The following is a 122,961-nucleotide window of genomic DNA, read 5'->3' as shown; positions in this document are numbered from 1 at the left end:
TAGTTTGGACTCTTTGACTTGAAATCATTGAGGAAGAGGTTACCTTGTTTCAAAATAGGTTGAACAAGTTGAGATTCTCCCAATAGAGGGCACATAACAAGGTCGAGAGGCCTTGGAGGAAGTGGAGAAAGAATTGGGAGATAATGGTCTTGCCAAAAGCTATGGTCAAAAGGTGATAATGCAATATGTAAAGGACCATACCAGAAGGTAGAGTTGATCTAGAAGTGTGATCCATAATAGAGGAGGAGAAAGAGAGATCAAAACCACACTAAGGAGGGCTAAAATGTCTCAAAATGTAGTACTTCCATTTTAAGATGGTACATAAACAAATAGATAAAATGAAATGATTAAGGTGGAGGGGAAAAGAAGTCATATGGTAAAGATAGTATGGTCTAGGCTGCATAGAAAATAGAGAGAAGAGTATACCTTATGTAGTAGAAAGAGATAGGATTTTGGGGAAGAGTACAATAGTTGAGACTTTGCAAAACAATCTACTCAAGGATTGAGTATTTGAGAAAATGGGGAAATTGGCTCTTATAGAAACAACCAAATATTGTTAACAAATTTTGTTGAAAATAATTATAAATATTTGAATTCTTATATTTTTGGTTTGGGAATTAGTGCATTACTAGAATTATTAATGAAAAAATGATGGTTGGATTGGTTGTTTGTTCTAATTAATATCTACATGACATATATCATCCTTGATTGAAGTTTGAGGTTGAGTTATTTATTTCTTGTTTCTATTATAGTTTATTTTTCTATTAATGTGTTCAGTTACAAGGTTAAATCATTTATTGTTAAGTTCCTATCACTACTCTAATAGAAGACCTATACAAACTTTTTATTATTATTAATCATAATATGTGTTTGAGGGGTGCGATCCATTAGATTGGTATCAAAGTTGAGATCTTTTCCATCAAGCGCTATTAGAGAAGGCTAAGAGGTATGGGAAGAAGATTTAAGAACCTAAAAGGTTTGTGTATAGAAGTTAGTTTTTTTCATATAACCTCAAATAGACATGTGTATGTAGATGGACATGTTTATGAGAATAATTTAGGTGCCAAAAAACTAGGAAAATAAAAAGAAAAGAAGCCCTACGGTATGAAAAAAGAAAAAAAGAGAAGACATAAAGATGGAGTAGGTCTTAAAATAAATGACAAGATGAAAGACTATATATATCATGTGTGTGTACATATATAAATACATACAAACACACACACACACACATCATAAAATTTACACCCAAAATTGATTGGATTGGTTGTATTCATATCATATGCATCCTTGACCTATATATTCTACTTTTGTTATACCATAGTGCATTTCCCAGTGATCTCCTTAATATTGTTCATCATAACATATAGAAGAAACAATGTAACCCGTGTTTAGTACACTAGCCTATTGTTGGAAACAATTGATTAATTGTGTACTATCTTTGATGATACACAAAATTTCATATCATTGCTAGTTAGTGTATGCCAAGCTCACTTGAGAATTGAAGATAGTTTCCTATTTCTGTTGAACATTCCAAAGTTTGCATAGTTTAGAAGACAATGTATACCGAGTTCACTCAGGAGACAAAGTAAAGTTTGCAGAAGTTGAGTGCTAACCAAGCTCACTCGGCTAATGAAGGAAATTTTAGATGAAAGTAGTGTTAACCAAGTTCACTTGGTTACCAAAGGAACTTTGTGAAAATGTAGTGTTAACTGATTTCACTTGGTTAACACAAGAAAATTACCATGAATTATTATCTACTAAGCAAGGTTGGCTAATGAAGAATATTCTTGTTTTGGCATATTGAGCTGAATTGAATTGTTTGTTGGTTCTAGCCAACTGAGGAGATGACTATTAATTATTCTAAGTTATATTCAAGCCAACTTGACAATGTGTAAGATATAAATACAAGATCAAGTTGAGGATTGAAAGTGTGGAACATAATTGAAGATTTGATGATGCTTAAAGAAGAGAATTCGAAGGCTAAGCAAAACATACTTTTTGAGATGCAAAGATACATTTGATCAAGAAGGATCAAATATACAAGCCAGATTTGAGATCTATAATCAGTAATTAAGTTGCATAAAAAATTAGGTAATCTCATTGTTACTCTCTAACCATTATAAAAGTGATCTAAATCTACTAACAGAGTTGGCTTAATAGCTATTTGTAAATCCTCTAACAAGGTGGAATTTCTATTAAATTGTCTAAAGACCTTTAACAAGACCACTCCTAATAGGGTGATTAAATCCTATAATAGGGTCACACATAATAGTGTATTTTGTAACCTTTAACAGGGTTGGATCTGGATCACTTCAAAAGAGTGAAAATCAGTAACTAGTTGTAATCGGTGGTTTTTCCTAAATTGAGTTTCCGTCTTAAATCTTGGTGTCAATTGTTTTCATGCTATTTTTTTTTATGTGTATGCAATTAAGTTAAAGTAAGATCAATTAAAAATAATATCTTTAGATTTTCATGATAATAATTTGTTGAGTTATTTCAGTGTTTACTGAGTTACAACATTTGTTAGTGTAAAATGAGTGCCTATGCATTAGCCAACTTACAACAGAGTTCTATTTACATTGAGTTTTGATTTGTATTGACATCTAAGGGATCCGAGTTATATTTTTGTAGTAACTGATTCACCCCTCCCCCCTCAGTTACTCCTCTTATATTTCCAATAATTGGTATTAGATCTTTTGGTGCTTGCAAAGAAGGTTTTAAGGACCAAAGATAAAGATCAAGATATCTTACAAAAGAGAGATTCCCAAGTTGATCTGAGACAACTTTGCAGCATGGAAAGAATTTATGAGGTTACAACTAGCAACTGTCAGTGATTCAGGTTGTAAATATCTTGATAGTGAATACAAGACTCCTATTGGAACATTATCAGTTGAAGAAATTATTGAAAAGAAAAATCATAATATGATGATGATTGACATTGCTTCTATTCTTAATTATGCTAAATTTGATGAAGTCGAAAGTTGCACTACAACTTGTGATATGTGGATCAAACTAAAAGCCATCTATGGAGGAGATGATAATGTAAGAAGAGTTAAAGCCAAAAGCCTTAGAGGATAGTTTGATCAAATGAAGATGAAACATTACAAAATATGTTGAGTGAATTAAAGTAAGTGTGAGCATAATCAAAGAATTTGGAGGAGAATTAATGACAAAATAGTTGTGAGAAAGGTACTTAGAACCCTTCTTCCTATGTATTCTATTAGAGTGTCTTCTATTCAAGAAATGAGATGTGATCCAAATAGTAATATAACTTTGGATGCTCTAGTTGGAAGATTGATAGCTTTTGAGTTGGATAACTATGATAACTATGTCCTTAGTTCCAAAGGTAGTGAGTATGCACTTGAAGCCAAGCTTTCACTCAAGAAAAAGGGTAAGAAATCAAAAGTCAAGCAATTAGAAAGTGGAGAAAAGAAGATAGTTCAGACAGTGATCTTGAAGTTGTTGAAGCCCTACTTGTAAGGAAATATTCCAATGACAGAGGAAAGTACAAAGGTAAGATTCCTCCAATCTATTTTTCTTGTGAAGAAGCTGGTCACATTACTGCAAGGTGCCCAAAGAAAGAAGATAAAGATGAAAAGAAAAGCAATAAGTTCAAAGGAAAGAAGGAATTCAAAAACTATAAGGACTACAATGACAAAGGTAAGAAATCTTGTTTTATGGCTAAAGATTCTAATAAAAATGAAGATGAAATGGTATATATTGCTATAAAAGATGAATTTGATGATGAAGGAGATAAAATAATACTTATCTCTCATGTTAGAAAAAATAATACATGGATTATTGATAGTGTCTCCTCACATCATATGATTAGAGAGAAAACAAAGTTTGAACGCATGGAACATTATGATGATGGCAGTGTGAGATTTGGAAACAATCAACCTTACTACATAAAGGAAAAAGGGTGTATCTCATTAACCAATGAACTTAGATGTGACAATGCTTATTGGGTTGAAGGACTAAAGAATAATCTATTAAGTACATGGCACAGTTGAATAACATTGGATTCAAGAGAGAATTCATGAATGGGAAGGCCAAATTCCTAGATGGAAAAGGTAATCTAGATGGGTCTAGCAAACAAAAAAAAGGCAATCGATTCTACCTAGATCTCAGTGAAATTTCACATTTTATTGCCCAAGTAGAAGAAAGCTGGTTATGACACAAAATATTATGTCATGTAAGCTTTGATAATTTGGTCAGGATAAGAAAAAATAGAAGAGTAAGAGGTATTCCTAGCTTGAGAAAACTTGATATGGGTCTATGCAAAAATTTTCAAATTGGTAAGATGGGAAAAACTAGTTTTAAAAGCAAGAACTATCATTTAGAAGAAGAATTAGAGCTTGTACATATAGAATTATGTGGACCTATTGGAATAGAGAGTTATAGTGGAGATAAGTTTTTCATTCTTTTTGTTGATGATTATTCTAGAATGATGACTATAATGTATCTAAAAGAAAAAATTGAAGCTTTCAAAAAATTTAAGTGGTATCTAGCAAGAGTAGAGGAAAAAACTAGAAAGAAGCTTAAATATTTGAGATAAAATAGAGGCGGTGAATTCATTTCCAATGAGTTCAATGAATTCTACATTGAAAAATGAATTAAGAGATAGATATCAGCCCCTGGTACACCTCAGTAGGATGGTATAGCTGAAAGAAGGAATAGATCCATCATGGATTGTGCAAGAACATTGATGATAGAAAAAAATGTTGCAATCAAATATTGGAATGAAGCAATTAGCACTGTAGTGCATACCTTTAATAGAGTAGAGCTAAAGAAAGACTCAAATCAAACTCCTTATGAAATATGGTATGGTTACAAACCTTATGTAAGTTACTTAAAAGTATTTGGTAGCAAATTTTATATCTTGAAAGAATCAAGGAAAGGAAAATTTGATGTCAAAGGTGATGAAGGCATATTCCTAGGATACTCCTATAGAAGGAAAGCATACAAATGTTTGAATTTATCTATAAATAAAATCATAGAAAGTGCACATGTGAGAATTGATGAGTTTGTAGAAAAGAGTGAAGAAGAGAGCAACAAAGAACCTAAGGATTATAGAAGATTTGTTTACTATGAACCTTGTACATTGCCAAATCTATCTGAAAGTTAGAAAGCTTCACCTATGGAGTCCCCAAAATCATCAAAAGATATCGAGTTGCATCTAGTGCAACTTGAGTCATAGTATAAAGGACTCGAGTCATAGTTAGAAGCTACCAAACTATTACTAGATCAATCCAAGTATGATGGACCCGAGTCACAGACAGTGGGACCCAAGCTTAATATAGAAGACCATGAAGAGGTTAGTGAAAAAACTCTAAATCCAAAGTACCTGTGTTAGAAAGATATTTCAAAAGGCATTATGTACCTGATCAAATCATTGGAGACAAGTCCGGTGGAACAATGACAAGAAAAAAATTCAAAGGTACATGTTTGCTTGTTGAATTTGAACCTTGAAATGTTAAAGATGATTTGGCTAATAAAAGTTAGATTGAAGCTATGAATGAGGAAATAGTTCATAGATAGAGAATAATAAGACTTGGACTCTTGTTCATAGACCAAAGGATAAAAATATAATTAGCACAAAGTGGGTATTCAGAAATAAGCTAAATGAAGATGGAGAAGTTTCCAAAAACAAAGCAAGGTTAATATGCAAAGGTTATTCTCAAGAAGAAGGTATTGATTATGGTGAAACTTTTTCTCTTGTTGCAAGATTGGAAGGTGTTAGAACTTTACTAGCATATACAACTCATAGAGGATTTAAATTTTATCAAATGGATGTAAAATCTACATTCTTGAATGGAATTCTTGATGGGAAGTCTACATAGAACAACTTGAAGGTTTTTAAATCCCAAGAAAAGAGATATATTTTGTAAATTACACAAAGCATTGTATGGTTTCAAGAAAGATCCTAGAGCTTGGTATGAAAGACTTCATAACTACTTGATAAAGATTAGTTTTCAAAGAAGAAATGATAACAACAATATATATATATATATATATATCAAATAAGGACCATACAAAAAGATTGTGCTAGCATAAATATTCGTGGATGATACTTTATTTACAAAAAATGATGACTTATGCAAGGCATTTTAAGAAGAAATGAGTAAATAATTTGATATTTTTATGTCTGGAGAGATAAGATTCTTTGTTGGATTGTAGATCCAATAGAAGAAAGATGGTATCTACATTACTCAATCTAAATATATCAAGGAGATACTAAAGAAATTTGGAATGGAAGATTAAAGACCATTTGGGACTCCTATGTCTATTGGACATAAGCTTTCCAAAAATGATGATTCCAAGGAGGTAGATCATACCACATACATATCAATGATTAGAAAATTGCAGTATTTAGTGCATACAAGGCCTCATATTGCATTAGCAATTTCTATGATGACAAGATTCTCAAAATATCCCAAAGAAAATCACATGATGGTAATCAAAAGAATCATGAGATATCTAAAAGGTACTAAAGACTATGGTTTAGGGTACAAAAAAGGAAGTAGTTTGGATTTGAAAGCATTCACAAATGCTAATTGGGTAGGAAATGTTGATGACTGAGAGAGAACCAATACTAGATCATTCTTGTTTGGTAAAAGACTAGTGTCTTGGGCAAGAAAGAAATATAGTTGTATTTTCTTAGTCGATAAAAAAGGTAGAATATGTGGTAGTAGTAGTTAACTATTCAAATGTTGTTTGGTTCAAGCAACTATTGACATGTATAAAGATAGAAATCAAGGATCCATTGGTTATCTTCTGTGATAACACTAGTGCAATCAATATATCAAAGAATCCTATGATGCATACCAAAAAAAAACACGTTGCTATAAAAAATCATTTTTTGAGAGAATTGTTACAAGATAAAGAGGTTTTGATTGGAATATGTGAATACGAAAGAATAGATTATAGATATATTTGTTAAGCCATTACCTAAGGATGCATTTTTGTATCTAAGAGGTAAGTTAGGGGTCATTTCCCTATCTAAAGCTCACTAAATGAAGTTTAGTGATGCATCAACTAGAGCATGTTGAAGATCAATCAGTTGTTACAATATTGACAATGACATATTGTAAATGAATTAGGACATGAGGTACATTGATATTCACTGAATATTATCTTTGGCATAAGCTGTTAAAGAAGGAGAAGTTTACTATCATATATCATAGAAGTTTTATAAAGATAAAGTGAAAGAGATGTCAAAAAGGGAGAATGAACTTGGTCTAATATCAAACATAGAGTTTTCTATCAGAAGAAGATGTTGAAGACAAAGTTTTGCTGACAAAGGGAGGAATTCAAGGAAGAAGGAGTTAACACTGATAGAAGGATTTCTCATGGATAAGAATCAAAATGAAACTAAGGATATGTTCCTTATTTTATTCTTTCTCTAAAATTTCATTGCATTATGACATGTTGTGTTTCCATCAATGCCAAAGAGGGAGATTGTTGGAAATAATTGATTAATTATGTATTGTCTTTGATATTACAAAAAATGTCATATCATTGCCAGTCAATGTATGTTGAGCTTAGTTGGGCATTGAAGATAGTTTCTTGTATTTTCTGAGCATTCTAGAGTTTTCCTAGTTCAAAAGACAATGTCTACTAAGTTCACTCAAGAAACAAAGTAAAGTTTGCAGAGTTTGAGTGTTAACCAAGCTCACTTGACTAATGAAGGAAATGTTGGATGAAACCAGTGTTAATTGAGTTCACTTGGTTACTAAAGGAACTTTGTGAATATGCAGTGTTAAACAAATTCACTTGGTTAACAAAGAATTTTCTTGTTTTGGCATATTGAGTTCAATTGAATTGATTGTTGGTTCTAGCTAACTAAGAAGATGAATATTAATTATTCTAAGTTGTATTCAAGCTGACTTGACAATGTGTAAGATATTAATACAAGGTCAAGTTGAGGATTGAAATTGTTGAACATAATTGTTTAATGATACTTAGAAGAAGTGAATTAGAAGGATAAACAAAGTATCCTTGTTGAGATGCAAAGATACATTCAATTACATTAGAAATTAGGTCATCTAATTGTTACTCTCTAACTATTGTAGCATTGATCTAAATCTCTTAATAGAGTTGGTTTGATAGCTATTTGTAAATCCTCTAATAAGGTGGCATTTCTATTGAATTGTTCAAACACCTCTAAGAAGGCCACTCCTGACAAGGTGATTAAAAACTCTAACAGGGTCACACCTAATAGTGTGTTTTGTAACCTCCAATAGGGTTGGCTCCTAACAAGGCTCACTTCAAAAGAGTGAAAATCAATAACTAGTTACAATTGGTGGTTTTTCCCAAATCGAGTTTCAACATTAAATCCTGGTGTCAATTGTGTTCATTCTATTTCTTTTATGTGTATGCAACTAGGTTTAAATAAGATCAATTATAGATAATATCTTAATATTTTTATGATAAGCATTTGCTGAGTTATTTCAGTGTTTACCGAGTTACAACATTTGTTAGTGTAAACTAAGTGCCTGTGTATTTTTTGAGTTATAGCAGAGTTATGTTTACACTAAGTTTTGATTTGCATTGACATCTAAGGGATCTAGGTTATATTTTTGTAATAACTAATTTACCCCTCCCCTCTAAGTTACTTCTCTTATATTTCCAACACCTATGTGTTATGGTCCAATAAATGAATGCAATAGGCTTGATATATGATATTTTTTAGGGAAGTATTTCTAGCTTCTATAATTGTAATAACATTGTATAATTATGTATTCATATATAAGTTTTTGTGTTTCTTAGGTTTATTAAATTCACACTTTGTCAATCAATTCTCTTTGCAACAATGGGACATAACCAAGGTAGCTTGACTCTCTTTTGGGAATGTCAACGAAGCATAGCTCAAATTGTTGGTTTATGTTCCAATTTTTTGAGCATGCAGATGACTAAGATAAATTGCCAAGTTATTATGCATTTTTTTTGAGGTTTTAAATCACATTGTTTATTATTTATATGCTCGTGCATTTAGTTATATAAATTTTTAGGGTGACTTTTTTGTGTGAACTTTATTACTTGTAATAAAATAGTATATGTGTTCATGCTTTTGTCTCTTATTGTGTGCACCATTTTTTAGTTGTAGATACTATTATGTGCATGCTCTACTAATGCCTCTTTTCCTTTAGGCACTAAAGTTTGAAACATAATTTAAGTTGATCTCTCAATCTTGTCCCTTGTTAGTAATACAGGAGTTTTTCTACTATTGTTGTTGGTGCTTCCTTAGATTCAACTTTTAGCAAGTTATATATCTATTTTAGATTCCCATGAATTAGGTAGATGCAATGGCTAATTTCCTTTATTTTTTGTGAGATATAGTTCACTTAATATATAAGTAATCATGCAATCTTTGTTGTATGGAGTTGACATTCCATTTTATATTGATCAATATTTTAAAACTATTGATACATTTTTTTTTTACCCACAATATGTTTTTAACAAGTTAAGTAGCACCATTGGGATCACTCATGTCGGTTGATGCATTCACTATATCTTCCTCTAAATTTCATATTGTTTCCTTTTCCTCTATTTGATAATAAATCGAGTGGTTTCATTGCAATCAATGATAGAGAATTTTGTCTTATTGATCCTAATATTCAACCTAAAATTTTAAATAATTCTCTTTAGTTTCAATGTAATAGAAATTGTCTTTGGGTAGTTTTCAAAAACTTCTTTTTTCTTTGGTGGTGTTCATCATGTTCCTACTCTTTTTAGTAACATTATTTTATAGGAATCTTAGTCCTTCATTTGTATCTTTTTTTTCAATTTTATTATTTCTTGTGGGGTATACTCCTCTTTATTTGGTAAAATGGCTCTTTTTCATTTATATACATGCATCTTATCAAGCTTAGATGTCAAGATTATGCATTTTCATTCAAAGTGATTAGATACTCCCTAAATTGTACTAAATATGATTTTAGAGAAAAATAATATTTACCTAATTAAATATTTATTTATACATATGATCCTTTGCAGACTAGTTACTTGAGTTTACTTCTAGATCACATGTTTTTTTATCATCAAGTGGTAGGTTTGAGACATACCATTGACACCTAAATTTGACTTATCCTATTAATTGAATTTATTCAAGTTATCACACTAGAACATTGTTGTACTATTGATTAAATAATTATGCACTAGATTTAATTAGTTAATGTTATTATATATATATATATATATATATATATATATATATATATATATATATATATATATATATATATATATATATATATATATATATATATATATTTATATATTTATATACCTTTAAAGTCAATTTAATAAATTAATCAATTTCCACTCTTTTCCCATTCCTAGATTAAATCAATTGAATAAATTTATTTTCTTCAATGAATTTAAACTCTTATCCATTTCCTTCACTTTCTATTAAATTATTTTATTTAGTTTTAATTGAGTGCATAGCTCCTAACCTTAACCATCCTCTAACTCCCATTTTAAGTCAATCCCCATCTTCCAAGCCACTTTATCCACTTATCCTCTCAACCTCCCCTCTAACCAATTCTATCATAACCTCCCTAAATATGTGCACATTTTCATTTTCATTTTTTTGGAAAATGACTTTTTTATTTGTGGGGACATCATTTGACACTTGGCTATTTCAACCTTCATTCAATGTTACTTCACCAATTTTTGCTTATCCCCCATCTCCAACAATGTTCATCTAACTTGACCTAAAAGAGGACACATGGTACATTTGACAACCCTCCACCTTCCTCCATTTCTATTTAATTCATGTATTTTGGTTTTAAAATATTTTCTATTTAGTACTTCTATTTTGGTTCACAAATATCCCACAACCATATTATGAAAATTTACTCTACTCATTTTCATGTTAAATTTAGCATCCATAACCCATTCATTTTCATTATCAAATAATCTTGCATTGTCATTATCAATCCATCACTATATCTTCATTGCAATAACATATTTGCATCCATTTTTCACAACTTTTGAGCATTATTGTGCACTCTTGGCAAGCTAGTGGGAATATATATCAAGACCAAATATCCAAGATAAATTGGCATCAAAATGAGCTTTGTGGTTTTCATATTATTACTTTATGCTTTGAATGATCTCTAAGCTTATTTTTTAAAACACATCTCAATTGTTATTGCTTATTGTTGTTTTTATGGTTAATTTATTTAGAACTTTGACAATTTAATTGGACACACATGTAGTCACACATACATGCATCACAATCTATTTGTATCTTTATGTAGAACTGACCTGAGATTAGTCTTTTTCTTTTCTTTTCCCTTTTAAATAATTCTTTATTATAATTCAGTTGTGAGTTCTCACATGAATAATGAACCATTTTATATTGGATCAATTTTTCTCACCTCTTTAACTTTATTTTTTTCTCTCTTTTTTCATGGATGTTTGATTGGAGGTGGTCCTTAAGCCCCATTAGGTTAATGCATATGTCTACTAACATACTATTTTCTTTTGTTGCAATTTTTTTATTACATGAAGAGCACAAAGCACATGCTTTAGTACTTTGTCAAAATATGAAGTAAAAGGGAATTGAATTCTAAGCCTACTAGATGCCCTATTTATGTGCATACTCATCCCTTACAATGTGAAGAGATGTGCTTTTACACTTGAGAACAAGAAAGATGAGTTGGTTGAAAGGTTTGGGAAGAATTCCTTTCTAAGTTTACAAGTTAACATCTTGAATTATATGATTTATTAAATTTTATTGAAGAAAATTGTGAGACCCTGCATGAATTTTATACAAAGGGATATGACTCATAGAATCACTATGAGAAAGCTAAATGTCATTGATATGGCCATTGAGAGCTTAATAAAAGAGTTAGATCTAGCATCAAACATCTGAGCAAACTTGACCATGTAATAAGATCATGATAGCATAGGTGTCTATCTCAAACCCACAAATGATCTTCATTACAAATGGATTGTGAAAATTCCATAAAGTTAAGTAGTGGGTAGTTAATATCTTTGTATAAAATACCTTAAATCAAACCAACTTACTCCAAACTCAATATGGGTAGTTAATATCTTTCTATAAAATATCTTAAATCAAACCAACTTACTCCAAACTCAATTTTACTTTAATGAAACTTTTATGATATAAGTTCAAGAACTTACAAAGAAATGATAGTATAATACTAGTTATGTATTAACCTTCAATTACAGATTACAATATTAGCCTACATATCGCTCCCATTGATCTTAGGTTTTTTTGTGCTCCCATTTAAAGAAATAGAAATATTACATAGAACAAAAACTATTTTTTAAAACTATGAATATAATTGACCAAATAAACAACTAATTATCTATTGTATAAGAGATATTACTATTCTCCTCTTTTACAGTAGTTTATGGCCAGTAAAAACATCTATCCAATAGATTGAAAAATGTGGCCAAAAGCTTGCAACTTAAGTGTTATCTTTAATTTAAGGATTCAATGAAGAGTTTTTTGACTTGGAATCTTGCACCTAATCTCATCAATTTTAGTTTTTCCTTCTACAATAAAAAATGAATACACAGGTCGATGGTCAGAAAATTTTGATTCTCCACGAACATAACAAAGTTGTCTTAAACCTTTACCATACCAAAGTATACGATCACACCTGTACAAAAGAAGATAATACATTAAATATTTAAAGAAATGTATTTTGATAGGAATAGCACGTAGAAACTAAAGAATTAAAATCACAGCAGGATACAATATTGATCTGAAAAAGTAATTATTAGGCTAGATTCGACAGTTTCTCGAGTTTTCTGTATATGAGAAAACATCTAAGTTGAACTCACCATGCTGGTGTGCGTCTCTTTCCCTTTGATTTAAGATTTTCGCCAGAATATTGCTCTGAATTTCTGCAGTACTTGTAAGTTGGAGGAAAATATATGTTGGAGGAAAATATATTTTTCCTTCATTCCATCCTTCAAATATATGTCCTCTATTCTTCTCATTTCTAAGCTGCCATGAAAATCCAAGATTTGATGAAGTTCACAAACAAAAAGATTATTAGGAAAAGTTATTATAAAGTTTTAATCAAATATTAACACAACTATGAATGTTAAGGAATCATTCATTTGTAAGCTGCCATGAAAATCCAATTTGGTTGAATTCACAGAAAATAAAATAAAATAAATAAATAAATAAAATATTAGCACATCTGTGAATGTTAAATAGAATTATTCATTAAGAAAGATTTTTTTCTGATTTGGGTCATAAAATAATTCAAACCCTGTCATTTCAATCCAATGCCATAGATTACGCATCTACCTGATCATTTTCCAATAGAGTTTCCCAGTTGTTTTTTCCCATGAGTCGTTTACTGTCAGAATAATGGAGTGCAAGACGATAATTCAAATCTCCAAGCCAAATAATTCGACTGCAAAAGGAAAGAAAATATAGAACCAAATCAGACAGACAGCATATTACCTAAACCCTTGTCATAAATTATTATAGATAATTGTAAGATCTCATATGAAGTTTTCTCATTTGCTTTTTCTTTAAAAATTTAATCGTATTGAGTTATTCAATATCTATTTGGGAGTATAAGGATACAATATTAAAACCTACTCATGCTCCAAAATTCTCTCTGGGGTTTTCTGTGAGAGAATCTTGTTTGTTTGGCGAAAGTGGGTCTTCTTCATTATCTCCCTCACATCAGAATTCCTCAATATCTCATCACCTTCTTTCTCTCCCGATGTCAAATGGCTACAAACAAAGCAGAAGCTTGTCTGATTGAATAGCATGCTGATCGAAACAGAGCCCTGTAAACAAGTAAAATATCTGTTAAATAGGTATTCCTCTGGAGTATGAGTAATCTTAGATACAAGAATATTGAACAACTTTTTAAATCTTGAAATGAATTATTCCCTACAATAATAGTTCATTTGAATAGCGTGGAAAACATGAAACAAGTTTTCTAATTATACCTTGTTTCCAAGGTAGCCCATTAGCCCACAACCAACACAAGAAACTTTTATATCTCTGACATGTTTTCTCAGATCACTACGCACCCAAACACACAGAAAAATGCCAACCATCTGTTTGCTAGCTCCCAAGCAATAATTTGGCACATCTGAATTGAAGTTGTAATTCATCTCACCCAAGTTGGATGAGGATCTTTCTGATGAAGAACTGTATGAGATTGGGCTACGGTAAAGAGAATATGGTGAGTCTCTCCCACTGAATGAACTTTCATCTTCTGATGAAAGTGGCCCAAATTGAGCAAAATTGTTATGCTCTTAAGAACCCTCAAAATCAGAATCGAAATTGTAAATTTGATCCTCCGAAGATATTGACCCATCCTTTCTACAAGATGTAAAACTGAAGCTTTGATTTCTATCTTTGTTCAATGTATGGCGAATTAGGGCTAACCACTTTGCAGCAGGACCATTGTCTTCTATACCCAATATGTTCCCAGCATTCAATGGCACAATTTCCTGAAACCTGCAAAAACAATTGAGATACAAAAACAAAAAGGTTAAAACCAAGGAATATAACATCTTTCCTGAGAGGAGGAGATAATATCAATTTGAACAAATGAAAAGGTCATGGGAAGACTTCCTTTTTTGATGTTTGATAAATATCTTTCACTTGCAGTGGTTTGAAGAGAACAATTAGTTACTTGATTTTTAATTATATAAATATATTCATTATTTTATAATTTATAAGTAATATAAAATAATTAATTTTGATAATAAATGCATTAAGCATGGATAGACTAATAATTAAATGTTAAAATGAGTATCTTTTTAAAAGTCTTATGTATGTATACGGCGTAGTAACTAACTAAATGGATCTTTTACTTTTGAAAGAGAGGTTTTGTAAAATTTGGGATTCAGGGATTGTGGAGCCTTAATCAGTGATGTTTCTATTTTTTTAAAGAGGATTACCATCATTCTTATCTTTTTCTTTTCTTATCCACAAATTGATGGCTTTACCTAACTAAGATGTTGAGATAATGGGTGTTGCACACATTGCATAATATTGTTATATTTTATTTTTGTTATGTAATGTTGTGCCTAGATGGACGTGCAACATGTAAAGATTCCCATAGAATATTTTTGATAAGTTGTATTGTAACATTGTGATAATATTTCATGTAATTATTTAATATTGGGATAAAGAATTAAATGCCCAATATTAAATGTGGGGTCAGTGGGTTAGGTAGCACATGGTTTTTAGCACATGGTTTATGTAATACCACTTGATGGTTTTGTGGGACTTGCTACTATATAAGTAGCCACAAGGGTAGTTGTTGTAGAGAGAGAGAGTGAGAGTAAGAGTGACAAGGAGAAGACAAAAGGCAAGAGTTGAGCGGGACAAGGCTTGACAGATTAGCCAAAGGAGCATTTGTGAAGGTTGAAAGCATGGCATGGGAAGTGTGGATTCATGCTTGTTCACATAGTTTGCTCGGTTGTGGCTATGGCCATGAAAGCTTCCATGGTTGTATGGCAATGGTATTTTTTGCTGAATAATACATGATGATGGATGCTTTTGGAGGCTGGGTTTTTTCCCTCAATGAGGGTTTCTCAGGGTATATTTTGTGTCACATTTTGTGGGTATGTTCTCTATTCTCTTGCATGTGGATTTTAATTTCGTATTTATTTCAAATCTATTATGGGTTATGTGAAAACGGTTATATTCTTTACTGCCAAGTTTCCTTACAAGTGGTATCAGAGCTATGGTTTTATTATTTGTAACCCTAGATTGAATCCATGGGAATGCATGAGAGGATAAAAGAAAGGGCAAGATATATGAATGATTTATTGCAGGTCTGAGGGTTTTGGATTTGCTGTTATGATGGGATGTTAAAAGATTTGGGCATGTGAAATTGTTGGAGGAAAAGATTTTTTTTTCTTTTTTTGGATGTTTCATTTAAAATGAGGGTTTTGGGGGTAGCTTGCAAAAATGACCTCCTGGGTAAAAATAGACCTCACCATTGGATCCGAGTCAACATTTCCATAAATTTTAATATATAATATGCCCTAGTTTGGCCATGTTCAGAGGAAATGAAAGAGTTTTTTTTGGTTTCAGCCCATGATGGCCATCAAATTTAATCCCGTCGAAATTTTCGTCACTGAAAAAAATTAAAAAATAAAAAATCGTACTAAAAATGGTAAAAAGACAGTTTTAGTAAAATGGCCATAACTTTCTCTCAAAATATCGGATTTCAAAGTTCTTATAGGCGTTGGAAAGCTAATTCAGAGCACTACAAGATGGTGTAGGTTTGGTTCTGTGATTTTGAAATTTTGTCAGGTTTTAAGAGCCCTAAATTCAGATGTTATTTATTTTGAGCACGGATTAGGGCATAACTTGGGCATACGGAGTCGGATTTTGGACTTCGAGTAGTCAATGGAAAGCTCTTGGAGAGCTCTACACATTGGTTCAGATTTGGTGCAGGTTTAGCATAATTTATTTGGTGGTATATTTATCTGAACAGCTTATAGATATATTTTGACTATGGTAACATTGTGAGTTTATGGCATTGGAGATTTAAGTTTTGATGTCATTGTATACTCAAGTTTGGTCTCATGATGATATGGTTATCAGTGTTTGGTTTGGATATGCATGATGACTTGTTGGGTCTACAAGTTGTGCAGTGTTGTAAGCGGTCTATGCTTATAGGTTGCATTTATAGCTTGGTTATGGGTTGTCTTTGCCCATTGATCTTTCATTATTGATGCATATTCAGATTGGTGGCTTGGATTTGGGTTGTCTATACCCTAAGGCACATGATTTTATCTTCATGTAGAAGGGATGAGATGTTGTTACCAAGTACAGTCATGGTGGAGGATTATGGTTGATTATGCTGACAGGTTGGACACTTTGAGAGCCAGATGCTCAGTTCATGGATGTGATCATGGTGTCATGGATTTTGGCATGCTATGATTGGATATACAGGTACATCCTTGATGTTCATTAGCTTGGATTTTTAATTCAGTTATGGTGGTATATCTTCTTAGTTGAGGATCATGGTTATTTAGTTTCTTTTGAGGAGCTCATGATGTGCACTTTGAGTTCTTTGATGGTTTGATGCCTTGGTTGATTCTCATGGTTAAAGGATGGTATTTTCATCATGATGTCATGGATAGCTTGGATACACAGTTTAGTGGGAGCTTGTGACAGTGATGGGGTGACAGTGCAGGATTAGTTTCTGCTTTGGTTTATATCTTCTTGGTTTGGAGAGGATGGATTTTATGATGCCATAGGTGACTTAGTACCACAGTTGAGTGAGAGTTGTTGGCATTGATATATTTATTGAGTGTTTGCAGATGTTGGAGGTTTGTCTTAGATCCTGTTGCTGTAGAAGCGTCTTTGACATTTGCATGGTGCACTTGTTATCTTCATGGTGTTTGAAGATGGTTAGATCTTGAGGACTCATAGAGTTCTTGGTTATCTTCATGGTATGTGGAGATGGTTCTTCCTGGTATGTGGAGATGGTTTTCTTCATGGTGTGTGGAGATGGTTTTCTTCATGGTGTGTGGAGATGGTTGCATCTTGAGGACTCACAAGGTTCTTGGCAAAGGTGTGGTTTATGCTTTTATTTGGCATGTTATCCTTGGTATGAGGATGGTTTCATTATTATGTCATGGTATACTCTTGATACACGTTTAGAGTTGTGACATGTTATGATATGTTCATGTGGAGCATGTTATCTCTTTAGTTGAGATGGTAAGATCATGTTGTCATGTTTATGTTCCTGAGGCCATGGTTGGAACTTTGACATTGATCTTGGTTTAGTTTCTTGGTATTGAGTACACTGATCATAAGCTGGATACTTCATGATATTGCTATGTTGCATTTGGGTTTGACATGGATTTATTGGTTACAGGTGCTCATGGATACTTAGAGACGGTGGTGATGTTGATTTCTCTTGAATTAGAGAAGTATTTGTTGGGATGGTTGATGGTTTCAGCAAGAAGTCCGAGGGGCAGTCACCTGATATGGACTTGAGAGGAGATTGTTCTTAGATGAGTCTTGGTTGGAGACTTGGGTATCTTGATGAACATTCTCATTCCCCACTCTTGGTCTACTCGGCAGTTTTCTACTTGAGAGGTATAGCCCATTGTTTTCTCTCAGTTGCATTATATTTATGCTTATCTTTCATGGATATAGATTTTGAGCTATGGTACATGAGTTAGTTCTGGAGGGTTCATTTGAGAGATGGTTTAGCATTGGTTATCTCCATGTGCATATGTTGTTATGCTGGTTGAGTTTGGGAGATGGTTTTATATTGGGCATATTCCTTGGTTTAGGAATGGTTTTATTGAGTTTGATCTTCTTGTGAGAGGCTTACATCCATGATGAGTTATATGGTATGGTTTGGGTGTTGTTGAGGCTTCTTGTTGGGGTTTTATGGAGGAGATCATACTTGCACAGTTTACATCTAGAGGTGTGTGTAGAAGGACATGATACAGGTTATGATTTGCATGGTTTCTCTGGTCTTGGTTATCTTCCTGGATGTTCAGTTTTGCCTACATTGGATTTGAGATTGGTTAGAGATTGTGATCACTGTTTTGTGCTCATGTATGTCATGTGAGAGATGACATGGTTTTTTTTTTATCTCTTTCCTTTGTTGGTTGTGGAGAATTTGGGAGACTATTGGAGACTTGTTATGAGAGTTTTTCTTTCAGGATATTAGTTTATGTATTGTTGATGTCCTTGATACTACATGGATTCACTTCTTTGAGATGTGTTGAGTGGATTGGTTATAGATTTGACATTATCGTTTGCAGTGGGAGCTTCTTGATATATATGTGGCAGGTATTGCTCTTGAAGCTTGTGATTGCAGGTTATAGATTGGATATGTCGATGATATGAGATTCACTTTTTATACCTTTGAGGTATGGATAGTTGGATGGGTTTGGCACTTTGCTGTGGGTGCTATTTCAACTATGGATATTTTGACAACTACAGATACATGTGATTACCTTTGGATCAAGTTTTTGTGCTTGGAATTTTTAGTTGGTACAGGATTTTATGATCTTCTAATGCGATAGGTTGGGTGGTTTTCTCTTTGGATGGCTTCTATGTATGTCCAGTAGGAGTGGCATAATAGGAGGTGAGATCATTCATGTTCGAGATGCTAGATACTTTGATTTTGTTGCGGGTATCAGGATGGAGCACTCAGTGTATTTTGATCCATGATGGTGGATGTGCTGGGAGGGATTGTTCCCTTGTTCATTTATGTAGCTACGGATTGACCCTATGCAATGTATACAAAAAGTGGGAGATTGTTGAGATAATGGGTGTTGCACACATTGCATAATATTGTTATATTTTATTTTTGTTATATAATGTTGTGCCTAGATGGACGTGCAACATGTAAAGATTCCCATAGAATATTCTTGATAAGTTGTATTGTAACATTGTGATAATATTTCATGTAATTATTTAATATTGGGATAAAGAATTAAATGCCCAATATTAAATGTGGGGTCAGTGGGTTAGGTAGCACATGGTTTTTAGCACATGGTTTATGTAATACCACTTGATGGTTTTGTGGGACTTGCTACTATATAAGTAGCCACAAGGGTAGTTGTTTTAGAGAGAGAGAGTGAGAGTAAGAGTGACAAGGAGAAGACAAAAGGCAAAAGTTGAGTGGGACAAGGCTTGACAGGTTAGCCAAGGGAGCATTTGTGAAGGTTGAAAGCATGGCATGGGATGTGTGGATTCATGCTTGTTCACATAGTTTGCTCGGTTGTGGCTATGGCCATGAAAGCTTCCATGGTTGTATGACAATGGTATTTTTTGCTGAATAATACATGATGATGGATGCTTTTGGAAGCTGGGTTTTTTCCCTCAATGAGGGTTTCCCAGGGTATATTTTGTGTCACATTTTGTGGGTATGTTGTCTATTCTCTTGCATGTGGATTTTAATTTCGTATTTATTTCAAATCTATTATGGGTTATGTGGAAACGGTTATATTCTTTATTGCCAAGTTTCCTTACATAAGATTCCCATTATGGAAGATACTGCTTAAGGTTCATGGAATTTCATAATTTATTACTTGCACTATCAGATTCCAATTTTTTGAGAAAAAGGTTCAGATTTTGGTATTAAGAACTTAGTTTTGCCGGTGCAATCTATTATTTTCTAAGTTTGAGTTGTTATTTTTTAAACTATAAAAATGAACAGTAGAAAATATACGACAGAATATTATTTAGGAGAAAGCTACCGTTCCTAATTGAAACTAATTGACAGGAAGCTAATCACATTTAGTACAGCTCCTACTGCCAAAATTTCTCAATATGCACTTCATTCATGATATCTTTTTTGTTCAGACTCCAAGCTTTTGATTAGTGTGACTCAGGTTTTTATCTAAGAAATTCAATCTTTTGGCAGCTGCTATCTATGCTTGTGAAGTTTGTATTTGATTTGTTTATTTGTTAGCTGTTGATGGTCAGCATGCAGTAAAATCTACTAGCCGGCATGTTGGGGTATTCAAATTGAAAAAAGTAAAATGAAAGCTGTTTATTTTGAGACCTCAAATCCACACTACACCTGCAATTAAAGACAGTGAGATGAGACTCCACTTGATAATCTCTAGAAGATAGTTGATCAAGGGCAACTTCCAAGCAAATCAAAAGACTGGATGAACACTCACAGACAAAGGAGGAATCACCCTGGCCCAACAGGAACAGGATTACCTGTATGCACCTAACAAAATCACTTACCCATGAATTGAAACCCAATTAACAAGAAAAGGAATAGTAAACACATTTTCATAATGATACAAGTGATTGGAATGAGATGAGAGGATTTTGTTTTTACCCAAAAACATAGATATCTGCCGGAGGTGGTGATGCCCAATCATCCAAATTGAGGCCACTGTGGGGCACTTCACCTCCTACATTCCATGTTCCCACAAATACCCTACAACGCCAAAAAAACAAATTGATGTCATGTTTTCCTTGTCATGTTGTTGGAAATATTCAAGATATGACAAGTTACTGAGAGGGGAGGGGTGAATCAGTAACTTTTAAAATTTCAAACAATAAAACTGCATACTAATATATTCACCATTCATCCAAGTAACCTACTATAAGCATGAAAAAAAATCATTTGCAACACTTGAACACACAGATTTGGTGACCCAGAAACCTTCCAAATAGAAAGTAAAACTGGGGTGGGGATGAAACCCACAAAGCTTGGTTACTGCAGTATGAAGTTGGCCAGTTAAGGCTTACAATGACCACTTCTGGTGATCTGCCCTGTTAGGAGCACAAAGGATTGCTAGATCCACCTTGTTAGAGGATTTACAAACATACAATAAAGTATGCACTCTGTTAGGAGATTTACAAAAGACTGTTAAGTCTACCTTGTTAAAGGATTTACAAAAACTGATTCACCTATTAGAATGAAACAGTGGATCTGATTACAATTGATTGCTGATAAGATTCGCTATGCTCTGATTCACCTTGATGTGATAGATAAAACTTTTCTGCTCCAAAACTTGACCTTGCTGAATACCTTCACAACTCAACACACATACTTTCGTTCACATGTATTTCTTTCACACTTTCACATTTTCATTCATTACCATTACATTTGAATGATACAATACATTGCATATATATACCATCCAAATAAACAATACATGCAAGGTCGGCCAAAACAACAAGTGCAAATCTCTATACAAAGTGGGCCCAAGGTAAAAACTCGGGTTCACTGAACTGACTCGGTGTCCTTCTGATACTCGGCGTCCACTGCGTTACTCGGCATCGTCATGCACTCGGTAGAAGTGAAGGCACGGTCCATACTAAACACTTCAAGTAGTTCTGAACTCGGTAACCACTGGAGACTCGGTAGAAGAGATGTCACTCGGTGAACACTTCTATCTGAACTGTAGCTCGGTGATCAAAGGAAACACTCGATAGAACCTTGTGACTCGGTGATAGTTAGTTTCCTTGATAACCGTCTGAGTTCGGTAAAATTAATTTCCTTGATAACCTCAGGAGCTCGATTATCATGAAGTTCTTGGTCAATACTAAGTACATCTTCACTCGGTCAAAACTGATTCCTTTCTTTACCTCGAACACTCGGTAAACACTGGCTGCTTTGTTCACCTCGATCACTCGATAAACACTGACTTCTTTGTTTACCTTGATCACTCGGTAAACACTGAGAACTAGGTAAAGCTTGGCTTACAAAGGAATGTCCGGTGAGAGCTCGGTAAGCATTCAAAATCTAATAAGTGTTGTAACTAATGAAAAAAATGTATCATAATGCCAACACATGCAACATGGGTTAAATTGATAGCTCAGTGTTTTAAAAGAAAATATTTTACAGGCAGTGGCAAAACAGTAACATCTTATCAAATCTCAGCTCAATTTATCTGAATCCACTTTAATGAGTGATATACCTTAGATCTTGCACGTTTGTATCCTGAGACATATATGGCTCATTTCTTTACAGTGTGTCATATGTAGGTCTGATCACAAAATTTTTTGTCATGTTCAAGAAAAGCAGTAAGAATTACAGCTGTGCTGATTCAGATATACAAATAGATCATGGAACCTGATTCAAAATGTTGATTAATACAAAATCTAATTGTACCAACTTATCATTTTTATTTGTATCAACAATGAAACCTAAAAACTTGAATTCCACTTGGCCACTAAAAGGACCTCCCCTCATTAGAAAATCTATTAACAATTTTAAGCAATGGAAAGACAGTAAGAAATAGTTTCCAGTGTGTTGACGTTTTTGAATAACTTATCAAAATAACACCCAACTTATAATTTTTTCCAAAACACTGATTTAAGCACCAGTAAGTTCTTGGAAACATGAATTCCAGATTACCACCAGAATACCTACCCTAATACAATAAAAGTACTTTTCTTTAAGAGCACTGATATCTTGTTATAAAAGTCTCCTTAGAGAAATTTGAAATATCCAAGGAAAAACTCTACTTTGAAGCAAGCTAGAAAGTTTTCAACAATAAAAGCAATAATGCAATACGACCATGAACATCCAAAACAAGGACAAACTGAACCACAGTTATAAAAATCAGGTGCACATTCTTCCTTGTGAGAATGGGATTACCTTCAATAAATCCATCAGCTTGAAACTTTTCAGTTTTTGACTTTATATTCAGTCATTTCCTGGCAACTAACTTCGGCCATGAATACTGCACATACCAAAAACCAAGCGAGATCCATTAATCAACTTCATTGTCTACAAAATATGGATCGATCAATGTATTTGGTAATGTTACAAGAATGTTTCGTTGAAACATGCCTTAATCTTCTTTTCATCCATTGGTAGAGACAAGTTGAATAGAATAATGATGTAGCCAGCAATGTGGGTTTTAAGAGTTTAGCAACCCTACCACTCTTTTATATAGATAGCAGAGAATAGAAGGAAACGTTTTTCTTATTTACAGAGACTTTGCTTAGATATGGGCTGACGTCACAGCCAAGAAGAAATATATTTGTAAATAAGAATGGAGACCCACTATTTTGACAACCAACCAAAAGACCAAACATAGAAAGCTCTGTCAAAGGAGAAGAATGATTTTGACTTATTAGTTGGAATGTCAAGGTTTACATGGCCTGCAATTCATAAAATGTTCTATGCATTTTAATGTATGACTTAAACTAATCACATGGTTACACCAAGCTTCTCTTTTAGGAGATTTCTTATAGTTTAAGATCTAAAAGTTTGAGCAATAGGTTGAGTGGGCCAAACGTTACGAAATCACGTTTTAGCTTAGAAATTGACATGTGGAAGTATCATATTGACATTTGATTTTATATTCAAGTTAGTAAATGCTAAAAGTTGATAGAAATCATATTTTATGGGAAGAATAATGGCTGCCCAATTTAAAATTTGAAATTGGATGGTGCATGTTAGAAGCATTACTTAATTTGAATGGAGCTAGTAATTTCTATAAAGTATTTAAAAGTAGACAAATTATGTGCAAGTAAGCAATGTAATGAAATTGAAATTATAAAAATTCAGATTTTAATATCTTAAGTTCATGAAAGTTGATATTTCTTTATTTAATAGATTAGTGTCTGCTATGTTCTTATGTATAAAGAAGTATATTCTATCACATATTCACACAAAATATATGGATTAAACATCATATCATGAATCTTATATAAAGTAAAGTCTTAAATATTTATACTAAAAGAGGCAAAATCATAAGCTTCAAACCACTAAGAAACAAGAGCTATAGATCTAACAAGAAGTGGAGGTATATCATTCTCATTAGGCTTGCTCCAATCATGAAGGTAGTCTTGGTCATTTGTAATTGGCTCAAACCAATAATGACACCTTCTCCATTGACATGTTCTCTGTCTAGTTGCTAAGACTCATTTGATGGGCCTCCAAAAAGCCATCTTTCTAAGTTTTGTTTATTTTGTTTCCAAATAGTTATCTTGCAAACATTCATGACTTTATGGTTTCAAGTAGATGAACTTATGCTTCTTCTTCTTCTTCTTTTTTTTTTTTTTTTTTTGTGTGTGTGTGTGTGTGTGTGTCAAGACATGGAGTAGGAATATGGATAGTTTAAAGATGCTATATTTGCTTGAATTAATGGACAAAAATGGTATAATAAAGTAGTTATACATGTTGATAAATATTTCCCCATCTATGCTATGTTTTGGGTAGTTTTCTTCCTATAGCCATAGTATTTGTAAGAGTGGTAATTTGAACTTTACACCATTTTTCTAATATTGATGATGAAGATAAATATATGTATATAGAGATTGGGTGTGCATTGATTATTTTATAGGTATTTGATGCGAGTATTCAAGAGTCAACATTTTAGTGCTAGAGTAGTCAAAGCCAACTGGATTGCTAGACCTTCACAAATGGAGAAAATCATTTATTATTTTTTGTTGTTGCAGCACACGAATGTAGCTTCCACAATTTGCTATATTCCTTGAGGATTTATTCATGGTTATTGTTGTTTTTATTTCAAACCTTATGAGTCTGTAATTGATCCTCATTAATGGAGTGATCTTAGATTTAGGAAGTAGTTGTAGTTTCTTTTTAAAATAATGTTTGTTGCAACTTAGAGCATAGTTGGAAAGGAAGAATGGAGTGAGTTGATTTTCATAGTAGCAAAGTGTGATACTATTTTTCAATCAAGTGTAATCTTTCAATATGAATGAATAGAATGCACAGTTCAAGTTTATATCTCTTATTTTGATTGTATTTTCTATTCACTGCTCTAAGGGGGCCCACTTGGTGAGTTAACTATTCCATTAGTTAGAATATATTTCATTTCCTTGAACTATTTCTAAGTAAGGTAGAACTTTGTTGCTCCTGTAGCCATTGATAACAAAATCAATGAACTATTCCTACAACATAGGTCCATAGATAGGTTTACCATTTGTAGCATTATCTTAATCTTTAAGTTATCATTTTAGTTTCCACTATAGGTTTCCTTCATCATTGCCTTTTCTTTAGTTGCAATGACTTAAAGAATAATTAGAGCATATACTTTGCAGTTACCATTTCAAGTTTACGCTCCCATATTGATAGTTGAAACGAAGTTAGTATACTATTTTAAGTAAAACACATGATGTTGTTTGACCATAGAATCATTGTGAAAGGATGTCCAATCCTTTATTACTAATGTATTAAATTGACCAACCATTTTTGGCAACATTGCTGGGGATGGTGTCAATCTAGTTTGACCCTGAAGTCATTATGTTAGTTTAAATTGTACATTATTTTGCATGCATAGAAGAAGAGACCTTCTTGGGAGATTTCTTCATCATAATAATCAGAAAAATATTGTTAATCCTGATCCTGAAGAACCTCACAATGAAAACAAAGAAGAAAAACCTTTTGAAAATCCATTCACCAATGCTCAAGAACAAATAACCTTGTCCTTTTAAGAATCCTTGCATTTGACTGATCTTTTTGCTAAATCTAAATAGCAAGATGATCCACTTTTCCTTGTTATCTATCAACCACCACCGTCAGGCCCTCCTCCAAGAATGGCTTAGCCTCAACCTCAGGCCACATTCCCTTTTCTTATCCCTCTTCAACAAGGTAATCAAAATTTGAAGAACATACCCTCTACTACCCTACCCAAGTTCTATGACCTAATTACTAAAGACCTTGAAACCTTCCTAGATTTGAGTTTGATATCCTTTGTAGAAGTTATGACTATACAACTGATGCTCACAAGCTGAAGCTGTTTCCATCCACCCTAAAGGAAGCTTCTCTGAGATGGTTCATGGGGTTGGGCACCAACATTGTAGTAGATTGGCTTGCAATGAGCTATTTGTTTATTAGAAAGTACAAAGAATATTATAGGGTCAAGATTTAGAAGAGGATGACATTTTCAAAATGTCCCAAAAAGAAGATGAAACCTTAGAAGACTATGTCTCATGGTTCATATTCAACCTACAATGTAACACACAACACCAGCTGAACAAGGAATCAAAGAAACATTTTTTTTCTGAGAGGTGTACATGATGGAAGTATTGAGGCTCTAGATCTTATGTTAGGAGGAGATATCAATCAAAAAATTTGGACCGATATATATAAAGTATATGTCTAAATTATTCTAGGGACACTATGAAGAAAGGTAGGGGACTTAGAGACCTACCAAATAAGTCTAATGGTGGTTTAGGAGCATATAAGATGGAGCTATATCTAATTTTTTGTTTGTTTTCAAACAAGACACCATTAATGATGTAGCCACTTAGCTAGATACCATGCAGGCAAGAAGGAAGAAGGACGAAGTTGATGCCATGTTATCTGAATACTATCTACATTGTAGGGAGAAGAAAAGGAATTGTAATGCAAGTTTGTTGCAAGCTTGGAGACACAACCAATGCCTATTGAGTTTAAAGGCATTAATGAAAATGGAGAGGTGCTCTACGTTGCTCAACAAAGGCCATGGGCTCAAAGACAAGGTATGCCACAAGATCTTCTTCAAAATTATAATAGTAACAATCAATGGAAAAATTCTAAGAATATAGTAATTGGCAACAACCTCAGTAGGGTTGGCAACAATCTTAGCAGGGTTGGCAGCAACCTTAGCAAGATTGACAAGTAGCCCAAAATTGGAATAACCAACCTAGTCAGCAAGCCTTAATGCCACCACCTTAGCAGTAGACTTTAATGCTAATAATACTCCCCCTAAACAAACTTAGCTACTAGTTCAGCCTAATCCTAATCCCAACAATACCAAACAACCAACACAACAACAAAGTTATGCTATCTCTTTGAATTATATCCACTTAAGGTTAGGCACTACTATTTCTTCACCACAAAAGCCTATCATAACTGAAGTTGAAGATTCCCCAACTAAACTAGTGGATGTGTTAGTTCAACAAACCTCTCCTATAGCCAAAGAACCTTCAACTAGGAGGAACCACACACTTAGTTTTGTTGTTTTGTTCATTGTGATGTTTCTTTCAGTACTTTTCCTTTACTATTATGTTTTAGATGGTTTGATGTAGTTTCTACCTTGTAGTTATTGTGTTCGAGTGTTTAAGCCTCTATTTGTGAATCTAGTACTCCATGCTGTGGAGACATAGTTTTACCTTTCATTTCATCTTTAGTTTCCTTTCTTGTTTTTTTGATTTCTCATGCATGTGGCTCTCTACATTTTTTCATGTGGTTTTCTGCATTTCTCCACGTGGCTCTTTGCACTTCTTCGCATGGCTCTTTTCAATTCTTTGTGTGGTTCTTTGTAGTTCCTCGTACTAGCCTTGACACCAATTTGGTGGGGGTTTGGTGGATGGGCCAGGTATTCCTCCATGCGAGAGGGTAGCTTCTGGTCTACCTCACAATAGGTGTATCATAGTCATGCTTTGGGCCATGCTTAGGAATAATATATTCAAACTAAGGACTATTTTTCCCACTATGAGGTGCATTTAATCTTGTCAACCCAAGGACATATACTTGAAATGGTTAGCACAGTATGTGCACTAGGTCTCTTAATGAGTCACTAAACTTATGCTGCAGGAAAGTAAAATACAAGAAAAAGAACTTGCACTGTTGATGTAGGAAACTAACACACTTAACTCTATGAATACTGGAAATACAATGAAAGACTGACAAATATTCCAACTCAGTTTATCCACTACAACTTTTCTCACATATGCTACAGGAACATTCATGAAGTGCAATGCTATAGGAAGGAACTTACAACTTCTACTTACAATACTAAGAATACTTGAAAATAAAACTATTCTATCCTAATCTAATCCACCTTCCAAGTGAGCCCCCTTGGTCGGCTTCAACTAAACTACTAACACAAGATAGAAGCCAAAAACTATTTCATTACATTTTAGAAATTCATTACATAATACATAGAACTATAAAAACACAACTCACCGTAAAAGTTAACAATTTGTTCTCATAAATGATTTCTTCTAATTGACTAAACTAATACACTTGGTTTGATTCCTATATATAGGAGATCAACACTTATTCTTATAACAGAAAAGTAAATAACCTAGCTTTAAATCTACATGAGAGGAAGAAGGAAAATAATAACTTGAGGTGGGAAGAAGAAATAATGGCTTAAGGTGGGAATAATAATAAAGTCTAAGCATCCACTCGCCATAGGAATAAATGCAAAGAAGGCAATAAATCTTCATAGTTCCTCCTTACTTGCTGCCATGTCTTTTGGAACCGTTACAACTTTCCTCCACCATGGCTACTCCTTAGTGTTCTTTTCTCCTTGAATGTTGTTGGTGCTCAACTTTGAATTCTTCTGATCACCCTTCAGTCTTTATTTCTAATAGGTTAGTTATAATATAGAGACATGTTTGAAAATAAACATTTATCAAATTAAATTCAAATATAAGAACACACATTTTGATAACTATATGAAATACCTCATTATACATACATACATACATACATACATACATACATACATATATATATATATATATATATATACACACACAGACACACATATATATATACACATATACATACATACATACATACATACATACATACATACATACATACATATACACACACACACACACACACACACATATATATATATATACTAGCAAAAGATGGCATAGTATGTACCCATAGGTTTATCATAGGTTCGGTAAACATAGGTCCAAAAATGTTTTGACAAAGACAAAAATGAGTATCAACAAAGTGTTTTAAAACTATCATGAAATAAAGGCAATATTTGGCCTCATCATCTTCTCCCTACTAAACTAATGCTTGTCCTCAAGCATTGCATTTCCTTGTTAAAGACTTGAATTCCCCAATCTTGGTCCTTCCTTTCCTATTGCTCTTGAAGGTATAGTAAAATACTCTTGTCCTTTCCCACACTTCCCTTCTATGATCTTCCTTAAGCTTGTCGAGTCTATTGACATTAATGTCATACAAAGGCCACAGGAGCATTGGAGGCTACATGGTTAGGGGACACCATAATTCTAGTCTGGCATGCTTCCCTAACTCTGAATATTTTGGAACCCTATGAAGTGTTGCCTCCAAGTTGATGGGACTATGTGGTTTTGACTTTTTAAGAGATTCAGGCAATCTAGCCCATCTACTCCTAGCACCAGTCATAACTCTCTAGAAAGAAAAGTAGGGTAAATTCTCATAATCAGCATAAACCTTAGCTCTAGCAGCTAAGATCCTTTCCTTTACTTCTAGATTCTTCTTTCCATAAGTTAATGTGAACCAATCCTTGAGAACTTCATCTGGCTTGCTACTCTTGACTCTTAAAGGCAAGGGTTATGTCCTTTCCTCATCCTTGTAATTATTCAGCTACCTGTCATATTTTTCTTCATTAGACATCTAGGACATGAGGGCTCTTAAATTTATGTCCCCTATGTAAAGCAAGGGATTCCATTGAGTCTCTGAAAGGATAAAAAAATTATGAACATATAATTCACAAAGTAAATTCTGCTGCCAAGGTGGCAGAGTCTAATATAGTCCATAAAATTCTTGTGCTCATTTGAACTCTGCATTAATATTCTTAAGAGTTAACATTAATTGAAACAAAATAAATTGTTCTTTCAAATAGAGAGCATAAACTCTTGGTGGTGGTCTACAAGTATGTGCCTAATCAGCTAACTTATGGGCATGATCCATTCATTGCTTTTGACTTGCTAATTGTTCATTTAAATCTGCAATTTCTTCACCTTGAGATGCTATGATTTTATTCATCTTTTTCCTCTCTTCTTCCCACAAGGCCTCAACAAACTTATGCTATCCAAACAACTGAAAAGGAGTTTCTATAGTGTAATAGAACCACTTTCTTCTTCATGATTTATTTTCCTCTTTCTCTATTTCTACCATAAATGTTCTACAAAACCAGTAATCCATGTTGTTTTATAGGACACTAGGGCAGTGTTTGGACCAACTAGCTTAGGAACTGTTTCATCCCTATAGCTTGAAGTACCTGGTTGGTCTGTTGGGGTATCATTTGGATTTTCTTTGATTTCATCCCTACATTCCTCATTAGGATTTTTGGGAATGCTTGTAATTTCAGGATGGGGAGGAGAGTGATTAGAGACAATTTGCATAGGGTATTCCTTAGTAGATGTTTTGGATAAAGTAGAATATTTAGAAACTTGCCCTCTCATCCTGGGGCTTCTCCTTATGGGGGTTTCTTCTTGTATCATAGCCTTTTCCCTACCTTTCCTTTTAGGTGTCTCTACTATAGGAGTAGTTGCTGTAGGACTTTTCTTTGTTCTCTTTTGTCTCACAATTTTAGGGTTCAACTCTTCCTTTTCCTGAGAAAAGATTTCTTCTTGCAATTTTGCTTTCCTCTTGGCTCTGCTAGAAGTAGGTTTCAGAGTCTCTTGCATAAGTGAAGGCACAGTCTCTTGAACAAGGATAGTTTCTTGCACATTTTATTGGGTATTTTCAACTTTAGCCTCTTGAGTATTTTTTTCAGTAGGTTCATTGGTAGGGACATTTTCCTCACTAGGCTATTCACTAGGGGCAGCTTGGGGTTGCAGAGTTTTGGCTTGTACAAATTCATCCCATGTCATGGGAGACACATCCCTAAGAAACCTCTCTATCAGTAACTTAATTAAGACATGATGAGTAATGAAATTGTCTTTTCCTTTCTAAGTTTCTTCTACACTAATACAAAGCATATTATACAAGAAATTTGAAATGTTTACTGAAAGATTATGCCTTATACCACTAAGTAATTTGAAATGATGTGCATGAAAGTATGAGAATCTACCTTCACATGTAAGGTATTTGATAATATGCATGGCTAATTCATTGTATGGTGGAAGAAGTGACATTCTCTTGCAACCCTACTTTGTAATGTCCATTTGAGGATTAGTCAATCTAGTAAATTGAGCTCTTGATGACCTTGCATCATGTGTGTTGGGATAATGTTCTCCAACTGTAGGCAACCCAATTACTTTAGCAATGCATTCCTCTATTGCAATCACCATTAAGCCCCAAACAGAAGCTTCACCCTCATCAAATGTCCTTGTGAATTCGGTGGCCACCTCTTCATCATATGCAGTTAAACTCAAGAAATACCCTAGCCATCTGCATGTATTAAACCTTCTTATAGCCTCTACATCTAAGAGCAACATAGTATGTTCCACTGGTTCTCTCCTCTACAACTGTCCACCCATTTTCTTAACACTTTCTCTATCTACTCTATTTTCCCCCTTTTGAATTCAAGTTTCTTTGTTATTTTATAGACTCAACTCACATTTCTTTGTTTTAATAGGCAATTATTGTCATAAAGAAATTGTTATGTACAACAATATGGCTTTTAATGAAGGAAAATATGAATATGTGTGAGAATCATTCAAAAATGGGGTTCAAATCACATAAAATTTAAACTCAAGTCACATCACAACTTGACACAAAAAAAATTCAAAAATAAGGGGTACGACACTTCATTAAATGTGTACTTATGACAATTAAATTTCATCAATGAAGGAAATACGAAGATTTGGGAAAATCTTTATGGGTGAATAGGAATTCCATTGGATATTAGTGACCTTCCTTGCCCCCTACTAAATATGGACAAGTGTCCACACTTGTCAGACCTAATACGAGTAAGGGACTAGCATAACACCACCATCATATAAACTATGTAGTATTAAATATAATTAATGAAATTTGAGAACTATAAGTGAATAATAATTTGAAATTTTATACCTGTCAATTGATCATCATACGTACCAAAAAAAAAGGTGGAAAAAGTGATATCAGCATTGGTAGCATCCGTCAGCATCTCACGGGGTTTATTGAGAACATGAGAAATTGATGGTATGGAAAGTGGGTGGATGGAAGATAAAGAAATGAGATTAGTTGGATGGGTGGAAGGTAAAGAGATGAGATGGAATGAGAAAGTGAATGAAAACATGAACTTTATGTGGACATAATTTTTTTATTATGAACATGCATAAAGGAATTAATGTTGAAAAGCGACAATTAGAATGTTGACACCTTCGGCTGCAGGAAGAGTTACCTAATGTGTATTTGAATTTGGTCACTAAAACTACTATAGGAAATCCTCTTTTATTTGGGGCCATTTATATAATTTGAGTCAGTGACCATTGACTAATAATTTGAAAGGCACAGGATCAATGCTAGTTAATTTAATAGCTCCTTTATCAAAGACATGACTAATTTCATATGGTCCCAGCCATCTTGTCTAGAGCTTTCCTGACATATCTTTAAATTTGGAATCATATAGTAGTGCATAGTCACCAAATTGAAATTATTTACTAATAATATGATAGTCATTCCATTGTTTCCTTTGTTTCTATATCAGTTTAGTGCATTCCAAAGCATCTTTGCACATTTCATCCAGAGAATTAAGATGTAGAAGACATTCTCTTTGTGCTATAGGAAGTTCAATATCCAATGCCAATGTTGTCCTTAGAGTTTTATGTTCAAATTCAATTGGAAGCATTGTAACCTTTCCATACAAGAGCTCAAATGGTGTAAATCCTATAGTAGTCTTCCAGGTTATTCTGTAAGTCCAAACAACTTCTTGTAATCTACTGGTCCAATCCCTAAGGTGTAGACAAACTATTTTTGTTAGGATGTTCTCTAGTTCATGGTTTATGACCTCTACTTGTCCATTAGCATTAGGGTGATAAGGATTGGATTTTTGATGCCTGAAGTTATACTATTTCATCAACTCTGAGATCAGATTAGAGGTAAATTGCGCAACTTGGTTAGTGACTAACTCTTTGGGTACACTATAGTGAGTGAAAATTTCTTCATACAGAAATTCAACAACTTTTTCATCACGAGCATGCTTCATGACCTTGACTTCAACCCATTTTTTCAGGTAATCAGTGCACACAAGAATATAGGATTTCCCATTAGATGGAGGTTCAATTGAATGAATGAAGTCCATGCCCCATTTTTCAAATGGTGTTAATGCCATCTGAGGATTAAGAGGCATTTCATCTGTTCTTGTTGGTTGGCCCATCCTTTGACACTTGTCACACTTCCTTGTATAGTTAGTTGTATCGTTGTGAAGTGTCGGCCAATAGTAACTAGTTGTCAAGATTTTTAAGGCTGTTCTTTTTGTTGCAAAGTGTCCTCCACATGGTTTATTATGATATGCATGTAGAATATCATATGTCTCATCCTCTCTCACACATCTTTTCATTAGTTAATCGAGTCCAATGTAAAACAAGAGATTATCTATCTAGGAGAAATGAAAACTTTTCTCTACAAGAAACTTCTTTTCCTTATAAGAAAAATGTTCTAGTATTTTATTGGCTACAATGTAGTTAGCAATGTCTGCATACCAAGGAGTTTGAACAGCAATATGAAATAAATGCTCATCCAAAAATGCATAATCTACCAAAGTAGTGTTAGTATCATCATGATGGATTCTTGATAAATAATCAGCTACAACATTGGCTTTTCCAAGCTTATCAACAATAGTTATATCAAATTCTTACAACAACAATAACCATCTTGCTAATCTGCTTGTTATAGCAGGTTTATTCATGAGATATTTAATTGTTGCATGATTAGTATGAACAAATACATGGAATAGCTAGTTATGTAATGCCAAAATTTGTTCAAGGCATAAACTACTACTAGCAATTCTTTTTCTGTCACTGTGTAGTTTAATTTTGGTCCATGAAGGCTCTTGCTAATATAATAGATTGTATTTTCAAGATTTTGGGATTGATGTGCTAGGACTGCACCTATGGCATAATCAAAGACATTTGTATATATATGAAAAAGTAAATTCCAATCAAGGCCTTGTAAAACTGCGGTTGTAATTAGGAGTTTCTTAAGCTGCAGGAAGGCTTCATCACATTTAGATGTCCAACTAAATTCAGCATCTTTTGTGAGTAACTTATACAAGGGACTAGTTATTTTTCTGAAATCTTTTATGAAATGTCTATAATATCCAGCATGACCTAGAAAATATCTTACATCTTTTGATTTTTTCGGTATGGGCAATGTTTGAATTACCTCTATCTTAGCTAGATGGACTTGTATTCCTACAACTGATATGAAATGACCAAGTAGCATGTCTTCCTACATGAGCATGAAACACTTTTCACTATTAAGTGCCAAATTATGTTCTTGCCACCTTACCAAAATCTTTTCAAGATTCGCCATTGCTTCCTCAAAAGTGACTCCAAATGTTGTGAAGTCATCCATGTATATTTCCATACAATCATGTGATATATCAGCAAAAATGCTAATAATTGCTTGTTGGAATGTTATAGGAGCATTACATAGACCAAATGGTAAAATAGAGTATGTAAAAGTACCCCATGGACATGTAAATTTTGTCTTGTCTTGATCTTTAGGAGCAATACTAATTTGGTTATAACCACTATACCCATCTAGAAAAGAAAAATACTTCTTTCTAGCTAGAGTGTTCAAAACCTGGTCTATAAATGGTAAGGGAAAGTGATCATTTTTGGTGGCCTTGTTCAATTCTCTGTAATCTACAAAAATTCTCCATTTTCCTCCTTTTTAAGGCACTATGACCAGGGGTGACACCCATCTACTATCATACATAGGATAAATAAAACCAGCATCAAGCAATTTTTGCAATTTAGTTTTAACTATTTCTCTAAGGCTTGGATTTATCCTTCTCTGGGGTTGGCAGAGTGGTAGAAAACCTTCATTAATATATATCCTATAGGTGCACAATGTAGGACTCAACCCTTTCATATCACTATAGTCCCATGCAAAGGCCTTTTCATTTCTTTGAAGCAATTCTTTTAACTATTCCATTTGTGTGGGTGTTAATTTGGGATTAACATGAAGATTATGACCTTTGGTCAATTCAATAGTAGTGGTGGACCCTATCATAGCAACTTCAGAGACTGGACTTGCTTCTAATTCACATGGTAAGAATGGATAAATAATATCAAGTTCTTTGAGAAAACTACAATTCTTATCACATTCTTCATATGTGATTAATTCCAACACAAAACTTTCAAATACATCTTTTTCTACCACACAACTGTTAGTGAGGATACTCTAAAGTACCGAATCTTCCTCTTAGAGTTTTAGAAAAGAATACCTATGTAACATCATGAGCTATACTATAGAATTTAACTCTTCTTCTTCATCCCTTAAATATAGCCAAACATATGTGCTCAAATTGGTAATGGTTGGGTTGGAGGATATAAATCAAATTTCTTTGTTGCTTGGCCATTTGATATGGTCATAGTCCCTGATCTACAACTTATATTTGCATCAACTATGGCTAACCATGGTTGACCTAGGATGACAAGGTAACCAAATAGATTAACTTTAGGGGATAAAATCATGAAGTCTATAGGATATTCTAGAGAATCTGAGGTTACAATTATGTTTTTTTATCATCCTATCAGGGGTAACAATAGAACTATCTACAAGTCGCAAAATTTTTGGTGTTGCCCTTAGTCCTTCTATTTTCAACTTCTTCATAGTATCCTTGGTCATGACATTTATAGCAACTCCAAGATCTATTAAGGCATTTTTAACAAACTAACCATTTATACTGGCATTCACTACTGGACTTCCTGGACTAGAATATTTTGGTGTGGTCAGTTTCCCTAACATGATGTCAGCTAATTGTCCCACAACATGGACTGTGGCAGGATCCTTTGTCTTCCTTCCAGGCTTCTTCAGGCAAGCTTCTCTAATGGCTTTTCCATAAATTGGAACATCCTTAATGGCTTGAAATAGGGGTATTTGGACATGTATGTTTTTTAGCTGATCAACAATATTAAAATGATGTTCCTCTATTTGTTTAGGCTTCTTTTGTATAAGATTTTTTGGAAAAGGAGGTTCCACTGCTGGTTGAGCTTGGGTTGACATGGTAATATTGGTTGGGTCAACTGTTTCATCAACTAAGGGTTCTACTGCTATAGAAGAGTCTGGTATTTTAGTTATAAGAGGTAGTTTAGGCACTGGTAAAGTTGTACCAAATCTCAGATGTATATTTGCAATACCTAAATTGTAAGTAGGATACTACTGAGCATCAACACTATACATAGGTTATTGTGGTTGTTGGCTATTTGGGTTTGGCTGAGGTTGTGTAGGTAATTGTGTTTGCTTTTGAGGTCCAAGATTTGCAAGTGGTGGCATTAGAGCAGGTTGTTGAACTGGAGGTGGTAATTGTGGAGTACCAATATTTTGGTTAGGCCATTTTTGAGATCCCCTCCATTGGTTCATAGACTGGAAATTCCCTTGGGATGGTTGCCATTAGTTCTGCTAGTAGTTCTATTGGTTTTACCATTGGTTACTCTATTGGTTAGGCTAGGGTGGTTGGGAATTCTGAGGCCATTGGGATTGTTGTGGGTTGTTTTTCCCAACGTTGTTCCAATTAGGTTGATATTGTGGAGGACATTGGGGATTATAGTTTTTCCATTGATTACCATGTGAATTTGAACTTTGCAAAGGGTCCTGAGGCATACCTTGATGTTGGGCCCATGGTCGGCACTGAGAAACAAATAATACTTGCTCATCATCTCCATCTATCTTGATGTACTCAGTTGGAAGATGCTAGTTCTCCATGCTTGCAACTAGTTTACATTAGAAATCTTTCATTTGCTTCCAAAAATGAGGGCAGTATTCAGCTAGTTGTAGCTTGGGTTCTACATACTTCTTCTTTACAGTCATTGTATCAAGATGTGTAGTGGCATCATTGATGATGTCTTGTTTGAAATTTGATAATAGGTTAGATATCTCAAGCTTTGAAATGCCTTGACTAATTCCTTTAGTGACTATGGAATGAGGTCCTTAGCCTTTCTCCATGGTTGACCTTGAATAATTCTGACAAATCTTTTTGAGGTCTTCCTAGGAAGCTTGATATATATCACCACCAGCCATCAGGTCTAGTGCTTCTAGATAGTCATCATTTACACCTCTTAGAAAGACTAGCATTTGTGAATCCTTGGACAACACATGTTAAGGGTTCTTCTGCAGTATATATGAGAAACATGAGACATAATCTTCTAATGTTTCTTTTTCCTTCTGAGATATCCTAAAGACATCATCTCCTCTTGAACTAGATGCTTTGCAATACTCTTTGTACTTATCCAGAAACAAAGTTTGCATTTCATCCCAACTTCTTGCTACATTAGCTCCTAAACCCATGAACCATCATAGAGCTAATTATTTCAATATTGCTAGAAACAATATATGGGAATTAGTATTGTAGTCAAAACTACGACAAAGTATGTCAAACTCAAATAAGAAAATATCAAGTTCTTTGGTTGCAAGGCCATAGAACTTTGGAAAGGCAGTTGTAGGTATATTTTTAAGATTATTAGTATTTACAAGGCTAGTGAGAGGAAATGGAAAAGTAGGTTGTGCCATGATTGGAGGTATTAGATTATGAGGTTGCTACTCAAAAGGAACATTGGGTACTAGATGATTAACAACTAGTGGATTCAGAGCAGTGTTATCAAGAAAATTGGCCAAAACTTCAGTAAAAGGTTGAAGGCCACTTGTATCTATTGATCAGCTCTTGATGATGATTCTATGGGAAAAATAGGGCTTGCATCTTCAAAAGGTAACTCAACTTCTTCTTCTTCAATTTCTTCATTGAGATTAAAAGACTCTTGTGGAAGAAATCTATCATATTCATCTCATCATCTTCCTCTTTGATGCATGCAATTAAACTTTTTACACTAGTGAAAGAAGCTTCAAAACTAGAAATTTCTAAAAAAATTTATCTAAGAACTATGATTCAAAAATGCTCCTAGCTTGACACCATCCCTGACAACAAAACTAAAAATGGTCTACCTTACAATAGTTATATCATAGTCCTACTCTGGGCCATGCTTAGGAATACTATATTCAAACTAAGGACTATTTTTCACACTATGAGGTGCATTTAATCTTGTCAACCTAGGGATGTATACTTGAAATGGTGGGCACAGTATGTGCACTAGGTCTCTTAATGAGTCACTAAGCTTATGCAGCAAGAAAGTAGAATGCAAGAAAAAGAACTTACACTATTACTGTAGAAAACTAACACACTTAACTCTATGAATACTAGAAATACAATGAAAGGCTAAAAAATATTCCAACTTAGTTTATCCACTACAACTATTCTCACATATGTTGCAAGAACATTCATGAAATGCAATGCTATAGGAAGGAACATACAACTTCTACTTATAATACTAAGAATTCTTGGAAATAAATCTATTCTATCCTAATCTAATCCACCTTCCAAGTGGGCCCCCTTGGTCAGCTTCAACTAAACTACTAACACAAGATAGAAGCCAAAAACTATTTCATTACATTTCAGAAATTCATTACATAATACATAGAACTATAAAAACACGACTCGTAGTAAAATTTAATAGTCTATTCTCATAAACTCTTTCTTCTACCTGGCTAAACTAACACACTTGGCTCGATTCCTATATATAGGAGATCAATACTTACTCTCATAATAGAAAAGTAAATAAACTAGCTTTAAATCCATAGGAAAGAAAAAAGGAAAATAACAACTCAAGGTGGGAAGAAGAAATAACGGCTTAAGGCAAGAATAATAATAAAGTCTAAGCATCCATTTGCCATAGGACTAAATGTAGAGAAGGCAATAAGTCTTCATAGCTTCTCCTTACTCATTACCGTATCTTTTGAAATCGTTATAACTTTCCTCCACTGTAGCTACTCCTTAGCATTCTTTTCTCCTTGAATGTTGTTGGAACTCAACTTTGAATTCTTCCAATCACATTTTAGCCTTTATTGCTAATAGGTTAGTTATAATATAGATATATATTTGCAAATAAACATTTATCAAATTAAATTCAACTATGAGAACACACATTTTGATAACTATATGAAATAATGCATAATATATATAATACTAGCAAAAGATGGCATAGTATCTACCCATAGGTTTATTATAGGTTCGGTAAACATAGGTCCAAAAATGTTCTGACAAAGATTAAAAAAAGTATCAACAAAGTGTTTTAAAACTATCATGAAATAAAGGCAATATTTGGCCTCATCAGTTTCTCATATGGTATGGTGCACTTCGTCACACAAAACTGTCATTTGTTGTTTCTTGCATGAAAAATAGGGGGTATCTCCACTATTTTTTGGAGAAAACTTTTAGGTGATTTGAGTACCATTTGGGACTTCTTGAATTAGCATGCCATGATAGATAAGTGCCTTTATGTTCTATTGTCCTCTTTGTATTTCATTTTCTAGTTGAGTGTGTTAGTTTGGTAGCAGCATTTGGAGATTCGTTGGATGCCAAGATTGTTGGTTAAGTCTTTTGTTACAATCTTTGTGATCCTTGCATGATGTTTTGATTAAGTAAAAGTAGTTTTTAAAGGAATTGAAACCTATACAATAGAAGAGTTTAGGAAACAAGCAAGAGAAAAGAACAATAGAAAAGAGAAACCAAGACAAACATGAAACAAACCTCAGACAACAAAAAAGAGGTCAGAGAGGATAGTGCTAGAAAACATAGCAAAAGTCCAACAAAGGAAAAACAATCGACCAGCTAAGGAGTGTTGATCAGATTCACCACCTGGTCCACCAGAGAATGCATGGTTTTAGCAGTAGCTTTGACCTCGTCTTTCCTACTAGTTTTCTCAATCTTCTTTGAATGGGCCTGGGTATGCATACTTGGTCCTTGAGAATCAACCCCCAAGGGAGAATCCTAATCTTTACCTGCCTCATTCTTCTTTAGGAAGGTAGAAACATTTTCCACCATCTGCTTGAGCTATTTGTCCATGTTGCCTAGTTTGGATTCAAGTTTTGACACCTTCCCCTCGACACTACTAATATCCTTGTCCATAATCCTCTATTTAGCTTCCAACGTAGGAATCTTATGCATCAAATTTTTAACTTCTTCAGCATTTCCTATGACCTCCAAGAGCCTGTCAATATGTTGTCCTAGAGTTCTTTCCGCTCTCATTGTTTTGGAAAACTGTTCCATTTCCTTGTTTAGCAGAAAAATTTTGTGCTTTAAGATGTCTATGTCCTTCCGAATACAGCCCAAGTTGCCAAATATACCTTTAGAAAACCCTAACCCACTATCACCCCCTTCAGATTTAGATCCCTGCTCATCAATATCAGCATTAGAATCATTTTAAAATTTCTTAGCATTTTTATTGACCTGATACCGCACAGGCCTCCTTTTCCTCTCCAAACGATGACCCAAAGGCTCATCATCAGAATGCATGGACACTCTATCAATTACAGAGCCCTTACCTTTACCTTTACTGCCTCCCCTATTTTTGATGTGCTCACAAACAATTTCTTCAACAAAATCACTTTCCCTCTCCCAGTCAGAATCCTCCTTCTCAGTATTCTTCTTCTTTTTCTTAATGCTGCCACCAAAACTGATTTTAGGGCTAGGTAGACCTCCTTCAACCTCATCTTGTGTATCAGATTCATAGCCTTTTTCTTGAATACTCCCTTCTATATCTTGATCTTCCACTTTAAAATTCCTTGGTTTTTGGATTTTTTTAGATTTGAGCATATTCATGATCAAAACCATAAGCCCTTCATGGCAAACATATTCCCCAATTGGGTCACGCTGAATGGCTTGAGTAGAAATTGCAAGAGATTGTAGCAAGTAGGAAGGAAAATTCACCCTAATATTATGTCAAAAATGGTTTGCAAGCACAAAGTGATAACCATACAATTTGGTATATCAACCATCCAAATTTAAATATTCCATAATGAAAAAGAAAATAAACCACCACGAACAAGACACAAAAGCCGAGTTAAAGTAAGAAGTACCTATCTTAACCAGATGGTTTTTTTCCTCTTCAGTTTTAGCAAAATCATCAATTACCTTGTCCGAAATCTTCCTTTCCCTATAGAAATTCATCCTATCCAAATCCAACCCAGTAGCCTCTACAATGGTCTCAACTATAACCTCCATCCTCTGGTTCCCGATCAAAATTGAGCCATCCTTCCAAGATTTAACAAACTGGTGCATGACAACAGTATTATTTCCTTTAAGTCTCTTCATGTAGTTGGTAAAATTGCCACACCTGAGGATATCCCAAAATGGTGCATGATCCTTGCATGATGTTGTTAGGTACATTCATACTTGTTTTAAAAAAAATTATCTTGGCTTATTTTTGTCCTTGTTCCACAAATCTCTAGGCGGGGCATTACAATCTACAAATCCATGAATAAAATAAAAAAACATAGAAAAAACTAGAAATTGTTTAGCTTGCTAAAACCTTTGGAATAGCTCAACTTGGACAAGTAGTGTCCAAACAAAATTTCATAGGGTTGACCACACTAGTCCTAATGCCCTCTAACTAGGTCAACCCAACTGTGTGTGTGAAGGCATGAAGTAGGAAAATGGATAGTTTAAAGTTGCTATATTTGCTTGAATTCATGGACAGAAATGGTATAATTAAGTAGTTATACATGCTGATAAATATTTCCCCATCTATGCTACATTTTGGGTAGTTTTCCTCTTGTAGCCATAGGATTTGCAAGAGTGGTAATTTGAACTTTACACCTTTTCTCTAATATTGATGATGAAAATAAATATATGCATATGAAGGTTGTCAGCACATTGATTGTTTTGCAAGTATTTTTCGCAGGTATTCAAGAGTCAACATTTTAGCGTTGGAGTAGTCAAAGCCAACTGGATTGTTAGACCTTCGCAAGAAGAACTAATCATTTATTTCTTTTTGTTGTTGCAGCACAAAAATGTAGCTTCCATAACTTGCTATATTCCTGGAGGATTTATTTGTGGTTAATGTTGTTTCTGTTTCAAATTTTATGAGTCTGTAATTGATCCTCCTAAATGGAGTGATCTTAGATTTAGGAAGTACTTTTATTTTCCTTTTAAATTAATGATTGTTGTAGCTTTGAGCACAGTTGGAAAGAAAGAATGGAGTGAGTTGATTTTCATAGTAGAAACGTGTGATACTATTTTTCAATCAAGTGTAATCTTTCAGCATGAATGAATAGAATGCACAATTCAAGTTTATATCTTTTATCTTGATTGTATTTTTTGTTCACTCCTCCAAAGGGGCCCACTTTGTGAGTGAATTGTTCCATTAGTTAGAATAGATTTCATTTCCTTGTTGTTTCTAAGTAAGGTAGAACTTTGTTGCTCCTACAACCATTGATAACAGAACCAATGAAATGTAGCATAGGTGCATAGATAATTTTACCATTTGCAACATTATCTTAATCTTTAATTTAAGTTATCATTTTAGTTTCTCGTATAGGTTTCCTTCAACATTGCCTTTGCTTTAGTGTAATGCCCCACCAAGGGATCCAAAGAATTAACCTAGAATTTCACTAAGTTTAGTAGCATTTTTTTTTTTTTAAACATGAAAGTAAATACCACATATAACTTATGCACAATAACAAAAGCAATAGCAATGTCCATCTGAAAGTAAACATAACATACATAATAGATTACATTCTTTAAAGATCCCTTAACGTAGAATTACATCCAAAACATCTAACATACATGAATCCATCTAGTGCAACATCCACATGAAATAATAATGATAAGTCCAATGTTTATACATTACATTTCAAATGCTCAATCATCCACTGTACATGTCACAGGGTATGATAAGCTCAAAAGAATATACATATGTGAAATATGGTACATCATCTCGTTCAAATCAAAGTAAAGATAATCACATGATATATATGATACATCATCATAGAAGACATATACATCCATCATAAAGATCAAACATAATAAACTAAGTGAATGGTTCCTCCCAACCGTTAATAGCATCATTAGACCATTGTGGATCCTAGCCGTCCCTCCGTGCGTAACATTCCAAATCACTGAAGAGATCATCGGTATTAACATAGTACGAATGTCACTCCTAACATATACTATGTCATATGCAGAAAGTAATCTAACATGCAAATATAAGCATAACATAACATCATCTATCATATGCTAATCATCAATGAAAGGATACATATCCACCATCATGAAGGATGCATTAGCCATGATATCTCAATGAATCTCAAATGATAAGAGTGGAAAAACACTACCACCTGACCGCGTGGTACCTAAGTGGTCCACTCCCACCGTGCTGAGGAGATAATCTCAAGTCCCAAATAGGCTATCCAAAACACATAGCACAAATCTCCATAAGTCCAGGAATCCTAAAAGTATACTAACTCAAAGGTTCCAAACAAAAATTTGACATCTAATCCCCAGAGGCACACAATGACATGTAGGAACCTACTATGCAAGCAGAAAAGTGTCATCACATTTATCACGTACAAGTTATCCTGACAGTTAGCTAAACTCCACGAGTCCATACTGATCTCATGCGGCCACTAGTATCCTCTCATACTGATGAGGCATATTATGGAATGCAAGGTCGCAACCATGCATTCTCTCTACTCCCATCCTAGCCTATACAAGCACTCAAGGCATGGGCAAGAATCAAAAATCTTATCTTTTTAGGTTCATTCAGTTAGTATATTAGGTGTGAATGTTATCACTTATTAATCCAACTTACAATGAGTTACCTTGGCATCCTCTTAGGGCCCCGGCCCCCATTGCAAGCCACTTCCCAACACTACATGCAGATATCCTACCCTAAGCTCATGGAATCATAAATCTCAAAATCACAAAAGATAATTCATAATAAAATCATTAAATATGCATAAAAGCATCAAATCTCCATGAGCAAGCATCCATAGAAAATCATGACCACAACAGCTCTCTATTGGCAACTGAAGTATCACTGATAATCAAAAGTATCCAATGGTTCTCAATAACCAAAATATATCTCATCATACTGATCGAAGACTCCAAAAATGGTTGAGTCAAAACATGTCACAACATGACATCATCAAGAATAAATCCACATTTCAGTCCCATCATGGCGACTAGAAAATAACAAAGGATAACTGATCAATGACCAAAAATGGTTAAGTCAAGTGTCTCATACATAAGAATCTCAACTATAACAATCAGTAATTACAACCAATACATAGAGCATTCCATCACATAACCATGGTTGGGTTTATAAAGATCGAGATTAAAACATCATCATGACATCACAATCACATAACTCCCAAGCCTTTGGTAGACGTCCTATAACTGGTCAACACTAGTCAACCCAAAACCAAAAACAATAGCATAAAGAATACACAGTACAAACACATTTTTTGTTTTTGCTAAATTTACAAACTTGAATTTACATGTAGAGATCTCAGTTTATGTTTCCAAGTTTAGAGAATGAATGGAGGAACATTTTGTACGTTTTGGATGAATAAAAGTTTTCCTTAAAATCCATCTTTCAATTATAATCTTTTTTTGAAAATGTCCCCCACCAAACTATCAATTAAATTTCATATACTTTATAAAACAATTAATTAAATCTTGAAAATTATACAAGAGTTCGCCATTATAAACAAAAATGAACCTTTAACATAATTTATTTAAATAATAATAATTTAAAATTTACTAATAACATATTTACATATTACATACATACATACATACATACATACATACATATATATATATATACATACATATATAAATATATAAATAATTATTATTTTTGCATTTTATAAAATCGAATTAATAATTTTGATTAATACCATTTAACATATAAAAATTTAATAACAATAAAAACCGATTTCATATGAGGCAATTGTTATAAACATACATATAACATATAAGCCATTGGCGGCACACAGGACCCTGCAGTTGCAGGGCCTGCGACGTCAGTGGGTACTATGTACTCCTGTCGTCGCAGTACCTATGACGGTCGGTACACTGCGACTACAGTGGCATGGGGGCACGGGTCTCGTCCCCCCCCACTTATGCATATTACTTTCTTTAAAATCACTTATGCGATTTTCCATTCGGGTATGCAATTTGGTTTTTTAATAAAGTTTAACGATTTTCAAAACATTTTCGATTAATGGTATGATATTCAATTTTTTTTAATAAATATATATTTTATATATATATGCAAAATTTAAAACATCACAACATATAAACATGTATACATGTATTTATGTGTGTGTGTGTGTGTGTGTGTGTGTGTGTGTGTGTGTGTGTGTGTGTGTGTGTGTGTGTGGAAATTAAAAATATAAACATATATATACACAAGATATATATAAATTCCAATTCTCAGAATTTTCCTATAAATCTTTTGACCTTAAAATTTACTCAATATTTTATCTAATGGCTTGGCTACAATTTAATCCCTAACCCCATATTCTTTTCAGATCTATGCATATAAGATTCTCAAATAAATTTAACTACCCATATTGAGAATGCATACAATAAAAATAAGAAAAATCCTCTGAAGACATATGGAAGACACGAAGAAGACAGGGAATGCAAGGTGCAGAAATAGCATAAATAAAATCACAAGAATCTACCCAAATTCTGATGCTAATTCACTCTTCCTCAGAAAACCCGCAGAGCAAGCTCCCTTCTTCAGAGTTCTTGAGTTCCCCAATGCTCCAATTACTCTCCAATGCTATGTCTAAGCTTCTAGGAATGCCTGAATATAAAGAGCTCTCAGGAAACATCTAGAATGCTTCTAGAAACAACTAGAAGGTGTCACCAACTAAGCATGAGTCTTTTCCAACCTTCTAGATGAGTCATAGGGTTGTAGACACCATGTGCTTAATTGATGCACTAACCCCCGTGTTGCTGACATATGAGAAATGAGAAGGGTGCGTTAACTCCCATGCAAGCTTACAACTCCAATTACTTTTTATATAATTTCTATTTAAATATTTATAACTTTCATTTTAATTCTTATAACTTTTATTATTATTATTTATTTATTACTTTATTATTACTTTATTATTATTACTAATTTTAATTTTCTAATTTTCTTTTATTTAATTTTTTTTCCCAATTAATTCTCATTTAATTAATTTATAATCAAAATATCAAATATCATGATATTTTATATTAATTTCCTCCATTAATTAATTAATTAAATCTATTTATTAAGACTTAATTAATAGAGAATACTCCATAGACCTCCAAGATAAAATATGAAAACCCATCATAGAGCAATTCACACAAAATCAGTCTAAAGGGTTAAAAATCACGAATTATGTCATCCGACACATTCGTTAGGTAAAATATCCAGATACTTGTCCTACCTCACTAGGACAATTGGCTCGAGGGTTTGGGATTTGGACTTGAGAATTTATCTCCCTTCTCTTATCATTGAGATAGTATAATAGGGTACGCTCATCCTGGCAATTCAGGAAAGTCGATACCCGATACTTGCAACCTACAGAAAAACCATGCATGTACATACAATATATATAATGCTAAGCTAAACAAACAATGGCAAGAAGTGGTGCATCATGTAGATCCTGACTAAGCAGGTGACTACGACTCCCTTCCTTAACCAGATCAAAAACGTCATACAATAAGAAAACATGCACACCATACACATGCAAGTATGGGGTAAGTATCCATAATAAAACACATGAGATAATAAACCATCTAACTAATCATCAACAAAAAGAAATGTAATGATCATCATGCATACATGAAAAGTAAAGTCTAATGATCTCATCATATACCAACTGAATTCATAACATAATGTATGATAGTCTCAAAACAATACCACTAATACATCAACATAAAACTAGTCTAACATAATCTGATAATAATACAACAATAAGTCCAAAAAAGATGCGAATGAGGGAAGGCACTACATTTAGGTGTAATGATTTAAAGAAGAATTAGAGCATATACTTTGCACTCACCATTTCAAGTTTATGCTCCCAAATTGATAAATCAAATGAAGTCAATATACTATTTTAAGTAAAACACATTATTATGTTTGACCATAGAATCATTATGAAAGGATGTCCAATCCTTTATTTCTAAGGTATTAAACTAACAAACCATTTTTGGTGTCGTTGCCGAGGATGGTGTCAATCTAGTTCAACCCTAAAGTTATTATGTTAGTTTAAATTCTTCTTTATTTTGCAAGCATAGAATAAGAGACCATCTTGGAAGATTTCATCATCATAATAATCAGGAAAATATTTTTAATCTTGAGCTTGAAGAACCTCACAATGAAAACGAAGAAGAAAAACCTTTTGAAAATCCATTCATTGATGCTCAAGAATGAATACCCTCATCCTCTGAAGAATCCTTGCATTTGAATGATCTTTTTGTTGAACCTGAATACCAAGACAATTGAATTGCCTTTGTTATCTATCAACCACCACTACCAAGCCCTCCTTCAAGAATGGCTCAGCCTCAACCTCAGCCTACATTTCCTTTTCCTATCCCTACTCAGCAAGGTAATTAAAATTTGAAGAACATATCTTCTGCTGCACTTCTCAAGTTCTATGGCCTGATTATTGAAGACCTTGAAACCTTCCTCTTTAAGTTTGATATCCTTTTCAGAAGTTATGACTATACAACTGATGCTCACAATTTGAAGCTATTTCCATCCACCCTAAAGGAAGATTCTCTGAGATGGTTCATGTGGTTGGGGGCAAACGATGTAGCAGATTGGTCTACAATGAGCTATTTATTTCTTACCAAGTATAAAGAATATTGTAGGGGTCAAGATTTAAAAGGGGATGACATTATCAAAATATCCCAAAAAGAAGATGAAACCTTGGAAGACTATGTCTCATGGTTCATGTTCAACCTACAACGTAACACACAACATCAACTAAATGAGGAATCAATGAAACATCTTTTTCTGAGAGGTGCAAATCATGGAAGTATCGAGGCTCTAGATCTTATGGTTGGATAAGATATCACTCACCGATATACAAAGTATATGTTTGAATTATTCCAAGGCCATTGTGAAGAAAGGTAGGGGACTTAGAGACCTACCACATAAGTCTAATGATGGTTTAGGATTATCTAAGATGGAGCTATCCAATTTGATGTTTGATTTCAAATAAGACATCATTAATGATGTAGCCACTCAATTGGATACCATGCAGGCAAGAAGAAAGAAGGACGAAGATGATGCAATGTTAGGTCAATATTATCCACATTGTAGGGATAATAAAAGGAACTATAGATGCAAGTATGGTGCAAGCTTGGAGACACAACCAATGCCTACTAAGTTTAGAGTCATTGATGAAAATGGAGAGGTGCTCTGCATTGCTCAACAAAGGCCATGGGCTCAAAGACAAGGTATGCCACAAGATCTTCTTCAAAATTATAATAGTAACAATCAATGGAAAATTTCTCAGAATACTTGTTTAAAAGGGCATAGTAATTGGCATCAACCTTAGCAGGGTTGGCAACAACCTCAACAGGGTTGGCAACAAGCCCAAAATTGGAATAAAAAACCTAGTTAGCAAGCCTTAATCCCACCACAGTAGCAGGCTCTAATGCCTCCTCCTGTAGCCGCTAATACTTCCTCGAAGAAAACTTAGCTACCAATTCAGCCTAATCCTAATCCCAATAATACCAAATAGCCAACACAACAATAGGGTTATGCTAGCTATCTATTTGAATGATATCCACTTAAGGTCAGGCAATACTCTTTCTTCACCAAAAAAGACTATCATAACTAAAGTTGAAGATTCCCTAGCTAAACTAGTGGATGTGTTAGTTCAACAGACCTCTTCAGTAGCCAAAGAACCTTCATTTCCTCATAGGTTGATGGAACAAAGTCAGCCTACAAAAAACCAAGCTGTAATTGATTTGCTTGATTAGCTAAAGAAAATGACAGTAAATATACCATTACTTGATGCTATTAAAGAAGTTCATGGCTATACTAAAGCCATCAAGGAAGCATGTATCAAGTAGCCAAGAAGTGTTGGGAGGCTTCTTCCCAACAATTATTTGCATGACTATAACCACAGATTGGGAAACCCAAACAAGACCTCTATGTCCTCTTAGAGTTCAAATCCCCTTCCCTGTTGTTACATTGTACATAATTGTAACGTACATATAGATAAGTAGTTGTTAAGAAAGAAATGAGTATGCTTGATTATAAATATTTTTTTGAATTTTAAGAATGTAGGCAAAATTCTATGTTGTTGATGTTTAGATTTTACCATTATCATGGAGTCTAGAAGAATATGTTCTCAAAAAATGGTTGAACATGAGAACAATTTGATGTTGGAGAAGAGTTCTATTGCTTGAGAACATTTTGACTACCATGTTTAAAATGTTTTTAAAACAATCATGGTGTTGATGGTTACCCTCTTACATGGATCAAAATCCAGAATGAATTGACACTATCCATGTCATTGAGACATAACTATATGAAATTGATTTATAGTTTTTTCCTTTCCCTTCTTAGGAATTGTGAATGTTAGTGTTATTGCAATGTTTGGGATTAAAATTTATCGTTTTATCCTATTTATTGTTATTGTATTGTAATAATTATGGATATAATAAAGCCATTCTAATAATAATGGAATTTAAGGAGATAGAAAAGATTCAATTCTATTAATCCAAAACACCCTCCAAACATATGTTTCACATAAGGCTTTTAACTACAAAGGCTGTGGTTTTTAATGAAAAAACATATTTTATCTTCAATGCATAATTACTTCACCTTATGAAGTGGTTAGCATTAAAGGGCCATAATAATATAGATATCCATAGGTAAGAGGTGTGTTTCAACATGATATCAAACTGCTCAAATGAATCTTGAGAGGAAAAATGTTGTAGAGAGAACATTTGTTACACTGTTAGATGTAATTGGATAACTTTTCCTATAATAGTCACTCGAAGAGATAAGAAGTGTGTTTCAACATGATATCAAACTGCTCAAATATATCTTGAGAGGAAAAATGTTGTAGAGAGAACATATTTTACATTGTTAGATGTAATTGGAAAACTTTGCCTATAATAGTCACTCGAGGCTTAGTTTAGTTTGGTTATTATTTATTAAGAATTTTTTTAATAGCTTGTACAATCTAGCATTTCACTCCTCCTTATCCCAAAATAATATCTTCACTTGGGTCATTTTTTATTCTTTAAGACCTTTGGTTTTTATAGTTCATCCAGCTATTTGTTGATTTGTTGACTAAAAAATGACACTAAAAAAATAAGTTGCCCCTCAATTGCAAATTAAATTTATATCTCTTGTGCATGATATGATATGATTTTCATAGGAAAAAAATTCAACATAGTGTTATAGATTATGGTGTGCACTTGTAACAAATTGTTCAAATCAATTGCACATAATGCAATAAATCATCCCAACAATTAGCAAAGCAAAGAGTGACAACAAAAAGGATTGTCCTTCTATCACATTGAAGAAATTGTATAGCATATACTACTATTGGTGTACACATTATGTCATGCCCAAAATATAAGGGAAAAAACACACACACAATAATTTTTTTTTAAATGTACTATGATTCAATAAAATAATACAGTCGACAAGGTTTAGATGTTTAACCACAATGGAGTGGATTGCCAGAGGGGTTTAAGATTCAAATAGTCAAAGGTACTAAGAAGCTAAAAGCAAGATTACCATAGACAATTAACAAGGTTAGGACTCCGCTAGATCTTTTCATGAAAGAGATTATTTGGGTGAACTGAAAGTAGATCTAAGTAAATCCATTAATGAAATTAAATGACTAATCTAATTAACTAAAGTCTTAGTCCATCAATTTGTTTTAATGATACAATTTAATTACGAGTAATATACCACTATCCCTAAAGGTGATCTAATTGGCTAGTCCCTCTTTTAGCATGATAATTGGAATGTCATTACAATCTTAATCATTTACTTCAGGCTTAATGTCATTAATTAACTTCTTTCAACTTCATTCTAATTCACATTTTAAAACTTTAATCCAAAATCTATACCAACCTTAAAATTTTCTCCACCATACTTATACAATCTAATTAATTAATTTAGTGTTTGCTATTAAAATTGATGACTAGAACAATTTCAAATAAATCTATAAGTTACTAAACCTTATTCAAACTTTATTATAATTTAAGGTCCAATATTGGAATGTCAACATTACAATAAATCTAACTAATTCAAAAATAGTATCAAACTAGTTATAAAACATTAAACCTATTTTAATTTAAAAGTCCTAATATCGACTTAAAATTTTAAGTTAGAACTTATAATAATCTACATTTAAATTTCTATTCCATACTAACTTCATTATAACATTATGGTTAATTTTTAACTATCAACCTAAGCATATACACATAACACAAAAGATCCTAAATTAACCAAGCTCAATATGAAAAAAAAAAGAGACAATTTAAATGCTTCCTAATCTCATAAAGTAATTATAATCTAATTAATTAATAAATAAGAATCTAATCTAAGCTAACCATAAAATCTACCCACAAAATAATGAAACCAACTACTAATCATATTTTACACTTAAAGTAAAACTTTCAAACACTTATCAATTAAATAACATTAATTTCTACTAACTCAATTTAACAAATCTAATACTAAATTAAATTAAAACTAAATCTAAGCCATCTTAAATCTATAATTTTCATAATACTAAGCTAAAATAATAACCTATATCCAATACTAAACTTACTAACTTAACATAATATACTAACATAATTAACAACTAACCTTTAAACAAAACTTTAAAAATAATCAAAACATACTAACCTAAAACGTAACTAAAAATAAAATAAAATGCTAAAACATATACTAACCTAAACCTACCAACACTTAACACCTAAGCCTAGTGGGCCTGTCCCCACAAAAACCTCTACTCCATAGGGATGGCATGTTGCCCCAGGTCTATGCACTGCAGACCTAGCTCCCTACCCTTGCGTGAGGGAGATCCCAAGCCAAAGGAAGTGCACTTGGGAGTAAAGCACGAGGAGGTGAATAGATGCGCCAAGTTTGAAATATATGCTTTCTTTGTTTTTAAAAGAAAAGACTTGCCTTGCTACCAAGGATGACAAGACATGGTCATTGAGTAGCAAGTACAATGGCAGGTGGAAGAAGACTCCATGCCCAACCTTAAATAGGAAGGTGAGAAACAAATAGTAAGAGATGGGGGGGGGGGGGGGATTTAGTAGGTGAGCTTTCCCTCTATTCTATTTTAAATTTATTATAAGGGTTGTCATGGAGTCTTAGGCAAGTACCTAGCTTCTTGTCACAAGAAGATTTAATGCAAAAGTTTTATTGGTGGAAGGATGTCAACGAGATTTGCAATAAATATTTTAATTTTAAATGCACTAGATTTATATTCCTTTTTTTTAGATTTAATAATGATGTTTAGTTGAAAGCTCAAGGAATAATTCAGAGAATATTCTCTGTGACCTTGGAGAAGATTAACATTTCTCCCATACATTTTCCAGAGAGGTTTTTCACTCCTGGAGGTGCACCTTTTTTTTTGAAGTCCATTTAGTCTAAGTTTTGACAAGTTATATACTTTCTTGTTATACTAGGAATGAATATGAACTTATTGATAACATTGATTTCCTATGAACAAGCATACTAACAAGGTTGAGTAAAAGGTTATATTTTCACCTTCTCTCCTATAATTTATGTTTTATAAATCATCATACATAAAGGTCTATGTTCCATTTTTGAATTCAAGGAAATACATAATCTCTTACTCAAACTGATTTTTGGAAATTATGAAACTTAACAAGGAGAAAGATAACTTGGATCACAATGTAGGATTTCTAATTCATCTAAATACTTAAACCATATAATTAAAACTTCAACATATCAAATTTCATTTCATTAACATAATTGGAAAAACTTGAAAATTTATAATTCAATGACATTATCTATCAATCTATTTTCTCACAACATATGCAAAATTTGAAATCACATGAGAGGAATACAAGGAGGTATTCATGATCTTTTTATTTCTTTATTATTCATCCTGGTTCAAGGCTCTATCGAGAAAGAACTAGTAAGAAAACCCAATGTCTTTGCCAATACATCAAAATTCAAATATATTTTACATAATATTAGAATTCAAAAGAAATCTCTTCAAAATCCTTCACAAGTACTCTCTTCCAATACCTTCAAAACTTCAAAGAAACACAAGGAGAAGACAAGAGCTGACCCGGTGAATCATCACAACATCAAGAACAATTCAAGCATGCACCCTAACCTAATTTTGCACAATAGGTCCAAACATAGAACTTGACTAGGGGGGAGGTGGATTTTCTCAATGGGATACATCAATCACCATGCCATAGCATAGCCCTTTCGAAGCTAAAACTTCAAGAACTTTCGTTCTTCTACAAGGTCCTTTAGAGGCTAATACCACAAGAATTTTCATTCCTTTCCATATTCAAGAATTCACAATATCAAACAAGGCATGCGATGACAAGTAGGGGCCCATACATCCTACCATCTTTCCCTCCTCTCACCATGAGAGGAGACTCTACACCATTGAGGTCCAACTAAGGCCCTACCCCTGTACATGGCCACTTCTTCCCCATCCAAGGGTGAGTAATACCAAAACAATCTCCACGAAATCCCCTCAAAACAATTCATCAATACAAGCATAAGAATGCATCAAGAACAAACGAAAATTCCTCCAAATCCATCCCAACACACAAGCAAGAAAAAAACAAGAACAACACAATACTTTATGCAAGATTCAAGCATGGAAACATGAAGAACAAAACCAAAAAAGTGAAGAACTCCTACCTTCACAAAATGTTATGACAAAAATGGTAAGTTGAGAAGAGCTTTCCCCTTTTCTGCCTTCAATCTTCAAACTTTTCCTAAAACTAGAGATTGGGTAACAACTCAAAATCTACCCCAAAATGCCTCTAATTATCATCCCTTAACTCCACTAGACTTCAAGTAAACTCAAGATGGAGTTTTGAGTACAACTCAAGTAGATGACAATCCATCAAAAATAGGGCTTTTGAGTGACCCTAAAAGTCAAACTAAGAGGCTAAGGGGGTGGAAAGTACTCCCCACCCATACCCTTACCCCTAGGGCACTTAAATTTAATAATTTTTAGCCTTAAAGACTTAATAGGAACAAATAAAAGCTAGGAGAATAATAAAATCAAATAACAACCTTTTAAAGATAGACAATGCAAGGATAACACATTTAAACAAGGGGTTCAATTTTTTCTTTCCTTTAGGTTTCCTGGCTACATGTCTTGCACACTTATTGCACACATCAGTAGGTTCAAGAAATCACATGCATTATGTAATTTACGTATCAGAAAAATCATATAAATTAAAACATCCATTTTTTTCCTAACGATCAATTATTTATCTAATTCTACTCATATTTTTTACCATTAGGATTGCATAATCAAGGTGTTAATTTTTTCATTCATTTACTTTATCATCATACATGTTCGTAAAGCATTAAATGATGAAATCAATTATCTAAAAGTAAAGCATCACACATCATAAATATCATAATAATGTTTAGTGCATCAAATAATGTTCTGACATATCGAGTCATGAGTATCGAAATAATAATGTATCATCGATGTTAGGATGGCTCGGGGCGAGGCCTCACACATTGCACCTTCTGGTACAAGTGCTAGTTATTGTTTATTATATTTATATTATTTACTTGAGCCCTTTCTACCAACCATGGCATGCAAATTAGTTTTTAATTTAAATACATGAATCCTTTCTAACCCACCATCACTCCATTGCATGTAGTATGACTCTTATTACCAATAATTATTTAATAACTGAATACAATAATGCCAAAAAAAAAAGATTACACAAAATCTCTAAATATAATAATAATAATAATTTTTAAAAAAATCAAAACTACTAAGAACTATTCTATATTTCTTTGGTTTAAATTGCCTAACAATAATACGAACCTAATTATTTAGGGAAATATTACCAACGCACGCACGCATGCACGCACGCGCGCGCACACACACACACACACACACACACACACACACACACACATAATGGAGATGATAGAATCTTTGTTGATTTTCACAAACTAACATGAATGGGGAAAAGGGTCAAACATAAGCAGATGTTTACCTTATCAATAATCTCCACTAAGTAATACTCATGCCAAAAGTAACTCACATAGGAATGAGCAATTGAATGAAGAGAAGTTAACTAGTAGTGGGTAATGTTCATTTAGAATAATAAGAAATTGAAATGGTAGAAATCATTTATGATTTGTACTTTATAATTTTTGTTATCTTTACAAAATTGTTGGCATATTATATTTATATTTATGAAAATAACTTATGCATAAATAAATAATTTAGAATTTTTTCTTTATTCATATTTATTTTATTTTATTTATTTCTAATATTTAAGATTCATACTTAAATAAGAATATAGTAAATGGTAAGTAATATTTTTAAAATAATTGTATAGTTAAATTTACAAATAAATAATTTATTGAAATATTAAATAGTTGTCAAAGGGTTCTTGGTCTATTGGTGAAGTTGAAAGGTTCACAAAGAGCCCACCAAGGATAAAGTCTTGTTGAGTGCAAGACCCTCGACATCTAAAAGGGATGAGACCGAGATCATGCTCCAGGGGAATTTGGCTAAATGGATACCCTCTAGTCCTTAGTTCTTAACCAAAGAGGCTAGGCCAAAAATGTTGAACCTCCATAAAAAAAAATAATAGTTTTAAATTGGATAAAATAATTTTGTGTACATTAAATAAAATAGTAAGTAGAATTTATTTTAGAAGTTAAATTGAGCTATATGGGACTACATGTTGATGTTAAATAAAAAACCAAGTACATCCAAAGACTACATGTCCAACATTATCCTATCTTTTCTCATACCTTAAAAATGCTCCATGGCACTGAACAATTCTATCCAATTCCTAGTACCTACCCTAATATCAACCCGTTGAGACTATGCTATCAACATAGGACATCATATTCATTAAATGGGAATGATCCCATGCAACTTTAAAATATTATATGTCTATAACAAAATACTATAAAATAATAAAGTCCATTAGAATCAAAATAAATGTAACTTGAAACCTCATTCAATTGTCTAGGCTAAAGATAATAGTTGATACTATATAAACATTGTGCTTAGTCAGGAAAGAAACCACAACCTCCATCAAAACCTTAGGAGAAAACACTTCTTTCTTAAAAAGCTCCTTTCATTTAGCATCCTTTGCAATGAAACCATTTTCCACTATGTAGCTTTCAATATGCCACAAACCACCCTCAACATATAGGTCCACTAATCTCTTTAGAAAGATGCTCCTCTCTACAATCATCTTCCTTGGGACCACCCTCACACCATCCTTATAATCAATTAAGGGGAACTTTTGAACCTCCTTACCCATTTCATAAAAAACAAAATAGTTCTTTAAAAGAAAGAGTATTCCCTTATCATCCACATTGTCCAACATTTCATCTAGTCTTCCTAAAGAGATCTTCCCCACTACTCTCCTACATAGGGAGGCCACCACACCTTCCCCTCACCAAAATCCACTAGGATGGCCACAAACATTGCTAAAATATTTGTATTAACCCTATATGGACACTCAAACTTCAATAAATCTTCACCGAACACTCTCTTTATTATATGTAAAGCCCATTCATGGTCTACAAAGAAAACCTTCTCTATCATTTTATCTAGATCTCACTAATGAAGGATAATTGTCTCTTCGTACACTTCAATCTCACTAGTGCATGCATGACAATAATGCAAAAAAGCCACTACCACATAGCTAACCTCTATACTCTATTTCACAGACTAGGCAAGCAATACATATAGAAAGATACATTAACACACTAAATGTTTAGATTCCACTAGCTTGACCATCTTTTCATAAATGATATAATTTATATAATGAGTCACATGAGAAATGCTACTATTTAAAACTTTACATCTATAGTAAAATAAAAAAACCCAAGTTCACATAAGTTAGTCAAGAAAAAATAGTCCTATAACTACATTTTTACTATTATCAATATGTATCTCCTCAATGAAGAAATTCCCTAGGTCAATATTGAATCTCCAAATATTTTGTAGAAAAACTATTTATTATTATTAATATGCTCCTTACAAGATCATGATTTGTGTATCATAAGAAAATATGTCAATGAGCACCCTATTGCCATAAGACAACCTCACAAAATTTGTAGAAAATCCCAACCACATTATTTAATCCCCACAAGGTAGCTGCTTAATTTTCCAAGTCATTAACTTCTTGAGTACCTTCATGGTAAATGTGAGATAGCCTAATCTCCTTAACTTTTCAAATGGGACTTTGAGTGGAAACCAATCACTTATTAAGATTCTAACTATCAATTAATATTATCGTAATTGTATTTACAATTAGGAGGGAACATTATTTAATCCCCACAAGGTAGTTGCTGAATTTTCCAAGTCATTAACTTCTTGAGTACCTTCATGGTAAATGTGAGATACCTTAATCTCCTTAACTTTTCAAATGAGACTTTGAGTGGAAACCAATCAATTATTAAGATTCCAACTATCAATTAAGATTATTGTAATTGTATTTGTAGTTAGGAGGGAGTCACTCTCTAGGTAAATATAAATCCAACATTCAAATAGATCCCACACCTCACCCCTATTATTATTATACTTGAGCATCATGTTTATGTTTCTATTTAATGAATACTACTTATGATTATACAAGATTCAATTTGGCTTGTCATAATTCTTGGCACAAAATAGGCAAACAGATGGATAAAATGATGAATGAGTCAAGAGTTAATAGTTTGGGATAGATAGGGGTCAATAGTTCAAATATTAACAAATAAAAAGAGGAGAATAAATTATGGAGGGAAACTATAAAGTGGTGAAATGGAACCACTCAAATAGGGAAAATGCATCCACTTCATGTGCTAAATTATTAATATGTATGTATAGGGAGGAGAATTTCCAAGCATACTCCCGTGTTGAATCCAAATTAGATTAGCAAGACCCAAGTAAAGGAAAGTTCTTCTTGCTTTTGGCTTTAGTCAAGATTGGGTTAGATGGGTTCTTAGCTGTGTTACTACTCCTTCCTTCTTGGTCCTTCTTAATGGTGAACTGACAGAGCTTTTTGGGGCTTCTAGAGGTCTTCGTTAAGGAGATCCCATCTCGCCTTATTTGTTTATCATTATGGCTAAGGGACTTGGTAGATTTCTCAAGTTTCATGTTTCCCAAAATTTGATTCAAGGATGACAATGGGGAAATGGTTTGCCTGATCTTTCTCACCTTTAGTTTGTTGATGATACTGCCCTTGCTGGGAGAGCTCGGATTTGGGAAGCTAAAGCCTTTTGGCTCACCTTGGATACTTATTTGGCTATCTCTGGGCAAAAAATTAATGACCACAAGTCCTCTATTTTTTTCTTCAACACTCCTGAGCTGATCCAGCAGAGGATTGCTAATATCTTGAGATTTCAGATTGCATATCTCCCTCTGACTTACTTGGGGGTCCCTATTATGGTGGGTTGATAGCCTAGGCTCTTTTGGAAAAGCTTGCTTGAACAACTTTGACAAAGGGTCAATAATTGGACTCACAGGTGTTTCTCTACTACTGGTAGGGTGACACTCCTTCAATCTGTAATTCAAGCTCTTCCCATATACAAAAGCATGGTTCAGGCTGCCCCAGTGTATTTTCTTAAAGAATTTGATGCCCTCTCTCATCAATTTCTTTGGAGTGGCAATTTGCAACATACCAAATGGAGCCTCATAAATTGGGATACTATTTGCAGGCCAAAAAAGGAAGGAAGCCTTGGCCTTCGGTCTACTATCTTGTGCAATCAAGCTCTTGCTGCCAAGCTCTATTGACATTGGTGTACTAGTTAGTCTCAACTTTGGGCCCATATCCTGTCACACAAGTATTTACCTAGTGTTGAACCTTCAGAAGTTTCCAAGTTTTCTCTTGAGGGAAGAGGCTCTATGGTGTGGAATACCCTCAAGATTGGTACTCACCTTGTGAAGAGAAGTTTATTTTGGATCTGCAACAAAGGCACTGAGGCTCTATTTTTGAGTGATTCTTAGAATGGGCATCCTCCTCTCCTTTCCTCTCATCCTCACTTGTAGGCTCTTTGTGATTCTTTCCTTTTTGCTAGATGGAATAAGGTGGCTCATTATAAGGAGGCTTTTAATATGGGCCTTGCTATGGGTTATAGATGGAAGAATTCTTCTGATTGGCCTCTGGGTGGCTCACTAGGAGATCAGCTAGAACTATCTCAGATATTGGCTTCTAGGGAGTGCAGCTCGTTGTAGCAACCTAATGTTTTAGCTTGGGGAGGTGCTTCTTCTGGCAAGTATTTTGTTTCTTCTGGGTACCTTGCACTAACGAAGCAACTTTTTTGTGAGGTGGAGGTCTCTTGGTGGAAGAAAGTTTCGAATAGTTTTTCATGGCATAAGTGTAAATTTTTCCTCTAGATTTTGGTTTATAATCATTTTCTCACTTGGGATAATCTCTTCAAGTGAGGCTTCCAGGGCCCTTCCATTTGTGTTCTCTGCCGTAGTAGTGAAGAGACTATATCTCACCATTTTTTCCAGTGCCCCTTTGCCAAACAGATTTGGCACCTCTGGTGAAGTGTGTGGGGATGCACGTGCTAGCATGTGTCCTCTTTGTCTAAATTTTCAGACCGTTTGGGCCATTCCCCTTCGAAGACTTCTTTTCTTCAAGTTTCTTGGACTATTGGCCCTTCCCTTATTTTATGGCATGTTTGGCTTGAGAGGAATAGGAGGATCTTTCATGATTTGCAGTTTGAGCTTAGGCACCTGTGGGGGAGAATTGTTAATTTGATTCAGGAAACACTCCTTGCTAAATGTGACATTGGTGGGGGTTTGGATCCTATTGATGCTGGTATTTACTCTCGCCTCTCCTTTCCTCTTCAGGGCTGCACTCCCTTGATCCCCCACAGCCGCTCTAGGAATAGATCTAAGCAACACTCTCAGTGTGTTAATCATTAGGGATGTTGGTCTCCTCCTGAGGTGGGCACTCTTAAAATCAACACTGATGGTTCTTCTCAGGAAAATCTTGGTCTGGCTGGTATTGGGGGAGTTGGGCGTGATAGTTCTAGTGATATCCAATTTCTGTTTTCTATATACAAGGGTTACCATACCAATAAGCTCATGGAAGCCCTAGCTATCTTGGTTGCAGTGGAACAATGTTGTCTACATGGCTGGAAAAGAATCATCTATGAGACTGACTCGCAGGCGGTTGTGAACTTATTGCATAATAGGAACCTTGTGCATGTGGATTGGCATTTGGCTCTGGTTATTCAACAGATCATTTAGTTATGCAATTCTCTAGATTATGTGTCCTTTATGCATATCCCTTGTGAATGGAATGGTGTGGCTAATTATCTGGCTAAATGAGCCTCTGAGCAGGGGCTGAATTGGAACATTCTTGATCTTAGGATGCTTCCCCTTGATTTATCTCAAATGCTAGTTCAACTTGTGGACTAGGATAAAGCTATGTAGTTCTCTTTGTTTCTTGTGTTGTTCAGCTCTCTTTGATATTCAATACAAATTTTACCCCTCTTTTACTTTAAAAAAGAAGAAGGAAAGGACACCAATACTGAATTGAATTACTAAAAGAAATATGATGCAAATAAATGTTCTTTGTCCTATGTATGATATGAAAATGTGATTGCAAGATTGAACTAATTGACTAAGTAAGATGTGAAATGTAAATCTAAATGTCAATTGTATTCAATCAACCCAATTATGATGTACAATTATGTTTAAATTATAAATTGAAATGAAATTTAGAATGCTTCATGTTGAAATTGGAGAGGAAAGTGTCATTTTTCTCCAAAAAGTTTGGATCTAGGCCTGATTTTGAGATTGTATCTACAAATCCATGAATAAAATAGAAAACCTAGAAAAAAACTATACATTTTTTTCTTGTTGAATCCTTTAGCATACGTCAACTTGGAGGAGAAGTGTCCAAACACAATTCCATAGGGTCACCCTATTCCCTATGCTCTCTAACTAGGCCAACCCAACTTTTTGTGGAAGGTCTTAGGGAGTATTTTATAGATCCATAACCACAAATTCACTCTCCTATTCCTACGCATAGTAAATTGGGATGTTTATTTTTTATTTGATGAGGGCTTTCCTTGGTCAAGCCCTAAATTGAGGAATCAACCTTGAATTTAAATGAAAATATAAAGGAAATGCTAACATGTAGTAGGATGGTATATACATCAAATAAAAGACACAATTACCTTTGTAGATGCAATTGAATTTGATATGTGATCAAGTATACAAATGAAATAGACTTGGCTCAAAGAAACCAAAAAGGAAATCAAAGAAGTCAAAACCTCATGAATAGGAATGTATTTGACATTCCATGATGAATGATAGAAGAGCTCAAAGGAATTGGGAAAGATGGATCTCCTCCTTACAAGCCAAAATCCACTACTGCCTTGAAGGAAGAAGCTTGATGCAAGGAGGAAATGCTTGAACTTGATAAATGCTTGAATAACTTGCTTGCTTGCTTGAATTCCTTGAGCTTGAGGGTGTATTTATTGCTTGATTTTTAATGGATTGATGGATATTTGTTATGAAAATGAAGATCTAAACCCTTCTTTTACACTAGTTGTTTGAGTGGGAAAGGTTATCGTGGAAGAGATTACCTTGTTTTAGAATAGGTTGACCAAGTTGACATGCTCCCAACACAGGGCATAGATCAAGGTTGAGAGGCCTTGGAGGAAGTGTAGAAGGAATTGGGAGATAATGGTCCTGCCAGAAGCTATGACCAAAGGTGATAATGCAACACCCAAAGGACCATACCAGAAGGTGAGAGTTGATCTAGAAGTGTGATCCATATTAGAGGATGAGAAAGAGAGATCAAAACCACATCAAGAAGGGATAAAATATCTCAAAATGAAGTACTTCCATTTTAAGATGGTACATAAACAAATAGATAAAATAACATGATTAAGGAAGATGGGAAAAGAAGTCATGGTAAAGATAGTATGGCTTGGGTTGTGTAGAAGATAAAGAGAAGAGTATACCTTATGTGGTAGAAAGAGATAGGATTTTGGGGAAGAGTAAGATAGTTGAGAGTTTGCAAAACAATTTTCTCAGGGATTGAGTATTTGAGAAAATAGAAAAATTGACTCTTATAGAAACAAACAAAGATTGTTAACAAATTTTGTGGAAAATAATTATAAATCTTTGAATTCTTATATTTTGGTTTGGGAATTTGCACTTTACTAGAATTATTCATGAAAGATTGATGGTTAAATTGGTTGTTTTTTCTACTTAATATCTACATGAATTATATCATCCTCGATTGAAGTTTGAGGTTGAGTTATTTATTTATTTGTTTCTATTATAATTTTTTCTATTGATGTGTTTAGTTATAGGATTCAATTATTTATTGTTAAGTTCCTATCACTACCCTGATAGAAAACCTATACAAACTTGTTATTATTTGCAAGCATAATACATACATGAGGGTTGTGAGCCATTAGATTGGTATCAAAGTTGAGATATTTTCCATCGAGTGATATTAGAGTAGGATTAGAGGTATGGGAGGGAGATTTGAGAGCGTGAAAGGTTTGCATATAGAAGTTAGTTTTGGTCATATAACCACAAATAGATATGTGTATGTAGATTGACAAGTTTATGAGAAAAATTTAGGTACCAAAAAAATAGGACAATAAAAAGAAAAGGAGCCCGAAGGTATGAAAAAAGAAAAAAAGAGAAGACACAAAGATGGAGTAGGTCTTAAAATAAAGGACAAGATGAAAGACTATATACATGTGTGTGTATGTGCATACATACATACATGTGTACGTACATACATACACAAGTATGTATGTACATACATACATACACACACACACATATACATACATACATACATACATACATATAGACACACACACACACACATATCATAAAATTTACACCCAAAAATGATTGGATTAATTGTATTCATATCCTATGCACCCTTGAACTATATATTGTATTTTTCTTATACCATATTGCATTGCCCAATGATCTCCTTAATTTTGGTTATCATAACATATAGAAGAAAGAATGTAACCCATTCTTAGTACACTAGCTTATATGTTATGGTCTAATCAATGAATGTGATAGGCTTGATATATGACATTTTTTTAGGGAAATATGTCCGGCTTCTATAATCGTAATAATATTGCATAATTATGTATTCATATATTAGCTTTTTTGTTTCCTAGGTTTATTGAATTCACACTTTGCTAATCAGTCCTCTTTGCAACAAGGGGACATCACCAAGGTAGTTTGAATCTCTTTTGGGAATATTGACCAAGCATATCTAAGATTGTTGGTTTATGTTCCTATATTTTGGAGGGAATTGATCTAAGTTAGCTTATTAATTGGTCACAATATTTTTTCCCATTAGAGCATGTAGATGACTAAGATAAATTAGCAAGTTATTATACATTTTTTTGAGGTTTTACATCATGTTGTTTATTCTTTTATATGCTCATGCAGTTATATAAATTTTCATGGTGATTATGCATTTTCATACAGAGTGATTAGATACTCCCTAATTTTACTAAATACAATTTTAGGGAAAAATAATATCTACCTAATTAAATATTTATTTATGTAGTCCATCCTTTGTAGACTAGTTACTCAAGTTTACTTTGAGGTAACATTTTTTTTTAATATCAAAGTCATAGGTTTGAGACATACCATAGACACCTAAATTTGACTTATTCTAGATAATTGAATTTAGTCATGTTATTGGACTAGAAAATTTTTGTACTATTGATTAAATAATATGCACTAGATTTAATTAGTTAATGTTATTACACACACACACACACACACAAACTACAATCTTTAAAGTTAATTTAATAAATTAATCAATTCCTAGTCTTTTCCCATTCCTTGATTAAATCAATCGAATAAATTTATTTTCTTCAATGAATTTACTTTTATCCCTTTCCTTCACTTTGAATTAAATTATTTAATTAAATTTTAATTGGGTGCATAGCTCATAACCTTAACCATCCTCTTGTTCTCATTTTAAGTTAATCCCCATCTAACTAACTCGTCTTCCAAGTCACCTTATGTGCTTATCCTCTCAACCGTCCTTCTAACCAATTCTATCATAACCTCCCTAAATATGTGCACATTTTTATTTTAATTTTATTGGGAAATTTTTTTAAAAAATTTTTGGACATCTTTCCCATTGGAAACTTGGCTATTTCAACCTTCATTCAACGTTACTCCACAAATTGTTGCTTGTCCCCGTCTCCAACAATGTTCATCTAACTTGACCTCAAAGAGGACATGTGGTACATTTAACAACCCTCCACCTTCCCTCCATTTCTATAAATAATCCATCTATTTTGGTTCACAAATATTTTCTATTTAATCCCTCTATTTTGGTTCACAAATATCACACAACCATGTTATACAAAGTTACTCTACTCATTTTCATGTTAAGTTTAGCATACATTGCCCATTTATTTTCATTATCAAATAACCTTGCACTGTCATTATCAATCCATCATTGTATCTTCATTGAAATTCCATCTTTGCAAACATTTTTCACAAGCATTGAGAATTATTGTGCACTCTTGGCAAGCTAGTGGGGATATATATCAAGATCGAATACTAAAGAGATGTTGACATCAGAAGGAGCTTTTGTGGTTTTCATATTATTATTTTATGCTTTGAATGATCTCTTAGCTTCTTTTTTCAAAAAAAGGCTCAATTGTCATTGCTTATTGTTGTTTTTATGGTTCATTTCTTTAGAACTTTGACAATTTTATTGGACATACATTTAGTTACACATACATGCATCACAATCTATTTGTATCGTTATGTTGAACTGACCTGAGATTAGTCTTTTTCTTTTCTTTTCCCTTTTAAAGGAGTCTTTATTATAGCATCCAATTGTGAGTTTTCACATGAACAATGAATTGTTTCATATTGGATCAACTTTTCTCACCTTTATAACTTTATTTTCTCTCTTTTTCCATAGATGTTTGATTGGAGGTGGTCCTTAAGCCCCATAAGGTTAATGCATATGTCTACTATCATACTATTTTCTTTAGTTGCAATTTTTCTAGTGCATGGCGAGCACAAAGTACATGCTTTAGTACTTTGTATCAAAAAATGAAGTAAAAGGGTAATGAGTTCTAAGCCTACTAGATGCCTTATTTATGTGCATATTCATCCCTTACAATGTGGAGAGATGTGCTTTTACACTTGAAAACAAGAGATGAGTTGGTTGAAAGGTTTGTGAAGAATTCCTTTCTAAGTTTACAAGTTAACAACTTGAATAATATGATTTATTAAATTTTACTGAAGAAAATTGTGAGACCTACATGAAATTTAATAAAAGGGATATGACTCATAGAATCACTATGAGAAAGTTAAATGCCATTGATATGACAATTGAGAGCATAATGAAAGTGTTATATCTAGCTTCAAAATTTTGAACAGACTTGACCGTGTAATAAGATCATGTTAGCAAAGGTGCCTATCTCAAATCTGCAAATGAACTTCATTACAAATGGATTATAGAAATTTGATAATGTTAAGTAGTGGGTAGTTAATGTCCTTCTATAAAATACCTTAAATCAAACCAACTTACTCCAAACTCAATGTGAGTAATTGATATCTTTCTATAAAATACCATAAATCAAACCAACTTACTCCAAACTCAATTTTAATTATAATGAAAACTTTATGATATAACTTCATGAACTTACTAAAAGATGTAGATATAATACTTGTTACATGTATTAATATTCAATTACAGATGACAATTTTTGCCTACATATCGTTCCCATTGATCTTAGGTTTTACTATTCCTCTTGAAATTTTCCTACTCCCGTAGTTTATGGCCAAAAAGATCTGTCCAATATTTTGAAAACGTGGCCAAAAACTTCCAAAACTCAAGTGTTATCTTTAATTTAAGAATTCAATCAAGAGTTCTTTCACATGAAATCTTGCACCTAATCTCATCAAAATATTTCTTTTCTTCTGCAATAAAAATTGAATACACAGGTCGATGATCAGAAAATTTTGATTCTCCTCTAACATAACAAATTTGTGTTAAACCTTTACCATACCAAAGTATACGATCACACCTGTAAAAATGAACATAATACAAAGGAATATTTAAACAGATGTATTTTGATAGGAATAGCACGTATAAACTAAATGATTAAAATCACAGCAGGAAATAATATTAAAGGATTAAAATCACAGCAGGAAATAATATTGATCTGAGAAAGTAATTATTAGGCTAGATTCAACTGTTTGTAGGGTTTTCTATATATGAGAAAACATCTAAGTTGAACTCACCATGCTGGTGTGCGTCTCTTTCCCTTTGATTTAAGATTCTCGCCAGAATATTGCTCTGAATTTCTGCAGTACTTGTAAGTAGGAGGAAAATATATTTTCCCTTCATTCCATCGTTCAAATATATGTCCTCTATTCTTCTCATTTCTAAGCTGCCATGAAAACCCAAGATTTGATGAAGTTCACAAACAAAAAGATTTATAAAAAAAGTTATTATAAAGTTTTAATCAACTATTAACACACCTATGAATGTTAAGGAATCATTCATTTCTAAGCTGCCATGAAAATCCAAGATTTCGTTGAATTCACAGAAAAAAGTTTCAATAAAATCTTAGCACATCTATGAATGTTAAATAGAATTATTCATTAAGAATGATTTTTTTATGATTTGGGTCAAAAAGTTAATTCAAACCCTGGCATTTCAATCCAATGCCATAGATTATATATCTACCTGATCTTTTTCCAACAGAGTTTCCCAGTTGTTTTTTCCCACGAGCTGTTTACTGTCAGAATAATGGAGTGCAAGACGATAATTCAAATCTCCGAGCCAAATAATTCGACTGCGCAAGGAAAGAAAATATAGAACCAAATCAGACAGACAGCATATCACCTAAACCCTTGTCATAAATTATAGTAGAAATTTGTAAGATCTCATATGAAGTTTTCTAATTTCAAAAAAATAAAAAATTTAATGGTTTAGTTATTCAAAATCTATTTGGGAGTATAACAATACAATATTGAAACCTACTCATGCTCCAAAATTCTTTCTGGGGTTTTCTGTGATAATATCTTGTCTGTTTGGCGAAAGTAGGTCTTCTTCATGATCTCCCTCACATCAGAATTCCTCAATATCTCATCACCTTCTTTCTCTCCTGATGTCAAATGGCTACAAACAAAGCAGAAGCTTGTCTGATTGAACAACATGCTGATCGAAACAGAGCCCTGTAAACAAGTATAATATCTGTTAAATAAGCATTGATACAAGAATATTGAACAACTTTCTTGCCCTAGAAAATGTCCTTCTTATCAAATGAACTTTTGACAAAATAGCATGGAAAACATAAAATCAGTTTTTGATTCTTACCTTGTTGCCAAGGTAACCCATTAGCCCACAACCAACACAAGAAACTTTTATATCTCTGACATGTTTTCTCAGATCACTACGCACCCAAACACACAGAAAAAGGCCAACCATCTGTTTGCTAGCTGCCAGGCAATAATTTGGCCCACTTGAATTGAAGTTGTAATTCATCTCACCCAAGTTGGATGAAGATCTTTCTGATGAAGAACTGTATGAGACTGGGCTACGGTAAAGAGAATATGGTGAATCTCTCACACTGGATGAACTTTCATCTTCTGATGAAAGTGACCCAAATGGAGCAAAAATTTTATGCCCTTGAGAACCCTCAAAATCAGAATCAAAACTGTAAATTTGATCCTCTGAAGATATTGACCCATCCTTTCTACAAGATGAAAAACTGATGCTTTGATTTCTATCTTTGTTCAATGTATGGCGAATAAGGGCTAACCATTTTGCAGCAGGACCATTGTCTTCTATACCCAGTATGTTCCCAGCATTCAATGGCACAATTTCCTGAAACCTGCAAAAACAATTGAGATAAAAAAAAAAAAAGGGTTAAAACTAAGGAATATAACATCTTTTCTGAGAGGAGGAGATAATATCAATGTCAACAAATGAAAAGGTCATTGGAAGACTTCTTTTTTTATGTTTGATGAATATCTTTCACTTTCAGTGGTTTTGAGAGAAAATTAGTCAGTAGATTTTTAATTAAATTAATAATAAATAATTAATTTCTATAACAAATGCATTAAGCATGAATAGACTAATAATTAAATTTTAAAATTAATATCTTTTGGAAATTTGTTTTGGTTATGTACAAAAATGGCATAGTAAGTAAATGCAAGTAAATGGGATTCTTTACTTCTTAAAGAAAGGTTTTTAAAAATATGGGATTCAGGGATTGTGGAGCCGTAATCAGTGATGTCTCTATGTTTTTTTAAAAATAGGACTATCATGACTTTTAGCTTTCTCTTTCTTACAATTTATGGAATAAATTGATGGCTTTATGTGACTAAGATTCACATTATAGGAGCTCTTTCAATCTTGTTTCTGGAATTTTACAATTTATTAATTATTCTATCAGTATATTGAATGCTGAGATGAGATTCTAAGTTTTTCAGTAAAAGGTTCAGATTTTGGTATTGAAAACCTTCTTTTCAGCTGCAATCTCTTATTTTTTAAGTTTGAGCAGTTATACGTAAAACTGTAAAAATGAACAGTAGAAAGCTACTGTTCCTAATTGAAACTGATAGACAGCTAACTAATGGCATTTAATACAACAACAGCTCCTATTATCAACATTTCTCAACACATACTTCATTCATGATATCTTATTTGTTCAGCTTCCAAGCTTTTGAGTAGTGTGACTCAGTTTTTGGTCTTTGAAATTCAATCTTTTGGCAGCTGATATGTATTTTATTTGTTTATTTTTAGTTGTTGATGTTGGTAATGATGAGCATGCAGTAAAACCGACCATCCAGCATGTTGGGGTATTCAAACTGAAAAAAAAAAAATGAAAGCTGTTTATTTTTAGACCTCAAATGCACACTACACATGCACAGTTGTTATACTACACCTGCAAATAAAGACAGTGAGATGAGACTCCACTTGATAATCTCTAGAAGATAGTTGATCAAGGGCCACTTCCAAGCAAATCAAAAGAATGAATGAACAATCACAGCCAAAGGAGGAATCACCCTGGCCCAACATGATTACCTGTATGCACCTAACAAAATGACTTACCCATGAATTGAAACCCAATTGACTAGAAAAAGAATAGTAAACACAGTTTCATATTGATACAATCACTGGAATGAGATGAGAGGATATTGTGTTTTTACCCAAAAACATAGATATCTGCTGGAGTTGATGATGTCCAATCATCCAAATTGAGATCACCGTGGGGCACTTCACCTCCTACATTCCATGTTCCCACAAATACCCTACAACCCAAAAAAAAACAAATTGAAGTCATGTTTTCTTGTCATGCAAGATGGGTTAAATTGATAGCTCTGTGTTTTAGAAGAAAATATTTTATAGGCAGTGGCAAAACAGTAACACTTTATCAAATCTCAGCTGAATATATCTGAATCCACTTTAATAAGTAAAATACCTTAGATCTTGCATGTTTGTATCCTGAGACATATATGGTCCATATCTTGCTGGAGTGTCATATGTAGGTCTGGTCAACAAATTTTCTGTCATGTTCGAGAAAAGCAGTAAGAATTACAACTGTGATAATTCAGATATACAAATAGATCATGGAATCTAAATCAAAATGTCGATTAATATAAAAACTAATTGTACCAACTTATCATTTTTATTTGTATCAGCAATGAAACCTTAAAAACTTGAATTCTACTTGGCCACTAAAAGGACGTCCCCTCATTAGAAGAAATTATTTTTGCAGCAATGCAAAGACAGGAAGAAGTGGTTTCCAATGTGTTGATGTTTTTGAATAATTTATCAAATTAACACCCAACTTATCATTGTTTTCAAAACAGTGATTTGAGCACCAAAATATCTGACCTTATACTAGAAAATATGCTTTTCTTTAAGAGCACTGATCTGTAGTATTAGAGGTCTCCTAAGAGAAATTTGAAATATCTTAGGGTAAACTGCACTTCATTGAATCAAACTAGAAAGTTTTCAACAATAAAAGCAATAATGCAATAAGACCATGAACATCCAAAACAAGAACAAACTGAAGCACAGTTATAAAAATCAGGTGCACATTCTTCCTTGTGAGAATGAGATTACCTTCAATAAATTCATCAGCTTGAAACTTTTCAGGTTTTGACTTTATATTCAGCCATTTCCTGGCAACCAACTTCGGCCATGAAAACTGCACATACAAAAAACCAAGCAGGATCCATTAATCAACTTCATTGTCTACAAAATATGGGTCCATCAATGTATTTGATAATGTTACATGAATGTTTCGTTGAAACATGCCTTATTCTTCTTTTCATCCATTGGTAGAGTCAAGTTGAATAGAATAATGATGTAGCCAGCAATGTGGGTTTTAAGAGTTTAGCAACCCACCACTCTTTTATATAGATAGCAGAGAATGAATGGAAACGTTTTTCTTATTTACAGAGACTTTGCTTAGATATGGGCTGACGTCACAGCCAAGAAGAAATATATTTGTAAATAAGAATGGAGACCCACTATTTTGGCAACCAACCAAAAGACCAGACATAGAAAGCTCTGTCAATGGAGAAGAATGATTTTGACTTATTAGTTGGAATGTCAAGGTTTACATGGCCTGCGATTCATAAAAAGTTTTATGAATTTTAAAGTATGATTTGAACTAATCACATGGTTACACCAAGCTTCTCTTTTAGGAGATTTCTTATAGTTTAAGATGTAAAAGTTTGAGCAATAGGTTGAGTGGGGCAAACGTTATGAAATCATTTTTCAGCTTAGAAGTTGACATGTGGAAGTATCATATTGACATTCGATTTTATATTCAGATTTAGTAACTGCTTATAGTTTTTAGAAATCATATTTTATGGGAAGAATAATGGCTGCCTAGTTTAAAATTTGAAATTGGATGGTGCATGTTAAAAGCATTTCTTACTTTGAATGGAGCTAATAATTTCTATAAAGTATTTAAAAGTAGACAAATTATGTGTAAGCAATGTACTGAAATGGAAATTATAAGAATTGAGATTTTAATATTTTAAATTCATGAAAGTTGATATTTCTTTATTTAATAGATTAGTGTCTGCTATGTTCTTATGTATAAAGAAGTATATTCCATCACATATTCACACAAAATATATGGATGAAACATCATATCATAAATCTTATCTAAAGTCAAGTCTTAAATATTTATACTAAAAGAGGCAAAATCATAAGCTTCAAACCACTAAGCAACAAGAGCTATAGATCCAACAAGAAGTGGAGGTATATCATGCTCATTAGGCTTGCTCCAATCATGAAGGTGGTCTTGGTGATTTGTAATTGGCTCAAACCAATAATGATACCTTCTCCATTCACATGTTCTCCACCTAGTTGCTAAGACTCATTCTTGGTTGAAAGTCTTGTAGAAACTAGGCAAGGAAATATGTAGTTATTTGACCATCTAGAACTAATATTATCACGAGAATACAAGAAATAAAAGGTGGATAGGAATGTTTGGACCAATCTATTGTGATCTCAAGCTCTATATTATGGTTGTTGAGACCTGTGAGAATCATACTAACTTGTATTATGGTTGTGTCCATGCCAAGGCCCTCAACGAGATAACAAGAACTTAACACAAGAGATGAAAGTAATTGCACCAACTATTCAAGGTGTGATCCTCTATATTCAAGAAGCACTTGCTAATGAGAAATGCAAGAAGTAGATTTTTATTTTACCGTTAAGAAAAAATTGAAGCAAATATTCTCATAGATGTAGTAAACATATAGAAACAAATAGTAACAAAAGCTTCTAAAAATATATCTAGGTAAAAGTTTATGTATGTATGTACAGACATATACATACATACATACATATATGAGTTAGTTATGTTGTTTATGATGCCAATCTTAGTTTGGGACTTTGTAGTTTAATTGATGCTATCAGAGATGGAAAAATTTAATTGTCTTATACATTTTTTGATTTGGTGTATGTAAAATTTCTTTAATTAATATAATTTATCATCTTCATCTCCCTATTTAGTCAAAAATAGGGGGCTATAAAAATGTTGTACCAATGGTACCCACAATAATAAAAATAAAAATATTTAATAAATATGAGATTCATCTTATATCACTAACACAAGATGTTGTACCAAAGGTGAGAACATGTCCTAGAGATTCATTAAGGGCTAGAGATTGTTAGGATTGAAGAATATTGTGAGGGCAAGGGGTGAATCAATATTTTTGCACTTTTTATAACTTCAAATTGATCGTACAAGTACCATACAATACATATGAAAATTAAACTAAATCATAGAAAATAACTAATCAAAGAAATCATAATGCTATGATTCATTTATGAGGAAAACCTAGTTAAGGGGAAAAAACCTATGGGGATGGTACCCACAAATATTTCACTAGTATAGTAATAAGTGCGAAGTTAAATGCATAAGTAAAAAATAAGTCTCCAGGAATGTACTTGCATTTAGACACTCACCTAAAGCTCAACTCTCACATAAAAAAATGGATTTGACCCTCAATTAGGTCCACTAATCAAATCACAATACAAAATTGGACTTATCATTCTCTATTGAAGTGACTAGTAAAATCTTATATGCTTGAATTGTTTCTATGAAGCTCTATCAAAATATTTGCATCAAAAATAATCTTTGATCACATAATTGACATCCTTGCATCATAAGAGTTAACCATAATTTATATCTCTCCAACACAACTAATACCTAATCTTATTTGATCACTTATCCTAGAAACAAAAGCTTTGTCAACTCCATAAAATGTAATGTGTAGAATCACCATCAAAATAGTATTGTTGATCAATAGTAAAAGAGCCTTGTGCTAGTTCCACAAAAATATACAACTTACTCAAATGAATCCTTCACACAAATCATTGTCATTACTGAACTTTCCTTGTTCACACAAAAATTGTCAACCCAATACTCAAAATTGAATATCTTAAAAATGCAATCTCCTCAGACATTGCAATGATTGGATTAGATATTATGACATGTCTGATTTAATGATTTACAACAACATGTCCTTACTCTTCCTATTCTTCTCACAGAAACATATTTGTAAGCATGTCTAAATACAACTTCCAATAAACTAAAATATTTTTAAGTGTAAAAATTTAGGTCACTCACCTTCTAACCAAAATTGGCCATAAAATATGATAATAGTAGCCACTAATGACAACATATTGTTCTCTACCTAGAATCTCTTTTGAATAATCTCCCCCTTTGGCTTTGATGACAACACTTAGTGAAAAATGGCTAAGTGTCCATCCAAACTATGTCAAGTCCTCAAAAGTGTTCCCTCCCTTAGAATGATATTATATTTTTTACTACTCTATTCCCCTTTGACATCAAATGAAAAGGGGGGACCCCAAAAAAACAAAAACTATTTCTAGCAAAATCTTATATACACCACATATATACAAGTTTAACTAAAGTTACTTAAAACATCTTGAATATATATGAAAAACTACTCCTTAATGATGTGATATATGCTATCTTGGTCTTTTTGATACTATCTAGAACTTTAATCTCACCACTTAGTGCACATGTCATCTCTAGAACTACATGAATAAGATCTAGTGCTTGTTTAAACTTATTCAATGTGACTTCTTCTTTCAAGCTCCTTTGTAAAACATCTTACCTAAGAATATTGAGGTTCCTAAAGTTAGAAAATTATCTAGACACTCTCCATCTCTTAACCTCCAAGGATTCAATCTTATCATTTAGTCTAACAATCTCATTCATGAAATTAGAAGATGAATTCCTTCTATAAATCAAAGGAATATTATTTTCTTGATAGCTCATCCTTACTCTCTAAAATCAATCTATCAATCTTCTTTACTTTTCAAAAGGATTAATGCAAGCTTTCAAGATATAAATATAATCACAATGAACTTCCTGATTCGAACTATAGCTAAATCTAAAGTAGGTTTTTTTGAGTAACTAAGGTACATAGATGCATATACCTTCTGGATCTTAGTTACTTTTGTACTATTTCCTATACAAATTTCTCCAAATACTGAAGATTATCATGAACATTTTCTAGTCATTAAGGAGATATTTGCATTGATTTTCACTTAAGGTAACACCTTCCCAAATGAATCAATCACCCAAAAATTATTTTTAAATTAGACTTTTTCTTTCTTTCTCAGGGATTCCTCATGGGCTCTAGACTATGCATATACAAATAACTTCATTAGATCTTCCACATCTATTCACTCAAGATTAATAGGTTTGTTAGCAACAATTTTAGTGATACAAAAAATGGATTTTTATTAGTTATAGAATCAATAGGTACAATGTCTTTTGTCTCACCAATTATTAACTTAGTGATCTCCATAGGAATTTTACTTTTAGTTCCCAATGCATCAAAATTATGTAAATAATATTTGACTCTATCTCTATAGTTATCAGTTCACTAGATATTACAAATTTGATTTTCTTCTCACTACAAAGGTTTGATGGATCCTCAACTATATCTTTCTCCTTATCTTCCCACTAAAAAAAATACTATTATGTGCATCAATGGTAATTAGTATGCATGCAATGAATCCATCTAGTTCTTGATAGTATAAATGAGTTTTTTATCACTAAAATTCTTATTGTCCTTCCTTTTTGTTCTAGGTTCCTTCCTACCATGTATATCTGATCTAGCTTCAATAATTAGTTTTCTTAACAGATCATCATATTCAACAATTACATAATTTATCTTGCCATCTATCAATATGTTTACCCTTTTATTTACAAAATTATATATTTTATCCTTATCTATCATATAGTCCATATCATCATTGATCATCATCAGTGTCATATTAGTAATAGATACTTTTATAATTTGTCAGTCCTCTTCCACTATTATTAATCTCTTATCTTCTAAAAGTTATTATATAACTCCTTCAATAATCGATCCTTTATTTAAACTAATGTTGTACTAAAATTCAATAAGTGTTGAATAATACCATTCTCCAAGTCTCTTTTTATCTTCATCAAACAAATAAAAATGTTTCTTTAACTAAACTTGTATCCCATGCTTTACCACCTTCTCAAGTATCTTATCTATAATGATGTCCTCAATGATAGTTTTAGTTTTTGTATCTCCCTCAGTCCTTATATTTTTCTTGTATTGATCATATTCTATAGAGGAACATTCATCTTTTCCATTCTTTCCCTTCAATCCTTTACTCTTTTTCTTAGTTCTTCTCTTCTCAAAGTCTAGTTTGGACTTCTTGTTAATCTCAGATTGGTTTTGACATATGAGTGACAATATACTTAAGTCATTTACTTAGTTCATGCTGAATAAGTAATACATGTCAAGCATAGGTTGTCAGATAGTATATTCTAAGCGAGAGATATTTAGTATGTGCCGAGTAACTAGTAAGTGTTGAATCACTCAAGTGTTGAGAAGATAGTATGTGCCATGTTATACAAATGCCGAGTGATCAATGGATGCCAAGTCATTCAGAGGTTGAGTTACAACATTAAAGTTGTAGTTGATGTTGAGCATCAAGGACTTCAGATGTTGAGTTATATAGTTTTGACATAGTTGTTTGTAATGACGCAAACTACTATGTAAACTATTTTTGAGCCGACTTAACCTATTTTTTTGCAATCTTAGATGATAAGGACAAATCTTAATTGATGATCCCTATGCAATACATGCATCCAATCAGAAAAAGGGAAGGATTAAGTGGAAATATGAGTGAATCACAATCATTGATTCATACCTAACCCTAAGTCACTAGGTCTTCTTAAGGAGAACATAGCCTAAACTTTTTATGTGTGTGGAAGGAGAAAAGAGAGAAATTTGCATGCAAAAATAGAGAATTCATGGTGACTAAGGAGTTCTAAATTGAGATACATTACAAAATTAATTAGAGGAGAACAAAGGAAAGGAATTGGTAGACAATAGAGATACATCTGATTAGAAAGGATCAAGTACACATTAGGAAAGAGGTGATCTATTAGCAGGCAATAGAGTGCTAATCAAAGGATCATTGATGAGACATTCTAACAGGTGAATTAGTTAAATCTCTTAATAGAGTAGTCTTAATAGGCTATTATAAATCCTTTAACAAGGTGCTTACTTCATTGTGAGTTGAAGTCCTCTAATCAGGCACACTTCTAATAAGGTGTTGAAATCCTTTAACAGGGTAAGATCTAACACTCTTGTAAGCCTTTAATAGGGAAGACCTTTCATAGGGTAGATCATGTTTCATGATGAAAACATTGTAACCTTCATTGGATACACTTTATTACTACAGTAGTGGAGATTTGTGGGTGTTATCTCTACCCCAATTTTACCTTCTCCTTGGAGAGTTTCTAGGTAACCAAATATCTTGTGTCATACATGTGTTGAATGATTTTACTTTCATGCTATGGTTGTATATGGTTAATCTAGTATTTTAGTTTACATATATAAATTGTGAGATGGATGTGTGGTGAATGATTTTGAGGTTGAAGTTTTAAGTGCTAATTCACCCCACCCCTACCCCCTCAAAAGTTTACTTTTCCTGTTGTGTATCATAGCTTAGTTCTCTAAAAGTAAAGCTTTGCAACTTTGAAGAAAGATCTTGGAGATGGGAATTTACAAGTTGGGAAGGACTATTGAGAACTAGGAGATTGAAATACAACTTGCCCTACATCAACTAAATGAAGCAAAAAATGAGTTAAAATGATCACTGAAGAGAAGGAAGGAAATAGCTATTGAAGGGAATGACACACATTACCAAGAGATTGATCCTATTGCATTGTTTGCAAATGGAAACATAAGTGAATTTGATGTAGTAGTTGCAGATCTGATGGAATAGAATAAAACCCTAATTGAAGAGGTCATAAATCTCAAGAGAGAACAAGAAGTCCAATCAGTATTGCTATGTGAGATGACCAAGTAGAAAAAGAAAGCTAAAGAAGACAAAGTCATGATTGAAGATGACAGAAGGATATTGACCAACAAGCTGGAAGAGAAAACATTAGAGCTAAATAGGATTGCTCACATGAAATTGGAAACATTGAATCAAATGATGATTACAAACCATGAATCAAATGGAAAAGATATTGAGATCACAACACTAAAGTTGCAGAATGAACAACTGAGAAATGATTTGAAAAGAGAGAAAGAGTTTGTTGAGAGTTTCAATAGACCTAATGAAGCTATCAAGTACTTTGAGAAATTGATGAGATCTCCTACATCCAATAGTGATACTTCTGGATTGGGTTACACTAGTACTAAAGAAGGAGAATCATCCAATAGTGGTGAAAAAAGGAATGCCAAAGGTAAGAACTCCAAACCTACTTGTCATAATTGTGGTAAGATAGGTCATTCTGCCAATGTTTGCAAGAGCAAGACTACAAATTAGAATCCTAAGCAAAAGTTCATAGGTCATTGTTATAAATGCAACAAACAAGGACACTAGACACATGAATGCATAACCAAAACCATAAGCACACAAAGATTTGAAGGATATTTCTGTAACTATCAGAAGTATGGACATAGAGCATATGAGTGTAGATATAAGCCTAAATGGTCATCAAACAAGCAAACAAAGGTAAAGCAAAATGAAAACTCTTATAATTGGGATTATAATACTAGGTATAGTTGTCACTATTGTCAAGAGTATGGAAATGTTCCTAAAAATTGCATAAGAACATATTTTAGAAGTGACTACAAAAGATGGTTGAGTCAAACTACATGTCTTTAGTTGTTTAAAGACTAGTCACATAAGCAAGAATTGTCCAACAAGGTCAAAGGCACTGAGTAGTGAGTTCAATAAAGGAAAAGGAAAGACAAATGTTGAAAATATTAGAGATAAGATAAAAAAAGACATGGAAGAGAAAGGAAGATTGCAACCCATCAAGTTCAGATGGGATCACTTCACCCAATTGGTCAAGTGATCACACCACCTCCAATTAAGCAATCAAGAGATATGTGTCGAGCTGATATTTAAAAGACATACTATACATCAATTCCAAGGATGTAGTTATAAAAAGTTTATATTTTCATGAAGCAAGATGCAAAGTGTTGTTAAGATTCTGAAAGAAATCTTTAAATTTTGTAAGTTTTCATGTTATGGCTAAGCATAAAAAGTTTCACTATGGTTATCGAGTGAAATACAGTTAGTGTCAAGCTATTGCAACTGATAGGTTTGACTAAGCTTGTGGTGGTTTCCAATTATAAAGAAAGCTACATAGAAGCTGAGTGAGTTGGAATTTTTATTGAAGCCAAGCTTATAGTTATGTAAGAACTGAGCATTAAATGCAAGGTTTTGAGGTCTATATGATCGATTTTCTACTCATTTGACATCATTTAAAATTGAAGAGAGCATGAAGGGCTAAACATGAATTGAAGAGATTATTCCAAGCATTTGCAAACAGGATTCAATAGTTTCTTGACACCATCTCAGTAGATTTACAGAGGTATTTATCATGTGCTAAGCTATGCAGTTTGAATTTTTGCAAACCCTAGGTTTTTGTAATGGCATCTAGTTCTTGAGCCACTAAGGTTAAATAGGGTAAGAAAGTTTTGAATGTAAAATTTATAAGAAATGAGATCAAACAATCAAACTTTAGAGTTGTTCCTGATATTGCTTACAAGAAAGATCTATCTGGTGCATTATCAATGATACCACCACAAGTTTTAATGATTCAAAGTGTGAGATGTTGCTACACATGCAAGGTGGGTAGCATAGGTGACATGGAGATTAGAGAAACCTATGGGAAACTATGCAAAAATAAATTATTGAAATATGAATTCAAAATTGTAGAGAGAAAGGGTTAACCTATGCCCTAGATTTCCCAAACATCTTCAAAATAGAATGGATAAAGATAGTTCTGAGCATAATTCATAATAACTCTATATCGTTGGAAAATGGATTGGTGAAGATCAAAAAGAAGATTTTACACAAAGTAATAGGGTATCCAACCCTAGACCAACCTAAAACTATGAGGAGTGAAGTAAAATAAGTTATTGAGAAGAGTACAAGGGAAATGTGCAATAAAAGAGGAATGATAATTGACACTATCTCAGATCCCCTAATTGTGTTTGCAGTAAGGATTATAGCACACAAATTCTATCAATCTAGTAGGCTCAACAATGTACCTTGTATTGTTGTTGACATGGGCTACAAGATAGTTAAGAAGGATCATACTTATGACCTTGTCGAGTTGCAGTTGCAAAAAATGTTAGAAAATTTGAGAGCAATAAGGAAGACCAAGAGTGCACAATGCAAATTTGGTTCAATTCTTGTATTTATATTGTTCTATGTACAAAATACATTCCATACTTTTGGTAAAGTTGCATGGAAGACAAATAGATCTATTGTAGTGCAAATAGGTGAACTTATTGAGCAACTTGGAGAAAATTTTGAGTCCCTAATGACTAGCTACTTTGAAGATTTTAAGTAGTCAATGAAGAAAAGATCGAGGATACCAGTTTCACTAGTTGAGAAACATTTCAACAATTTTTTCTTTCTAGTTGACATTGATTTCACATATGTATAGGCTATTTTTCCAAGGGTAAGATGGTTAGGACCACTAGGCTATGAAATTAATGTGGATGATGCCTCTACAACAATTACAGGTTTACTTACAAAAGAAATAGATATCAAGGCTACAACCTTTGGAAATTATGATGTGGCTAAATCTAAAATTACAATAGATTTGAAGACTGCCTCAATTATGAGAAAGAAAAACAAAATTATTCTTGCTCAAGCACTACTAGCCATTACTCAAGGTCAAGGTGAAGACCAAGAAGAGGAGGTAGAAATTGAAGAAGGTGCTAAGGGAGAACAAGCCAGTGAAGCAACTATAGCCATTGAAAAGAAAAAGAGGAAATCTAAGGCTCCAATAGTTAGTAAACCAAAGAAGGTTGTAAATCCTAAACCTACAGTTCCGACTACTTGAACCAGCACAAGAGCTACTACTAAGAAGGTTCAAGAAGTAGAAAAGCCAAAAGAGAAGAGGGCTAGATCAACTAGATGAAGAGTATGAGAAAATATTGAAGAGAAAGTATATAGCTCCAGCTGAATCTAATGAAGAGAGGACAAACTTTGATGACAACAACCAATTTAAAGTGGTATGTCACAATCCTTCCTCAGATTCATAAAATATGTGTGAAAATATGAAGAAATGCAGATTTAAATAGATTTTCACATATTGAATTTGATAAACTTGGAAAGTTAGACAAGGATAAGGTAGAAAATTTAGTGTATTCCATGATGGAAATATTTAAAATGACTCCAATTGAGATTTCCAACTCTGTACCAAAGGAATTACATGATAGAGTTGAGCAAAAGTGGCAATATAGTCTCAATACAGAAAGACAAATCAGAGAGACAACACTTGCACAAGTGATGCCAGAATTGGATAGGGAAAAAATGACAAAGGAAATAAAGAAGCACATAGGGAAATTTGCACCAAAATATAGAGCATTCAACATATTGCAAAATAATATTGTGGATGTTGTACAGAAGACCACCCAGTTACAAAAATCATTATATGGTTTGACAACACCCAAGGAAATAGAGTAGACACCTATTGAGGTAGGTGAGGACAAAGATGAACAACAACAAGTAACTGAGGTTACCAAAGAAGATACTAAAAAAGATATAGTTTTGGAAGACACTAAAATGAACATAGACACATAGGCACTGGAATTGAGATTGACCAACAGATAGAACAAAGTGTACTAGATACACTAGTGCTAAGTGTCAGTCCTCAACATGAGTTGAATACAAACACTAATACTGTAAAGATTAAGGATGTTTTTGATACTATCACTTAGAACATCAAACCCCTTACAAAGGAAGACTTGAAGAAGATATTGATAGAATCCACTACCCAGGCAAAACTTTGTGAAAACCCTATACTGGTTAGTGTTGATGAGTTTGAGAAGGCAAGCAAGGCATCTGTAGGGGAGGAAATTTAGACACAAGAGTCATCTACAACCCCTCCTCAATCCACAATAGTAAAAGATACATTACCTATTGTAGTATATCAACAGAAGGAGACAACAACTTCTACTGTCAATACATTGGTACAATGTGCTCTAGTCTTAGGAAATGAATAGGAAAAATAAAATAACAAGGTATCTTGTGACAATTGGGATGCAACTTTGAAAATTATGCTTGAGGTCCATAATTTTTTTTTGGAAAAACATACTATATGTATAACCCTTTGACATACGTGTCAAAAAGGGGGAGACTGGAAAAAGAAGTATTGGAAAAATATTTTTGGGGGAGCCACTATTTTTGAGAAAGGGGGAGTCAATGACAAAAACAGAGTACATAGACTAGCTATGAAAATCTACTTAGTAGGAGGAATGATTTTGATTTAGATACAAAAAAACACAATTAACTCAGGGGAAGTTATTGAATTTTGAGGTATGATTGATGAGTCATAAGTTTTTGAAAAAATTTTAAGTTTCAAAAATTTGTATGTAAATGGATATTATCTGAGTTATGCTTGAATGGATAAGGTTATTCATGCATGACTAGGTATTTTTGTCACTCATGTCAAAGGGGGAGATTGTTAATCTCATATTGGTTTTGACATATGAGTAATAAAATACTTAAGTTATTTACTTAGTTCATGTTGAACAAGTAATACATGTTGAGCATAGATTTTCAGATAGTATATATGTTGAGTGAGAGATATTTAGTATATGTCGAGTAACTAGTAAGTACTGATTCACTCAAGTGCCAAGAAAATAGCATGTGCCATGTTATACAAATGTCGAGTGATCAATGGATGTTGAGTCATTCAAAGGCTGGGTTACAACATTGAATTTTTAGTTGATGTCGAGCATTAGGGACTTCAGTTGCCAAGTTATACAGTTTTGACATAGTTGTTTGTAATAGCACAAAATACTAGGAAAACTATTTTGAGATGACTTAAGGATTTTTTTGTAATATTAGATGATAAAAATGAATCTTAATTGTTGATCCCTATGCAGTACATGTATCCAATCAAAAATAGGGAAGGATTAAGAGGCAATATGGGTGAATCACAATAATTAATTCATACCTAACCCTAAGTCACCTAGGTCTTCTTAAGGAGGAAAAACCCTAAACTTTTTATGTGTGTGGAAGGAGAAAAGAGAGAAGTTTGCATGTGCAAATAGAGCATTCATGGTGACTAACGATTTGTGAATTGAGATACATTACAAGATTAGTTAGAGGAGAATAGAGGAAAGGAATCAGTAGATAGCAGAGATACATCTGATCAAAAAGGATCAAGTACACATCAAGTAAGAGGTGATCTATCATCACACAATAGAGTACTAACTAAAGGATCATTGCCAAGACATTCTAATAGGTGAATTAGTTAAATCTCTTAACAGAGTAGTCTTAGTAGGCTTTTGTAAATCCTTTAACGGGGTGCTTACTTCATTATGAATTGAAGTCCTCTAATCAGGCACACTTCTAATAGGGTGTTGAAATCCTTTAATAGGGTAAGATCTAACAATCTTTTAAGCCTTTAATAGGGTAGATCATGTTTTATGATCAAAATATTGTAACCTTTATTGGATACACTTTATTACTGTAGTAGTGGAGATTTGTGGGTGTCATCCCCACCCTAGTTTTACCTTTTCCTTGGAGGGTTTCTGGGTAACCAATATCTTGTGTCATACATGTGTTGAATGATTTTACTTTCACGCTATGGATGTATATGGTTAATCTGGTATTTTAGTTTACATATATAAATTGTGAGATGGATGTGTGGTGAATGATTTTGAGGTTGAAGTTTTAAGTGTTGATTCACCGCCCCCCCTCAGAAGTTTACTTTTCCTATTATATTTCCAACACTTCTCACCTTTAATTTTGGTAGCTTTATATGGTGTACGAGATTTATTTATAGGTGAAGATGTACTCCTTACCAAATTCCTTGTCCATATCAATCAATGTCAATTATGTCCCTCCCCCCCACCTCTCTCTCTCTCTCTCTCTCTCTCTCTCTCTCTCTCTCTCTCTCTCTCTCTCTCCATCTCTCCCCCCTCCTTTTAAATCTTTTCCATTTTAAGGTTTCTTATCCCTACCTTCTCTATTGAACAATCAACCTTCTTTCTAATGTCTCTATTTCTTTCCTTCTCTATGAATTATGTCCTTACCTAAACATATTTTTGTTTAGGGATAAAATGGTATCAAATAATTTAACAATGTAAAGTAGATTATACAAGTTTGATAGTTAAAAAATTTCACCCTAAGCCATTCAATAAAGGGAAACTGGGGATTCCAAACATAAATATAAATGTTATTCAAGTTAGATTTCTCAAAACCCAAATTGAATCAAGAGATTCCAATAGTAAACTCAAATCTCATTAATTATGCAATAAAAACCTCTTTTTATGTAATGCTTATTAAACTTAAGATTCAATATGTGATGCAATTAAGTCAAATTGACTAAATTATTTAGGATAATAAGTTCTAGACACATGTATAGTCCTAATGAAAGTAGAAATCAGATTTGAGACACTACTAGATTTGGACCTGAATTGCGATGGTAGGACTTTTGACATCACAAATTGCAACAAGAACCTTGTCTATCACAATTATGATGCCAAAAGATATCACAATTTGGTAGAAGGCAAGGCCAAGAGGTCATCGTCACATTGTCATAGTTACGATAGGCCACCATCATAATTATGATATATAACAGTTTCACTTTTCCATGTGAATAGCAATGCTTGCACTATATGGCCAATAGTTAAGCATTAGAATATCTATCACAACCATGATAGCATGTGATAGTAGTACCATGGGTTTGATGATTCTCTTTTGTGTTTATCCATTGCAAGTGTGATAGATATGTGACGAAAATTCTCTTGTTCTAATGGTGTTCTATTGGACCTGGCCATCGCAATTGCAACAACTTACTAATATATTAAAAAAGAAAATTTATTCTTCTTTGTTAGAAATACATTTTACTATGTTGATCACATGTGTATGCTATTTAGCACAGGTCATGTAGTTTTCTCTTTGGCCCCTCTCACAAAGATTATGTTTGACATTCTTCTAAGTTGTCTAATTAATACTGCTTCTTCTCAAGCATTTCATAAATAATGTTTCATTTGCATTTCCTTTTAATATTACTATAGATAAGAATCCTAATGTTGTGATTATTTCTCCATGCAGGAAGCAATGGATTCAACATACATTTTGTGTGTACCATTAGTTTATTGAGGACTTGACATGAAAATAGGTAGACCACTGCCAAATGTTTCTAGGTGGCCTATTCATGGTGGTCCACCTATTTTCATGTCAAGTCCTCAATAAAATAATGTTGCACAAAAAATGTATGTTGATTCCACAGCTTCCTTCATGGAGAAATAATCACAATGTTAGGCTTCTTATCTATAGTAATATAAAAAGGAAATGAAAATGCAACACTATCTGTGAAACACTTGAGCAGAAATAGTATCAATCAAACAACTTAGGAGAATGTCAAACATAATCTCTGTGAGAGAGGCTAAAGAGGAAACTACATGACCTATGCTAAACAATGTGTGATCAACATAGTAAAATGTATTTCTACAAGAAAAGAACAAAAAAATTTAACATGTTTTTCAGATGTTTTCCTTGTGGTATTATTCAATATTTATTATATCTCATGTCTTGACACATGATGAGATTTGTGTTGTATTTACGTACCTACACATCTCCCAGTGGATTTACCATGCCTTTTTATTGCTTAACATTGCTTTTATAAAGGTCCTTTCAACATGGTGAAACTTCATTCATGTAGCACAAATTTCCTCCTAAAGCACACTTCATTTTCTCTCCTATAGGTCTATCTAATATTGAAAATGTCCTCAATTGCACAAGGTCTACTTTAATTTTTTCTTCTAAATATATTTGTCTAATATTGCAAACATCCTCTTGTTTTTGTTGTTACTGGTATCACCAGAGCTACATTCCTTGGTCCTTGCAATGTCGTGTCCACTCTTCCTATTGGTGTTTCAATGGGGGATGTGTGTCTTCCTTGCTTGTCTCTTGTTTGGAGGTTCTTCTTTCTCATATGGTTTTGGTCACAACTTTTGTTGGTGCGGTTGTCCCTGTGGTTGCTAAGATTTGAACTCTGCAAGCATGTATGCTCCATCTCTAAATTAATATGTTGTGACAAGGCTCATTGAATAGAACATAGATCAAACTAATATTCAACATTAACAAAACACACTATGATACCAAACATTTCTAGTTTCTTAAGTAAAATGATTTTAATTCCATGCTTACCATAATCTATATGAAAATTCAATCCAAATCCTTTAAAAGTCCTACAAAAATTAATGAATTTAATCTATAGAGAGAAGACATAAAGACAAGCATCTATGTACAAAGTGTTTATCAAATGCATGCCTTCCAATGGCCATGTTCTTTCGTGCCCCTATATACAAGAATGGATGTCAACATGATAGTTGTTTTTAAATGTATTTAAATATGTTCATACATACAAGAATGAATTTTAACATGATAGTTGTTTTGCTATGATATCTATTTTTATATGACCCATTAAGGGTTCAGGAAGAATCACATTCAAGAAATGAGGATTATGTTTTGCAAAAAAAAGAGTCTTAAAGGGTGGATGGAGAATTATTGTTAGGAATAAGGTGTCTCAACCTTGTATAATTCCTATTCTTATTATTTGTTTTGTAAATTGTATTTCTTGCAAATAATGTTGATGTGTCGACATCTTGAATTGTGTTTAAGGAAATCATGACTAAAATAGTTATGACAGATTCCTATGACATGTAAGAGCTATGTTAGGAAGATTCAATGACAGGTGAAGACATGTGGCAACTAAGATATTTGAGTACTGTACACTCTACCCCAATAGTGGGGTTCCTATTTTCTCAGAGAATGGTAAAACCCTAATATGGTTTACCTTTGGGAGTAGCCCTAAAGTGAAGCACATGTTATAAGCATTTTTTAGGGTTGCGAAGAGATGTGATGCGAAAAAGGTGTATTGTTGGTACTGCGAGTAGCTACTAGAGTCTTCTGTTGTTGATGTTGAACTTGCATTGCAAGTGTATTGTAACCTTGTGTTGAAGATAATACATGGTGTAGGTTCTGAAGGGGTGGGGTTGTTTTACTGAAAGGTTTTTCCCCACCAGCAAATCTTTGTGTTATGTGTTCTTTTCTCTGTCTATTTTCTGTATGCATGGTTGGCTGCAATATTGTTGTTTACATGATATTGAATCTGTAAGTTTAGAAGATTTTAATAGGATTTGCATCATACTTTCCTTATGAGATTAGCATAGGAAGCTGTTTCCACACCTGAGTTTCCTTACAAGTGGTATCAGAGATTGATCAACTTTTGATCCTAGTTGCTAGGTAGGGTTTTTTGAGCTAATCTCAAGTTGAGTGGGAGTCTTGTGTAGAGCATCCTGAATCTTATTTATAGATTGAGATGGCAAGTTCATCATATGGAAGAATGGAGGTGGAGAAATTTAATGGTACTAATTTTGAGTTGTGGAAACTCAAGATGGAAGACATGTTGGAAGATCGTGACCTATGGGAAGCGACTACAAGTACTACAAGACCAAAAACTATAGCTCAAGAAGATTGGGATATCAAAGACCATAAAGCTAAGGGTCTCATTAGACTCTGTTTAACCGATGCAGTCCTTTTGAATGTTCTAGATGAGAAAACTGCATATAGTTTGTGGGAGAGACTTGGGGCCGTATATCAGGCCAAATCTTTGGTGAACTAGTTGTTCCTGAGGAAGAAGTTGTATTCTTTGTGAATGGAGGAAGGTGGATCCTTAATGGATCATTTAAATGCATTTAATCTACTGGTTGCATATTTGACATCAGTTGGTGTCAAGTTAGAGGAGGAGGATCATTGCTACACACTTTTGTGTTCTTTACTGGATTCATGGGACCATCTTGTGATGGCTCTCAGAAGCACATTAGTCACTTTCAAAATGGATGATGTGGTGTTTGCACTGCTATCAGAGGAGATGCAGAGAAAGGCTTCCATTTCGGAAAAATAAGCCCTTGCTATTCTTGGGAGATCCATGAAAAGAGGAAAGAAAAATGATAATAAGTCTGACAATAAGGGTAGATCCAAATCCCATGGGAAGTCAAAGACTTACAATAAGTCCAAGGCAAAATGTTGGAACTGTGATAAGACTGAGCACTTTCGTAAAGACTATAAAGAGCCTAAGAAGAAGAAGAAAGCCTTAGATTCTAGTTCTAAAAAATCTCAAGAAGATGGCGATGCATTCATCGTAGCTTTGGCAGCCATGCATCTGATGATGTGTGGTTGGTTGACTTGGGTGCATCTTTTCACATGACCTCTCATCGAAACTAGTTCTCAAAATATGAAGAGTTCGATGGTGGAAAGGTGTACTTGGGTGATGATTCTCACCTAAAGATAGTTGGATGCGGAAGGGTCACTATCAAATTTTTTGATGGACGAGTAAAGGGAATCAGTGGAGTTATGCACATTCCAGGTTTGGCACAAAACCTATTATCTGTAAGTATGCTGAATGATGTAGGTGTGCAAGTTGTTTTTTCTAAAGATGGATGTAAGATGATGAGAGGAGCTATGGTGCTTGCTAAGGGTACTAGGAGAGGTACTTTGTTTTAGCTTGATGCATACATTTCTCAGTGTAATAGTTCTTCTATTTCAAAGAAGAGAGTAGCTATCACTTCATCCCCACCATCTAAACGAGCAATAAAGAAGACTATGGTTAGTGGTTCTGATGGTAGTGCAACAAGTGTACCTAAGGGTGCAAACACTTTGGAAGGAAAGCTTCCTGCAGAAAAGACAATGTTGTGGCATATGAGATTTGGCCACATTGGTGAGAAGGGTCTCAAAACCTTGAAAAATAAAAATCTCGTTGAGGGGTTAAATGATTGCAATCTCGAGTTTGACTTTTGTGAACACTATGTATATGGTAAACAAAATCGTGTTCAGTTTTACTCTAGTTCTCACAAATCTTCTGATGTTTTGGATCTTATTCACTTTCATGTATTTGGTCCTGTAAAAGTTCCTTCAATCTTCAAGTTTTTATTTTTTGTATCTTTCATAGATGATTACAGTAGAAGGACATGGATTTATTTCCTTAAAATTAAGACACAAGTCTTTAGTCAATTCAAGGAATTTAAAGCCCTTGTAGAGAATCAGACTAGTAAGAAGATTAAGTGTGTGAGAACTGACAATGGTGGTGAGTTTTTCTCAGTAGAGTTTGAACAGTTCTGTAAAGAACAAGGTATCAAGAGGCATAAGACAACTTTGTATACCCCACAACAAAATGGAGTTGCAAAGAGAATGAACAGGAAATTGATGGAGAAGGCTAGGAGTATTCTTAGTGGAGCTATTTTAGAACAAAGGTTTTGGGCCAAAGCTGTGGCCACTGCTTGCTATCTGGTTAACAGATCTCCTACATTAGCCCTTGTTGGTAAAACAACCATGGAGGTGTGGTCTGGTAAGAAGCCTTCAATTAGACATCTTCATGTTTTTGGTTGTGAAGCTTATGCACATGTTCCAATGGAGAAAAGATCTAAGTTGGAAAACAAAGTTGTTAAATGTATTTTCATCAGGTACAATGCTGGTGTGAAAGGATACAAGCTTTGGGATCCTGTGACTAGTAAGGTGTTGTATAGTAGAAATGTTATTTTTAGAGAGCTAACATCTTCTCCTATTGTGCTATAACTAGATGAAAAAGAAAAGGAAAAAGATGTTGTTCAGTTGCCTCCTACCCGTGAGAAGACTGAACAGAGAGACCATGTTGGGTCTAATGATGAGGAGAGCTCTTGCAGCTCTGATAGTTCAGAAGAAGAGGAAGAAAAACCTCAACCTCAGGCCTTGAGGAGATCCACGAGAGAAAGAAAGCAACCAGAAAGGTTTGGTTATTCTATATTAGATTCCAGTTGTGCTTTTGCTTTGATTACTAACATTGATGAGCCTAGATCTGTGAAAGAGGCTTTGGGCATGGAAGATGCAAGTTTATGGATTGAGGCTATGGATGATGAGATGGCTTCATTAGAGAAAAAAAAACATGGGACTTTGTACCTTTGCCTAAAGGGAGAAAATCTATTGGCTGTAAATGGGTGTTCAAGAAGAAATTCTGTGCAGATGGCAGTGTTGAAAGGTACAAAGCTAGATTGGTTGCAAAGGGGTATTCAAAGGTAGAGGGAATAGATTATGGTGAAATATTCTCTCCTATTGCAAATTTGACATCCATTAGATTTCTGTTATCTCTTGCTGCATCATATGATTTAGAGATAGAACAGATGGATGTGAAGACAACTTTCCTTCATGGTAATTTGGAGGAAGAGATTTATATGTCACAGCCTGAGCACTACATTGTTAAAGGTAAAGAATCCTTAGTTTGCAGATTAAAGAAATATCTATATGGTTTGAAGCAATCTCCTAGGATGTGGTACCTTAAGTTTGATGCCTTTGTGTTGTCAATTGGATTTTAAGATCGAAATTAGATCATTGTGTTTATTTTAGAATTGAAAATGATCACCTTCTTATTGTTGCATTATATGTTGATGAGATGTTGATGTTTGGGAAGGGTAAGGGTATGATTTATGATTTTAAATCTTAGTTGTCAGCATAGTTTGAGATGAAAGATCTTGGGGCAGCTAGGTACATCTTGGGTATGGAAATTAGTAGAGATAGTTCTAACAGAAAACTTTGGTTGAGTCAGAGTAAGTATGTGAAGTCTGTGTTGGACAGGTTCAGTATGGCAGATTGTAGACCACTATGTGTTCCTATTCTTGTGGGAACAAAGTTATCTGTAGATGATTGTCCAAAATCTCCTAGTGAGGTGGAGCACATGAGTAGAGTACCTTATGCTAGTGCAGTTGGTAGTCTTATGTATTCTATGGTCTGTACTAGACCAGACATTGCCCAAGCAGTGGGTGTCCTGAGTTGATTTATGGCTAATCCTGGGCGGATACATTGGGATGCAGTTAGGCGAGTATTCAGATATTTGAGGGGTACATCAGATTACTTCATATGTTATCTTGGTAACTCTTTTGGATCTCCACATTTAGTTTGTCTTCATGGGTTTGTGGATTCAAATTGGGTAGGTGATATTGACCGCAGGAGATCCACCAGTGCTTATGTGTTCACAATGTTTGGTGGTTCCATCAGTTGGATGAGCAAGCGATAACCTGTGGTTGCTTTGTCCACTATAGAAGTTGAGTACATGGCTGCTACTCATGCTTGCAAGGAAGCAATTTGGCTTAAGAGATTGTTTTCTGATGTTGGTGTTGATGCAGAATAGATTACTATTTGGTGTGACAGTCAGAGTGCTATTTGCCTTGCAAAGAATCCAACTTTCTATGCCAGAATGAAGCACATTGATGTGCAGTATCACTTTGTGAGAGATATGGTGGAAGATGGAAAGGTAAATTTGGAAAAGGTAGATATTGTGAAGAATGTCATAGATGCATTAACGAAACCAGTGGGCACTCAAAAGTTCAGATGGTGTTCAGAGTCTATGGGCCTTTCGAGCTATAGCGGTTAGTTCTTGTTATGTTCCTGTTGCTCTTACAAGGTGTTCGACAAGTTGGAGAATATTAGGAATAAGGTGTCTCAACCTTGAATAATTCCTATTCTTATTATTTGTTTTGTAAATTATATTTCTTGCAAACAATGTTGATGTTTTGACATCTTGAATTGTGTGTAAGGAAATCATGACTAAAACGGTTATGACGAATTCCTATGACATGTAAGAGCTATGTTAGGAAGATTCAATGACAAGTGAAGACATGTGGAAACTAAGATATTTGAGTACTATACACTCTACCCCAATAGTGGGGTTCAGGGCATCACCCCAAAAAAAATTTTGGGGTTCCTATTTTCTCAAAGAATGGTAAAACCCTAATACGATTTACCTTTGGGAGTAGCCCTAAAGTGAAGCACATGTTATAAGCATTTTTTAGGGTTGCAAAGAGATGTGATGCAAAAAAGGTGTATTGATGGTACTGCGAGTAGCTACTGGAGTCTTCTGTTGTTGATGTTGAACTTGCATTGCAAGTGTATTGTAACCTTGTGTTGAAGATAATACATTGTGCGGGTTCTAAAGGGGTGGGGTTGTTTTACCGAAAGGTTTTTCCCCACTGGCAAATCTTTGTGTTATGTGTTCTTTTCTCTGTCTATTTTCTGTATGCATGGTTGGCTGCAATATTATTGTTTACATGATATTGAATCTATAAGTTTAGAATACTTTAATAGGATTTGCATCATACTTTCCTTATGAGATTAGCGTAGGAATCTATTTTTGCACCTGAGTTTCCTTACAATTATGACCCTTTTTGTCGATAAGAAACTAGATTCTAACTTTTCCTAATGTGTTGTTCTTTCGATTGTATTCAAATTGAAAAGATGTAAAATTAATTTCAAAACCCAAATTAGATCTATATTTTTTTCTCAACACATAACTTGAGTATTTATAATTGAAGAGTGGTTATTGTGGTGTTGTTATTTGGTAGGAAATTAGAGTTGTGCAAACTTGCAACAGCCTAAAAATTGACCAGTAGAAAAGTATGAAATATCATAAAATATTAAAAATGAAAAGGTGAACTTGGCATTTGGAAACAATAACTAAAATATAAATGTTACCTACTTTCTCCATTAAGTGTTGCATGTCATATAGAACACATAGTGCGAGTCCATTCTGAAGGGACTAGTGTTTTCCTCTATCAAAAAAATGAAACATTGGTTCAAGTATATGAAATTGTGGTGGCCTCATTCTAAAGGGACTAGTGTTTCCCACTATCAAAAAAATGAAACATAGGTTCAAGTATATGACATATTTTGGTGGCCTCGTTTGCTAATTTGGCCATGTTTCAAGACAAATCTTTGAACAAACTTTAGGATCCTCTACTTCCTTGCTGTAAAATTATTCAACATATCACCACACTCAAAAGAAATAATGAGAATAGTTAATGAATCAATGTATACTTTAGAATGATCTAATATCAAATGCAATCAAACATGATTGTAGATAAATAGAAACAATAGAATACCTTAGAGAGGAATAATTTGAGGCAATCGCATAGAAATCCATTCTTTCTAGTTATTCATACACTACAACTAAATTTCATATTTATAAATGAGTTTGACTATGGTATCCTTCTAAATTTCTTGAAACCAAGAGATTCACACAATTAATTATCATGCAATCATAGGTTAATGCCAATCTTCACTTGGTTTCAAGAATAGTTTAATATACTCTACTAATCAAGGGCAACCACATGAAGATGGAAGCTCATTTGGCCCACACCACATCACACCACCCCTCGCCCCACCCCCCCCCACCCCCCCCCACAACATCTACACTCCCTGTTAACATATAAAATTCATTCATTCTATTAATAAAATGTAACATTCATGAATTATCACATGATAAGTTCATTAACACATTAGTTTCATTAGAACATTCAGTTTAACATTGGAACATAAGATTCATTAGAACATTCACATGAACATTCAATAGAACATAAGTAAAACATCTATACATAAACATCAGTCATTATCAAATAAGTTACATAGAAAAGTTACATAAGTTCACATGAATCATTTCTTTTTTCTTTTTTTCTTTTTTTTTCCTTCCCTATATTGTTGTAGAGGTGCATCCATATCGTCATTGATATTTTTTTCTCACTCATGGATGTGCACTTGTTGTCCTTTGCAAGGTTGGTCCTTGACAATAGAAAATAAAAGGGTTAAATTTTAAAAAATTGACACTTAAATGATTTTAAAGAACATTCTATCACTCTTTATACCTTGTCCAACCACATCATCTTGCCCACCTACCATCTTAGACCTCAACATGCTCATCAGGAACAACCTCTGCATCCCCTACAACTACAATACACAATTCTTTCTTAATCCCAACACATTATAGTTAAATTTGTATTAGTAAACCAAATTCAATTTAAAGTGTTTACTTATGTTAATAATTCAAAAATAAAAAATTGAATTGAAAATGTTTACTTGTATAGACATTGATATTATTCTTCATTCATCTCATCATTAGGATTGTTTCCATCGTTGACATTGTCCCCACCATGACCCTGGTCATTGTCATCATCATCATCATCATCATCATCATCATCATCATTATCATCATGATCAGTAGAAGAATCATCATCATGATTAGTAGAAATATCATTTTCTTCAAGAGCATCATCGACTAACCCTTGATCATGATCCACTTCTTCCTCTTCCTCAGTATCTTTTTCTTCCATTGCATTATAATTTATCGGCCTTCCCCTTGGATCATGTCCAACAAAAAATGACCAACCCAGTTTATGTAGAACCTCTGAGTAAAATACCTTCTCACATTGGATTGGAATAACATAGGGCTCATCCCCAACTGGCTCAAACAACCTTGTATTAATCATTGGAAATCCATTCTCATGCTCAATAATAGTTCTATTAGGATTATTTTGATTGAGTCATAGTCTGAACCATTTAGTGAAGAAGAGAACTAATATGAAGGAATAAAATTCATAGTCAAGTATATCAACCAAAATGCCATAGTATTGATTTTGAGATTGTTGAGGATGTAAGTCATTTCTAGATGAAATATTGGTCACCTAGAAGATTGCACTTATCCCAGAATCACAAGTTCTCTTCGTGTGATCTAAATATTTGATTTGAAATTTATAGCCATTGTAGAACATAGTCTCATGGTGTTTAACCTACAATAATTTCAAACATGTATAAATTATTCCATCATGAGCTCAAAAACATATGGTTGATTAAGAAACTTATAAGTACCTAGAGATCTCTTAAACCATATGCTAAATCTATTTTCTTTTGTGTAACTTTGGGATCTCCATTAAAATGATCTTTTTAAACCAATGAAGACACGTATTCCCATTTTAATCCATGACTAGAATGATGACATCATTCAATCCATACCATCATCCAATCTTGATTGTTTGCAATAAATAAATGTATTGCATCCCACTCTTTGGTAGCTGTACAAAAGTAGATAGACGACTTAGAACAGATTTATTTTGAAGATTAAGAATTAATTAACTACAATAACATCTCATAATTTATTACCTTTCACTTTCCTAAATCTACCTTTCCCTACCAAGTACTCCCCTTCAATTTTTTTAATGGATTCAAGATCTCAAATGCAATATATATGGGTCTTTGTTGCAATATTAGGAAGATATTGAGTAACATACACCATCATATGGTATGCCATATATCCCTTGATCATAGAACCCTTGGGACATGCTCTTTGTCAAACCAAATCCTTCAAAAATTTCAAGTGTCTCTTAACCATCCACATTGACCTAGGTTGTATAGGTCCATACAATTCAACCTCCTCAACTTGGTGTATGAGATAGTGTTCTTGTGCATTAAAAAAAGTTGAAGGTAAACACTTTTGCATTTTACACATTAGTAGAGGAATTCTTTTCTTCCAATATTTTATATCTTCTTTATGGATTTCTTTAGATGACAACCACCTACAAGGAATTCAAGATACAAATATATATAAAAATGAGACTTTACAATATATTACTTGTTTGATATATTGAACAAATATCACTGCTTACCTCATGTATTTTTCAAGATCATAATCAGTTGTTTGATATTATTGTCAAAGTTGTTTGGGAGCGATAGGGGTAGCACAAACTGTAATAATTTTCAATTGATCATTTCACTCTTTTCTAACACAATAAAATGAAAATTGAATCTAGTTTCACAAATATATTGTAAATATAAAAGACCATGACTTACCTTGATGAAGGTATGCCAATCATGCATTTTCAGCCCTGGGCCAAATTCACTCTTCTTGATATGAGATTGCTTGTATTGACAAAAAATCCTATAGGAAATCTCATTTTTTCATATGACTTCTTTTATGGCATTACTTTTCTCCTCTGTTAATAATCAAGGAAGGGCACTTGCATTAATCCAGTCTCCATTGCCATTTGATTCAATGATATTTTTCATTGCATGATTGGTATCGTGAATGCCACTACAAATTTTGGCAAGTTTTTTTTCATCATGCCTTCCATCCAATATTTTCCAGAGTCTCTATTACATTCTCTCCAATATGCATGGTATCAAACAAATGCACAATTTGTAGCTACTCATAGTAGGCCAGCCTACTAAATTCTCTGGGATAACATTTTAGTCCCTTTGGAAGGTGGTCAGTATCGATGCCTTGACGACCTTGAATTCTATTATATTCCAACTACCATAGGTGAGGTGTTGTTCTTCATGGCTTTGATGTAGTCTCTTCTTTCCTGCTAAAACAAAAAAAATTTAACACTTTGATACTTATGTTTTTTTTTGGAGAATGTGCCTATTCTCATCAAACACTTGCTTGCTTAAACTTTTGGAATGATGATATTTCATCTTTGGACCACACATTGGACATGCAAATTTTCCCTTTGTTTGAAGATCTACAAGATAATGATACAATTGGATTAAATATGTTTATTTTTAGAATTAGTATTATCACGTACAACTAGATTTCAACATAATATACCACAAAAATGTGTCAACCTTGGGGCATCATGAATTGTCCACACAAGCATTGCATAGAATTAAAATTGCTTTTGTCCAATTGGTCTAGAGATATCATACATAGTGAAACCATTCCATAACACCAACAACTTGTCAATAAGAGGCAAAATAGATATATTCATATCTTTCACTTGGTACTTACCTAGTTGAATGAATATCAAATAATTATTGTGGTCATTTCACTTCAAGACTTATAATTACATGTAGGTAACAATAAAATTATTAAATACCTAGAACAATCATTTCCAACATAATGTGCTCCCTCTTTATTGTCATTCATGGAGGAAGCTTATTGTTGATAACAAAAATAGGCCAAACTAAGTAAATGGATCTCATATCTCCGTGTGGATTGACACTATTAGTTGCCAGTGAAAGCCTAAGATTTCAAGGATCTTCTTTAAAGTTTGGACACTTTTCCTCTATGTCCTTAAATGTTGAACCATCTATAGGCATTTGAATAATGTCATCTTGACTTCTATTGTGTGCATGGTAATCCATAAATTGTGCAAAGCTACTACACCTAACTAATTGTTTAAGATGTGGAATAATGGGGATGTAACAAAGAACCTTGTGAGACACCTTTTTTTTCACTTGATCATCTTTATATCAGCTCATATGGCATTCAAGGCATTTTGTTGCATTTTCATTTTCTTTATGATAAATTGCATGATTTTGAGGATAAGCATCTATTGATTGATACTCCATTCCAATATGTTTCATAGTGGCGCACAATTCTCAATACAAGTGAGGGAGAACATTTGATGATGGTGTCAAATAGTCACCTATCAATCTACAACAAAAAATATTAGTCGTTAGTATAAATAATCTTAATCGTACATATTTCAACTTTTATAGACTATAATGACATATATCACAAACCTTAGCATACATAACATTGTCATGTTGGATAAACCATTCATAACCTTCAAATTCACCAAAAACAATACAATAGAGATAAGAGATGATTGGGATCCTTCATAAAGGGTCATTTTTTCCTTCCTAAGTAGAGGTGTATCATGGACAGCCTCAATGTCATCCTCATCATTATCATCATCAATAGCAACACCACCACCATCAGTACCAAATGTGTCATGGATCAATGCATTCAAACCATCATCTTCAAATGTATTTTTTGGGACATGATCATCATCTTCTATGGGATCATGATCTTCTCCTTCAATACTCACACCTCTATGTTCCTTCATATTCACACCTCCATGTTCCTCCATATGCACACCTCCATGTTCCTCCAAGATGTGTTGGTCCATAACATGTACTACCCTAGGGAGATTGACCTATATAAAAATGATGATAATCAAACTCCCATTTTGTGGTTCATAAGTATATTGATTATGAAAACAATATAACAAAAAAAACTTACCAATTGATGATAATCAAACCCTCCTTCAATATGACCATTCTCCCAACAATGTCTGTTAGCTATTTTGATTTTGATTCTTCTTGTCTTTAAGCCGTTACAACACTTGCAAGGATAATAACGTTTGTCATCGAAGTTAGACAACAATCTAGCACGACTGCCTCCCTATTTTGATCAAACTCCCTTGTAAATTATCTAACATGATCCTTGTTCACAGGAATAACTTATTCATGTACCCTTATTGAGTTGGTTGTAGTTAATGCTTATATCTACACATATGGTTTTGAAAGAAAAATTTGGTATAATTAATGTGTATATCTATAGAAATATTGGACATGTTGTACTTAATGTTTATATCTATACATATGGTTTTGAAAGAAAAAATTGGTATAATTAATGTGCATATCTGTAAAAATATTGGACATGTAGTTAATGTTTATATCTGCACATATGGTTTTGAAAGAAACATTTGGAATAATTAATGTGTATATCTGCAAAAATATTGGACATGTTGTACTTAATGTTTATATCTACACATATGGTTTTGAAAGAAAAATTTGGTGTAATTAATGTTTATATTTTCAAAAATATTGGACATGTTGTAGTTAATGTTTATATATGCATATATGGTTTTGAAAGAAACATCTGGTGTAATTAATATGTATATCTACAAAAATATTGGGCATGTTGTACTTAATGTTTATATCTACACATATGGTTTTGAAAGAAAAATTTGGTGTAATTAGTGTGTATATCTGCAAAAATATTGGACATGTTGTACTTAATGTTTATATCTACACATATAGTTTTGAAAGAAACATTTGGTGTTGAAACAATGCATAAAGTTTTACAAGAAAATGCACCTAAAGAACTGTTAGCTCAGAAGCAAGAACATGGTGTTGAAATAGTATAGAAAGCGGTTGACATGAGAGGTCTACTAGTGAGGGTGTTGAATAATCTTGAAAACTTCAATGTTGAAATGAAAGCTATTGAGGATCAAACACCTATGCCAGAGTTACAACACAATTTAAAGTTGAAAGCTATTGAGGATCAAACACCTATGCCCATTGTCCTCTATCCCCTTCCTCTTCATTCCTCTTTTTTGTAACTCCTTGTCACTCCCTCATTCTTCTCATTATTTTGGCCTTCTTTTTTCTTGAACATTTAGGGATTTGTTCACATGATTCCTCGTTAGTTCATATTTCAATTGAATTCTTTTTTCCTTCAACTTAGCCATCTATTGTTTTATCCATGTGCGAGTGAATGGTGTTAAACATGAGTCATTATTGTGTCAAAACTTCATCTTTTTTCAACCAAACTATAGCAGGAATTACATTCTTTCTTGTTTTTCCATGATCACCTTGGAAATAACATCTACATTTTCTTAAACTAGCATATCCTAATATCTTAGGTGTTGGTTTCTCATATTTGATCATTTGAAACATTTTGTTGGTTTTTGTGTATGTTCTTTATCTAGTTTCTCCTTTAGAAGTTTTTCGTGCACAGGATGTTTAAAGAAAACACACTTCTCACAAGATGTTTACCCTCCAATTTATTGCATTTAAGATATTAAGATATTAGGATTTGTCATGATCACCTTGGAATTTGTCATGTGTTGCATCTATATTTTCTTTTCCATTTCTTATAAGAGTGTTTCAAGGTTGGCAACCACTTCAACATCCTTTGCATGGTTTAGAGGTAATGTCACTGTGGCAAAGACTTCTTCAAGGGAATAAGCCTTGTGATTATGACATTTACACAGAAGTAGAACTTTCTTCTTCAACTCCTTTGACTCAACTCTTCAATAAAGTTATTCTTCCAATAGTGAGAATAGCTACTACAAATTCTTGGAAGCCAAGGGACCTTAGACCTATACTACATTTTTTGGAGACATGGGAGAAGTTACTACCAAATTCAGTACTTCATAACATTTTGGATCATAAAGTGATGCCCAAATTAATAGTGCAACTATAGATACTTGGGATCCTCATAGGGAGACTATGCCAATACATGTATGGTTACATCCTTGGCTTCCATTGTTGGGCTAGTCTATGGAGCCTTTACATCTAACCATTCATTATAAGTTGGGGAATTCACTTCATGCCTGGCATGCAAGTGATGCATCTGCATATACAATTTTATCACCTTGAAAAACGTTGTTTGATCCTACTAGCTGGGAACAACTAATTGTTTAAATTATTTTCAATTGAAAACTTATTTCTCCATCTTCAAGTAACCTAAATCCTTGCTTCTCTCAACTATATTGTTTCTCTATTGTTATATATTCTATAATAGATTTTCAATTTCTTTCTCCATGTTTTTATGATGCATAGAAAATCCCATATCATCTTAGGATAACACTAAGGAAAGTGGTTGCAAATATATGAATAAAGAACTCAAAAAAGAGTTTAATCAAAAAAATAATGTGTATCCGGTGCTATTTAGTGAAATACTAAACCAGCTAATCATCGTATACTTATAATGATCAAAGTATGCATAGAGTAAGATCTTGGTACATAAAATTTCAGCAAAAAATAGAGGGAACAAAATTCAAGCAAGGAGTCATATAGTATCTAACTATAATTATGAATTAAACATAATATCAAATACAACTCTATTTACAATGTAATATCATTCTATGTATTTTTTTAGTCCACGCCACAATCAATAACCTTGTTTTTACTATTCAAACTTTTTGTTAGTCAATAAAATTTTTCTTTTTTTAATTTGGGATGTAATCCCCTTGAATTGGTCATACCATCTTTTCTATCCAAATAGTATCAAGACAAGCACAAACAACTCCTAGAATTATTGTTCATAGACCCAATGGATATTCATGCACACCCAATTCAAAAGCTATTACCATTAGATCTCTCTATTTCAGATAATCATATAATAATTTGGGTTATGGTGCTCAACCCATGAGCACTATAAGTGTTATATTATCCTAGATGTTAGCTAGGTACATTCTATTTCTCCTTTGATTAAATCAGAAAAATGACTTAATCCTCAGATGCCTTTCAAGAATCAATTACATTCAACATTGAGATCATTGAAATTATTTTTATTAATGGTAGAATTTAGTTTTTCTTATTAAAAAGGAAACTATTGGAGTGAATGTGTTTCTTGATCAGCATCAATAGGCTAGAGAGTAAAAACTCATCCATACCCCAAAATTACTAAGGAAATCAAAGACTTAAGAAAAAAAAAATGGAGTATATCTTAGAAGTAGAAGATCACCTAACATTTGGTGGAGCTAAAAAAAGAGTCTAGGGTTGATAAAATTGAACTAATATTGCATAGCTCATGCTTTCAACTCTATTTCTTTTTATATTCAACAAAATAGGATGAGTTTGTATAGTAAAAAAATCATTCTGTGTATTTTGTAATATCTGCTATGATATGTTTTTGTAAAATTTCTTGTGAACTTTGCCTATTTTTTGTGCTTTGCATTATTTTTGTGTAGGATCTTGAGGTAAGTCACTTAGCATGGGTTGAGTGAGTTTAATTTTTTTATCATTTAGATTTTGGAATATGTATGCAGCTAGATCATTTTTTATATTGTGTAGATAATATGTAATAAGCACCTTAAAAAAGATCTCTCTAAATATATAAAGAGATACATGTTTAGAAGGAAAGGAAAAGAACATTTACATGCATACCTCTTCTCACTCTAGAAGAAAATCGTAGAGCAAGGGCACGTAGATCACAAGGGCATGACACGACAATGAATTCACAAAGCAAGGGCACAACAAGACAATGAAATCATCAAGCAAGGCCATGATATGAGAATGAAATCAGAGAGAAAGGGCACAACATGATAATGAAATCATAGAGCAAGGACATGGCAAGGAAATGCATAGATCATAAGGGCACAACAACCAAATGCATAGATCACGAGGGCCATGACAATGTTCACAACACTCCACCTCTTTCATGCATAGCTCTCCACAATCAAAATCAATTGGAAAATGATTGTCATGTTTTCTTTTTTTAGTTTATGCTTGTGAGGGCATCGCAATTACGATGCCTACGTCGATATTGTGATGACATCGGGGACAATTTTAAAAAGAATGAAAATCACCACAAATTACACTGATGTTGCAAATTGTCATCACAATTTGACCTCAAATGTTGTATTGAGATATCAAAGAAAAATTATGGAAGATGCATTTCCTTTAAATATGATAGTGGAAGATACCCTTTTCCCCAAAAATAACTAATAACAAATTGCAATTACAAATATGAACTTGTGGATTTACAATTAGGCGAGGGTGTCACAATTACAATGCTTATGTCAGTATTGCAATGGCATTAGGGACAATTATAAAAAGAAAACATGAAAATCACCACAAATTACACTGTCATCACAATTTGACCCCAAATATTGTAGTGAGCTATTAAAGAAAAATTAAGGAAGATGACTTAAAAAATGATAGTGGAAGATACCTTTTTTTCCCAAAAATAGCTAATAAAAAACTACAATTACAAATATGAACTTTTGGATTTAGAATTAGGATAGAAAATATTATAAAAATTAGACCTCTAGGTACAGGTTGATTTGAGTGACATTTATCAGTAGGTATATGGGATGACATACATGTTTCCAAAGAACAAGAATGAAGTTGACCTAGATTTTTTTGAAAGCTCTCAACTAATGATTTTTAGATCCAAAGCCATAATTTTGATAACATACAAGTTTGTAATAATTTTTTTGTCTATGTGTGGCTATATATAGGGTTTCCTTACTAAACCCTTCATTTTGGTGATTTCTATCTCCATGAATGGTCTTTAGAAATAATTTTTTTGTGCGTATGTAGTGCTCATGAATCCTATAGTGTAGATCCAAAATGTAAGAGCTAAGAAAATGCTAAGAATCTACTCCATAAGTAAAACCCTAGCATGTAAATGTGCAATATATGAAGAGAAAATTATCATATCTGAACATAGAATATAAAACATACCAAGAACCCAAGGCTAAAGCACACTATCCACATTAATAACTCCTTTGTAGCTTTACTATGCTCATGAATTTTCTCGAATGCTTGAATTGAATAGTGTGAAAGAAAACTTTCTTTGGAAATAGATGAATTAGATCAAGCCCTTTTCTTCCACCTCGCAATTTCTCCATGTCAAATTCAGATGTCTAGGAATTCTTTTACCTTACTTTCATTCATGATAAATCAAGTTTTTCAAGAAATCAAGAGCATTTCAGCATTTGGATTCAAGACATGAAGAACAACATCCAAGAGTAAGATCTCTAAGTATAATTTTTTTAATATTATTCAATTCAAAGGTAATAATATCTAATTGAATAAATTTTCTCTCTCATGGTTTTCAAGTATAGGAATTATAAATCAAGAAATAAAATGTCCCCTTCATCCACATTATGTTTCCTTTGTTGCAAGCGGTTTATTAGAATGCAAACATTCAATGTCTAGGAGTGGAAATTATAGATATATTCATTTGTGAGGTAATACTTTATTCTACATCACATTCAAAGGTAGAATCGTAGAATTTCAAATAAATTCAAGTATCTTATGTATAAGCAATTTTACATCCATCCATGAGGGTCTATGTGAGGTGAACCTACCATTCAAATGTTTACATAATTTCACATATACAATTTGTTTCCATTTTAAAGGCTGATTCCTATGTACATATTTGAATATGGAAAATCTCCTTAGAAGACATTTTTAACTAACTTTTATAAGAAGTAACAAGTTACATAGCCATCAAATAGAAATAAGAAAGGTTAGGCACAATCAAAGAGACCCAAAAATATTTAGCTAAAAGTCACTTGGTACAAAGAGTGTTCCCATGTTATCCTCAAGTGAAGAGAAATTTTTCATTCCATACATAAGAAAATAGTGACTTTTCACTATGTACCCTATATTTTCAAGTCAAATTTTAGGTAGAGGTTAGATTTCTACTCTAGTTATTGTTTTTTATACTCTTTATACTCTTTGTTTGTTTGTATAAGTCTGTTATTTCTACATTTTTAGACCTATTTTTAATTAATTAAATATATTGAATCAAATTTCCATTCAATTCCATCATTCACATATTTTAAAACAAAGGATCACTATCCTATGTAGCATTTCAATCTCCACTTGAAACTTGTCGTGCATCTTTCTTATGAAATGTCTAATAAATAAAAATAGGAAGTCTATACATTGCTTCCCTTTTCTTTATATAAACTATTATAAAATATTATAACTTAAAATATCCAATAAGAAATACATTCAAAATGTTAGAAGAGAAAAGTTATTCAAAATATGATTGTGGTGAGCAATACCTCAAAGTTCATGTAATGTAAGTCCATAAATGATTTTTTTTTTTTTAAAATTATGAATATGACTTAAAATGAAGTAAATATAAACCATATCTAAAAATTAAAATAATAAGAATAATATATGTTGGGTTTACCAAAATGTAATGGTCCTACAAATAGGGATTCAACAGTTTAGCTATGTAAACAAGGAATTGATTTACTTGAACCTTTGATTACATCAAAGAGATGAAATCAACAAATTTAACATTAATAGAGTTGAATTTTAATTAATCCTCTTTGATTATTTGAAAATGGCCTATGGTAAATTGTGAGTTTAATGAAAGATCTAGGGAGGATGATATTAATTTGATAATAGGTTAACAAGCATAAGAAGTTTAAAATCTAGTATATAAATAAAAAGAATATATCTATAAATGAGAAGGAAAAGGTGAATTGCATCTTATATCTAGACATGGAAATAGAGGACAATAGTAGTTGTGGATACCCTTGTTTATAAGTTTCACATGTCAACAAAACAAGATATTATTTTAAATCCCCAAAAAGTTTCATCTAAAAAGTGTCAAACACTGATGAAAAAGATCAACACTATCCTTACTATTATGTCTCTACAAAAGAATGATTTGCATCTCTATGATCCACTTTTCCCAAATCTATATTTATTGTCTCTATATCATATCATCTACACACACAAAAAAAGAGAAATTTTTTTTCTATTAATAGAAATTTACCTAATTGGACCCCTCGTTGAAAATAACCCCTTATGTGGAAATAGATAAATTGAAAAGAAAGCTTTGAAGCCAATTGTTAAATGTTATACCTCAATATTTTTGTAATTAATGATAGTTTATTTTGTGATTCTCTTTGAATATGATTACAATTATTGATATGATAAAATGTCATGACAAGAGATAGAGGAGATCAATCATGAATGTATGCTTTCATGATTTTTTTAAACCTTGCTAGTACATAATGCTTTGTTGGAATATTCAAATATGGAAAAAATAATTATGAGGGGGGGGGTATCACACTTTAACCAATAAAACTTTTAACTGAAAGTAAATTGCATGCATGTAAATACATCAAGTAAACATGAAACTAAGACATGCATCAACAACTCATAACACTGGGATTTGGTAACCCAGAAACCCTCCATGAATAAGAAGGTAAAAATGGGGTGGGGATGATACTCACAAAAATTACTGCAGCAATATTTTTCAACCACTTCTGATGGTCTGCCCTGTTAAAGGCTTTACACGGTATTAATAGTGACCTGGTTAGAGGCTTTACAAACACTTTACATGAAGTGTCACCCTGTTAAAGGATTTAATCACCTAATTAAAGGATCTACAAAATAGCTATTAAGCTAACCTATCACCATAAGATTTTCATTCTAATACAATTGCTAGAAAGTATTAGGTATAATGAACCTGATAGATTACAATCCTTGATTGCTGAATGCAAGCACCTGTTTCGCTTTCTCTGATCTTGATCCTTTTGTGATATGATAACCCTCACTTCTAAAAATAGATTTCCTTGTGCACCCTTGTATGTCCACTCATATATTTTATAATGAAATTTTGTCTTCCTTATAAAGACATTTGAGGGTTTAGGGTTAGGTATGGATCTACGATCCATATTCAATCTCCATTTTTCACTTATTATTTGCATTTCTTCTATTGGTTGCATGCCGATTGCATAGGAAAGATAAAAGATTTGATCTCATCATTAAATCCTTCAAGATTTACCTTATGTCGGCTACAAAAACTATTTGCATCATAGTTTGTGCAATTACAAACTCTTATGTTGATATTATGAGTTACTCGGCTCCTGAAGTATTGCTGATACTTGGCACATGCTGTTTCCTGGATAGCTCAGCACCTAAACAAAACTATATCACTCAGCACCTTATGTTACTTGGCACTTGTTAACATTCGGTACCTTATGTTGCTCGGCACTTGTTAACACTTGGCACCTTATGTTACTCGGCACTTACACTTCACTTGGTATTTGATCTTCACTTGGCATCTGAAAACTACTCGGCACATGAAGATCACTCAGCACCTGAAGTCTTTCCTAACTCGGCATTTGTTGTGGCTCGGCATGCATGGTGTACTCAGCTCCAACATAGAAAGTAGGTAAGTGTATTGGCACTCAAGTGTCAAAAACCATTATGAGGTTAACAATCTCCCTCTTTGACATGAGTGACAAAAACACTTAACTAACCTTATGAGTACATTTACTAATATGATTGGTATATACAAAGTTTAAAGAAAACTTGATCAAAATTTGTAACTTACAATATATACCTCAAAAATTTTGTAACTCCCCCTGAGTTGATTGTGCCTTATCTATATATCAAGCTCCTCCTTTGTATCTTTTCTCCCCCATTAATTCATCTCCTAATATCTGTATCTCCCCCTATTATGTCTCTTTTCTCCCCCTTTTTTTGACACTTATGTCAAAGAATATTTAAGGGTTAAGACCATATTTAGCCAAAAATGTGTTGTTTACTTCCATAATCATCCTGAGAGCTGCATCCCAATTGTTCAAAGCAATTTCCAGTGACTTGTGCTGGATGGCAGTCTCAGCAACAAGATGAATAAGTCCTTTTGAAGTAGAAAGATTTGGGTCTTTCTTGAGAACAGTTTCAGCATATACTTGCTCTTTATGGAGTATTTCTAAATGTGGGGTAATGGAGGACTGGAGCTGTATTAATTTGGCCTTGATATTAGCCTCATCTATTGTTAATACGGCTATTTCTTTGTGAGTGTGAAGAAATTGAGTAAAATGCTTCTCACTTTGAGCTAGATCATTTGGTAGTTGCATGCTTGAAATGTTTAAATTTCTTTCAAAGCTCAATATCTTTTGGCTTGTCTCTTGTGTGAAGTATGAAAAATAACACAACTTTTTGTACAATGAGAATATATTCTCAAGTACCTTTTTTACTTTGTCAATGAGCTTTGCTAATTCAACCTGTGAAAGTGCAATTTGACTTGATATTTGTTCATTCACTTTTCCTTGTAATTTTCTTTCTGACCATTCCATAAGTTTTGCATTTGTTTCTAGGTCTTCATTTGTCACCTGGTCAACAATATCTGTTATTTGCTCCATGATATGCTTTGACTCATCTGGTGATTACAAACTGAAGGCATCCATAAAGATGTCCTTAATCTCATATAGTGTTTGCTTTTGTTCATACTCCTTCCTGGGTATCTCCTATCTTTTCCTCCTATTCAGTGCTTCCTGCACCTCATTGATTTGATCAATGGTTATTATTTTTGAGTCATAGCCTAGTATGACTATCTCCTCATCTAATTTAGGGTCTCCATAGTGAAGTACCCTTGCAACTTTGGTAGTACTAGATGTTGGTACAGATATTTGCAATGGCTGGTGTGAAGGAGTTCCCGAGGTAGGCAAATCTATTAATGTTTGTATTGCCTCCTATTATTTAGGGGTTTTCACTGTTTCCTCCTCCTTCTATCTACCATGATCAATTATTGTAATTTGTGGAAGTGCACCTTGTGTTTGTGCTATAGGATTAGATATAATAGTCTGTCTTGTTTGTTCTGTTCCTTTTTCTACAGCTACACTTGGCTTCTATTTTGCAGCATCAACTATGCTTTTTGGCATTTGTAATTGACTACTAGTAGTTGTAGAGATGATAGAAGGTGGTTCTTGTGGATTCACCTTATCTCTGATTGTACTTTCTACTAATTTTTGCAATTCATCCATACTGACCAATACTGGATCTACACATAAGATTGGTCAAGAATTATTTTAAGATCGTCTGTAGTTAATGTATTGATATTCTGACCAGAAGTATTAGGAACATCAATAATAGTTACAGTGTCTTCAGGTGAGATGGATGCTTGAGGAGGGCTGGGGGTGGCAATTGTGTGTCTTGCACACTCTGATCTGGTTGCTGCTCTTGCTCAGCTGTTCCCGTTATATCCTATTTTTGTGTCTCTTCCTCCTCTCCATCTTTCTTTTCTTCTTCCTTCTTCTCTTCTTCTCTTTTCTCTTGTTATTCTTCTTTCCTTTCTTCTTCTCTTTTCTTTTCTTCATCCTCTTTCCTTTTTATCCTCTCCTCTATTGGTACAACAGCTTCTTCCTTGTATTCTTGTTCAAAAAAATCTTCAATCTTTTTGTACAAGTTCTTCCATGATTTCATTGTTCTTTGAACAATTTCTTCCATCCTATTTTGGAGTATGAAGAATGTCCTCTATTTAGGTGTAAACCTATTATTGTGCCTTTTGACTACATTCTTTACTTGTTCCTTAGTCAAATCTAACAATACACTTGCTAGAGTTGATTCCATCATCTCCTTCTCCATTTTCAAACAAAAATGCCATCTGTCTTCTACAATTTTTTACAGTTCTTTTGGCAATTGTCCATCTAGTTCAAGTGGAGTGTACTTGAACTATGCCATCATTCCATAAACTATTTCTTCTATCTTATTCTGTTCTTCTTTGGTAAATTTATTGAAATGAACTTTATTTAAATTAGTTAAGTCACCATTTCCAATCTTTTTACATAAGGTATCAACTGAAGAATGACTTACCTTTTCAGATTGGTCTTCTTCATCAGTATCAGGTTGAGCCACATATCTTCTTCTTTTCCTCGGCTTTTCCTATGTTTCTTTGATTTGTTCCTTCTTTTTAACTTCCTCTTTGGCCTTTTGAGTGGAGGCCCTTATTGTTGCTCATGTTGTTGGCTTTTGAGGTGATGGTGTGGCAGCTTTCTTTGATTTGGGCTTAGCTGGAGGCTGTTTTGTTGCCTTTCTCTTCTTTGGCTTAGCTTCAGTTGGTGCTTCCTTGGCTTCTTCTTCCTCTTCACCTTCCTCCTTGTCTTCTCCAAGACTTTGAGTTAATTCCATTGGCCCTTGTTCTTGCTCATCTTCATCATCACTATCATCTTCTTCTCCTTCTACTTCAGCCTCAATTTCTTTACCAAATTTCTTCTTAATCTTCTTTAATAAATTTTCTTTCTTCTTCAATGTGGAAGTAGTTTTTAATTTCAAGTTTATCTTTGATCTTACCACATCATAAGTGCCAAAATGTGGAGCACTTTTATCTTTTTCTTCTGCCAATAATGTAGTTATTGTTGCAGATGCCTTATCAATATTAATTTCATATCCAAATGGCCTTAGCCATCTTACCCTTGGTATTACTACTTGAATATAGGTAAAATCAATGTCAACTAAGAAACATATATCATTAGTATGTTTTTCCACTAAGGAAACTGGTATCCTTGATCTTTGCTTCATGGATTTCTTGAAATCCTCAAAATAGCTTGTCATCAAGGTATCAAAATTTTCTCCCATTTGTTCTATGTATTCATTGATTTGGGCAATGATGGTTCTATCATTCCTCCATGCCACTTTGCCAAAAGAAGGAAACTCATTTTGAACATAAAAGAATATTCAAACTAAGATTGCTCCAAAATTTCATTGAGTGCCCTTTGTCTTCTTATGGAAGCTAGGTTTTCATTGATATGTTGTAGTTGCAGTTCTGCAAGATCAAAAGTATGATCCTTTTTCACCAATTTCTAGCCTACATCTACTGCAATACATGGTACACTATTGAGTCTACTGGATTGGTAGAATTTATGGGTGATGACTCTAACAACAAACTCAACTAGAGGATCATGTATGGTGTGAATTGTCATTCCTCTTTTGTTCCACTGGGCACCAGTGTTTTTTTCAATAACCTTCTTTGATTCACTTCTTAAAGTTTTGAACCTATCTAGGGTTGGGTACCTTGTTACTTTATGTATGATTTCTTTTGTCAGTTTGATGGGAGTATCTTCTAACCACAAATTTCCACCATGAATTCTGCTTAGCACAAGTCTAACCCATTCTGTTTTGAATACGGTGGGAAAGCTCAAAACTCGGGTTAAACCCTTTCTTTCAACGATTTTGAATTCATCTTTCAAGACTCCATCTACGCACAATTTTTCATAAGCTTGTCTTATTTCCATGTCTCCTAGGGCACCTATCTTATAGTTTTAACATTTTCTCATGTCTTGGACCATTACAACTTTTGGGGGAATTTGGGAGAGAGCTCTAGCTGGGTCATTTTTGTAGGCAACTTCGAGAATGTGTCAAAAATTGGGTTGCTTGATCTCATTTGAAACTAATTAAACTTCAAACATTTCTTTATCCTCAATTTTATTTGAACTTGATGCCATTTATACAAACTAGGGTTTTCACAATAAAAAGATACAAAACTGCGTAGCTCGACACAAATGAAAATACCTTAAGATCGATGAAAAATGTGTTGAATGAGGTTATAATTTTCTTGAAACGCTGGATTCTTACTATGAAGTCACTCATCTCTCTTTCTTCTTCTTTTCTCTTTGATCACGATGAGTAAAACTAATTGAAATCACGATAATATACCCTATTTCCTTCGCATTAAATGCTCAACTGCCAACTTGACTTCTGAAGAAATCTTGACCTAACTCATCTTGCACTATATTTTCACTTTGCTCGGCTTCCATTCGAGTTAACCAACTCGGCATTAGTTATCAGCTCGGTCACTGTTAGGAGCTCAACATGTGTTGGATTTTAACTCGGCATCCAAAGACAACTCGGCAACAACATTTAGTTTTTGTCTTGACATCTTGTTTCATGCAGATTTATACTTAGCATGGGTTCTTTGTCTTGGGAATGATGTGAGATATAGCTTTGTATATTAGTCCCGTATACTCCTTGTGTTTAGTTTGATGAAGTGTAATCACTTGACCCATTGGATGAAGTGATCCCTCCACTTGATGTGTTGCACTCATTTTTCTTTTTCCAAGTCTTATTCATGTGCCTTCTTATCTTTTCAGCATCAATTTTTCCTTTTCCCTTGTTTTCTTCAGTCTTGGGTGCCTTTGATCTTGTAGGATAGTTTTTACTGATATGACCAATTTTCAAACAACTAAAACATGTAGTTTGATTCAACCATCTTTTGTAGTTCCCTCTGAAATGTGTTCTTATGTACTTCTGTGGTATATGTCCATATTCTTGACAATAATGACAACTATACCTGGTATTGTAATCCCAATGATAATGACTTTCATTCCCTTCTATTTTTTCTAGTTGATTTGATGTCCACATACATTTTGATCTACACTCAAATGCCCTATGTCCATACTTTTTGCAATTATAACAATGTCCATCAAATCTCTGAGTCCTTGTGGCATTGGATTTGCAATTTTGTGTCATATGTCCTTGCATGTTGCACTTGTGATAGAAACTCTTATTTTTGGGTGTGTTTGATTGATTGAATCTTCTACTCCTGCACACATTAGCTGTATGCCCCTTCTTATTACAGTAATGACAAGTGGGTTTTGAATTCTTACCTTTGTCACTTCTTTGTTCAGCATTCTTTGATGATTCCCCAACTTCAGTGCTATTGTATCCTAGTCCTGATGTATCATGGGCAGATTTTGGGGATTTCAGTAATTGTTCAAAATACTTGATGGCTTCACTTGACTTGTTGAGATTCTCTGCTACCTCTTTTTCTCTATTCAATTCATTATGTATTTGTTCATTCTACATCTTTGAAGTAGAGATCTCAATATCTTTCACATTGAGTTCATGATGAAGGTTCATCATTTGGGCAAGTGTATCCATTTGCATGTTTGAGATCCTTGTCAATTCAGTACATTTTTCTTCAAGTCTGTTTGCAAGATTTCTTTTGTCATTTTCCATCATAACTTTATCTTCAACTTCTCTTTTCTTGTGTTCAGTGATTTCACATATCATTATGGCCTATGACTCATGTTCCATCTTGAGAGATCTTATCTCATCTGCTTGAACTTTATTTTTCTCCATCAGTTATGCTATTGCTTCATCAAACTCTTTAGTATCTCCGTTAGAAAATATGTTTGTGGTATCAATCTCCTTGTAGTGTATATCATTTTTAGCTATGGCTAGATCCTTCCTTTTTTTTAATGATTTTCTCAACTTGTTTCTAAATTCCTCCAAGCTATGCAGAGCAAGTTGTACATCTATCACCTGATTTTTAATGATCTTTCCAATTTTGAAAGCTTCCATCTTTAGATCTTTTTCTTCAAGCTGTTAAACTTTTCTTTATGAGAACCTGGACGCTCTGATACCAATTGTTGGAATATTCAAATATGGAAAGAATACTTATGAGATGGGGGCGGGGGGGGGGGGGGGGGTGTTGAATCAGAAGTATCACACTTTAACCAATAAAACTTTTAACTAAAAGTAAATTGCATGCATGTAAATACATTGAGTAAACATGAAACTAAGACATGCATCAACAACTCATAACACTAGGATTTGGTAACCCAGAAAAGGTAAAACTGGGGTGGGGATGATACCCACAAAAATTACTACAGCAATATTGTTCAACCACTTCTGATGGTCTGCCTTGTTAAAGGCCTACCCTATTAAAGGCTTTACACTATATTAATAGTGACTTGGTTAGAGGCTTTACAAACACTTTACATGAAGTGTCATCCTGTTAAAGGATTTAATCACCTAATTAAAGGATCTACAAAATAGCTGTTAAGCTAACCTATCACCATAGGATTTTTATTCTAATACAATTTCTAGAAAGTATTAGGTATAATGAACCTAATAGATTACAATCCTTGATTGTTGAATGCAAGCAACTGTTTCGCTTTCTCTGATCTTGATCCTTTTGTGATCTGATAACCCTTGCTTTTGAAAATAGATTTCCTTGTGCACCCTTGTATGTTCACTCATATATTTTACAATGAAATTTTTTCTTCCTTATAAAGACATTTGAGGATTTAGGGTTAGGTATGGATCTATGATCCATATTCAATCTCTATTTTTCGCTTATTATTTGCATTTCTTCTATCGGTTGCATGCTGATTGCATAGGAAAGATAAAAGATTCGATCTCATCTTTAAATCCTTTGAGATTTACCTTATGTCGGCTACAAAAACTATTTGCATCATAGTTTGTGCAATTACAAACTCTTATGCTGATATTCTAAGTTACTTGGCTCCTGAAGTATTGCTGATACTTGGCACATGCTATTTCTTGGATAGCTCGGCACCTAAACAAAACTGTATCACTCGGCACCTTATGTTACTTGGCACTTGTTAACACTCGACACCTTATTTTTCTCAACACTTGTTAACACTCGGCACCTTATGTTACTCAGCACTTACACTTCACTTGGTATCTGATCTTCACTCAGCATCTGAAAACTACTCGGCACATGAAGATCACTCGGCACTTGAAGTATTTCCTAACACGGCATTTTTTGTGGCTCGGCATGCATGGTGTACTCAGCTCCAATAAAGAAAGTAGGTAAGTGTATTGGCACTCAAGTGTCAAAAATCATTATGAGGTTAACATGCTTATATCTAGAAAGAGTGGTTGAAGGACACAATGGGATAAAATGTCACCTAGGTATGAGTGGATTCTTGTGGTAGAAAATTATAAATCATTGGATAATTATTGATTTTTCATTGATGCAAAAATGAATTAAACAAATGCCCTTCTAAGGGATCTCAAGGTATTTTGTAAATTAGGCTAATTTGCCATGGTCATAAAAATATATCAAGATATGGGACAAATTAAGGGGAACTAGACATTGATAGACAAACTAACCGCAAATTTTAGGAATAATTGGATTTAAAACACCACTATCCAATTAATGGCTTTCTAGATGAAATTATCCTCCCAATATATAGTGAAAAAAAGCTAAGTTAGATGATTTCTATCACAAAATATTTTTTTTATCAAAATGCAAGTATATGAAATTAGTTTGCAATATAATGATGAGATATTATGCTTAGATAAGAGCTAAGAGAAAACAATGAAGGAAATACAAGAAAAGTAGTGCAAAATGTACAAGGTTATAGTTTTCTATGCTACAAAATTGGTCTATTGATTTGTAAGACTCTTTTTTAGATTCTAAATATAATTTTTAGAAAATACTAGAAATATATTATGCATATTATATTTTAGATATTAATAATTTAGTTTTTTTATAATAATCAACCTTTTTAGAATTGAGATGCATAGAAATGTTTATAGAAAAAATAAATTTCTAATTTAAAAATTATAAAAACATCCACACTAGAATCTACCGTATGGATATTTTTTCATATTTTTTTGGTAGCATATGTACTTTAGTGAATTTCTAACTTGGAGTAATTTCAATCTAGATTGTGGCATATATGATGTCATGTATCACTTTTTCTTGATGTGTTTGATTATAATTCTTCTTCTTGTATTGAAATAACAATATCAATGCCTATAAGAAAATATAATTCAAACTTTTTTTAATCAATTACCCTACTTTTCCACATGTGTTAAAAACATAGACTTTTATAATTGATGGTTCTTATTTTCACAAGAAATTTAAAAACATATATTAATGAATATAATATTCAATATTGTGCATTTGAAAGCTTATAATAAGGAATACATTCTTACAAAACATAACTTTTATACGAAGGTTTCTTGAAATGGGTGTGAGGGGGAGAGTGGGTTTGGGTAGGGTTTTATGTGATGGAGTTTCTACAAGTGATTTTGAGATTGGTAATTTTGATAATGATTTTTATTTTATATGTAATCAACCTAAACCTAGATTATTTATCATTTTTTATTATCTCGAGTATATTTGAACCCAAGACCTCCCCGATGAGAGGCTCGCAATTTACCAATGCATTGTAGGCTCTTGCCTGTAATTTTGATAATGATGATAATAAGCATCTAGTTATATTTTCCTTGGAATTTACATTGATGTAAAGGGGTTTCATTTTTATTGAGAATTTTTAGTTTGTTTCCCTTATTTTAGCCTTTGTTCTACATTTGTTCATGTGAGGGCTTCTCTAATTGAAGGTTTTGTTTCTATCAATGTGGTTGTTCCTACTAGCTATATTTATGTGTTGGATTGGGTCATAGGTTTATTTCTTTTATTCATATTTTCTATCTTTTCATTCCTTTTCCCTACACAGGTCTCTATCTTTCTTATAGATTATCTATAATATACAGCTAGATCAATGAGTTTTTACTATATACAAAGGTTGTTCTTGTAGGGAATTACTAGAAGTTAAGTAGCTTGGAGGGGGTTCATTACATGGAGTTTTTTTTTGTGTCCATCTTTCCTATTATTGTGTCTCCTTATTCTTGGTAGTTTGAGATTCTATGTAGCCTCTACTTTGGGCATTTTTGGGCTCCTTCGTTTTGTTGATCATTACTCTATTTTGGTTATGGTAATGTGAATAGTGCATCATCTCTTCCTCTTTTTCCATAGTTTTGGTAGTAGATCCTTCTACTTCTATGTCATATGGTACCAATAATGGTTTGGTGTTGTTGGAATTATAGATGGAGTAACTAAGAGGGGGAGGGGGGTGAATTAGTTACCACAAAAACAAATCCATAGATCCCTTAGATATCTTAAATAACTAGTTATTGTTGTTACTTGGTAGCCACCCAAAAAAATGTTGTAACTCGGTAGATTAACTTGTTACTGATCTTTAAGCATTCACAATTATTAATATGCATGCAAAATTAAATAATATGAACAAAAGAGACCCCAAATTTAACATGGAAACCAAATATGGGAAAAACCACCAAGTAACTAGCTACCAATTTTCACTCTTCTGAAGTGAGCCTTGTTAGGAGCCAAACCTATTAAAGGTTACAAAACACACTATTAGGTATGACCTGGTTAGAGGATTTAATCACTTTTTTAGGAGTGGCCTTGCTAGAGGACTTTAAAACAATTTATTAGAACTGTCCACCTTGTTAGAGGATTTAGAAAATGGTTGTTAGACCAACTCTGTTAAGAGATTTAGGAATTACTACTACAATGGTGAGAAAGTAACAATAAGTGACCTGAATGAGATGTAACTAAACTTTGCTGATACATATCTCTATTCTACTTCAATATATCCTCTCTAATCAAATACAAATCTACTACTCCTCAAGGATATCTGATCATTCTTCAAATTCACTCACACTAACTCACTTGCATACTTGCTCATTCATACATCCATTCATACATTTGAAATAACAACTTGACTTTTTTATTTATACATTACAAATTGTCAAGTCGGCTCATTTGCAAGTTACATTTACCAATAAACCATACAATAGTCGGTGACAAACATTACATTAAGAAAATAAACTTTATTTCCCAAAACAATGAAATCGTTCACTGGCTGACCCTACTCAGTAAACACGACTTCAAAAAATGATTTCCAGTGTTAACCAAGTGAAGCTCGGTAAAAACTGCAAACTCTACAAAATCCTTTGGAGACCAAGTGAACTCAATAAGAATTAACTTTCCTTTGCTGACCTTGTGAGCTTGGTAGAAACTAATTTCCCTTTGCTTACTATGCTAGCTTGGTAGAAACTAATTTCTACCACAAAAGCCTTTAGCACCTGAGTGAGCTCGGTAGAAACTAACTTCATAGTGTAACCTCCAGAAATGTTTAGTAGACTCTGTAATTCACTTTGCTAACCTTCTGAGCTCAGTAGACTTTTTCATTTGCCTTACTAACCAACTAAGCTCGATACACACTGACTGATAACTGATATGACATTTGTGTAACATCAAAGACAACACACAATTGAACAATTGTATCGAAAAATCTCCCTCTTTGGCATTATTGGCAACACAACATGTCATAGCAGAATGAAATTTGAAAACAATCCTTTTTCTGACAGAATGTTTCTCCCTCTTACATTTCATTCCACAAACTCCTCAAATATAGTAATCTCCCTCTGTGAAGGAATTATATAGCTTCTTTACAAACATCAAGCTCTTCACAAACAAATTCAAATTTCAGAAAGAAATGACAGTATACTCTCCCTCTTTGACAACACATGTCAAAGATAACACAAATCAAATGAATAGCAATGTACCTAAAGTACTGATTCATATGCAATATTTTCACTATTATTCTGCATCAATTGAATGATTTTCAACTTGATACATGTTGATGCATCACTAAAATTTCATTTTAGTGAGTTTCAGATAGGGGAATGAACCCTAACTTACCTCTTAGATACAAAAATGCATCCTTAGGTAAAGGCTTTGTGAATATGTCAACAATTTGATCTTTTGTATGGACATATTCCAATCTAATCTCCTTATGCTGCACCAATTCTCTAACAAAATGAAACTTTATTGCAATCTGCTTGGTTTTTGAATGCATCACTAGATTTTTAGATATGTTAATTGCACTTGTATTGTCACAAAACATAACAATAGGTTCTTTGATTTCTTCCTTCATGCCTTCCAATAAATATTTGAACGAAACAATATTAGAAAAGTTTACTACTGCTGCAACATACTCTACTTCTGCTATGGATTCGGATGTACAATTTTTCTTTTTACTTGTCCAAGAGACCAACCTCTTTCCAAGAAAGAAAGCTCCTCCACTTGTACTTTTTCTATCATCAACGTTTCTTTCCCAATATACATCAGTAAACACTTTTAAATCCAAATTACCTCCAAATTTGTACCATAATCCATAATCTTCAGTGCCTTTCAAATATCTCATGATTCTTTTGATTGCCATCATGTGGTTTATTCTTGGTTTTGCTGAAAATCTTGCTACAATACCAACTACAAGGGAAATATCTGGCTTTGTATGCACTACATATTACAACTTTTCAATCATAGATCTATACAATGTCTAATCTACCTCCTTTGATTCAACATCCTTGGTAAGTTTCAATCCTATACACATAGGAGTCCCAACTGGTTTGCAGTCTTCCATACCAAACTTTTTTAGTATTTCCTTGATATATTTAGATTGAGTGATATAGATGCCATTCTTACTCTGCTTAATTTAAAGACCAACAAAGAATTTGATCTCACCAAACATTGACATCTCAAATTCCTTGTTTATTTGTTTTGAAAATTCTTTGCAAAGATCATCATTTCCTATAAACAAAGTATCATCGACAAATTTTTTTGCCAAAACAATCTTATTTTCTAGTCCTTCCTTGATATACAAGCTACTATTATCATTAGTTCTTTGAAAACCAATCAGAATAAGATAGTTATGCAATCTTTCATACCATGCTCTAGGGGCTTGTTTTAGACCATACAATGCTTTGTGTAATTTGCAGACCATGTCCTTCTTGTCTGGATCAACAAAACCTTCAAGTTGTTCAATGTAAACCTCTTCGTCCGGTATACCATTGAGAAATGCTGACTTGACATCCATATGATAAACCTTAAATCCTTTGTATGCAACATATGCAAGCAAGGTCCTGACACCTTCTAATATTGCAACAAAAACAAAAGTTTCTCCATAGTCTATTCCTTCTTGAGAGTATCCTTTACATACCAATCTAGCTTTGTTCCTTGACACCTTACCATCTTCATTCAACTTATTTCTGAATACTCACTTAGTTCCAATCACATTTTTTTTTATAGGTCTAGGTACAAGAGTCTATTTTTTTTTTCTCTATTTGGTCTATCTCTTCATTCATAGCCTCAATCCAACTTTCATTTTCTAATGCATCTTTGACACTTCTAGGTTCAAAATCAGAAAGTAAAAAAGTACCTTTCAACTTGCTTCTTGTCATAGTACCTTCAAATTTGTCTCCAATAATCTGATCTAGTGTATGATGTCTCCTAACATACTTAGCTAGTATAGGTTCCTTTCTTTTTGAACACTTTGCATTTTCATCCTCTTGTACTTTAGCTTCAAGTTCTGGTTTTTCTATCTACTACTCGAGTCCTTCAGACATGGTATGCATTGGCTTGGTAGCATCAAAATGTGACTCAATTTCCTTCAACTCAGTTTGAACTTCCTACAACTTGATTACTAAAGACTCAGGAGTTGAAGATTCCTAATTGATAGGTGTACCTAGTACTGTATCAAGTTCAATGAAAACAAATCTCCCGTAGTCTTCTAATTCCCTTTTTCTTTCTTCTTCATTCCTTTCTACAAACTCATCAACTTTCACATGTGCAGTTTCTATGACTTTGTGAGTAGACAAATTCAAATATCTATATGCTTTACTTTTGCTAGAATATCCCAAAAATATTCCTTCATCACCTTTCACATCAAACTTACCTTTTCTAGATTCTTTCAAAATGTAATATTTGCTTCCAAATACTTTTAGGTAACTTACATTGGGTTTATAACCATACCATAACTCATAGGGAGTTTTGAATGAGTCCTTCTTTAGCTATACTAAATTCAATCTATGATTTGTAGTGCTGATAGCTTCATTCCAATATTTGATAGCAATGCTCTTTTTAATCATCAGGGTTCTTGCATAGTCCATGGTGGATCTGTTCCTTCTTTTAGCTATTCCATTTTGCTTGGGAGTTCTAGGTGCTGATACCTATCTTTTGATCCCTCTTTCAATGCAAAAGTTATTGAATTCATGGGAGATTAATTCACCACCTCTGTCTGATCTCAAGCATTTCAATCTTTTCCCTATTTCCTTCTCTACTCTAGCCAAATACCATTTGAACTTCTCAAATTCTTCTGATTTCTCTCTTAGGTACATGATAGTAATCATTCTCGAGTAATCATCAACAAAAAGAATGAAGAAATTTTCACTAGTATAGCTTTCAATTCCAATAGGTCCACACAAATTAGTATGCACAATTTTTAAAATTTCTTTAGACTGATAGTTCTTACTGTTAAAGCTATTTTTTCTCATCTTACCAATCTCACAATTCTTGCATAGACCAACCTCAAGTTTCTTTATATTAGGAATGCCTCTTACTTTCTTGAATTTACTTATTTTCACCAAGTTATCAAAGTTCACATGATACAACCTCCTATGCCAGAACCAAATTTCTTCAACTTGAGCAATAAAAAATGAACATTCACCAAGTTCAAGATAGAACAAGTTACCTTTTGTTTGAGTGCCTGATCCAATCAGCTTTCCTTTGTCATCTAGTAGTCTTGCTTTCCATGCATGAATTCCACTTTGAATCCATTATTGAATAGTTGTGCCACACTCAATAGATTGTGTTTTAATCCTTCTACCCAATATGCATTATCACATACAAGCTCTTTGGTTAGTGAGATTCTTCCTCTTCCTTTTATGCAACAAGGTTAATTATCACCAAATATCACACTACCACCATCATAGTCTTCAAAATGTTCAAACTTAGTTTTATCACCAGTCATATGATGAGAGCAGCCACTATCTATAATCCATGTATCATTTTTTCTCACATGAGAAATAAGTGCCATTTCTTCATCATTGTCAAACTCATCTTTCATAGCAATATAAACAATTTCATCTTCTTCTTCATCAAAATCATTAGAATCTATAGCTATGAAACATTTTTTCTTGCCTTTTTCCTTGAATGATTTGAAGTCTTTCTTGCCATTGCACTTGTGACCTTTCTTCTCATCCTTTTTCTACTTATTTGGGCACCTAGCAGCAATATGTCCAATGTTTTCACAAGAAAAATAGATTAGAAGAACTTTACATTTGTATTTTCCTTTGCCTCTTGAATATTTCCTTGCTAGTAGAGCTTCAACTACTTCAAGATTACTGTCAAAACTCTATTCTAATTTTTTTTCAGTTTTTGACTGAGAATCCTTTATCTTTTTATCTTTCTCCTTGAGTGAAAGCTTGGCTTCAAATGCTAATTCAATGTTCTTGGTAGCTAGAACATAGTTATCATAGTTGTCTTGCTCAAATGTAGTCAATCTTCCAACTATGGCCTCTAAATTTATCTTATGATTTGCTTCACATCTTCTTTCTTGAATTATAGAAAATCTAATTGCATAAATGGGAAGTAATGTTCTAAGAACTTTACTTATAACTATTTCTTCCTTGGTATCTCCTCCAGAAGCTTTGATTGCACTAACACTTGCTTTGACTCTTTCAACATATTTTGCAATGTTTTCATTCTCATCTAATCAAATTGTCCTCTTAAACTTTCTGCTTTGGCTCTTCTCACATTATCATCTCCTCCATAGATTTCTTTCAGCTTGTTCAAAATTTTGAAGGTAGTTTTGCAGTCCTTGACATCATCAAATTCTTTATAGCTTAGAGCAGATGCAATGTCTATCATCATGATGTTGTGAGTCTTATTTTCAGAAATGTCATTAGCAAATAATGTATCATAAGGAGTTACATATGCTTCATCCAAATATTTCAATCCCATGTCTCCAATGGAAGCCAGATGGAGTCTCAATTAACCTTGCCATGCTGAAAAGTTATCCCTGTCAAGCCTTGGAATTTCCCTCTTGTAAGACATTCTAACCTTTAGCTTAGATCCTTGAAATCCTTCTTGTAAGAACCAAGAGCTCTGATACCAATTGTTGGAATTATAGAATGAGTAACTAAGAGGGGGGGTGAATCAATTACCACAAAAACAAATCCACAGATCCCTTAGATGTCTTAAATAACTAGTTACTATTGTTACTCAGTAGCCACATAGAAAAATGTTGTAATTTGGTAGATTAACTTGTTACTAATCTTTAAGCATTCAAAATCATTAATATGCATGCAAAAGTAAATAATATGAACACAAGAGAATCCAAATTTAATGTGGAAACCCAATATGGGAAAAACCACCAAGTAACTAGCTACCAAATTTTACTCTTCTAAAGTGAGCCTTGTTAGGAGCCAACCCTGTTAAAGGTTACAAAACACACTGTTAGTTGTGACCTAGTTAGAGGATTTAATAACCTTGTTAGGAGTAGCCTTGCTAGAGGACTTTAGAAAAATTTAGTAGAACTGTCTACCTTGTTAAAGGATTTAGAAAATGTTTGTTAGACCAACTCTGTTAAGAGATTTAGGAATTAGTACTACAATGGTGAGAAAGTAACAATAAGCGACCTGAATGATATGCAACTAAACTTTTCTAATACAAATCTCTATTTTTCTTCAATAGATCCTCTCTGATCGAATACAACCTTGCTGTTCCTCAAGGATATCTAATCCTTCTTCAAAATTCACTCACACTAACTCACTTGCATACTTGCTCATTCATACATTCATTCATACATTTGAAATCACAACTTGACCTTTTTATTTATACATTAAAAATTGTCAAGTCAGCTCATTTGCAAGTTACATTTAAGAATAAACCATACAACAGTTAGCTACAAACATTACATTTAGCTAATCAGCTTTATTTTTCAAAATAATGAAATCCTTCACTGGCCGACCTTTCTCGATAAACACTGCTCCAAAAAATGATTTCCATTGTCAACCAAGTGAAGCTTGGTAAACACTACAAACTCTACAAAAATCCTTTGGAGACCAAGTGAACTTGGTAAGAACTAACTTTCCTTTGCTGACCTTATGAGCTTGGTAGAACTTGATTTCCTTTTGTTGACCATGCTAGGTCGGTAGAAACTATTTTCTACCACAAAAGCCTTCAACACCTGAGTGAGCTCATTAGAAACTAACTTCATAGTGTAATCTCCACAAATGCTCGGTAGACTCTGTAGTTCACTTTGCTAACCTTTTGAGCTTGGTAGACTCTGTCATTTTCCTTGCTAACCAATTGAGCTTGGTAGACTGTAACTGATAACTGATATGAAATTTTTGTAACATCAAAGACAACACACAATTGAAAAATTGTATCCAATAGGTGTTTCTATCTTTCCTTTCATGGGTTTTTTCTTATGTTACTTCTATGCCTTATGTGTTAGATATTTCAAGAAGTGATTCATTGAAACTTGGTTGTTATGGTTTTGGGTATTTAAATATGTTCCCTTTCTAGGGTCTATGGGTTCATATATATGGATTTAGTGGTTGTGCTTAAGTTTGGATATATTTTGAGAAACAACATTGATGATCTTTTATTGTCCCCCTTCTCTCTCTACATTGGGTGCTCTTTACTTTGGCAGTGACACAATTTACTGTAGGTGATTTTTTGGTTCTTAGCTACAATATTTTTTGTGGTGTTTAGGTGTTAGTGATTTGAGGATTTGAGGGTTTGGACTATACACTTCCCTTTTATTTCATTGTGTTGGGTTTTTTCTTATTTTTTTGATAGCCCTCTCTTGTCCAAAGGAAGATATTTGTTGATTATTGCTTGTAGTGTTGATGATTGTGGTTTTGTGTGAGTATTTTAAGAGGATTAAATTTAATGTGATTATACCCTTTCCTCTCCTCTCTTTGTGCTAGGTTTATTTATCCATGTTAATGAAGTTTTTTTTTAGAGAGTGTACTTGTTTTTTTTTGTTATGGTTTTGTTGAATGCAATTGGGTGATCTAATATTCTAAGAGATTAAGCTTTGATGTGCTTGTGCACTTTACCATTCTCTCTCTATGATTTCTTTAATCTTCCTTTTTGCGATCATGTTCTCCTTTGGTTTTATAGCCCTTTTTCTTCCTTTTCTTTTTCTTTGGTAGATTAGTTTTGACTCTTTATTAGATAGTATATATTGTACTTCTATTGAGTTGGAGTGAACTCCTATAGAACTAGAGTTCCATAATGCTCTTGTGAATTAGAGGTTACTTCTTCTCTTCGTGTTC

The 122,961-nt window shown here is 33.3% G+C and overlaps 1 pseudogene; it reads right to left on the bottom strand.

The window, feature by feature from the left end:
* Positions 1–6,855: 6,855 nt before the first annotated feature.
* LOC149577730 (uncharacterized) lies at positions 6,856–69,813 on the bottom strand (annotated as a pseudogene).
* Between the last annotated feature and the right edge of the window lie 53,148 nt (positions 69,814–122,961).

Source organism: Cupressus sempervirens, chromosome 1, assembly GCF_028749045.1.
Source record: "Cupressus sempervirens isolate cs-2001-9-10 chromosome 1, ASM2874904v1, whole genome shotgun sequence".
NCBI lineage: Eukaryota > Viridiplantae > Streptophyta > Pinopsida > Cupressales > Cupressaceae > Cupressus > Cupressus sempervirens.
Note: the sequence above shows the minus strand (reverse complement) of the source record. Positions and strands in the feature narration are given on the sequence as shown.